We start from the raw sequence: 112,505 nt of genomic DNA on the forward strand, positions 1-112,505 counted from the left end.
ATCATCATCATCGCCTTCATCATTACCTGACTACTAGCCACAAACCCATACCAAGGAAAATAAAATATCAATTTTGCTGCAAGCCCTCAGAGAAAATTAATATACAAATATTTAAAATCATGTTTATTACAACGTATCTAATAGTAATAGTAATTTACACACAACCATGACAACTGCTAAATTAAGCTGAAATGAAAAAATATAGACTATAAAAAGTCTATAATGAAAATAAATGTTGTTATTTACAGTTTGCATATCTGAAGTCAGATGATTGCACATACTAAGCTAGCTTAATATTAAGTATGGTTTCATATTTATCACCATGCCCGAGTAAGTATAAGTTCATACTTATAGCAGAAGACATCATTGACTAAACACATTAATATTGCTATCTTCAGTAGACGAAAGTTCATACTAATTACTGGTTTGAAAAAAAAAATGAAAAACTTGCTGTAATTTTTTACTTTTGCCTGGAAAAAATTGTTCAGGGGTAAGAAACCAGGAAACCCACACACAAAAAAAATGCACAAAACCCTCTTCGAGATTCGAACTACGGCCCTACCGATATAAAGACCTGTTCTAAACCACAAGACCACAACACACGTTACGAAAACGATTACAAAATACGTATACATACGTATGAATCTCGGGCTTCTATCATAATAAGAAATTAAAACAAAGATTTGAGATAGCCCTTATGATAAATACTGTAATTTACCACGGTCTCCTATTATTATATTGAGCTAAATGTATATATTGAACCATTTGAAGCGGTCTTCCACGGTCATCCACGGGGTATGAATAAAGAGTATACCAATCAAGACTTTATACAGTTTTCATGGCAGATCGTCACACTCAATAGGGGCTGTGGTGAATCGTGGAAGATCGATAAACAATAACTGTTATCGTGTGTATTGTTTCAATTGAATTACATGTCTTCCTCGGTAGCTTAGTGGTTAGCATCAGACGCTGTCAATACGAGATCGCGGGTTCAATTCCTGATAGCAGCATTTATTTATTTTTATTTTTTTCTTCGATAGGTCTAGGGTAAGATTTTTTTATAATGAAAATAAACTTTTATTATTATTTCAGATGAGCAAAAAGGATAATTTATTTTATTGTTTTATGTTATTAATTATATAGTTTTAAAATGTTTTTGTAGGTGATCTGACCTTATATAAAAGGCTAATGGTATACGCGAGTTATAAATATGTTTAATAAGGAAATAAATATAATTATTAGGTCTTGATGATGCTGAAGCTGATGATGATGATGATGATGATCATCATCATCATCATCATCATCATCATCATCATCATACTAAGCAGGGAGGGATTCGTTCAGCGCGCATATATCTGTAGGGGATGTACGCGTATGTGAGCTTTCATATAGAGTTAAGTGCCCTAACCTGCCCCAAGCACTAAGTATGATATCATACTTATCGAAAGGACGATACACACACCATTTCCCTAACAAGTATGTTTTCATATTTATAGCAGAAAACCTACTTGGCGCATGCCTATATTAAATCATACTTTTGCATATCTGAAGTCAGATGATTGCACATACTAAGCTAGCTTAATATTAAGTATGGTTTCATATTTATCACCATGCCCGAGTAAGTATAAGTTCATACTTATAGCAGAAGACATCATTGACTAAACACATTAATATTGCTATCTTCAGTAGACGAAAGTTCATACTAATTACTGGTTTGAAAAAAAAATGAAAAACTTGCTGTAATTTTTTACTTTTGCCTGGAAAAAATTGTTCAGGGGTAAGAAACCAGGAAACCCACACACAAAAAAAAATGCACAAAACTCTCTTCGAGATTCGAACTACGGCCCTACCGATATAAAGACCTGTTCTAAACCACAAGACCACAACACACGTTACGAAAACGATTACAAAATACGTATACATACGTATGAATCTCGGGCTTCTATCATAATAAGAAATTAAAACAAAGATTTGAGATAGCCCTTATGATAAATACTGTAATTTACCACGGTCTCCTATTATTATATTGAGCTAAATGTATATATTGAACCATTTGAAGCGGTCTTCCACGGTCATCCACGGGGTATGAATAAAGAGTATACCAATCAAGACTTTATACAGTTTTCATGGCAGATCGTCACACTCAATAGGGGCTGTGGTGAATCGTGGAAGATCGATAAACAATAACTGTTATCGTGTGTATTGTTTCAATTGAATTACATGTCTTCCTCGGTAGCTTAGTGGTTAGCATCAGACGCTGTCAATACGAGATCGCGGGTTCAATTCCTGATAGCAGCATTTATTTATTTTTTATTTTTTTCTTCGATAGGTCTAGGGTAAGATTTTTTTATAATGAAAATAAACTTTTATTATTATTTCAGATGAGCAAAAAGGATAATTTATTTTATTGTTTTATGTTATTAATTATATAGTTTTAAAATGTTTTTGTAGGTGATCTGACCTTATATAAAAGGCTAATGGTATACGCGAGTTATAAATATGTTTAATAAGGAAATAAATATAATTATTAGGTCTTGATGATGCTGAAGCTGATGATGATGATGATGATGATCATCATCATCATCATCATCATCATCATCATCATACTAAGCAGGGAGGGATTCGTTCAGTGTGCATATATCTGTAGGGGATGTACGCGTATGTGAGCTTTCATATAGAGTTAAGTGCCCTAACCTGCCCCAAGCACTAAGTATGATATCATACTTATCGAAAGGACGACACACACACCATTTCCCTAACAAGTATGTTTTCATATTTATAGCAGAAAACCTACTTGGCGCATGCCTATATTAAATCATACTTATTTTAAAACAAAATTTTTTTTCATATTAGACTTTAAAAAATCTATTTTTTTTCAATTGAGCACAATCTGGCAGTTGATGTTGTTGTTGCAAACTGTGCGCGCAGTAATAAAACAATAATTTGTTTTAAATATTTGGTTTTTCTGATGACTTGCAGTTAATGTAAGATTTCTATTTGTGTGGCTATAGTGTAAATGATGATGATGACGACGACGATGATGATGATGATGATGATGATGATGGTGATGATGATGATGGTGTAGATGATGATGATGATTATGATGATGGTGTTGTTGTTGTTGTTGTTGATGATGATGATGATGGTGGTGATGTTGTTGTTGTTGTTGATGTTGATGATGATGATGATGATGATGATGATTATGATGATGATGATGGTGATGGTGATGTTGTTGTTGTTGTTGTTGTTGTTGTTGTTGTTGTTGTTGTTGATGATGATGATGATGATGATGATGATGATGATGATGATGAGTCGTGATGGTGACGATGATGGCAGTGATGAAGGATTTAATTTAGTAATAAATTTTCAACCCCCTCCGCACCCACCCAGTCAATGTTGTTTTGATACTGAGACAGGAACGGACAATTGGTCTAGTATTGGCTCCAACATTGCTTTGGGGAGGGGGGATTGCAAGCAATATGAAACATTAATGTTTGCCACTCATGTTACTTGTAATGTTTAAACAAAGAGAACGTTTCTATGGTATCACTCACAGTAACCTGCTTACTTCTCATGTATGTTTTTGCTTAACACGTGTGCTATGAGCCATCATCTCCAAATACACAGTTCAGTGACCTCGAGGCCTCCATTCAACAAGAAATTAAACCTGCTGTTATAGAGGATGAGGCCCACGTGCCAAGGCCAAATCGACTTTTACAATGTTTATTGAAGAGATAAAATATGCATAATCTTAGTTTGCGAGAAGATAAGAGGTCAAATTTTTCCATGTTAAAATAGAATTACATGCTAGGCATGTTTGTTCCTCTTTGTCGTTTGTGTATTAATTAACATCATCATCATCATCATCATCATCATCATCATCATCATCATCATCATCATCATCATCATCGTCATCATTATCATCATCATCATCGTCGTCGTCGTCGTCGTCGTCATCATCATCATATCATCATCATCATCATCGCCTTCATCATACCTGACTACTAGCCACAAACCCATACCAAGGAAAATAAAATATCAATTTTGCTGCAAGCCCTCAGAGAAAATTAATATACAAATATTTAAAATCATGTTTATTACAACGTATCTAATAGTAATAGTAATTTACACACAACCATGACAACTGCTAAATTAAGCTGAAATGAAAAAATATAGACTATAAAAAAGTCTATAATGAAAATAAATGTTGTTATTTACAGTTTGCATATCTGAAGTCAGATGATTGCACATACTAAGCTAGCTTAATATTAAGTATGGTTTCATATTTATCACCATGCCCGAGTAAGTATAAGTTCATACTTATAGCAGAAGACATCATTGACTAAACACATTAATATTGCTATCTTCAGTAGACGAAAGTTCATACTAATTACTGGTTTGAAAAAAATGAAAAACTTGCTGTAATTTTTTACTTTTGCCTGGAAAAAATTGTTCAGGGGAAAGAAACCAAGAAACCCAAACACAAAAAAAATGCACAAAACTCTCTTCGAGATTCGAACTACGGCCCTACCGATATAAAGACCTGTTCTAAACCACAAGACCACAACACACGTTACGAAAACGATTACAAAATACGTATACATACGTATGAATCTCGGCTTCTATCATAATAAGAAATTAAAACAAAGATTTGAGATAGCCCTTATGATAAATACTGTAATTTACCACGGTCTCCTATTATTATATTGAGCTAAATGTATATATTGAACCATTTGAAGCGGTCTTCCACGGTCATCCACGGGGTATGAATAAAGAGTATACCAATCAAGACTTTATACAGTTTTCATGGCAGATCGTCACACTCAATAGGGGCTGTGGTGAATCGTGGAAGATCGATAAACAATAACTGTTATCGTGTGTATTGTTTCAATTGAATTACATGTCTTCCTCGGTAGCTTAGTGGTTAGCATCAGACGCTGTCAATACGAGATCGCGGGTTCAATTCCTGATAGCAGCATTTATTTATTTTTTTTTTTTTCTTCGATAGGTCTAGGGTAAGATTTTTTTATAATGAAAATAAACTTTTATTATTATTTCAGATGAGCAAAAAGGATAATTTATTTTATTGTTTTATGTTATTAATTATATAGTTTTAAAATGTTTTTGTAGGTGATCTGACCTTATATAAAAGGCTAATGGTATACGCGAGTTATAAATATGTTTAATAAGGAAATAAATATAATTATTAGGTCTTGATGATGCTGAAGCTGATGATGATGATGATGATGATCATCATCATCATCATTTTCATCATCATCATCATCATCATCCTACTAAGCAGGGAGGGATTCGTTCAGTGTGCATATATCTGTAGGGGATGTACGCGTATGTGAGCTTTCATATAGAGTTAAGTGCCCTAACCTGCCCCAAGCACTAAGTATGATATCATACTTATCGAAAGGACGATACACACACCATTTCCCTAACAAGTATGTTTTCATATTTATAGCAGAAAACCTACTTGGCGCATGCCTATATTAAATCATACTTATTTTAAAACAAAATTTTTTTCATATTAGACTTTAAAAAATCTATTTTTTTTTCAATTGAGCACAATCTGGCAGTTGATGTTGTTGTTGCAAACTGTGCGCGCAGTAATAAAACAATAATTTGTTTTAAATATTTGGTTTTTCTGATGACTTGCAGTTAATGTAAGATTTCTATTTGTGTGGCTATAGTGTAAATGATGATGATGACGACGACGATGATGATGATGATGATGATGATGATGGTGATGATGATGATGGTGTAGATGATGATGATGATTATGATGATGGTGTTGTTGTTGTTGTTGTTGATGATGATGATGATGGTGGTGATGTTGTTGTTGTTGTTGATGTTGATGATGATGATGATGATGATGATGATTATGATGATGATGATGGTGATGGTGATGTTGTTGTTGTTGTTGTTGTTGTTGATGATGATGATGATGATGATGATGATGATGATGATGATGATGATGATGATGATGATGAGTCGTGATGGTGACGATGATGGCAGTGATGAAGGATTTAATTTAGTAATAATTTTCAACCCCTCCTGCACCCACCCAGTCAATGTTGTTTTGATACTGAGACAGGAACGGACAATTGGTCTAGTATTGGCTCCAACATTGCTTTGGGGAGGGGGGGATTGCAAGCAATATGAAACATTAATGTTTGCCACTCATGTTACTTGTAATGTTTAAACAAAGAGAACGTTTCTATGGTATCACTCACAGTAACCTGCTTACTTCTCATGTATGTTTTTGCTTAACACGTGTGCTATGAGCCATCATCTCCAAATACACAGTTCAGTGACCTCGAGGCCTCCATTCAACAAGAAATTAAACCTGCTGTTATAGAGGATGAGGCCCACGTGCCAAGGCCAAATCGACTTTTACAATGTTTATTGAAGAGATAAAATATGCATAATCTTAGTTTGCGAGAAGATAAGAGGTCAAATTTTTCCATGTTAAAATAGAATTACATGCTAGGCATGTTTGTTCCTCTTGTCGTTTGTGTATTAATTAACATCATCATCATCATCATCATCATCATCATCATCATCATCATCATCATCATCATCATCATCATCATCATCGTCATCATTATCATCATCATCATCGTCGTCGTCGTCGTCGTCATCATCATCATCATATCATCATCATCATCATCGCCTTCATCATTACCTGACTACTAGCCACAAACCCATACCAAGGAAAATAAAATATCAATTTTGCTGCAAGCCCTCAGAGAAAATTAATATACAAATATTTAAAATCATGTTTATTACAACGTATCTAATAGTAATAGTAATTTACACACAACCATGACAACTGCTAAATTAAGCTGAAATGAAAAAAATATAGACTATAAAAAGTCTATAATGAAAATAAATGTTGTTATTTACAGTTTGCATATCTGAAGTCAGATGATTGCACATACTAAGCTAGCTTAATATTAAGTATGGTTTCATATTTATCACCATGCCCGAGTAAGTATAAGTTCATACTTATAGCAGAAGACATCATTGACTAAACACATTAATATTGCTATCTTCAGTAGACGAAAGTTCATACTAATTACTGGTTTGAAAAAAAAATGAAAAACTTGCTGTAATTTTTTACTTTTGCCTGGAAAAAATTGTTCAGGGGTAAGAAACCAGGAAACCCACAAACAAAAAAAAAAAATGCACAAAACTCTCTTCGAGATTCGAACTACGGCCCTACCGATATAAAGACCTGTTCTAAACCACAAGACCACAACACACGTTACGAAAACGATTACAAAATACGTATACATACGTATGAATCTCGGGCTTCTATCATAATAAGAAATTAAAACAAAGATTTGAGATAGCCCTTATGATAAATACTGTAATTTACCACGGTCTCCTATTATTATATTGAGCTAAATGTATATATTGAACCATTTGAAGCGGTCTTCCACGGTCATCCACGGGGTATGAATAAAGAGTATACCAATCAAGACTTTATACAGTTTTCATGGCAGATCGTCACACTCAATAGGGGCTGTGGTGAATCGTGGAAGATCGATAAACAATAACTGTTATCGTGTGTATTGTTTCAATTGAATTACATGTCTTCCTCGGTAGCTTAGTGGTTAGCATCAGACGCTGTCAATACGAGATCGCGGGTTCAATTCCTGATAGCAGCATTTATTTATTTTTATTTTTTCTTCGATAGGTCTAGGGTAAGATTTTTTATAATGAAAATAAACTTTTATTATTATTTCAGATGAGCAAAAGGATAATTTATTTTATTGTTTTATGTTATTAATTATATAGTTTTAAAATGTTTTTGTAGGTGATCTGACCTTATATAAAAGGCTAATGGTATACGCGAGTTATAAATATGTTTAATAAGGAAATAAATATAATTATTAGGTCTTGATGATGCTGAAGCTGATGATGATGATGATGATGATCATCATCATCATCATCATCATCATCATCATCATACTAAGCAGGGAGGGATTCGTTCAGTGTGCATATATCTGTAGGGGATGTACGCGTATGTGAGCTTTCATATAGAGTTAAGTGCCCTAACCTGCCCCAAGCACTAAGTATGATATCATACTTATCGAAAGGACGACACACACACCATTTCCCTAACAAGTATGTTTTCATATTTATAGCAGAAAACCTACTTGGCGCATGCCTATATTAAATCATACTTATTTTAAAACAAAATTTTTTTCATATTAGACTTTAAAAATCTATTTTTTTCAATTGAGCACAATCTGGCAGTTGATGTTGTTGTTGCAAACTGTGCGCGCAGTAATAAAACAATAATTTGTTTTAAATATTTGGTTTTTCTGATGACTTGCAGTTAATGTAAGATTTCTATTTGTGTGGCTATAGTGTAAATGATGATGATGACGACGACGATGATGATGATGATGATGATGATGATGGTGATGATGATGATGGTGTAGATGATGATGATGATTATGATGATGGTGTTGTTGTTGTTGTTGTTGATGATGATGATGATGGTGGTGATGTTGTTGTTGTTGTTGATGTTGATGATGATGATGATGATGATGATGATTATGATGATGATGATGGTGATGGTGATGTTGTTGTTGTTGTTGTTGTTGTTGATGATGATGTTGATGATGATGATGATGATGATGATGATGATGATGATGATGATGATGAGTCGTGATGGTGACGATGATGGCAGTGATGAAGGATTTAATTTAGTAATAAATTTTCAACCCCCTCCTGCACCCACCCAGTCAATGTTGTTTTGATACTGAGACAGGAACGGACAATTGGTCTAGTATTGGCTCCAACATTGCTTTGGGGAGGGGGGGATTGTGCAATATGAAACATTAATGTTTGCCACTCATGTTACTTGTAATGTTTAAACAAAGAGAACGTTTCTATGGTATCACTCACAGTAACCTGCTTACTTCTCATGTATGTTTTTGCTTAACACGTGTGCTATGAGCCATCATCTCCAAATACACAGTTCAGTGACCTCGAGGCCTCCATTCAACAAGAAATTAAACCTGCTGTTATAGAGGATGAGGCCCACGTGCCAAGGCCAAATCGACTTTTACAATGTTTATTGAAGAGATAAAATATGCATAATCTTAGTTTGCGAGAAGATAAGAGGTCAAATTTTTCCATGTTAAAAATAGAATTACATGCTAGGCATGTTTGTTCCTCTTTGTCGTTTGTGTATTAATTAACATCATCATCATCATCATCATCATCATCATCATCATCATCATCATCATCATCATCATCATCATCATCATCGTCATCATTATCATCATCATCATCGTCGTCGTCGTCGTCGTCATCATCATCATCATATCATCATCATCATCATCGCCTTCATCATTACCTGACTACTAGCCACAAACCCATACCAAGGAAAATAAAATATCAATTTTGCTGCAAGCCCTCAGAGAAAATTAATATACAAATATTTAAAATCATGTTTATTACAACGTATCTAATAGTAATAGTAATTTACACACAACCATGACAACTGCTAAATTAAGCTGAAATGAAAAAAATATAGACTATAAAAAAGTCTATAATGAAAATAAATGTTGTTATTTACAGTTTGCATATCTGAAGTCAGATGATTGCACATACTAAGCTAGCTTAATATTAAGTATGGTTTCATATTTATCACCATGCCCGAGTAAGTATAAGTTCATACTTATAGCAGAAGACATCATTGACTAAACACATTAATATTGCTATCTTCAGTAGACGAAAGTTCATACTAATTACTGGTTTGAAAAAAAAAATGAAAAACTTGCTGTAATTTTTTACTTTTGCCTGGAAAAAATTGTTCAGGGGTAAGAAACCAGGAAACCCACACACAAAAAAAATGCACAAAACTCTCTTCGAGATTCGAACTACGGCCCTACCGATATAAAGACCTGTTCTAAACCACAAGACCACAACACACGTTACGAAAACGATTACAAAATACGTATACATACGTATGAATCTCGGCTTCTATCATAATAAGAAATTAAAACAAAGATTTGAGATAGCCCTTATGATAAATACTGTAATTTACCACGGTCTCCTATTATTATATTGAGCTAAATGTATATATTGAACCATTTGAAGCGGTCTTCCACGGTCATCCACGGGGTATGAATAAAGAGTATACCAATCAAGACTTTATACAGTTTTCATGGCAGATCGTCACACTCAATAGGGGCTGTGGTGAATCGTGGAAGATCGATAAACAATAACTGTTATCGTGTGTATTGTTTCAATTGAATTACATGTCTTCCTCGGTAGCTTAGTGGTTAGCATCAGACGCTGTCAATACGAGATCGCGGGTTCAATTCCTGATAGCAGCATTTATTTATTTTTATTTTTTTCTTCGATAGGTCTAGGGTAAGATTTTTTATAATGAAAATAAACTTTTATTATTATTTCAGATGAGCAAAAAGGATAATTTATTTTATTGTTTTATGTTATTAATTATATAGTTTTAAAATGTTTTTGTAGGTGATCTGACCTTATATAAAAGGCTAATGGTATACGCGAGTTATAAATATGTTTAATAAGGAAATAAATATAATTATTAGGTCTTGATGATGCTGAAGCTGATGATGATGATGATGATGATCATCATCATCATCATCATCATCATCATCATATACTAAGCAGGGAGGATTCGTTCAGTGTGCATATATCTGTAGGGGATGTACGCGTATGTGAGCTTTCATATAGAGTTAAGTGCCCTAACCTGCCCCAAGCACTAAGTATGATATCATACTTATCGAAAGGACGACACACACACCATTTCCCTAACAAGTATGTTTTCATATTTATAGCAGAAAACCTACTTGGCGCATGCCTATATTAAATCATACTTATTTTAAAACAAAATTTTTTTCATATTAGACTTTAAAAATCTATTTTTTTTCAATTGAGCACAATCTGGCAGTTGATGTTGTTGTTGCAAACTGTGCGCGCAGTAATAAAACAATAATTTGTTTTAAATATTTGGTTTTTCTGATGACTTGCAGTTAATGTAAGATTTCTATTTGTGTGGCTATAGTGTAAATGATGATGATGACGACGACGATGATGATGATGATGATGATGATGATGGTGATGATGATGATGGTGTAGATGATGATGATGATTATGATGATGGTGTTGTTGTTGTTGTTGTTGATGATGATGATGATGGTGGTGATGTTGTTGTTGTTGTTGATGTTGATGATGATGATGATGATGATGATGATTATGATGATGATGATGGTGATGGTGATGTTGTTGTTGTTGTTGTTGTTGTTGATGATGATGATGATGATGATGATGATGATGATGATGATGATGATGATGATGATGATGATGAGTCGTGATGGTGACGATGATGGCAGTGATGAAGGATTTAATTTAGTAATAAATTTTCAACCCCCTCCTGCACCCACCCAGTCAATGTTGTTTTGATACTGAGACAGGAACGGACAATTGGTCTAGTATTGGCTCCAACATTGCTTTGGGGAGGGGGGGATTGCAAGCAATATGAAACATTAATGTTTGCCACTCATGTTACTTGTAATGTTTAAACAAAGAGAACGTTTCTATGGTATCACTCACAGTAACCTGCTTACTTCTCATGTATGTTTTTGCTTAACACGTGTGCTATGAGCCATCATCTCCAAATACACAGTTCAGTGACCTCGAGGCCTCCATTCAACAAGAAATTAAACCTGCTGTTATAGAGGATGAGGCCCACGTGCCAAGGCCAAATCGACTTTTACAATGTTTATTGAAGAGATAAAATATGCATAATCTTAGTTTGCGAGAAGATAAGAGGTCAAATTTTTCCATGTTAAAATAGAATTACATGCTAGGCATGTTTGTTCCTCTTGTCGTTTGTGTATTAATTAACATCATCATCATCATCATCATCATCATCATCATCATCATCATCATCATCATCATCATCATCATCATCATCATCATTATCATCATCATCATCGTCGTCGTCGTCGTCGTCATCATCATCATCATATCATCATCATCATCATCGCCTTCATCATTACCTGACTACTAGCCACAAACCCATACCAAGGAAAATAAAATATCAATTTTGCTGCAAGCCCTCAGAGAAAATTAATATACAAATATTTAAAATCATGTTTATTACAACGTATCTAATAGTAATAGTAATTTACACACAACCATGACAACTGCTAAATTAAGCTGAAATGAAAAAAATATAGACTATAAAAAAGTCTATAATGAAAATAAATGTTGTTTTACATAGTTTTTGGTCCAGGAAGGTCATTTATGCACTTTGTGTCAAATGAAACTTCAGTGTTTAAAATTAACGGTTTTGGGTAAATTAGGCCGTGAGGGCGCTTTACCTTTTAGCTTCCCCTTTCGCAACCAATTTTGATTTTTAAGTTAATCATACTTGATTAAGCTAACAAAATCTAAGCCTTTAATTGAAAACAAAGTATGATTGGTACATATAACAATTGCATATAATAAAATCACACAATCACAGTTGTATTCTATCAGTACTTAACCAGCGGTTTTCTTGTTGGTGATCCTAGAGTTCTTGCAATGTTCTGGACGACTGAACCGACTGATGTAATATATCCTTATTCACTTGTCCTGCGAAAATCAGCGAAGTCCAGTGTACACTTGTGTTTATAAATATCCTTGCGTATGAAATCCTCACACGAAAATGATGCTGCTTTCTCCAATCACTTATCTCTTGCGCTGCTTTCTCCAAAATATATCTCCTTGCGCTGCTTTCTCCAAATATTCATCTCCTTGCGCTGCTTTCTCCAAAAATGGTGTTTCTTTCACCAACTTCACTCTTTCTCCAGGGAACAGGCTTCTTTAGCACAACTCGGCTGTATTTGACAGATGTGTGGTTATCATAAACCCAGCAAACTCCAGCAATTCGACAGAAGAACTTTAATCCTTTGATGAGGAAGAGCACATTCACGTACTTATAAATCTCCTTCGTTGCTGTATTAAAAATTAAAAAATGTAAATAGTTAAAATGTACTTTTGTTTTGAAGCACGAAGACCATCACACCATGAGGAGTTTCACAATCTCCCATGACATTCTGTCATAATAAAGGCTACTGCAGCCTGTCAGATCCGTATCCAGATGATAATAATTGTAACATTTTCCATAAAGTCCTTCACAATCCGCAGTAGACCCTATGTCTTACTTTGGTCCATTTTCGTAGCTTCGAAATAACCATACTTTCAGCTTGTCGGTGAAAACATCCATCCATCTCCATCGCTCAGAGGCTGTTTTAATTAAATAGCACTGTAGGAAACTCATGATCTCCATGGCCACACTCAGTAATACTCTTTGAGTATCCTGATTTTAACTGGTTAACATTGTTTACTCTCTTTTTGAGAGCTATAGCTACATCCATTCACATTACAATCATATCGATACAGGTCTGCCTAGAATTATTACCAGCATTGTGTTTTATAGCAAATCTGGGATTTTCCCCAATGTTCTAATAATAGACATTACCAATAGTTTTCATTATTACAACATACTGATCTCAGGGGATTTTCCCTTGACATAAATAGTCTTGATTAATGATGTTGTTATTGCCATCATAGGGGTTTTCCAGAAAAGTCATAATAAACAAACTATTGCATGATTATAAAGGTAACTTCCCCTATTTCATGATACACAATTATACAGGGTACATCACAATACTGTTGGTCACAACATCCCCGGGCAATATCCTTTACTCAGGCTGAAGAATAAAAAATATCGGGATATTGGGTGCCGCACTAAGATGGTGTTAATCTAACCTAACAGATCACACTGACGGTTGATAACCTATCTTCTGAAGATTTGGCACTTAACTATTCTGTGCCACATGGGTCTGTACTTGGACCAACATGTCATCTGCACTTCACTAGTTCGGTACAATATCGCTTTACAGAAAGCGCCCAATGATTTCATTCTTCTTCATTAGGCATCCAATACTAGGCTTGTTTGTACTTATTTTAATGCATTTTTCATGCTGATTCCAAATATGGTCGTGAAAATTTACATTTCTGAAAAAAAGATTTTGAAACTTGTCGTTTGCAGTCGACACCCGCGTGAAGAGAGTTAAGAAGATTCGGCCAATGAATGTTAATTACCCAAGCTTCTTTACAATATTGGTGATTGCTATAGTTTCAGTGAAACAAGTTCCCATGATCTGGGGGTTATTATGGACGTTCAAATGACTTTTACTGCACACATATCTTCCGTTATGAAATCTGATTCTTATCAAATCTGAACCTGGGTAAAATTTAACATTTAATAGTCCATATTTATTTATTACTTCTTGTTTAGACACCGGTAATTCGCTTCTTTTTAGACTTTCGAAAGAACATATTCGTCGTTTGTAGATGATTCAAAACACAGCCGCTTGTTTTGTCAGAGTCACATGCACCATTACAGTAATATAACTTATATCTTATCCGATTTGCATATTGGCTGCTGGTTCACTTCTTGGCTGCCGGCTGCTTATCCTCACATTTCGCGCTGGATATGGTATTACACCAACTCCTTTATCCATTAGGGGCTGACAGGGCTGTGTAATAATCCGCCTATTGTCTAGACCTAGGCTACATCTTCCGGTTTGGTTATGTAACCTAGGATGCTTATCCCTTTGTATCCCTGTGTTCGGTTACTTTTCATCAAATTGTATTACAAATAATTATAATATTTTACAGATATTATATTGATAATTGTATTATTTGTCCATTCCCAATACTAGTCGTGCTCTAGCGGATGAATCAGAATATCGTGCACCTGTAAGAAAACAAGACAAAAATAATATTTTTTTTAAATTTTTATATTAATTTACATGTGAATTATTGATTTACTTAAAATACTTAAGGGTACTTGCCCATCAATTTCATTCAGGGGCGTGTTTGAAAAACGGCACAGCGCATTAGTAAAAAGAATAAAAAATACTAAAGTTTTCACCAGGGTTTGAACCACTGCCAAGGCACTATAATGCTAAAGATGCCTATTGTGCCACGGTGACTGTGCTTAACATTCGGCGATTTACAAAGATATACATATAAACACATTTCAAGTGTATTGAAAATAAGATTTTGGTAGGTATACAGTCATAGAAAGACATATGACTTTACTTGTCTGTTTGTTTTTCATTTAATACAAATTAATTTTGATGAATTGAACTGGTACGACTCTTAGAACTCGTGATAAACGACGATTAATTTTGTAATAATAAAATGAAAACGCTGGGTCATTCACGACGTCATTTGTAATTCATGTCAAAACCTGGGGAGGACCACACACATCCGTGTATACGTGCGCTATCGATACTCAATGATCCAGACAATACCGTTTGAATATACCGCCCTTGTGTATGCACCTGCTTGACACATCTTGTCACTTGCGGGAAGATATACTATAGGCCTATACCCTAATAGCTTACAATATATACCCTCTCTTCATTATACCTCGCTGTGCTAGTACACGCGTAGTGTCACGTACTTTTGAACCATATTTTGTTCAAAAATGATAGGAAGGGACTGTTTTCAGCTAAAATGTTGGCTATCAGCTGATGTTCAATGATACCGTGAAGTGTTGCAGAAAGGTAAGCGTACTCTTTATTTATTCAAAATATCACATATCAATGAATTTAAATTGGAAATCCAAAATGAAATGTCAGGTCAAAATTCTCACCTTAGAATTATTGTGAAATAAAATCAACCAAATTTAGGCTCCGCAAACAACGTCCAATTATTCCCATTGGTGTTTGCTACACGTGCATATAATAAATTACGATTTGGGGCCAATTTGAGAAGAGTTAATGCCTCGAGTTTCAAAATACACCGAGTGATATTTTTTGATCAAAAACATCGACAATTCAAGACTCCTTAAGGCTATGTATTCTATTCATGTACTCTACTTGAACATGTTGAATAGAATAAATTATGGTTTGTTATGAAACACACATCTGAGTTACTAGGATACTGTAAACAAAAAAATATATAGGGCTAAAATGATTTACTAAAATGGTTTAAAAGCACTTTGTAGGCCTATGTAGAGATATGTTAGAAGTTCAGGACATGAGGTGATGAACATGTTTATGTACTTCATAAATTTGCAACAAAAAAAAAGAAGAGGGGTACTGACGAAAATCAGGGTATTATACCCCCTTAAGGGTAGACGAGGTATTGATCTTCATTTTCTAAATCAATATATTATTGAAAAATAAGCCTTTCATGTTTCGCAAAAGTTCATTCTACAAATCATATACTTTGAAAACTTGCTTAAAATAAACGAACAAGTAAACCTGCAAATGTGTGTCTCAACCCGAAAGTATGTGAGTCCAAGGACTTCCCTCGCAGGGTCCTGGAAGCAATCCATATCAGAACTAAAAGACCCAGACTGAACCGTGACAAAGGGTTTGACATCGACCACGTCTGGGACAACCTCCTGACCCCCCGGAACCAAGGGGCGGCACAACATCTTCAAGTTTGACGTCATCAACATCTGTGACGTCATCGGAGGTGTCCTAGTACTACATCACTAGCAACAACAATCTTCAGAGCAATAACATCCGCTGAAGACGCCGGTTGACCCGGTGAAAGCGCTCCGGTGAGTGTACCAAATTTGAGTAGCGTAGAAGTATAAATTTGCTTTCTAGTTGCTTAAAATTGTTGTGAATGAGTTATGTACGTTTTACAAAAATGTTGTCAAAAAGCACAAGTATATCTGTGATATTTGAATTCTTCTACACACTCGCTATGAATGATCAATGCAATTTTTGCCAGTTTTTTTTATTCGGTTTATTGATATAACCGTGGTTTGGAAAGACTGTCATTATTGTCATACCGTAAAAAACTCGATAGTTAGCATATGTGCTTACTATCGAGCGCTTTTGAAAACATGAAATTGTACCAAAGTCCGGCGCTTTACCAACTAAGCTATATGGGTTGAGACACACATTTGCAGGTTTACTTGTTCGTGTATAACTATGTGTGTCGATGATTTGCTCAAAACCCTTTACACTTTAGTGGATTGGGCACTTAATTTTTGCATGTTTTAACAGCGCTCGATAGTAAGCACATATGCTGACTATCGAGTTTTTACGGTATTGCGCTGAATGTATATAGGCCTGTTTACAAGATAAAAAAAGAGCACCCAAAATAGGCTAATGCAGATAATTATTTAACCAAAACAACATTGATTGTTTATAAGTAATAAAATTAAAAACAATTGATTTAAATCACACAGCGCTGGTCCAAATACACAAAATCATACCTGCACATGAGGTGGTGCTTGTAGGGTATAGACCACTGCGTTGACAATATCATCGACTTTAAGACTCTGTAAACAGATAACATGGGGCCTATTATGATGTATATAATAAAGTACAATGGAGTATGAAATCGCACCTATCAAAATTTGACCAGCTTTGCTGCTGTTTCACTCGAACCCATGTCTCATAATGCAGAGTTTATCCCTTCAGATCTCACACCACCAAATCAGAGTCCCATAGAGATATGTGCTAAATTTGCCTCAAGAAAACGTCATTTTTTCTTCACAGGAGCGACTCAGTTTTAAGCGACAGCTATGATGGTTGAAATCAGCCCTTGCCTGATCCCTCTGGCTGGGAAAAAATATAGGTTGACCGTCATTATTTTTTACGACTGGCCCTCAAAGTCTACGATGTCTGGGAATTTCCTATTTTTCAGGCAAAACCATGCCGGTGTTTCTGTAAAGAAAAGGCTGCTTAAAATCATTAAAAGTTATTCGATCTCTCCCATCTGTGGTACACTTGCAGGAATTAATATTACTAATCATGACCAATCCAAATTTGGCTAAAATTATGCAAATTTCTGCTCATTTTAATACTTAAATTCAGAATCAATGGGTTTTTCTGAGACGTGAAATTCAAGGGCGCACAACCATATATACTATTTAGTGGTGTGAAATCTTATATACTGTGTGTCTTGATTAGCTATTGCAGCCCACCAACCCATATCTCATATTAATCCATGTATCTTGAATAGCTAGCTATTGCAGCCCACAAACTCATTGGTTATGGAATGTCCTTCTGCTGATGATATCAAATAATTTTTTGAAAATTCGCGATATAATACAAATTTTATGACAAATTATCAACATTTTATATTTTATGATATGTACTTAAAGTGTATGTAGCTGGGATGAAAAGCCGACGATCAATTGAAAATTTTGACCTTTCATATTGAAGATATATACTTTTTCCCCAAAAGACCTAATTGTTTTGTGCTTTGGGACAACAAATCCATATCTTCAATACGAACAACGAAAGGTCAAAATTTCAATTGATCGTCGGTTTTTCATTCCAGCTACATACACTTTAAGTACGGTACATATCGTTAGATTTATAAAGTTTACTTCGAGGACTGTTAGATATTAAAAAAATCAATTTTTAATCATTTGCCATAAAATGTGAATCGCTAATTAATTATGCAAATATGTAAATTAGAGGGCACCTTCACTATATAATGCATTAGAACATATTAGAAACACTTTGACCAAGTTTCAAGGCAAAAGTATGCAAAATAAAAGTACGCTGAACATTTATGCATGGATTTTTAGCAAAATATTGGCAAAAATGACATATTAATGAGCTTCTCTAGTCATTTTAGCTCATTAACTTTATTGATTATTGATAAAAAAAAACCAATAAGATACAAAGAAAATATAAATTGATATATTTTGAAAACTGTATGTGCGATTTGCTTCAAACAAAAGACATAAGTGAGCTTTGCTCTGCTCAATTAATCTGTTTAAAACATGCATAGAGCACTTCCATAATGCCTCAAATACCACCTTAATTATAAACTCACAGGCACGCTGGTGTAAAGGGCCTGAGCTGCTTCCTGGCCAAAAGCTCTTAGTGGAAGTTCAGTTTTGACCCATCCCGGAGAAATGGCCTGCAAGAATAATAATTCAATAAAAGAATAACAAAAATAACGTAAATTAATAATGATGAATAAAAATGATAAATAAAAAGTTAAGAAATTAGTAAATAAAATGCAAATAAATAAATAATTAAATGAAAATAATAAATCGAATCGAATGCAAGTATATATGTGACGTGTCATGTCAAAAGGAGACACTTTTGGGCAGGCTATCAATTTTGAGGTTTTTACATATCTTAAATATAGAGATATTTTGCCAGACAACGCCGTTTTCTCCAATGAAATCGGACATTCCTAAGCGAAGATATTGAGTTCGTAAGTTATATTATTATAAAATTGGAAATTGAGATAACGGCCGTTAAAAATATTATTGACAATGTTGAGAGTAGGAATTACCTTGAAAAATGTCTCAAAAAAATGCAAGATGCCAGTTATATTCCAGTCTGAAACTATCAGACAATATTTTTAACACTAATAACATCACAAATTCGCAACAAACCCAAATTGTGAAAAAATCACCTCTGGGTAGATTTTTGGCTATTTTCTCCATTTAGGATCCTGCCCAAAAGTGTCTCCTTATGACATGACACGTCACATATTAGTAAATCCTTAAAATGAGTTTTTATTACGTTATTGGCTGTAGTAATGCTGCAACATTGCGCCCCAGCTGTAGACCCAGTTGTCGTAGTAGGCCTACTTTTTTAGATTCTTGGGCGCACTGGGCGCAAAACATTGGGGTCAACAATTGACAACTTCCGTCGGCAAAAAGTATTTTCGTCGGTATATTAAAGTGTGCCCCACCCTGGTAAAAAAAACTTGGCTACGCCAATGCTTCCTTCTCCAAATTTATTTACCTTTTATGGAGTTATTGTCTGAAACTGTAGGCTCCTCTAAGTTGTATCAGTAGTTGTTGTTAGTAGGCCCTTAAATACTAAACTAAAATACGATATAAGCAAAAATTATAGACTTAGGCCTACCGTGACTCTTGTTTTACTGGCAGTGTAAACATGACTTACAGTAACATGATATGATTTTATAACCTGCACAACATCCGAATATTGCATTATACATGACACACAACAAATATTATGAAAGAAACAAAGTACACGTTTGTTACGGCTGCCTTCGCAAACAGCACGAACTCCAGTTTGCGAGTTCGGTCTTTGACGACGGAAACGCAAACTTTATCGAGTAAGGAGAATATAAGATGCAATAATTATTGTCATGATTTTTGGACATGATGGATATTATTCAAGGTCGTATTAAGGGCGCCGTACACCAAATCACTATGTATTATTGCAATACGAGTTCCGGGTTAATATAATTAAGCAGTGGAGTGGGGAAATTGGTGGGTGTGTATGGGGGGTATTATTTCTTAGGGCAAAATCGGAATCTTATCTTAAACTTCGGCGAATTTTAGGTCAAAATAGTGTGTTTTCTGTGTTTCTTGTCGGGAGGGGGGCAAACTGACGACAAAGAACACATGGTGAAATTTTCCCCTTCCCCTTGGCGCCGTCACTGGGTATATGAGCCACACTGGGGACAATTTGCGAGACTTCCATATTTTCATAATATCTGTGCTGAATACGACACCTGAAAGTCTTGATGCAACACAATTTCCGGGCACACAATATCACAAGATGGTGTATTGCCCTGCTGATGAGGCAGTGAATTCTCCTAACAATGCCTTTTATTAAAACGAGCTGCCTAAGAATGAGGGCAGTATACTATTTGGAGTGGGAATTTTGTATAGAGTTTGCGTTCCCGTCCAGTTTGCGTTCACGTTAAGGCAAAAATATGAAAAATTCTTAAATATTTTAATAGTCAATATACTTAGGGACCGTTCACAAACACTTGTAAGGGGGGCCTGATGCAAAATAATTTTATCGCGAAAATTGTTCGTCCCCCCCTTTACAGACCTCGAAAATTTCAGGGCCCCCTTTTTAACATGAAAATTATCGGTTAACCCCATAGAAAAGCATATAAACTTTTTTTCAGGGCCCCTTAGGAGGGTCAAAATTTTTCAGGCCCCCTTTGCATCAGGCCCCCTAACAAGTGTTTGTGAACGGTCCCTCACCGCGACTCAAACGTGAGTTTTAATTTTTCGTAATTCATGGCGTAGACCTTCCGTTCAGGGCAGTCACTGGCACTGCATATTTTACTGGCGCAGTAAGGGGCTGTGCAATAATTATAAGCCCCCCCGGGCCGGGGGGGTAAAATTTTCAAACGGCTCGCCAAAAATCGTTTGCCCCCCCTCTCGGCCCGCCAAAAATACTTGCCCCCCCCCTTGAACATGCCAAATTTTTGGGATCCCAAATTGCAAACCTTAAACGGTCTAGATGTATGTTGCGAGCGCAGCGAGCAGGACAATTTGCATATTTAAGCGTTTCCGTACTGTTTTCCTAAGTCTTTTTAGAGCATTTTATTAAAAAGGCACCCCATGAATGCGTGCCAAAAATCGCTTGCCCACCCTCTCGGCTTGCCAAAAATTGCTTGCCCCCCTTTCGGCTCGCCAAAAATTTCTTGCCCCCCAATTTTACCCTCCCCCAGGGCTCATAATTATTGCACAGCCCCATAACACGACTAATTGTAATAGACTTACCGTGACTCTAATGTGAGATTTAATTTCCCGTAATTCTTGGCGCAGACCTTCTGTCAGGGCAGTCACTGCAAATTTACTGGCGCAGTAAACGTGTAACGGACCAGAGCCAATCATATGACCTCCAAGACTGATAAAATCATAACCAACCATATAGGCCTATTTAGTATGGTACGAAGAAAGCCCGGGGGGGGGGGTCACTCCCATTGTGGCCTGTACACCATCCACTATTATTGCATGTTGGCAATATCTTAAATTTGTTGAATATCATTTTCTATCCAGATGCAAGATGCCTTATCATTAAAGTAAACAAATTACACAGCCATTATGGTTTTGCTAGCTTTTGTCAGGGATATTTGTCTCATAGCCCTGCTTTTATGAACACCAATTATTATTTTGTAATAGAAAATATATTATGCAGGTTTATACACACATTGCTGGGTTATTACAAGAGTCAATAAACATTCAATTAACTAAAGATAATGGACTTAGTTTTGAAATTTTTCTAAAGTAAATCGCCCATTGTAACTTGCTGCATAGTTTTCTATACAGATGGCATAATCACAAAGTAAACATTCAGTACACTGACCGTGACCTGCCTACCTAGCTTTGATTAACCAATCAGTTATGTGTATTGTCAGCATGTGATGGCTATATTTATTAAGCCAATTGCAAACATGTTTATAAAAAAAGGCCAAAAATTTCCTACACTGAAGCGACTCACTGCCAGATTTAAGGGCTAAATAGTGCTTGTCATGTGGGACAGGATTAGATAAATGCATACAAACTAGGGTATGAGATATTAGGATTATTTCCCAGCCTCTTAACCACAGGGTTGGTGGGCTACATACAATAGCTATTCAATTAAGCCACAGGATATGTAAGGGATAAACTGTGCATATGAGATGTGGGGGAAAGTGGCATTATTTCACTGCCGTGAAAAAATCACAGAACAATCCAAACAGACAAACAACTACGACACACGTGGAAGTAAACCAACTTTAAACCAGGCTTTATAAAAGACACGGATCAGATGTAGTATTAATTTGTTCTAATTTTCAATTTTCATCTAACCTACTCCATTGAGGGCATCTTATATCCACACACACGTCTGTAAGAGCCCAATACGTAACAAAATCCCAGTACGTATCAATTTGATACGTATTGGGCTCAACCTCTTCTACCTAGAACAAAAAGTGGAAAAAAATAATTCATCCCGCCCAATACGTAACAAAACTAAAATTTGATTAAAATTACTTTATTCATACTCCCTCCCTCTGTAGTGGTTTTTGTTACGTATTGGGCTCTATACATTTTTTGTTACGTATTGGGCTCCGGTTGTTTTTCAAGCAAATTATGGATAGTATGTGCATGTGTTTTTATAGAAGTACTTTATATTGACCCAGTAACTCATTTTGATTCTTTCTAGAACAAAATATTTGACAGTGTTTTATCTCTAGACTTGAAATTTATTTGTTACGTATTGGCCTCTGGTTATTTTGAAAGGACATTATCATGATTAAATGCATGTTTTTGTTATAGAATTACTTTATATTGACTCAGTAAATCCTTTTGAGTCATTTTGAGTCTTTCTAGAAAAAAAAATTTGACAGTGTTTTTTCTCTAGACTTAGAATTTTTTTTGTTACGTATTGGGCTTTGGTTATTTTTAAGCAAATTATGGGTTTTAGGTGCATGTTTTTGTTATAGAATTACTTTATATTGACTCAGTAAATCCTTTTGAGTCATTTTGATTCTTTCTAGAAAAAAATTTTTGACAGTGTTTTTCTCTAGACTTAGAATTTTTTGTTACGTATTGGGCTCTGGTTATTTTTAAAGCAAATTATGGGTTTTAGGTGCATGTTTTTGTTATAGAATTACTTTATATTGACTCAGTAAATCCTTTTGAGTCATTTTGAGTCTTTCTAGAAAAAAATTTTGACAGTGTTTTTTCTCTAGACTTAGAATTTTTTTTGTTACGTATTGGGCTCTGGTTATTTTTAAAGCAAATTATGGGTTTTAGGTGCATGTTTTTGTTATAGAATACTTTATATTGACTCAGTAAATCCTTTTGAGTCATTTTGAGTCTTTCTAGAAAATTATTTTTTACAGTGTTTTTTCTCTAGACTTAGAATTTTTTTGTTACGTATTGGTCTCTGGTTATTGTGGTGATTAGTTGCATTTTTTGTTTGCTATAAACTTACTTTATATTGACCCAGTAACTCATTTTGAGTCATTTTGAATAATTCTAGAACAAAGCTGATTATGGTTATTAGGTGCAAGTTTTTGTTATAGAATTACTTTATATTGACTCAGTAACTCATTTTGAGTCATTTTGAGTCTTCTAGAAAAAAAAAATTGACAGTGTTTTTTCTTTAGACATAGAATTTTTCTTGTTACGTATTGGGCTCTGGTTATTTTTAAAGCAAATTATGGTTATTAGTGCGTGTTTTTGTTATAGAATTACTTTATATTGACCCAGTAACTCATTTTGAGTCATGTGTGACTCTTTCTAGAGTCATTTTGAGTATTTTAGAACAAAATATTTGTCAGTGTTTTTCGGCTGGATTTTTTGTTACGTATTGGGCTCTATACATTTTTTATGCGTTTTGGAGGTTACACTGTCGGAAAAGCTCTTTTATCCGGATTTTTTCGCATATATGGAAATGACTTACCTCCGGTTAATATTTATCGAAGAAAGAAAACAATTCGAGTGGGTCTAATTTTTTGTTACGTATTGGGCTCTTTACATTTTTTATGCGTTTTGGAGGTTACACTGTCGGAAAAGCTCTTTTATCCGGATTTTTTCGCATATATGGACATGACCTGACCTCCATTTAATATTTATCGAAGAAAGAAAAAAATTCGAGTGGGTCTAATTTTTTGTTATGTATTGGGCTCTATACATTCTTCATGCGTTACACGGTCGGTAAAGCTCTTTTATCCGGATTTTTCGCATATATGGACATGACCTGACCTCCAGTTAATATTTATCGAACAAAGAAAAAAAATCGAGTGGGTCTAATTTTTTGTTACGTATTGGGCTCTATACATTCTTTATGCGTTACACGGTCGGTAAAGCTCTTTTATTAGGATTTTTCGCATATATGGACATGACCTGACCTCCAGTTAATATTTATCGAACAAAGAAAAAAAAATTCGAGTGGGTCTAATTTTTTGTTACGTATTGGGCTCTTTGCATTTTTTATGCGTTTTGGAGGTTACACTGTCGGAAAACCTCTTTTATCCGGATTTTTTCGCATATATGGACATGAGCTGACCTCCAGTTAATATTTATCGAAGAAAGAAAAAAAATTCGAGTGGGTCTAATATTTTGTTACATATTGGGCTCTATACATTTTTTATGTGTTTTGGAGGTTACACTGTCGGTAAAGCTCTTTTATCCGGATTTTTTCGCATATATGGACATGACCTGACCTCCATTTAATATTTATCGAAGAAAGAACAAAATTCGAGTGGGTCTAATTTTTTGTTACGTATTGGGCTGTATACATTCTTTATGCGTTACACGGTCGGTAAAGCTCTTTTATCCGGATTTTTCGCATATATGGACATGACCTGACCTCCAGTTAATATTTATCGAACAAAGAAAAAAAATCGAGTGGGTCTAATTTTTTGTTACGTATTGGGCTCTTTATATTTTTTTATGCGTTTTGGAGGTTACACTGTCGGAAGAGCTCTTTTATCCGGATCTTTCGCATATATGGACATGACCTGACCTCCAGTTAATATTTATCGAACAAAGAAAAAAATTCGAGTGGTCTAATTTTTTGGTACGTATTGGGCTCTTTACATTTTTATGTGTTTTGGAGGTTACACTGTCGGTAAAGCTCTTTTATCCGGATTTTTTCGCATATATGGACATGAGCTGACCTCCAGTTAATATTTATCGAAGAAAGTAAAAAAATTCGAGTGGGTCTAATTTTTTGTTACGTATTGGGCTCTTTACATTTTTTATGCGTTTTGGAGGTTACATTGTCGGAAAAGCTCTTTTATCCGGATTTTTTCGCATATATGGACATGACCTGACCTCCATTTAATATTTATCGAAGAAAGAACAAAATTCGAGTGGGTCTAATTTTTTGTTACGTATTGGGCTCTATACATTTTTTATGTGTTTTGGAGGTTACACTGTCGGTAAAGCTCTTTTATCCGGATTTTTTCGCATATATGGACATGAGCTGACCTCCAGTTAATATTTATCGAAGAAAGAAAAAAACATCGGGTGGGGCTAATTTTTTGTTATGTATTGGGCTCTATACATTCTTCATGCGTTACACGGTCGGTAAAGCTCTTTTATCCGGATTTTTCGCATATATGGACATGACCTGACCTCCAGTTAATATTTATCGAACAAAGAAAAAAAAATCGAGTGGGTCTAATTTTTTGTTACGTATTGGGCTCTATACATTCTTTATGCGTTACACGGTCGGTAAAGCTCTTTTATTAGGATTTTTCGCATATATGGACATGACCTGACCTCCAGTTAATATTTATCGAACAAAGAAAAAAATTCGAGTGGGTCTAATTTTTTGTTACGTATTGGGCTCTTTGCATTTTTTTGCGTTTTGGAGGTTACACTGTCGGAAAACCTCTTTTATCCGGATTTTTTCGCATATATGGACATGAGCTGACCTCCAGTTAATATTTATCGAAGAAAGAAAAAAAAAAATTCGAGTGGGTCTAATATTTTGTTACATATTGGGCTCTATACATTTTTATGTGTTTTGGAGGTTACACTGTCGGTAAAGCTCTTTTATCCGGATTTTTCGCATATATGGACATGAACTGACCTCCAGTTAATATTTATCGAAGAAAGAAAAAAAATTCGAGTGGGTCTAATTTTTTGTTACGTATTGGGCTCTATACATTTTTTATGTGTTTTGGAGGTTACACTGTCGGTAAAGCTCTTTTATCCGGATTTTTTCGCATATATGGACATGAGCTGACCTCCAGTTAATATTTATCGAAGAAAGAAAAAATTCGAGTGGGTCTAATTTTTTTGTTACGTATTGGGCGCTTTACATTTTTTATGCGTTTTGGAGGTTACACTGTCGGAAAAGCTCTTTTATCAGGATTTTTCGCATATATGGACATGACCTGACCTCCATTTAATATTTATCGAAGAAAGAACAAAATTCGAGTGGGTCTAATTTTTTGTTACGTATTGGGCTGTATACATTCTTTATGCGTTACACGGTCGGTAAAGCTCTTTTATCCGGATTTTTCGCATATATGGACATGACCTGACCTCCAGTTAATATTTATCGAACAAAGAAAAAAAAAAAAAATCGAGTGGGTCTAATTTTTTGTTACGTATTGGGCTCTTTATATTTTTTATGCGTTTTGGAGGTTACACTGTCGGAAGAGCTCTTTTGTCCGGATTTTTCGCATATATGGACATGACCTGACCTCCAGTTAATATTTATCGAACAAAGAAAAAAATTCGAGTGGGTCTAATTTTTTGGTACGTATTGGGCTCTTTACATTTTTATGTGTTTTGGAGGTTACACTGTCGGTAAAGCTCTTTTATCCGGATTTTTTCGCATATATGGACATGAGCTGACCTCCAGTTAATATTTATCGAAGAAAGAAAAAAAAAATTCGAGTGGGTCTAATTTTTTGTTACGTATTGGGCTCTTTACATTTTTATGCGTTTTGGAGGTTGCATTGTCGGAAAAGCTCTTTTATCCGGATTTTTCGCATATATGGACATGACCTGACCTCCATTTAATATTTATCGAAGAAAGAACAAAATTCGAGTGGGTCTAATTTTTTGTTACGTTTTGGGCTCTATACATTCTTTATGCGTTACACGGTCGGTAAAGCTCTTTTATCCGGATTTTTTCGCATATATGGACATGACTTGACCTCCAGTTAATATTTATCGAACAAGGAAAAAAATTCGAGTGGGTCTATTTTTTTGTTACGTATTGGGCTCTTTACATTTTTTATGTGTTTTGGAGGTTACACTGTCGGTAAAGCTCTTTTATCAGGATTTTTTCGCATATATGGAAATGACTTGACCTCCGGTTAATATTTATCGAGGAAAAAAACAATTCGAGTGGGTCTAATTTTTTGTTACGTATTGGGCTCTATACATTTTTTATGTGTTTTGGAGGTTACACTGTCGGTAAAGCTCTTTTATCCGGATTTTTTCGCATATATGGACATGAGCTGACCTCCAGTTAATATTTATCGAAGAAAGAAAAAAAAAATTCGAGTGGGTCTAATTTTTTGTTACGTATTGGGCGCTTTACATTTTTATGCGTTTTGGAGGTTACACTGTCGGAAAAGCTCTTTTATCAGGATTTTTCGCATATATGGACATGACCTGACCTCCATTTAATATTTATCGAAGAAAGAACAAAATTCGAGTGGGTCTAATTTTTTGTTACGTATTGGGCTGTATACATTCTTTATGCGTTACACGGTCGGTAAAGCTCTTTTATCCGGATTTTTCGCATATATGGACATGACCTGACCTCCAGTTAATATTTATCGAACAAAGAAAAAAAAATCGAGTGGGTCTAATTTTTTGTTACGTATTGGGCTCTTTATATTTTTTTTATGCGTTTTGGAGGTTACACTGTCGGAAGAGCTCTTTTATCCGGATTTTTCGCATATATGGACATGACCTGACCTCCATTTAATATTTATCGAACAAAGAAAAAAATTCGAGTGGGTCTAATTTTTTGGTACGTATTGGGCTCTTTACATTTGTATGTGTTTTGGAGGTTACACTGTCGGTAAAGCTCTTTTATCCGGATTTTTTCGCATATATGGACATGAGCTGACCTCCAGTTAATATTTATCGAAGAAAGAAAAAAATTCGAGTGGGTCTAATTTTTTGTTACGTATTGGGCTCTTTACATTTTTTTATGCGTTTTGGAGGTTACATTGTCGGAAAAGCTCTTTTATCCGGATTTTTTCGCATATATGGACATGACCTGACCTCCATTTAATATTTATCGAAGAAAGAACAAAATTCGAGTGGGTCTAATTTTTTGTTACGTTTTGGGCTCTATACATTCTTTATGCGTTACACGGTCGGTAAAGCTCTTTTATCTGGATTTTTTCGCATATATGGACATGACTGACCTCCAGTTAATATTTATCGAACAAGGAAAAAAAAATTCGAGTGGGTCTATTTTTTTGTTACGTATTGGGCTCTTTACATTTGTTATGTGTTTTGGAGGTTACACTGTCGGTAACGCTCTTTTATCCGGATTTTTTCGCATATATGGAAATGACTTGACCTCCGGTTAATATTTATCGAGGAAAGAAAACAATTCGAGTGGGTCTAATTTTTTGTTACGTATTGGGCTCTATACATTTTTTATGTGTTTTGGAGGTTACACTGTCGGTAAAGCTCTTTTATCCGGATTTTTTCGCATATATGGACATGAGCTGACCTCCAGTTAATATTTATCGAAGAAAGAAAAAATTCGAGTGGGTCTAATTTTTTGTTACGTATTGGGCGCTTTACATTTTTTATGCGTTTTGGAGGTTACACTGTCGGAAAAGCTCTTTTATTAGGATTTTTCGCATATATGGACATGACCTGACCTCCATTTAATATTTATCGAAGAAAGAACAAAATTCGAGTGGGTCTAATTTTTTGTTACGTATTGGGCTGTATACATTCTTTATGCGTTACACGGTCGGTAAAGCTCTTTTATCCGGATTTTTCGCATATATGGACATGACCTGACCTCCAGTTAATATTTATCGAACAAAGAAAAAAAATCGAGTGGGTCTAATTTTTTGTTACGTATTGGGCTCTTTATATTTTTTATGCGTTTTGGAGGTTACACTGTCGGAAGAGCTCTTTTAGCCGGATTTTTTCGCATATATGGACATGACCTGACCTCCATTTAATATTTATCGAAGAAAGAAAAAAATTCGAGTGGGTCTAATTTTTTGGTACGTATTGGGCTCTTTACATTTTTATGTGTTTCGGAGGTTACACTGTCGGTAAAGCTCTTTTATCCGGATTTTTTCGCATATATGGACATGAGCTGACCTCCAGTTAATATTTATCGAAGAAAGAAAAAAAATTCGAGTGGGTCTAATTTTTTGTTACGTATTGGGCTCTTTACATTTTTATGCGTTTTGGAGGTTACATTGTCGGAAAAGCTCTTTTATCCGGATTTTTTCGCATATATGGACATGACCTGACCTCCATTTAATATTTATCGAAGAAAGAACAAAATTCGAGTGGGTCTAATTTTTTTGTTACGTTTTGGGCTCTATACATTCTTTATGCGTTACACGGTCGGTAAAGCTCTTTTATCCGGATTTTTTCGCATATATGGACATGACCTGACCTCCAGTTAATATTTATCGAACAAGGAAAAAAATTCGAGTGGGTCTATTTTTTTGTTACGTATTGGGCTCTTTACATTTTTTTATGTGTTTTGGAGGTTACACTGTCGGAAAAGCTCTTTTATCCGGATTTTTTCGCATATATGGAAATGACTTGACCTCCGGTTAATATTTATCGAGGAAAGAAAACAATTCGAGTGGGTCTAATTTTTTGTTACGTATTGGGCTCTATACATTTTTATGTGTTTTGGAGGTTACACTGTCGGTAAAGCTCTTTTATCCGGATTTTTTCGCATATATGGACATGACCTGACCTCCATTTAATATTTATCGAAGAAAGAACAAAATTCGAGTGGGTCTAATTTTTTGTTACGTATTGGGCTGTATACATTCTTTATGCGTTACACGGTCGGTAAAGCTCTTATATCCGGATTTTTCGCATATATGGATATGAGTTGTTTTCCAGTTAATATTTATAAAAGAAAGAAAAAAATTCGAGTGGGTCTAATTTTTTGTTACGTATTGGGCTCTTTACATTTTTATGTGTTTTGGAGGTTACACTGTCGGTAAAGCTCTTTTATCCGGATGTTTTCGCATATATGGACATGAGCTGACCTCCAGTTAATATTTATCGAAGAAAGAAAAAAATTCGAGTGGGTCTAATTTTTTGTTACGTATTGGGCTCTTTACATTTTTTATGCGTGTTTTGGAGGTTACATTGTCGGAAAAGCTCTTTTATCCGGATTTTTTCGCATATATGGACATGACATGACCTCCATTTAATATTTATCGAAGAAAGAACAAAATTCGAGTGGGTCTAATTTTTTGTTACGTTTTGGGCTCTATACATTCTTTATGCGTTACACGGTCGGTAAAGCTCTTTTATCCGGATTTTTTCGCATATATGGACATGACCTGACCTCCAGTTAATATTTATCGAACAAAGAAAAAAATTCGAGTGGGTCTATTTTTTTGTTACGTATTGGGCTCTTTACATTTTTTATGTGTTTTGGAGGTTACACTGTCGGAAAAGCTCTTTTATCCGGATTTTTGCGCATAAATGGAAATGACTTGACTTCCGGCTAATATTTATCGAAGAAAGAAAACAATTCGAGTGGATCTAATTTTTTTTGTTACGTATTGGGCTCTATACATTTTTTATGTGTTTTGGAGGTTACACTGTCGGAAAAGCTCTTTTATCCGGATTTTTCGCATATATGGAAATGACTTGACCTCCGGTTAATATTTATCGAGGAAAGAAAACAATTCGAGTGGGTCCAATTTTTTGTTACGTATTGGGCTCTATACATTTTTATGTGTTTTGGAGGTTACACTGTCGGTAAAGCTCTTTTATCCGGATTTTTTCGCATATATGGACATGACCTGACCTCCATTTAATATTTATCGAAGAAAGAACAAAATTCGAGTGGGTCTAATTTTTTTTGTTACGTATTGGGCTGTATACATTCTTTATGCGTTACACGGTCGGTAAAGCTCTTTTATCCGGATTTTTCGCATATATGGACATGACCTGACCTCCAGTTAATATTTATAGAACAAAGAAAAAAAATCGAGTGGGTCTAATTTTTTGTTACGTATTGGGCTCTTTACATTTTTTATTTGTTTTGGAGGTTACACTGTCGGAAAAGCTCTTTTATCCGGATTTTTTCGCATATATGGAAATGACTTGACCTCCGGTTAATACTTATCGAGGAAAGAAAACAATTCGAGTGGGTCTAATTTTTTGTTACGTATTGGGCTCTATACATTTTTTATGTGTTTTGGAGGTTACACTGTCGGTAAAGCTCTTTTATCCGGATGTTTTCGCATATATGGAAATGACTTGACCTCCGGCTAATATTTATCGAAGAAAGAAAACAATTCGAGTGGGTCTAATTTTTGTTACGTATTGGGCTCTATACATTTTTATGTGTTTTGGAGGTTACACTGTCGGAAAAGCTCTTTTATCCGGATTTTTTCGCATATATGGAAATGACTTGACCTCCGGTTAATATTTATCGAAGAAAGAAAACAATTCGAGTGGGTCTAATTTTTTGTTACGTATTGGGCTCTATACATTTTTATGTGTTTTGGAGGTTACACTGTCGGTAAAAGCTCTTTTATCCGGATTTTTTCGCATATATGGAAATGACTTGACCTCCGGTTAATATTTATCGAAGAAAGAAAACAATTCGAGTGGGTCTAATTTTTGTTACATATTGGGCTCTTCAAGTTTTTATGCGTTTTGGAGGTTACACTGTCGGAAAAGCTCTTTTATCCCGATTTTTTCGCATATATGGACATGACCTGACCTCCATTTAATATTTATCGAAGAAAGAACATAATTCGAGTGGGTCTAATTTTTTGTTACGTATTGGGCTGTATACATTCTTTATGCGTTACACGGTCGGTAAAGCTCTTTTATCCGGATTTTTCGCATATATGGACATGACCTGACCTCCAGTTAATATTTATCGAACAAAGAAAAAAATTCGAGTGGGTCTAATTTTTTTGTTACGTATTGGGCTCTTTACATTTTTTATGCGTTTTGGAGGTTACACTGTCGGAAAAGCTCTTTTATCCGGATTTTTCGCATATATGGACATGACCTGACCTCCATTTAATATTTATCGAAGAAAGAAAAAAATTCGAGTGGGTCTAATTTTTTGTTACGTATTGGGCTCTATACATTCTTTATGCGTTACACGGTCGGTAAAGCTCTTTTATCCGGACTTTTTCGCATATATGGACATGACCTGACCTCCAGTTAATATTTATCGAACAAAGAAAAAAATTCGAGTGGGTCTAATTTTTTGTTACGTATTGGGCTCTTTACATTTTTTATGTGTTTTGGAGGTTACGCTGTCGGAAAAGCTCTTTTATCCGGATTTTTTCGCATATATGGAAATGACTTGACCTGCGGTTAATATTTATCGAAGAAAGAAAACAATTCGAGTGGGTCTAATTTTTTGTTACGTTTTGGGCTCTATACATTCTTTATGCGTTACACGGTCGGTAAAGCTCTTTTATCCGGATTTTTTCGCATATATGGACATGAATTGACCTCCGGTTAATATTTATCGAAGAAAGAAAACAATTCGAGTGGGTCTAATTTTTTGTTACGTATTGGGCTCTATACATTTTGTATGTGCTTTGGAGGTTACACTGTCGGAAAAGCTCTTTTATCCGGATTTGTTCGCATATATGGAAATGACTTGACCTCCGGTTAATATTTATCGAAGAAAGAAAACAATTCGAGTGGGTCTAATTTTTTGTTACGTATTGGGCTCTATACATTTTTTATGTGTTTTGGAGGTTACACTGTCGGTAAAGCTCTTTTATCCGGATTTTTTCGCATATATGGACATGAGCTGACCTCCAGTTAATATTTATCGAAGAAAGAAAAAAAAATTCGAGTGGGTCTAATTTTTTGTTACGTATTGGGCTCTATACATTTTTTTTATGTGTATTGGAGGTTACACTGTCGGTAAAGCTCTTTTATCCGGATTTTTTCGCATATATGGAAATTACTTGACCTCCAGTTAATATTCATCGAAGAAAGAAAACAATTCGAGTGGGTCTAATTTTTTTGTTACGTATTGGGCTCTATACATTTTTTATGTGTTTTGGAGGTTACACTGTCGGAAAAGCTCTTTTATCCGGATTTTTTCGCATATATGGACATGACCTGACCTTCAGTTAATATTTATCGAAGAAAGAAAAAAATTCGAGTGGGTCTAATTTTTTGTTACATTTTTACATTTTTATGCGTTTTGGAGGTTACACTGTCGGAAAAGCTCTTTTATCCGGATTTTTTCGCATATATGGACATGACCTGACCTCCAGTTAATATTTATCGAAGAAAGAAAACAATTCGAGTGGGTCTAATTTTTTGTTACGTATTGGGCTCTTTACATTTTTTATTCGTTTTGGAGGTTACACTGTTGGAAAAGCTCTTTTATCCGGATTTTTTCGCATATATGGACATGACTTGACCTCCAGTTAATATTCATCGAAGAAAGAAAGCAATTCGAGTGGGTCTAATTTTTTGTTACGTATTGGGCTCTATACATTTTTTATGTGTTTTGGAGGTTACACTGTCGGAAAAGCTCTTTTATCCGGATTTTTTCGCATATATGGACATGACCTGACCTTCAGTTAATATTTATCGAAGAAAGAAAAAAAAATTCGAGTGGTTCTAATTTTTTGTTACATTTTTACATTTTTATGCGTTTTGGAGGTTACACTGTCGGAAAAGCTCTTTTATCGGATTTTTTCGCATATATGGACATGACCTGACCTCCAGTTAATATTTATCGAAGAAAGAAAACAATTCGAGTGGGTCTAATTTTTTGTTACGTATTGGGCTCTTTACATTTTTATTCGTTTTGGAGGTTACACTGTTGGAAAAGCTCTTTTATCGGGATTTTTTCGCATATATGGACATGACCTGACCTCCATTTAATATTTATCGAAGAAAGAAAAAAATTCGAGTGGGTCTAATTTTTGTTTACGTATTGGGCGCTATACATTCTTTATGCGTTACACGGTCGGTAAAGCTCTTTCATCCGGATTTTTCGCATATATGGACATGACCTGACCTCCAGTTAATATTTATCGAACAAAGAAAAAAAATTCGAGTGGGTCTAATTTTTTGTTACGTATTGGGCTCTTTACATTGATTATGTATTTTGGAGGTTACACTGTCGGAAAAGCTCTTTTATCCGGATTTTTTCGCATGTATGGAAATGACTTGACCTCCGGTTAATATTTATCGAAGAAAGAAAAAAAATTCGAATGGGTCTAATTTTTTGTTACGTATTGGGCTCTATACATTCTTTATGGGTTACACTGTCGGTAAAGCTCCTTTATCCGGATTTTTTCGCATATATGGACATGACCTGACCTCCAGTTAATATTTATCGAAGAAAGAAAAAATTCGAGTGGGTCTAATTTTTTGTTACGTATTGGGCTCTTTACATTTTTTATGCGTTTTGGAGGCTACACTGTTGGAAAAGCTCTTTTATCCGGATTTTTCGCATATATGGACATGACCTGACCTCCATTTAATATTTATCGAAGAAAGAAAGAAATTCGAGTATGTCTAATTTTTTGTTACGTATTGGGCTCTATACATTCTTTATGCGTTACACGGTCGGTAAAGCTCTTTTATGCGGATTTTTCGCAGATATGGACATGACCTGACCTCCAGTTAATATTTATCGAACAAAGAAAAAAATTCGAGTGGGTCTAATTTTTTGTTACGTGTTGGGCTCTTTACATTGTTTATGTGTTTTGGAGGTTACACTGTCGGAAAAGCTCTTTCATCCGGATTTTTTCGCATGTATGGAAATGACTTGACCCCCGGTTAATATTTATCGAAGAAAGAAAAAAATTCGAATGGGTCTAATTTTTTTGTTACGTATTGGGCTCTATACATTCTTTATGGGTTACACTGTCGGTAAAGCTCCTTTATCCGGATTTTTTCGCATATATGGACATGACCTGACCTCCAGTTAATATTTATCGAAGAAAGAAAAAAATTCGAGTGGGTCTAATTTTTTGTTACGTATTGGGCTCTTTACATTTTTTATGCGTTTTGGAGGTTACACTGTCGGAAAAGCTCTTTTATCCGGATTTTTTCGCATATATGGACATGACCTGACCTCCATTTAATATTTATCGAAGAAAGAAAAAAAAATTCGAGTGGGTCTAATTTTTTGTTACGTATTGGGCTCTATACATTCTTTATGCGTTACACGGTCGGTAAAGCTCTTTTATCCGGATTTTTCGCATATATGGACATGACCTGACCTCCATTCGTTTTGGAGGTTACACTGTTGGAAAAGCTCTTTTATCGGGATTTTTTCTCATATATGGACATGACATGTCCTCCAGTTAATATTTATCGAAGAAAGAAAAAAATGTGAGTGGGTCTAATTTTTTGTAACGTATTAGGCTCTATACATTTTTTATGCGTTTTGGAGGTTACACTGTCGGAAAAGCTCTTTTATCCGGATTTGTTCGCATATATGGACATGACTTGACCTCCAGTTAATATTTATCGAAGAAAGAAAAAATTCGAATGGTTCTAATGTTTTGTTACGTATTGGGCTCTTTACATTTTTGTGCGTTTTGGAGGTTACATTGTCGGAAAAGCTCTTTTATCCGGATTCGCATATATGGACATGACTTGACCTCCGGTTAATATTTATCGAAGAAAGAACAAAAAATCGAGTGGATCTTATTTTTTGTTACGTAATGCGTTTTGGAAGTTACACTGTCGGAAAAGTTCTTTTATCCGGAATTTTTCGCATGTATGAACTTGACCTCACCTCCGGTTAATATTTATAAAAGAAAAAAAAAAATTCAAGGGGGTCTAATTGTTTTGTTACGTTATACGTTTTGACTCCGACACTCTCAGAAAAGTTCTTCAATCCGGATTTTTTGCATAAATGGAGTTGACCTGACTTACGGTTAATACCTATCGAAGAAAGAAAAAAAGTGGAGAGGGTCTAATTGTTACGTTATGCGTTTTGGCTCCGACACTGTCGAAAAAGTTCTTTTTTCCGGATTTTTTCGCATTTTGTCTTGACCTCCAACATTTATAGAAGAAAGAAAAAAATCGAGTTAGGATTTATTTTAAAATTTGTACAGATATAGAAACTAATTTTTTTTTTAATTTAAATTTTTTTGAAAGACTAGTCTTAGTTGATTATCTAACAAATATCCAGTAGTAAAAATTGACAATGTCCCTAATGGATGAACCAGTATTTAATACTTGTTAGGATTTTTAAAATCTGAAGTTTAAAAAAAAATCGACTGGACCGACCGGCCCATTCTTCCCATTTTGAACATAGAATAGCTTGTTATTTAGAGGGCGAATGCGTACGGGATGAGAGTGTGCTGGGATGAAAGTGTGCTGGCCGCGTGGAAATATACGTGGTGAAAGTGTGCGGGTGAAGTGTCCAGTATTATCCCATACTTACAATTTATTATGAATCGGATATTCATATTGGTATCGGTACCTTGCGAAAAAGTTATATTCGATCATCGATTTTTATTACACAAGATAATAATTATCTAGCGCTGTTCAGTAAGCCAATGGGCGAATATCGTAATTATACGAAAAATATGTCCAATATACGATATTTGTTAATGTCACTGATATAATTTGATATCAAGCTATTTAAACGTGTGTGCAAATCCTATTGGGAAATTATGAAAAATTATAAATTATCCCTGGTGGGCCAGATAAGGTGTTATGTTAATGCTTACATTCTTAAGAGGGTTGACCGTGTGTTGTATTCTTTCTTTTTAATTTTTTAAAATTGTTTTATTACTATTATTTTCCTCTCAAACTTGCCCTTCTCTAGATCGTGGCCCCATTTACTCCCATTTTTATTTTACTGAGAAATTTGCTCAATTTTACTGGGAGAATTTGCTTTAAAATGAGTATATATGGCCGTTGCCATGGAAACTGCTTTCACTTTGAATGCTCCTAATAGCTTAAACTTAAAGCTTGTATATCAATAATATAAAGTTTAATACAAACTTTTGTAATGCAAGAAACTGCTCAAGATTATAAAAGAGGCTCCATCACTAAAACACGCATTATATAGTGCCTACTTTTAATTTCAAGAGTTCATAGGTCAAAAACCAGAGGTCTCAGAAAAATGTTTGTATTGACTTTTGATCCAAATATCCATCGCAACTTGATATACTTTCCATTTTGCAAACATTTACCATGTATAAATTACATTTTTACAAAAAATTTGAAGTTACTACCCCCATGCATATCCGATGACCCCTTTTATTGCTTTAACCTAAAATTTCAAAAATAATTAGTCAATTTTTTTCAAGTTGCTAATATCGCCAAAAATGACTAAATTGGTCTATATTTTTGTTAGCTCATTCCAAAAAAGACAATACTTTGGTGAAACCGACACCAAATGATAAACATTTTCACTCCCCACAAACACTTTTGTGGGTCAACCCAGGTGGTGGCCGCATTGCATTCTCTAAATTCAGTAAATTTTCATCGTCAACCGTGTAATTGAATGGGATTGTTTTGAAATTTTAAAACGCTTGAAATATCACAAACAAATAGGCCTATGTTGATAAATAATATAAATACAAGCTAAAACCGTTGGGGTTCGATAATGAACCCCACAAAACTAACCAGTATATTGGAAAATGCCATACGGCCGGGCGGTTTCACAAGTTGCCGGCTCGATCATGTCATCGGCCGCCTGGGTCAACCAGGAATCAAATTTAGAAGAAGAGAATCCATTTTACTCACCCCCCCCCCCCTATAGCCTCCTGTTATGCACCTGGTGCGCCTAACTTTATAGGCCATATGCCTTTAACCATTATTAGTTTTCTAAACCACACCAGAATGCATCAAATTAGTTCAAAATAATCGAATGTCAATTTTCCGGGGGAGGGGCTTTCCCACTGAGGCTCTGAACCCCGACAGAGGCCTAGCATTGAGTCCCCTGGACCCCCTGTCGATGTGTTTGGGCACGCCCATGATATTCTTGCAGCAATTTCATGTTCAAAGGGAAGCAAGAAACGTCGTTCCCCTCCATAATAATTTCCAACTTGTTTTTATACTTTTGTAGGTCTACATCGCGGCATCACATGATCAGGTGTACATGTAAAGTGACTTGTTAACTCTAAAAAGTAAATCTATGATTTTAGTGCTGTAACATTCTGACTGTGTCAACCGAAAGCATTCGATAAAAACAAATCAAAAACAAAAAAGACCAAGGACTTGTTTTTAGTTAGGAGAGGAGAACATCCATTTTTTTTTTTTGTTTGGTGGGGGAACCTGAAAGGGGGAACGTAACAAATCGAGAAAAAATATGGAAATCCTCCATCCCCCCTTGCTGGCGTAGATATTAAATTATTTCTTCCTAAATACTGCAAAAATCTGAAATGTGTGAAAATCATAGATTTTCTATTATGTTTTCCTGCAATCACACCAAATTTGTCTGAAAGTTTCGCACATGTGTAAACATACAACAAATTTGCAAAAAAAGGTTTTAAAAAAATCTGTAAAATAATCGTGCATTAATTGTGCCTTTAAGGGGGTACTACACCCATTGCATTTTTTTGCATTTTGTGAAGAAATGAGAAAAACAATTGGACAAAGTGGTATGCAAAATGAAGGGGCAAATCTTCTCGTTCTATTGGTGGCATCGGTATCAATGTAACTTACATGCTTTTAAAGGTAGAAGCCAAAAGGTGGTACATCACTGGTGTTTTTAATTCACTTCATTTTGGAAAGCTTACTATCAACGAATTTCGTTAAAATTTTGGATATGTGTTGCTAACACATTAGGGAAATAATGTTGATATGTAAAATGGGAATAAGCGGTTCCTGATTTTTTTATGACTTCATGAACTTGGTGCTCCACACCTATCAAAAAACAAACTGGTTAAAATGCTTCTATTTTCAATTTTGAGCTATATTTTTTAACTTGCGACATTATTTCACTGAAACTTAATTAAGCCATAGGTAACAGGTTACCACAACCACACTACAGCAATGTTGAAAAAAAAAATTGTATTTCTTGTCACCTATACCACCATATTAGGTAGTTTTTCGTAAGCTTCACTTTTGTGATTTTGGTAACTATTTTATATTTATGTGTCCAATCCATCTCAACTAGGCAATCTAAATTGTACTCACCATTTACATCCCAAGGTATTTTAGTATATCCACCTCACACCTTTTCAATATTATATCCAGTAAAAGACAAAATATCAAAATTGATCCCTCATTATGATATCACAGACTATCACAAGTTTTCAAAATGGATGCCTAAATTTGACCTGAACCAAGTGACCTATAACCTGACCTATGATGACATATAGCCTTTTTAAATCTCTTTTCCTAACAACACATTATAGAAGGTACATAGTATTAAATTGACTATGCATCCATTGTGGAAAAGTTTATTTAATTTATTCAGTGTTATTTAGCATGCATTGCTGAATAAGTTTTCTATAGATAGTATAACAAAGAATTTAATGTATTCTATTCATGTACTCTACTTAAAGAGAATAAATTATGTACTTCATAAATTTGCAACAAAAAAAGAAGAGGGATACTGATCAAAATCATGGTATTACACCCCCTTAAGCAGAATCCATATTACCTTCCCTGAGTCCTCGACCATACCCGTCCTGAGGGCCAGGTAGATTCGCACCCAAAACAATTCGGTCCCACGCCAATTCGGCCTCAAACCATTTTGAGCACATGCGATTTCTGTTCCAAACAAAATCAGTCATTTACCAATAAACTGTATATGGTTTTTAATATAAACGTTACGTTCATCATTAAACAGAGAAAATTAAAAGATATATCATGAAAGAGGACGCCCCAAAAGGACAAAAACATGCCGGAAACTATAGGAAGGAAGGAATGTATGCTAGTATGGTGCCCAGTCATTCCTTTTTGATTGCGGTGACGTAATTTTGCGGGCTGCCGCTAGAAGGGGGTGGGTGGTATGGGGTGAGACACCCTCCTCCAATTCTTAATGTTGTCGGTAAAAGTGACGGTTGTCGGCAAAACATATAGGATTGTCGGCAGATTACAAAAGCCAATGTGCGGAAGTTGTTGTTGTACAATATTGTTATTGTAAAAGTAGTTAATAATGAAAAAAAAATATTGAGGAAAAATTTTGATTATCACCCCCCCCCCCCCACACACACACCCACACTTTTTAGATTCTTGAGCGCCCTGGCGAAAAAATAAATTTGGGATCTACAATTCACAATTGTATTAGACAGACCAAAATATTTCCGTCGGCAAAATATGCCGTATACCCCCCCTCAATGCGATTGGTCTAACGACGCCCCTGCTTACTTTGGGGCAGGGTGCCTGGGGCGAAAGTAGATCAGGTGCACTGACCAAGGGTGTACAATGTTACTAAAGGTTCGCTATTCCGAAAAACACGGTTCTCTATTCCGAAGGTTATCTATTCCGAAAATTCTCAAGACACAAACAGGCTCTCTATTCCGAAAACAAAAAGGTTCTCTATTCCGAATATGAAAAAAGTTCTCTATTCCGAATATGAAAAAATGGGTTCTCTATTCCGAAATCGAATAAAGGTTCTTTATTTCGAAGTCACCGTGTTCTCTACTCCGAATATGAAAAAAGTTCTCTATTCGGAATATGAAAAAAAAAAATCTTCATTCCGAAATCTAAATAGGGTTCTTTATTCCGAAATGAGTCACTGTGATCGCTATTCCGAATTATAAAAAGGGTTCATTTTTACGAATCTGTCGATGTTGAATCATGTTTGCGCCCTCTAGAAAGGTCCTTTGAAGTTGACCAAAGCACCTTTAAACTAATGTGTCATGTGTGGAAGAACCGTAATAAATGTCTGGGTATTTTTATAATTCGATAGAGGTATCTGGAGTTCCTCTGATTTCTTGTGAAGGTAGAGAAGTTTGTAACTGTGGAGTCTGCAATGTTTTGCACGTGAAGAACAATTATAGAAAATTAGCTAATTTGCATACAATTTGCATGGTCACCTCACCGTCACCATGCATGGTCATCAAGTATATTGCTAATCAGACAATCTGAAAATTCAACAAACTTTAACCATTATGTAGGCCTACATCACATAATAACTTGGAATGAAGCAAATTTTAAACATTGCTGTTCCTTATCTAAATAAATTTGCATACATTTTAACAAATTTGGGCAATTTTACAATCTTGTCAATTTGCGTTGTTAGGTAAAATATAATTAATATTTCTTTAATTGAGAAAAAATTCTTCAGAAGAAGGTTGGGGTCCGGGTGTGAGCGTATTCGTGGGGAATCTACTGAAAATAGCTGATGGCCATGTGATGTCCTTGCTAGATGGCTATGTGAAGTTATTGCTATCTATTCACGATAGCTGCTGGCTCTATGAAGTCATTGTTATCTACTGAAGTTATGTATATGTGATGTCATTATTATCCACTGAAGATAGCTGATGGCTATGATAAGTCATTAATATCTACTGAGTGTAGCTGATGACTATTAAAGTCATTGCTATCTACTGAAGATAGCTGATGACTATGTGAAGTCATTGCTATCTACTGATGTTAGCTGATGGCTCTCTGAAATCATTGCTATCTACTGAATATAGCTGATGACTAAGTTAAGTCTTTGATATCTACTGATGCTAGCTGATGGCTCTGTGGAGTCATTGCTATCTACTTAAGACACTGATGGCTATGGGAAGTCAGTGCTATTAAATGAAGATAGTTGACTGCTCTGTGAAGTCATTACTATCTACCATGTCTACTGAAGACAACCGATATGGCAATGTGAAGTCAGTGCTATCAAATAAATATCTGCGAAATCATTACTATCTAACTAGTGATGATAGCTGTTGGCTATATAAAGTCAGTGCTATCTGCTGAAGATAGCCAGTGCTATCTACTGAAGATAGCCGATTGCCCTGAAGTCATTTCAAACTACTAAAAATAGCTGCTTGTTCTGCGAAGTCTTTGCTATCTACAGAGGTTACCTGATGGCTGTGTCAATTCATTTCATTACCGAAGATAGCTGATAGCTCTGTGAAGTCATTGCTATATCTGGTGAAGATAGCTGATTACTGTGTGAAGCTATCTACTAAAGATAGCTGATGGCTATGTGATGTCATTGCTATCTACTGAGGTTAGCTGATGGCTATGTGAAGTTATTGCTAATTATTCAAGATATGGCTCTATGAAGTCATTGTTATTTGAAGTTATCTACTGAAAATAGCTGATGTCTAATATGGAGTAAAGAAAGACGATGGCTATTATGAAGTCATTGCTATCTACTAAAGATAGCTGGTTGCTCTGTGAGGTCATTGTTATCTACTGAGGTTAGCTGATGGCTATGTGAAGTCATTAATATCTACTAAAGATAGCTGATGACTATGTGAAGTCATTTCAATCTACTGAAGATAGCTAATGGATATATGTGATGTCAGTGCTACCTACTGATATTAGCGGATGGCTATGTGAAGTCTTTGCTATCTGCTGAAGATAGCTAATGGCTATGTAAAGTTGATGCTATATACCGGGGTTAGCTGATGGCTCTGTGAAGTTATTCTCACATACTAAAGGGAAACAGGACATTTCGCATCCCTACCATTTCACCCCCTACATGCTGAACTGCTGAATATAGTGCTCACACACCACGTATCTACTAAAGGAAAACAGGACACTTCGCCTACCTGACATTTCGCACCCTATATGCTGAACTGCTAAATACAATCCCAACCCACCGAATTAGTTATGGTTAGGGTTTAGGGTTTGGACTTAGGGTAATGGTTTAGGGTTTAGGATATTCGGGTTTTCAGAGCGTAAGGGTAAGGGCGCTGCTTGTGGTTAGGGTTTTGGTTTGGGACTTGGGTTAAGATTTATAGTTATAGGGCTTAGGGTTAGGGTTAAAGGTTAGGGTGAGGGTTATGGCCCTATATCAATTGTCAACTTGATACAGTATTTGCCAATTTAGAAATGGTCATATAAAGTCATTGTTATCTATTGATATATAAGCTGATGGCTATGTAAAGTCATATTTATTTACTGAGGTTGCTGATGGCTATGTGAAGTAATTGCTATCTACTGAAGATAGCTGATGGTTATGTAAAGACAGTGCTATCAAATGATAGCAGATTGTTATGTGAAGTCATTGCTATCTACTGAAGATTATATTTCATATTTTATTTCGTTGCGGCATTTTCCCAGGGGGCGTTGAACCTCCTTGATATACGAGGGCCATTCAAAAGGTCTACCTCCACTCTTATAACTTCTGTCCTGTATAAAATGATAGCTTCTTCAAGCTTAACATAATTGTACATTTAAATGTTACCTGCACTGTTTTTATACATTTTCCATATTTTTGTAGGTGAACTCATAACGAAAGTAAGATTTCATTTGCCGGAAACGATAAAAAGTCGTAAACATTTAAATGAAAATAATGTGTGTATTCCTCTTAGGAGATTAGATCGATATACAAGTGTTATGATTAGGTTAAAAAAAAGTTGTTGTGTTGCTCTCCGCGGCCGGGTCAAAATCGCGAAAATAATTATGGGCCCGGTTTTTTTGGGTTTAAAAAAAATTAAATTAAAAAAAAATTAAATAAGTAAACTAAGAGTTAATTGTGAAGGGCCTTGATATTATTTACTTCAATAAAATATTCAACATCGGGTAGAAAATACAGCCGATATTATGCATTTGCCTCTCTTCACTCATGTTACTGTGAAATAGTAGGTATCAAATGGTTGAGTTGGTAAAAAAATCCGGCCGGCTGTACCACCAGATTTTAGGCTGGGGAGGCAAGACAACAATTTAGTTTTTTTTTTTTTTTATTCTAGCATATTATAACTGAAACAACATCAAATGTGTAACCAAACATCAACAATACCAGTTATAAAAATGTATTTTATGTTTAAAAACATATCCCAGCATCAATTCTTTTCGGTAAATCCCATAAGCCTTTGCGAGTGCACCTGAGATGTCGTTACTTGACGTCACGTCGACTTATATGCAATATCGCAGTAACGATGTTTGCTAAACGATGTCCGGATCGGCCTGACGCGTACTAAAGTCAAATGACGACATATCAGGTGTAATCGCAAAGGCTTATGGGTTCACCGAAAAGATCAATTACACGAAATAGACACTGAAGTAATAATTTAGCAAGATTGAAAAAATACGTGCGTGTCCGATTACCCTCCGCACCACACCCTAAATCAGCACAATGGAGTATCGCCCTGGGGCAGAGTGGCAAGTCCCCTCTCCTGCTCAGTCGACAGAAATGTGAAAAAAATACAGTTTGCAATTTCCTTTTGGTTTATTTTAGACTTAAAATTAACCCCATTTTGGGACATGTCAATGTCCTGTTTTCTAAAAGGACTGTACGCTAAACATTAAATTGGCCTCATGTGCTTTTCATATTTGTCAACAATGTAGGCCTAAATATTATACCCAAATTTTCACAAAATACACCGATAAAAGTGACGGTTGTCGGCAAAACATATGCGCCGATAAAATTTCGGAAGCGGTGGTCTCACGGGGCTGTCATTTTCTTCTAAAGGGGGTGGGGTCATTATGTCCGACCAGAGTCCATTTTGTTTACGGCCGCCCTGTCTCTCTCCGTTTTCTCTTTTCTCCTTCCCCTCTTCTTTATACGTTAACCATCACGTTCTTTCTTTGTTTAGGCCTATATCTCTACGTTTTCTCTCCTTTTATTCGTTCTTCTATGCAATTTATTCCCGCGTTTCATCACAGTCCACCGGCTTTCTTTTAGACCCTTCTACACTCGGATCCGTGGATAATGACTGGTAATGAAGACTATGTAACATTATTAATCAGTTCAATGTTTGGTTACTGGTTACTGGGTTTTCGATTACAATTTGTTTTCATTAAAAGAAATAATAGTGTCTGTCAATCATTACACTACAATTTGTATTTCTAGGGCTGTTTGATTTCTTCAAATAAAGTAAATCCCCTGGCCCTCTGATCCGACAGTGTGTGTAATCATTGACATTGATTTATGGGGAAAGAAGAATGGATTTTTGGCACGGAGTAGGCCTATTTTAGAAGCGGAATTTGAAACTGGGGCGGGTTAATGGGGTTACAGAACTTTTTGTTCATAGGTCGTATGTAATTGTATGGGCGAAGCCATAGGCGGAGAGCCATACTTTAATTTTGTTTTGCAACATTTGTTCGCACGTTTAAGGGGTTATCTAGCCACTGTGTAGATTGAAAGTTGCAGGGTATATAGTATGTAAGCGAATGAAGAAGTAGATAGATTTTCTATAATAATATGTGTTCAGGGGAGGAGATATTTAACAAAAACAAAAACACCCAAGTCCGTCAAATGCACGAATAAGAATACGTGTATAAGATAGGCCTATGCACCATTGTGCATGATTGTGGAATTGCCGCAGCTGATTAGAGTCGTTCATTTCGTGCGGTACCTGATTAGAGTCGTTATTTCGTGCAGTAAATAGCGGGCAATGGGTGTATTTTTGTTTGCTTTTGTGTTGCTTTTGGAAACGCTCATTTGTTTGCACAGACCTAGTCTCCTACACATCCAATTTATGTCGGGCGATCCGAACAAACATCGTGATAGCCACATACAGTCTGGCCCGGGGCACAGACTATCAAGTGTTTGTTTACCAGTGACCTTCAATAAAATCAATACCGTAGTACAAACATGCTATATACAGGGTGTCCCTGAAAGAACTGTATCGTCGGAAACTTAATTGTTTGGGTATTTTAACGACACAACTAAACAAAACTAAATACTTGGTGCGGTTGAGCAATAAATCGGCTATCACATACTTTTGACAATTTGACAAAAAGACGAAATATTAAGATTAGAAATTTAATAAGATGGCATAATCACTGCGCATCATAATTTTTACTTCATTTACTGTATAAAACATACATCTTTTGATTCATTATGACACCATTTTTTTTTTTTTTGAGAAACAAAAATCCTTCCAAACTTTACATAGAGCCAAAAATTTACAAGATAATTTTTTTTATTTTTTCATAACAATTTAGGGAATTTTGTTTTTGTTTCTTAACGTTTGTTTTAATACGCAATCACTCGGGCACACCCTTTCCAACGAAAAATGAAAACTTAAATTTGAACATTTAATTTTGAGCATGGAGAAAGGAAATCATAGCTTCCCTCCCGTTCCTCCCCATTTCCCCCTTCTGTTTTTCTTCTCTTTTTTTCATTTTGCTTTTCACCTTTCCACATTTTTCCTCTCTGACAGCCCTTGTTTACCAAAAGTAATACATTTTATTTAATTTATGACGACACAGCTTTCTGTCATCCCTGTCTAGCCCCGCTCCAAAGGTCTGACCTGGTTGGTTAAACCGGCGCAGGCCAGATGTCAGAACTGAAAAAAATGCAGCAAGGTAGAGGTTGTAATATCGTGCACATAGCTTCCTATACCTTGCTGTGTATCAGGTGGTGGCTGACATGATCGAGCCGGCAACTTGTGAAAGCGCCCGGCCGTATGGCATTTTCAATATACTTGGTTAGTTTTGTGGGGTTCATTATCGAACCCCAACGGTTTTAGCTTGTATTTATATTATTTATTAACATAGGCCTATTTGTTTGTGATATTTCAAGCGTTTTAAAATTTCAAAATAATCCCATTCAATAACACGGTTGACGATGAAAATTTACTGAATTTAGAGAATGCAATGCGGCCACCACCTGCTGTGTATAGTGAACAGAGCACGTGTATTTTGCTCACTGGCAATTGATACAAACCGAAGGTGTCAATAAATGGGACAGTATGAATGGATCATTTTCTAAGTTTATGTTGTGATGAAGTTTGGAAGTCAACATGTGCGATGATGCCATAGGGTCTACAGGGGTTTTAACAATATGGTGTATCGCCTAAACTTGGTCAGTTGTATTTGTAGTTGATGCTCTTACAGAGCTGAAAGAATAGATTTCGGGGTCATCCAAGGTCACACAGAGTTCATCTGAGGTCAAATTACTAAAAACTGTCATATGGGCACGAAACTTGGTGGGTATAGTCAACACTTAGAGTCAAATTTTTGGAAGGTCATTTCGGGGTCATCCGAGGTCACCCAGGGGCATCTGAGTTCAAATTACTAAAACTGTTATATGGGCACGAAACTTGGTGGGTATATTCAACATTTAGAGTCAAGTTATTGGAAGGTCATTTCGGTGTCATCCGAGGTCACCCAGGAGTCATCTGAGGTCAAATTAAAAACTGTCATAACAGCATGAAATTTGATGAGTACAGTCAACATTAAGCGTCACATTTTTGGAAGGTCATTTTGGGGTAATCCAAGGTCACTCATGGGTCATCTGAGGTCAAATTACTAAAATCTGTCGTATGGGCATGAAACTTGGTGGGTACAGTCAACATTGCTAGAAAACTGTCTGAACATACAAAAATTTTCCAACACACGGCTCGGGTTGTTTTGGTAAAGCAATACCAACACCTGTTGTGAACTCGACACCACGAGGGGATTTTCCATATCCCAACCCGTGCTCTGGGCATCTTGTAAAACATAAACATTACACAGCTGTGCGGCCTATTACATTTCCATATTATTTCCTTCTTTAATCACCCCACACTCCCCATCCACCATCCAGGCTTCGCCCATACAGGGTTCTGAAAAGAAACTCACATTTAAACACAACCACTACCATACCATCACCCAACAACCTTACACACCAACCGCGTATGCCGAAAACCGCGCAACCCGAGAACCGCTCTAGTTATGTATCATTCCATTATCCAAAGACGGAACCGAACCAAGATTGTGGGACAGCCCAGGACACTCTGTGTGGGACTGCACACATCTCACACAACACTCATCTCAAAGTTTGTTCGGTGCATCATGCAGTTATTGTTGCCTACATGTATGTACACATCACAGGGGCAATCACAATAGGAAATTGACCCCTACTGGTAGCGCTGTGTTTTAGATATAGGAGATGAACTAGTTAGCGTCATATATCAAAAAGTATAAAAGCTATGATTTAGTACTTGCTCTATGTTTCAATTACTTATTCTTTTCAAAATTTCTGAATTTTCAACCCGGTACATGCTTCAATAACGAGGGACCATACATTTGTATGAGAAAGAAATCCTACCATCTATATCCAAACTCCCGTGTTATTCCAATGCACATTTTGCTTCACCGGACCGCCCTGGCTTGGTCGCATTTGGAAGAGGGGCGTCACGAAACCGTAATAGGTACAAACTTAGTACTTTCTGTCAATCAAGTATGGTTTATTCTCTACATGTCAATCTTTAAATCATTAGCATAGTCCTTATAATAACGGGGACCACCTTGATGAGTAAATGACAGCAAACCATTGCAAAATACCCCAAAACTCGGTCAGTGGAGCTCCGCCCGTACATGTCAATTATAGCGTCATTATCGATTGGATTAGTCGACCGTAGCGGTCTTGGATTTATATTATCACGTGGCTATAATGGTTTAGTACTGCATATCTCGGTTTAATCTTCACTAAGCGGGTTTATGGTTGGAAAGGTCACGGTGAATTTGTCGTGGACATAACTGCACTATGGTTTTAACAAGCGATTTGTTACACGGGTATTGCTTCAGCCGGCTTCGCCTCTAAAAAATATCAGAATAAAACCATTTTTTTACATTAACACCTACAAATGGAATAATTTTTGTCTATGATTAATATTAATGGGATATCAAATGAAGTCGAACCATGAAACCAAAAAATCCTATAAACACCATTTTTGACATGCAAACCTCCAAACGCATAACATAACAAAATCTGTGAACTTGTACTCCTAGGGCCTAGGGGAAAGTTAGCCCATATTTGCAAGACTATCCTTGCCTTCAAGGTAAAACAAACATACTCATGTTACCCTCGGGCCATGGGCTGGCCTGGTGTCAGATCTTACCCAGGGAAAGATGACATTCCAATATGCGCCTTTAAAAGAAATAGTCAGTACTTCATGTTTCTTCAATAAATAAATATTAATTAGAGATCAAATCAAGTAACTCCTTGCGAAAAAATCCGGATAAAAGAACTTTTCCGACAGTGTAACCTCCAAAACGCATAACGTAACAAAAAATTAGACCCCCACTCGATTTTTTTTTTTTTCTTCTATAAATATTAACTGGAGGTCAGCTCATGTCCATATATGCGAAAAAATCCGGATAAAAGAGCTTTTACGACAGTGTAACCTCCAAAACGCATAAAAATGTAAAGAGCCCAATACGTAACAAAAAAATTAGACCCACTCGAATTTTTTTCTTTCTTCGATAAATATTAACTGGAGGTCAGGTCATGTCCATATATGCGAAAAAATCCGGATTAAAGAGCTTTACCGGTAGTGTAACCTCCAAAACACATAAAAAATGTATAGAGCCCAATGCGTAACAAAAAATTAGACCCACTCGAATTGTTTTCTTTCTTCGATAAATATTAACCGGAGGTTCAAGTCATTTCCATATATGCGAAAAAATCCGGATAAAAGAGCTTTACCGACAGTGTAACCTCCAAAACACATAAAAAATGTATAGAGCCCAATACGTAACTCGAATTGTTTTCTTTCTTCGATAAATATTAACCGGAGGTCAAGTCATTTCCATATATGCGAAAAATCCGGATAAAAGAGCTTTTCCGACAGTGTAACCTCCAAAACACATAAAAATGTATAGAGCCCAATACGTAACAAAAAATTAGACCCACTCGAATTGTTTTCTTTCCTCGATAAATATTAACCGGAGGTCAAGTCATTTCCATATATGCGAAAAAATCCGGATAAAAGAGCTTTTCCGACAGGGTAACCTCCAAAACACATAAAAAAATGTATAGAGCCCAATACGTAACAAAAAAAATTAGACCCACTCGAATTGTTTTCTTTGTTCGATAAATATTAACTGGAGGTCACCTCATGTCAATATATGCGAAAAATCCGGATAAAAGAGCTTTACCGACCGTGTAACGCATAAAGAATGTAAAGAGCCCAATACGTAACAAAAAATTAGACCCACTCGAATTTTGTTCTTTCTTCGATAAATATTAAATGGAGGTCAAGTCATTTCCATATATGCGAAAAAATCCGGATAAAAGAGCTTTTCCGGCAGTGTAACCTCCAAAACACATAAAAAATGTAAAGAGCCCAATACGTAACAAAAAATTAGACCCACTCGAATTTTTTTTCTTTCTTCGATAAATATTAACTGGAGGTCAGCTCATGTCCATATATGCGAAAAAATCCGGATAAAAGAGCTTTACCGACAGTGTAACCTCCAAAACACATAAAAAATGTATAGAGCCCAATACGTAACAAAAATTAGACCCACTCGAATTGTTTTCTTTCTTCGATAAATATTAACCGGAGGTCAAGTCATTTCCATATATGCGAAAAAATCCGGATAAAAGAGCTTTTCCGACAGTGTAACCTCCAAAACACATAAAAAATGTATAGAGCCCAATACGTAACAAAAAATTAGACCCACTCGAATTGTTTTCTTTCCTCGATAAATATTAACCGGAGGTCAAGTCATTTCCATATATGCGAAAAAATCCGGATAAAAGAGCTTTTCCGACAGGGTAACCTCCAAAACACATAAAAAATGTATAGAGCCCAATACGTAACAAAAAATTAGACCCACTCGAATTTTTTTCTTTGTTCGATAAATATTAACTGGAGGTCAGCTCATGTCCATATATGCGAACAAATCCGGATAAAAGAGCTTTTCCGACAGTGTAACCTCCAAAACACATAAAAAATGTAAAGAGCCCAATACGTAACAAAAAATTAGACCCACTCGAATTTTTTTCTTTGTTCGATAAATATTAATTGGAGGTCAGGTCATGTCTATATATATGCGAAAAATCCGGATAAAAGAGCTTTACCGACCGTGTAACGCATAAAGAATGTAAAGAGCCCAATACGTAACAAAAAATTAGACCCACTCGAATTTTTTTCTTTCTTCGATAAATATTAAATGGAGGTCAGGTCATGTCCATATATGCAAAAAATCCGGATAAAAGAGCTCTTCCGACAGTGTAACCTCCAAAACGCATAAAAAATGTAAAGAACCCAATACGTAACAAAAAATTAGACCCACTCGAATTTTTTTCTTTGTTCGATAAATATTAACTGGAGGTCAGGTCATGTCCATATATGCGAAAAATCCGGATAAAAGAGCTTTTCCGACCGTGTAACGCATAAAAAATGTATAGAGCCCAATACGTAACAAAAAAAATCCAGCCGAAAAACACTGACAAATATTGTGTTCTAAAAATACTCAAAATGACTCTAGAAAGAGTCACAAATGACTCAAAATGAGTTACTGGGTCAATATAAAGTAATTCTATAACAAAAACACGCACTAATAACCATAATTTGCTTTAAAAATAACCAGAGCCCAATACGTAACAAGAAAAATTCTATGTCTAAAGAAAAAACACTGTCAATTTTTTTTTTTCTAGAAGACTCAAAATGACTCAAAATGAGTTACTGAGTCAATATAAAGTAATTCTATAACAAAAACTTGCACCTAATAACCATAATCAGCTTTGTTCTAGAATTATTCAAAATGACTCAAAATGAGTTACCGGGTCAATATAAAGTAAGTTTATAGCAAACAAAAAATGCAACTAATCACCACAATAACCAGAGACCAATACGTAACAAAAAAAATTCTAAGTCTAGAGAAAAAACACTGTAAAAAATAATTTTCTAGAAAGACTCAAAATGACTCAAAAGGATTTACTGAGTCAATATAAAGTAATTCTATAACAAAAACATGCACCTAAAACCCATAATTTGCTTTAAAAATAACCAGAGCCCAATACATAACAAAAAAATTCTAAGTCTAGAGAAAAAACACTGTCAAAATTTTTTTTCTAGAAAGACTCAAAATGACTCAAAAGGATTTACTGAGTCAATATAAAGTAATTCTATAACAAAACATGCACCTAAAACCCATAATTTGCTTTAAAAATAACCAGAGCCCAATACGTAACAAAAAAATTCTAAGTCTAGAGAAAAAACACTGTCAAAATTTTTCTAGAAAGAATCAAAATGACTCAAAAGGATTTACTGAGTCAATAACAAAAACATGCACCTAAAACCCATAATTTGCTTTAAAAATAACCAGAGCCCAATACGTAACAAAAAATTCTAAGTCTAGAGAAAAACATTGTCAAATTTTTTTTTTCTAGAAAGACTCAAAATGACTCAAAAGGATTTACTGAGTCAATATAAAGTAATTCTATAACAAAAACATGCATTTAATCATGATAATGTCCTTTCAAAATAACCAGAGGCCAATACGTAACAAATAAATTTCAAGTCTAGAGATAAAACACTGTCAAATATTTTGTTCTAGAAAGACCCAAAATGAGTTACTGGGTCAATATAAAGTACTTCTATAAAAACACATGCACATACTATCCATAATTTGCTTGAAAAACAACCGGAGCCCAATACGTAACAAAAAATTGTATAGAGCCCAATACGTAACAAAAACCACTACAGAGGGAGGGAGTATGAATAAAGTAATTTTAATCAAATTTTAGTTTTGTTACGTATTGGGCGGATGAATTATTTTTGCCACTTTTTGTTCTAGGTAGAAGAGGTTGAGCCCAATACGTATCAAATTGATACGTACTGGGATTTTGTTACGTATTGGGCTCTTACAATGTATAGAGCCCAATACGTAACAAAAAATTAGACCCACTCGAATTGTTTTCTTTTTCGATAAATATTAACCGGAAGTCAAGTCATTTCCATATATGCGAACAAATCCGGATAAAAGAGCTTTTCCGACAGTGTAACCTCCAAAACACATAAAAATGTAAAGAGCCCAATAAGTAACAAAAAAAGTAGACCCACTCGATTTTTTTTTTGTTCGATAAATATTAACTGGAGGTCAGGTCATGTCCATATATGCGAAAAATCCGGATAAAAGAGCTTTACCGACCGTGTAACGCATAAAGAATGTATAGAGCCCAATACGTAACAAAAATTAGACCCACTCGAATTGTTTTCTTTTTTCGATAAATATTAACCGGAGGTCAAGTCATTTCCATATATGCGAAAAAATCCGGATAAAAGAGCTTTTCCGACAGTGTAACCTCCAAAACGCATAAAAAATGTATAGAGCCCAATACGTAACAAAAAAATCCAGCCGAAAAACACTGACAAATATTTTGTTCTAAAAATACTCAAAATGACTCTAGAAAGAGTCACAAATGACTCAAAATGAGTTACTGGGTCAATATAAAGTAATTCTATAACATAAACACGCACTAATAACCATAATTTGCTTTAAAAATAACCAGAGCCCAATACGTAACAAGAAAAATTCTATGTCTAAAGAAAAAACACTGTCAATTTTTTTTCTAGAAGACTCAAAATGACTCAAAATGAGTTACTGAGTCAATATAAAGTAATTCTATAACAAAAACATGCACCTAATAACCATAATCAGCTTTGTTCTAGAATTATTCAAAATGACTCAAAATGAGTTACCAGGTCAATATAAGGTAAGTTTATAGCAAACAAAAAATGCAACTAATCACCACAATAACCAGAGACCAATACGTAACAAAAAAATTCTAAGTCTAGAGAAAAAACACTGTCAATTTTTTTTCTAGAAAGACTCAAAATGACTCAAAAGGATTTACTGAGTCAATATAACGTAATTCTATAACAAAAACATGCACCTAAAACCCATAATTTGCTTTAAAAATAACCAGAGCCCAATACGTAACAAAAAATTCTAAGTCTAGAGAAAAACACTGTCAAATTGTTTTTCTAGAAAGACTCAAAATGACTCAAAAGGATTTACTGAGTCAATATAAAGTAATTCTATAACAAAAACATGCATTTAATCATGATAATGTCCTTTTAAAATAACCAGAGGCCAATACGTAACAAATAAATTCCAAGTCTAGAGATAAAACACTGTCAAATATTTTGTTCTAGAAAGACTCAAAATGAGTTACTGGGTCAATATAAAGTACTTCTATAAAAACACATGCACATAATATCCATAATTTGCTTGAAAAACAACCGGAGCCCAATACGTAACAAAAAAATGTATAGAGCCCAATACGTAACAAAAACCACTACAGAGGGAGGGAGTGTGAATAAAGTAATTTTAATCAAATTTTAGTTTTGTTACGTATTGGGCGGGATGAATTATTTTTTGCCACTTTTTGTTCTAGGTAGAAGAGGTTGAGCCCAATACGTATCAAATTGATACGTAGTGGGATTTTGTTACGTATTGGGCTCTTACACACGTCACATACACAAACCCACCCCAATATGTGACTTGACCTTGACCGTGATGACGTTTGAAAAATGGATTCAAAATCGAAATTTTGGCCTTCGTTTTCCTCACGATGTGGGTGATGGCGGATATTTGTAATGAGTGAATTTTGTCTGCAGCTTAGGGAACAAGTGATGTAATGAAAGATCAAGCACAATCTATATAAATAAAAGGAAGTCGCTAAATCTTGTCCAGAAGCGGGCTCCGAGATGCTTTTACTTTCAGCTCTGATTTATTCGTACATTGATCGGGTACATATTGCCATTAAACCATCTAACGTTCATTTTTGCAAAACTATTCAATCACTATGGAAATAACAAAAAAAATGGTCGGTTGCTAGGCCGTTGAGGTCAATAACCTTATGGGTCAGGTCATGACAGCAAACGCGTCAAATGCAAGCGATGTCCAACACGCGCGGTAAGTGGCGAGTCACGCACCTGCGCGTACATGGTTTCACGCGCATTGCGGCGCATGGTATGGACGCACCTAATGTTGGCTTACCGCGCGTAGGCCTACGTATGTGTACGCCCAGACAAACAAGTATGTGTGTACGTGACTGACTGCTTCTCTGAGTCAGTGGCGGATCCAGGAATTTGGGAAGGGGGCACACTCGGAAGTTTTTGCCGCCACCTTTTGAATGGCCACGAAGCACCATTGTGTCGCGCGCCGTGCAGCCGGCCGGCTGTGTCCCCTCAGAATTGGAAACTTGGTCAAAGCAAAAGCGGGGGGATCATTGGGTGTTAAGCTGATGAAATGGGGGTAATTGGGTGACAGATTTGCAAAAAAGTCCACTTTTCAGAGGGAATGTTAAAATGTAGCCAACAGAATCGTGCAACTGTTCAGTAGGCCTATAGCCCGAAAAGGTTAAATGTTAGGGGGTGGATGAGCCCACTTTAGTGGAACTTGAAAGTCCACATTTTGGAAATTCTGCGGCCCCGCAAATAAATCCTGGCTCTAATGTAGGCCTAGCTATTAACGGGCTCGCTTAAAATGTTTTGCTGCAACTTTTAGCAAACATGTTGCTTACATGTTTTATACCATTATAACCCGAAATTGAAACGTTTTTTTCCCTAGCAACCTCTTCTAACATTAATGTTTTATGTTTGTTGGGATAAAGTAAAAATCAACCATTTTGTCACGAGCTGTTTCAAACGAAATCTGAGGGATTGAGTGAGTAACAACATTATCACATGTCTGGATATTCACGTCTGGATATTCAAGTTTAGCTTCTTTAATATGACAGGAGCTAACATATGATTATCAAGCTAACATGATCATTACTATACTGGATGAATAATCTACACCAAGATACCATGATTATCATCACCGTTGACCATGTTTACTAACCACTCCCGTTTACTAACCGCTCCCGTTTACTCAACTAGCGGGTCTCCCGCTAGTTATCAATAATATTATCATTATATCCAATGTTGTCAAAAATGCTGATTATATTCAACTGATCCTTTAATTCTTTTGAGGACTGTACATGCCCTTTAAATCCATTTTCAATGTAAAATGCTGTCTAATTGTTGAATTTATTGGTTATGAATGATTGTAAGTGTTTTAAATTTTTTAAATCCATCATTACCGCAAATTTCTACCGATTTAGTAATACGTACATATACATTACATCTCTTTTGTATTATATTGTTTTTCAAGGGTCGATTTTTAACAAATTAAAAGATAAATTATAATTTGGCATTGATTTGTAATGTAAATGTTGATTTTAATTGTTAAAATTATTATCACAGTTAATAGTATGTTTTTAGTATAGAAAATTTGCATAATTATCAATCGTTTTGCATATTTAGTGTATCTAGACTTAAAAACATGTTTTCTGCCAATTGCGATTTTACGCAGGTTGAGAGGTTGCGCGCAGCTTTTCTCAGTAATGCTAACTCCGATCAATCTACAATTTGGCAGATATGTCATTGGCATTATATATATCTTGAATTACTCAGAGCCAATTTGGAATTAAACTTTCGTAACTATGGAAACGACCTAAATTTCGTATTTTTCCTAAAAATGTGGATTTTACAATATTTAACGCATCGCAGCGCACTGATTTGACATTCTATCAAAAATCCGTTCTGAGTAAGTTTAGATAGACATGTCAGAGACCTACCTACCACATTTTGGTCACTATAGGACTGATAATTACTTTAAAAGACTGCGCGCAGACTCCCCCATTAAAAGACAAACATGGCGTCCGTTACCATAGCAACCGCATATAAAATCTATTTTTTTTTGCATGAAAATTAAAAGATAAAAAAATTAATAGATACACCATTCCACCAAATATGAAGTCTATAGGTTAAGTAATTTGGAAAATCACATTTGAAGACCTGAGCGCAAGAAGACCGTAAGTCCATTTGGCCCCTCCACATGTATACATTAAAGTTGCGTATAGTTTCGTATAGTTTGGTAATGTTCAGGGGCCAAAACAAATCTTTCACAACCTTTCGTGATGTTTTCACCCTAAGAAACTATATAACTTTAGTGTATACATGTTGAGGGGCCAAGTGGACTTACGGTCTTCTTGCGCTCAGGTCTTCATTTACAAGTTCACTCTCCCCTTAAATGAGCTAAATAGTTGTCATGTGGGACAGGATTAGATAAAGGCATACAAACGAGGGTATTTGATGTTTGGAACTATTTCCTAGCCTCTTAACCACAGGATTGTTTGGCTACAATAGCTATCCAAAAACACAGGATATGTAAGGGATAAATTGTGCAGAGATATGGGTTAACATGGTTAAAGTGGATCAGAAGTTCATTTTTTGGATGATATAAGTTTAAAGTGTTAATGTGCTAATGTTTAAAAGAGGAGGGGGAGAGCAGATTGTCATGCATGAATGACATCAGCTATGCAACACTTTGTGGAATCACGAAATAAAAACTTCGGGGATGAAGGTTGAAGATATCTATTTGGTCCATGCATCAGATATGATGAACTATCTTTCATGAAAGTGGTAATTCTTGGCTCACATGTCCCAAAGTTGCCAAAATGCCTAAATCGGTAAAATTAGGCAATTTTCATCTTGAAACACTGGGACAAGAATTATCACTTTCATGAAATATGGTTTATCATATCTGATCCCCGATGGTCATTTGGGTTTTAAAAAAAACACACGCTTAAAATACAAATGATAGCCAGGTGTCTACCTATTTAGATGAATGATATGTCCATCGTCCACATTCCTTTCTCTCATAGACTTAACAGCTTCTCTCGTGCATATTGACAACCCCAGAACGTTGACCTACAGAGGGACACAAGTTGACATTTTAAGATTATTTGAAACGAGATTTGTGAACATTAATCTAACAGATTCGCACTCTGATAACCGACGATGACGACGATGTTGTTGATGATAAATGTTGTTGTTATCATGGTTATTGTTGTTAACTTTCTGCTGTTGATGATAATGACAATATACTTACTACAAACACATTTAGCCCCTTTATAAGCTAATTTAATATAGAATTGACCCCCTAATGAGTTTTTGGCTAGTAAAATGAACAACTATACCCTTTTTGTATTCGAAATTTGAAAAGGTACCTTGAACAAGTTTCAGAAAACTACCCTTATTTTTTGAAAATCAGTGTTTTTTAGACCCTTAACATGCTTAATGCGTCAAGCGCGTAACTTGCCTTGCCTAAACAAAACCACCCCTTTTTACTTTTTTTTTGGTCACGCATGTGTACAGACCATGAACTGGTCTATGGGGGCCAAAGGCGGCAAATTTGAAACTGAGATAAAGGTCAAAATATGCAGCAAAAACAATAAAATACATAAGAAAATAGAAATCACAACACTTCAGAACTTTAGAACCAATTAAGCTAGACCTTTGGTGTTTTCAGTAAATGATAGCCTATTGTATGTATGATGTAATAATTACAGTAATTCAATTTTTGCTAGCCCCCATGGCCCCCATGGATCCGATCACGTCACATATATGTTAGTGGCCCCCGGGCGATGATGGAAGTTGATAATAATGGTAATGAGGATGATGACGACAATGATGATGACGATGATAACGAGGACGACAAATAAAATGAATATACATGAAGTTCAAGCTGTATCAAAATGATTGGTACGCACCAGTTTCTAGTGATTTTGGACATTCAAGACCGCTATATCAAAATATAACCCACCTAGTTTGTGGATAAATAAAACGTAATGGTTATAAAACTATAAATTGTGGTCATTTCAATATGATCCAATGTTACATTCGGAATAAGCAAGCTATTCAATCAATGGATACCAATCATTTAGCTGTGTATATGTGTCATCCAATTTCTCACATCAAACACATTCTTCCAATCCTCTGTCTTCCCATCTATGATGGTACCTGGATGACCTACGCCTGCGTTATTAACACACATCAACTCCGCCATATTTCTCTTTGATTTCTTTGAACATAGACAGGATTTCCTTCTCTTCGGTTACATCACATTTAATGGCATGGACGGAACCAGATGCGTCGGACTTCTGTAATTCTTCTCCAAGTGTCTGTAATAAATATTATACAAGAATAAATGAGCAAATAGATATATCAAATAAAATAACCAGCTAAATAATTACTCCAACAAAGCACCACAGCCGCGCCGCCACGGCCACCACAACTATTAATGCGGCCCATACACGATGAAGATTAGATCTCTTCAATAATATTGAAGAGAAATATTATTTGTTTCCAGTCCTGCATCTAGGGTCCCTAATATTGACCAATCAAATTGATTGTGTATGGGCCGCATTACAACAAAACCAACACCATGCTACAACTACCATCTACGTACAACATCAACAATCTCCATCGTCTATAAAGATGACACTAGAAAAAGTAAGTAAGTAAATAAATAAATAAATAAATAAATAAATAAATAAATAAATAAATAAACACATGAATAAACAAAATAAATAAAGAAAATCGCAACAACGTGAACACCGCCATGCACCACCACCATTTGGCACCACCACTACCACCACCACCACCACCACCACCACCACCACCACCACCACCACCACCACCACCACCACCACCACCACCACCACCCCCACCACCACCACCACCACCACCACCACCACCTCCACCACCACGTTACCGTAACTAAGGGTTATCAGATCAATCATTAGATATGCTGTATAAATACGCGCAGTCTTCTTACAAATTAAACTCGTCGGAAAATTTGAAGGGACAAACACATTAAGCCTAACACCGGACACTGCTTTTTGCCCGGGCCTTTTGCTATCGGAATGTTTTATCTTTAAAAAGATAAAACGAAAAAGGCTGGAATAAGGAGAGAAGATCAGATGAACAATGAAGCCACTTGGTATCCCCGGGATTCGAACTTTAGACTCCTCGCATGCCAAGCACACAATAATCTTTCAACCCACAGATAGCAGGTGCTGCTGAAACAGCACTTGCAAAACATGAGCAGTGCATCGCCGAAATAAAGGAATGGATGAATCAAAACAAACTCAAATTGAATAATGATTAAACGGAACTTTTTATAGCCGGGTCATACCAAAGCCTTCAAAAGCTCCCCAAAGTACAGTTAAAGATTCGCCGGCCGACATCCATATTGAACCATCATGTAACATCCGAAACCTTGGAATAATTTTTGACTCAAATAATGACCATGTGTAAACAAGTTAACAGTCTGGTATCATCTGGCAACTATCAAGTACGCAATATCCGCCACATATGCCGTTATCTTGACCAGCAGGACACACGTCAGCTTGCCGTCCGGACATTGTTTCTCTCCCGTCTTGATTACGGCAATGCCCTCTTGTATGGCGCAAACTCACAAGATCTCGTTCAACTGAGCGAATCGTTTAACTATAGCAGCACCAACACCAGCAGATGCCCCAGACACCAGAGCCACCCTACCAACCAAACGATCTGACATTTCTGACTTGAGTGGGTAAAGCTAAATCGAATAATATGTACACACTCAACTCTAACTATGCTGCTGAAATATGCTGAAGCCGGAAATACGAGTGTGATCATTAACTTGGGTCCTTAATTCCTATACAGAGCACGTAACCACTAAAAGACGATAATGTGACCCCAAGTCTGGTTACCTTTATGAAATACCCGAGAGGGAGGGTTTTCAATGAAATATTTTTTTGTGTCTAAACTGAAGCATCCTATGTATAAAAGACTATAATACCAACTGTACATCATATAATTATAACGATTTGTGATACTCAATCGCGGCACAATTTTTCTGGCAGAGTATTTTTATATGACCATACGGGTATGTTCCGAAAAGAACCCCCTGTTGGATTTTTCTGCTTCGATAGACCCCCGAAATTTCAAGTGACCAAAATAAAGCTCTGAAAGACCCTTGATAATATCAGCTCTAAAAAAACCCCTAAATTGCTCATTCCTCATATTCCAGGTTTATTTCAGGCGATTCTAAACCAGAAAGACCCTTGATTTTTTACTGTTCGCAGCTCCAAAAGACCCCCTTTTACTAATTGTTCGCAGCTCCAAAAGTTCCCCTTTTATCGGCACGCCGTCAGTTCCCAAAGACCCACCATCTCAATTTCGTGGGGCATATCCACTAAAAATGATGTACGATGTGCGCCCGGACCTTAAGATCTTCAGATCTGTTGCTAATTTTCGATTTCTATGAAATATGACAGATGGTGCTGTTTTACTCGTTTAAAGCTGTTTAATGAGCCCACACCACTGCAGTACTGCATTTGATACTGTTGTCATATCCCCGGGCAATATCCTTTACTCAGGCTGAAGAATAAAAAAATATCGGGATATTGGGTGCCGCACTAAGGAAGGAAGGAAGGTTTTATTTCAAACTCTAATGGTGACCCGCAGGTCAAATTGCTAGAATTGTACATTAAACACACACAATGCAATTTGCAGGCAGCAGCTTAATCAGCGCCAATATTGCCACATTGAAACAAAGAACTATACAAACATCCAATCCAACCCAACCCCCAGTAGGCAATGTCTTGCCCAAGGACAGAACACGTTGGCACGAGCGGGTCTCGAACTCACAACCTATGGATTATGAGTCGGGCGCCTTATCCACTCGGCCACACGTGCTCCCAGATGGTGTTAATCTAACCTAACAGATCACAGTGACGGTTGATAACCTATCTTCTGAAGCTTTGGCACTTAACTATTCTGAGCCACAGGGCTCTGTACTACTTGGACCATAATGTCATTTGCACTTCACTAGTTCGGCACAATATCGCTTTACAGTAAGCGCCCAATGATTCCATTCTTATTCAGGAAGCATCCAATACTAGGCTTGTTTGTACTCATTTTAATGCGAATATGGACATGAAAATTTACATTTCTGAAATTTTTAAAAAAGATTTTGAAACTTGTCGTCTGCAGTCGACACCCGCGTGAAGAGAGTTAAGCAGATTCGGCCAATGAATGAAAAGTAATTACCTCAAAGTATGAGAAGATTGAGCTTCTTTACAGTAGTGGTGACTGCCTGCTATAGTTTCAGTGAAACAGTTCCCATGATCTGGGGGTTATTATGGACGTTCAAATTACTTTTACTGCACACATATCTTCCGTTATGCAATCTGATTTTTATCAAATCTGAACCTGGGTAAAATTTCGTACAGTCTTTACTCAACAGACTACATTAGTCTATATTTATTTATTACTTCTTGTTTAGACATCGGTAATTCGCTTCTCTTTGGACTTTCAAAAGAACAAATTCGTCGTTTGCAGTTGATTCAAACACAGCCGCTTGTATCTGTCAGAGTCGCATGCACCATTACAGTAATTTAATTTAAACATATCCGATTTGCATATTAGCTGCCGCTTAACATCTTGGCGAATTCGCCGTAGAAGTGACGTAATTAATTGGAGTAACAACCATAGGAATAGATGAATACAATTTTGAATTATATCGCTCTGCACTACAACATGCACGCGGTACCTATGCATTGAACCATAGATGTCAAAGAAAGGCTGATCACTCGCACCGGTAAGATAAGTATCTGTGAAAAGAGCGGTATTGTATTTAATCTATGTTTGCTAAAATACACAGGTGATTAGTGCAATCTGTTTGTAGTGCAGGGCGATCTATTCAAAAAAAATATTCATTTTTTGCTATGGTAGTTAATCCGATTATTACGTCACTTCTATAACGAATAGTGATATGAAAGTAATAGATACATAATCGTTTCAACTTTTTTTTATTTTGATTTACAAACTCATGAAAGGGATCTGCTTTCTGATATTTCGAAGTATGTCGAAGCTTGCAAAGATATTATAATATTTAATGCGGAATGCGTTTCCCCTATTGTTTTTATACATTTTACCCCCAACTCAAACTCATTCCAAATAAGCCTAAGATGCCCTAACCTGTTAATAAAATACTTTTAAAACAACAAAACATGTTTAAGAAAAATATATGAAAATGGTGGGGGAGGTGGAGCGTTGTGAGACACATATCTATGAGATATAATTTGCTGCGTGACTTCACACGAAATTATACCTATCTTCTAAGGATTATACCTATCTTCTAAGGATATTTAGTACTGCTGTTCGGTTACTTTTCATCAAATTGTATTACAAATAATTATAATATTTTACAGATATTATATTGATAATTGTATTATTTTTCCATTCCCAATACTAGTCGTGCTCTAGCGGATGAATCAGAATATCGTGCACCTGTAAGAAAACAAGACAAAAATAATATTTTTTTAAATTTCTATATTAATTTACATATATTTCGTCAAATAAACGCCCCCGGGGCGTTACATTTTCCCAAGGGGGGGGGGGCGTTTATTCAAGGTCAATTTTAGAACGATAATTCCCGTTAAAATCATTAGGTAAACTTAAAACTCTGGCACGCTAAAATGACGAACTAGAAACACTGACTTCTGGTTCACTTCCGGGTTTCCAATCCAGATTTTCGCCAATTATTGACGCTATTTACGACCATGTGGACAACTTGGTAAGCTTACTACACAAGATAGCATGGAAATATCGGCATTTTTTAAACATCTTGGTTGAAAAAAGTGGTGGGGGCGTTTATTTGAGGGGGGGCGACTATTTGACGAAATACGGTATGTGAATTATTTATTTACTTAAAATACTTAAGTAGGTGTTCAGTTCACCTTTAAGTGTAGACGAGGTATTGTTGGTCGACGCAGCCAAAAAGAAAATCGATTTTCATTTTGTAAATCAATATATTATTAAAAAATAAGACTTTCATGTTTTGCAAAAGTTCATTTTACAAATCATACTTTGAAAACTTGCTTGAAATTGTTGTGAATGAGTTATGTACGTTTTACAAAAATGTCCAAAACCACAGGACCTACAAAAGTATAGGGCCTATCTGTTATATTTGAATTCTTCTACACACTCGCTATGAAATGATCAATGCAATTTTTGCCAAAGCTCACTACCACTCGCAAGATACTGTGAAATCGCAACAGTTTAAAATAGTTGCTAACCTTAAGCAACATGATTACACGTTTTTTATTAGTCGGGTTATTGTTGTAACCGTGGTTTGGAAACACTATCATTATTGTCATACCGTAAAAACTCGATAGTTAGCATATGTGCTTACTATCGAGCGCTTTTGAAAACATGAAATTGTACCAAAGTCCGGCGCTTTACCAACTAAGCTAATGGGGTTGAGACACACATTTGCAGGTTTACTTGTTCGTATATAACTATGTGTATCGATGATTTGATCAAAACCCTTTACACTTTTGCATGTGGATTGGGCTCTTCATTTGTGCATGTTTTAACAGCGCTTGATAGTAAGCACATATGCTGACTATCGAGTTTTTACGGTATTGCGCTGAATGTATATAGGCCTGTTTACAAGATAAAAAAGAGCACCCAAAATAGGCTAATGCAGATAATTATTTAACCAAAACTTATTGTTTATAAGTAATAAAATTAAAAACAATTGATTTAAATCGCGATTTAAATCACACAACCCTGGTCCAAATACACACAATCTTACCTGCACATGAGGTGGTACTTGTAGGGTATAGACCACTGTGTTGACAACATCATCGACTTCAAGACTCTGTAAACAGATAACATGGGGCCTATTATGATGTATATAATAAAGTACAATAGAGTATGAAATCGCACCTATCAAAATTTGACCAGCTTTGCTGCACCCATATCTCATAATTCAGATTTTATCCCATATATACTGTGTGTCTTGAATAGCTATTGCAGCCCACCAACCGATATCTCATATTAATCCATGTATCTTGAATAGCTAGCTATTGCAGCCCACAAACTCATTGGTTATGGAATGTCCTTCTGATATCAAATAATTTTTTGAAAATTCGCGATATAATACAAATTTTATGATAAATTATCAAAATTTTATATTTTTAAAATTTTTGATATTTAGCAGTTCTCGAAGTAAACTTTCTAAATCTTATGATATGTACTTAAAGTGTATGTACTTGTAGCTGGGATGAAAAGCCGACGATCAATTGAAAATTTTGACCTTTCATATTGAAGATATATACTTTTTCCCCAAAAGACCTATTTTTTTTTTTTTGGGACAACAAATCCATATCTTCAATACGAACAACGAAAGGTCAAAATTTCAATTGATCGTCGGTTTTTCATCCCAGCTACATGATACACTTTAAGTACGGTACATATCGTTAGATTTATAAAGTTTACTTCGAGGACTGTTACATATTTAAAAAAAATCAATTTTTAATCATTTGCCATAAAATGTGAATCGCGAATTAAAAAACAATTGATATGGAAAGGACATTCTTCGTTCGATATCTCTGATATGCTCTCATGCGCTAATTTGCATAAATGCTAATTAATTATGCAAATATGTAAATTAGAGGGCACCTTCACTATATAATGCATTAGAACATATTAGGAAAACTTTGACCAAGTTTCAAGGCAAATGTATGCAAAATAAAAGTACGCTGAATATTTATGCATGGATTTTTAGCAAAATATTGGCAAAAATTACATATTAATGAGCTTCTCTAGTCATTTTAGCTCATTAATTTGATTGATTATTGATAAAAAAAACCTAATAAGATACAAAGAAAATATAAATTGATAAGTGAGCTTTGCTCTGCTCAATTAATCTGTTTAAAACATGCATAGAGCACTTCCATAATGCCTCAAATACCACCTTAATTATAAACTCACAGGCACGCTGGTGTAAAGGGCCTGAGCTGCTTCCTGGCCAAAAGCTCGAAGTGGAAGTTCAGTTTTGACCCATCCCGGAGAAATGGCCTGCAAGAATAATAATTCAATAAAAGAATAACAAAAATAACGTAAATTAATAATGATGAATAAAAATGATAAATAAAAAGTTAAGAAATTAGTAAATAAAATGCAAATAAATAAATAATTAAATGAAAATAAATAAATCGAATCGAATGCAAGTATATATTAGTAAATCCTTTATTACGTTATTGGCTGTAGTAATGCTGCAACATTGCGCCCCAGCTGTAGACCCAGTTGTCGTAGTAGGCCTACTTTTTAGATTCTTGGGCGCACTGGGCGCAAAACACTGGGGTCAACAATTGACAACTTCCGTCGGCAAAAAGTATTTTCGTCGGTATATTAAAGTGTGCCCCACCCCGGTTCCAAAAACTTGGCTACGCCAATGCTTCCTTCTCCAAATTTATTTACCTTTTATGGAGTTATTGTCTGAAACTGTAGGCTCCTCTAAGTTGTATCAGTAGTTGTTGTTTGTAGGCCCTTAAATACTAAACTAAAATACGATATAAGCAAAAATTATAGACTTAGGCCTACCGTGACTCTTGTTTTACTGGCAGTGTAAACATGACTTACAGTAACATGATATGATTTTATAACCTGCACAACATCCGAATATTGCATTATACATGACGCACAACAAATATTATGAAAGAAACAAAGTACACGTTTGTTACGGCTGCCTTCGCAAACAGCACGAACTCCAGTTTGCGAGTTCGGTCTTTGACGACGGAAACGCAAACTTTATCGAGTAAGGAGAATATAAGATGCAATAATTATTGTCATGATTTTAGGACATGATGGATATTATTGAAGGTCGTATTAAGGGCGCCGTACACCAAATCACTATGTATTATTGCAATACGAGTTCCGGGTTAATATAATTAAGCAGTGGAGTGGGGAAATTGGTGGGTGTGTATGGGGGGTATTATTTCTTAGGGCAAAATCGGAATCTTATCTTAAACTTCGGCGAATTTTAGGTCAAAATAGTGTGTTTTCTGTGTTTCTTGTCGGGAGGGGGGCAAACTGACGACAAAGAACACATGGTGAAATTTTCCCCTTCCCCTTTGGCGCCGTCACTGGGTATATGAGCCATACTGGGGACAATTTGCGAGACTTCCCTATTTTCAGAATATCTGTGCTGAATACGACACCTGAAAGTCTTGATGCAACACAATTTCCGGGCACACAATATCACAAGATGGTGTATTGCCCTGCTGATGAGGCAGTGAATTCTCCTAACAATGCCTTTTATTGAACTTAAAACGAGCTGCCTAAGAATGAGGGCAGTATACTATTTGGAGTGGGAATTTTGTATAGAGTTTGCGTTCCCGTCCAGTTTGCGTTTACGGCCTTCACACATGTTCACGTTAAGGCAAAAATATGAAAAATTCTTAAATATTTTAATAGTCATTATACTTAGGGACCGTTCACAAACACTTGTAAGGGGGGCCTGATGCAAAATAATTTTATCGCGACAATTGTTCGGCCCCCCTTTACAGACCTCGAAAATTTCAGGGCCCCTTTTATGACCTGAAAATTATCGGTTAACCCCATAGAAAAGCATATAAACTCAATTTTCCCAGAAAAATTTGTAGTCATTTTTTTCAGGGCCCCCTTAGGAGGGTCAAAAATTTTCAGGCCCCCCTTTTTGCATCAGGCCCCCCTAACAAGTGTTTGTGAACGGTCCCTTACGAAAATTACCGCGACTCAAACGTGAGATTTAATTTTTCGTAATTCATGGCGTAGACCTTCCGTTCAGGGCAGTCACTGGCACTGCATATTTTACTGGCGCAGTATTAAAAAAAAAAATTTGCATATTTAAGCCTAAGTCTTTTTAGAGCATTTTATTAAAAAGGCGCCCCATGAATGCGTGCCAAAAATCGCTTGCCCACCCTCTCGGCTTGCCAAAAATTGCTTGCCCACCCTCCCCTTTTGGCTCACCAAAAATTTCTTTCCCCCAATTTTACCCTCCCCAGGGCTCATAATTATTGCACAGCCCCATAACACGACTAATTGTAATAGACTTACCGTGACTCTAATGTGAGATTTAATTTCCCTTAATTCTTGGCGCAGACCTTCTGTCAGGGCAGTCACTGCAAATTTACTGGCGCAGTAAACGTGTAACGGACCAGAGCCAATCATATGACCTCCAAGACTGATAAAATCATAACCAAACATATAGGCCTATTTAGTATGGTTCGAAGAAAGCCCGGGGGTCACTCCTATTGTGGCCTGTACACCATCCACTATTATTGCATGTTGGCAATATCTTAAATTTGTTGAATATCATTTTCTATCCAGATGCAAGATGCCTTATCATTAAAGTAAACAAATTACACAGCCATGATGGTTTTGCTAGCTTTTGTCAGGGATATTTGTCTCATAGCCCTGCTTTTATAAACACCAATTATTATTTTGTAATAGAAAATATATTATGCAGGTTTATACACACATTGCTGGGTTATTACAAGAGTCAATAAACATTCAATTAACTAAAGATAATGGACTTAGTTTTGTGCAATGTAGTTATATTGAACTTTTTCTGAAGTAAATCGCCCATTGTAACTTGCTGCCTACCTAGCTTTGATTAACCAATCAGTTATGTGTATTGTCAGCATGTGATGGCTATATTTATTAAGCCAATTGCAAACATGTTTATAAAAAAAGGCCAAAATTTCCTACACTGAAGCGACTTACTGCCAGATTTAAGGGCTAAATAGTGCTTGTCATGTGGGACAGGATTAGATAAATGCATACAAACTAGGGTATGAGATATTAGGATTATTTCCCAGCCTCTTAACCACAGGGTTGGTGGGCTACAGTAGCTATTCAATTAAGCCACAGGGTATGTAAGGGATAAACTGTGAGTATGAGATGTGGGGGCAAGTGGCATTATTTCACTGCCGTGAAAAAACACAGAACAATCCAAACAGACAAACAACTACGACACACGTGGAAGTAAACCAACTTTAAACCAGGCTTCATAAAAGACACGGATCAGATGTAGTATTGATTTGTTCTAACTTTCAATTTCCATCTAAGCTACTCCGTTGCACTGATTTGACAATAAATAAATGACTTTCCCCACCCCGATGATACATTGAGGGCATCTTATACCCACTAATGTGACGTATAGACCCACACACACGTCACATACACAAACCCACCCCAATATGTGACTTGACCGTGACCGTGATGACGTTTGACTCACGATGTGGGTGATGGCGGATATTTGTAATGAGTGAATTTTGTCTGCAGCTTAGGGAACAAGTGATGTAATGAAAGATCAAGCACAATTATCAATAATATTATCATTATACCCAAAGTTGTCAAAAATGCTGATTATATTCAACTGATCCTTTAATTCTTTTGAGGAGTGTACATGCCCTTTAAATCCATTTTCAATGTAAAATGTTGTCTAATTGTTGAAATTATTGGTTATAACTGATTGAGATGTAAGTGTTTTAAATTTTTTAAATCCATCATTAACGCAAATTTCTTTGATTTGATTTGGCATTGATTTGTAATGTAAATGTTGATTTTAATTGTTAAAATTATTATCACAGTTAATAGTATGTTTTTAGTATAGAAAATTTGCATAATTATCAATCGTTTTGCATATTTAGTGTTTTTAGACTTAAAAACAGGTTTTCTGCCAATTGCGATTTTACGCAGATTGAGAGGTTTACAATATTTAATTCATCGCAACGCACTTAAAATGCAAATGATAGCCAGATGTCTACCTATTTATATGAATGATATGTCCATCGTCAACATTCCTTTCTCTCATAGACTTAACAGCTTCTCTCGTGCATATTGACAACCCCAGAACGTTGACCTACAGAGGGACAAAACTTGACATTTTAGAATTACTTTGAAACGAGATTTGTGAACATTAATCTAACACATTCGCACTCTGATAACCGAAGATGACGACGATGTTGTTGATGATAAATGTTGTTGTTATAAATTTAGACCTTAATTATGTTAATAAGCTAATTTAATATAAAATTTACCCCCTAATGAGTTTTTGGCTAGTAAAATGAACAACTGTACCCTTTTTGGACTCGAAATTTGAAAAGGTACCCTAAACAAGTTTCAGGAAACTACCCTTATTCTTGAAAATCAGTGTTTTTAGACCCTTAATGCGTCACGCGCGTAACTTGCCTTGCCTAAAAAAAACCACCCCTTTTTACTTTTTTTTGGTCACGCATGCGTACAGACCATATATGTTAGTGGCCCCCAGGCGATGATGGAAGATGATAATAATGGTAATGAGGATGATGACGATGATGATGATGATGATGATGATGATGATGATGATGATGATGATGATGATGATGATGATGATGATGATGATGATGAGGATGAGGATGATAACGAGGACGACAAATAAAATGTATATAAATGAAGTTCAAGCTGTATCAAAGTGATTGGTACGCATCAGTTTCTAGTGATTTTGGACATTCAAGACCGCTATATCAAAATATAACCCACCTAGTTTGTGGATAAATAAAACTTAATGGTTATAAAACTATAAATTGTGGTCATTTCAATATGATCCAATGTTACGTTCGGAAGAAGCAAGCTATTCAATCAATGGATACCAATCATTTAGCTGTGTATCTGTATCATCCAATTTCTCACATCAAACACAATCTTCCAATCCTCTGTCTTCCCATCTATGAGGGTACCTGGATGACCTAAGCCTGCGTTATTAACACACACGTCAACTCCGCCATATTTCTCTTTGATTTCTTTGAACATAGACAGGATTTCCTTCTCTTGGGTTACATCACATTTAATGGCATGGACGGAACCAGATGCTTTGGACTTCCGTAATTCATCTCCAAGTGTCTGTAATAAATATCATACAAGAATAAATGAGAAAATTGATATATCAAACAAAATAACCAGCTAAATAATTACTCCAACAAAGCATGTTAATTATTATGAAATCTTCGGCGGCGCGCCGCACGGCCACCACAACTATAAAGCGGCCCATACACGATCTAACTAACTAACTAACTAACTAACTAACTAACTAACTAACTAACTAACTAACTAACTAACTAACTAACTAACTAAATAACTAACTAAATAAATAAATAAAATAAGTACCGAAATAAAGAAAATCACAACAACGTGAACACCACCATGCACCACCACCACTTGGCACCACCACCACTACCTCCTCCATGCACCACCACCACCACCATCTCCACCATGCACCACCACCACTACCACCACCAACCCCACCTCCATCACCAACACCACCTCCACCTCCACCACCACCACTTGGCACCACCACCACCACCACCACCACCACCTCCACCATGCACCGCTACCACCACCACCAAAACCAACACCACTTGGAACCACCACCACCACCACCACCACCACCTCCACCACCACCACCTCTACCACCACCACCACCACCTCCACCATGCACCACTACCATTATCACCAAAACCACCACCACTTGGTACCACCACCACCACCACCACCACCACCACCACCACCACCACCAACACCACCACCACCACCAGGCACCACCACTTAACAAACACCACCAACAAGAACTCTATACCCCCACCAAAACGAACAATAACAATAACACCACCAACACCCCCATCAGCACCGTGTATATATACGATATGACATAATTATGTTTTAATATAGTACATTTACTTATTGATGATTGTACGCGGTTTTGTACCTTGATTTTGTCAATATTTCTGGCACATCCGACGACTTTCAACCCCAACTGAGCGAATCGTTTGGCAATAGCAGCACCAATACCAGCAGATGCACCAGTCACCAGAGCCACTCTACCCATCAAACGATCTTCCATGATAATAACTTCTAACTGTTAATGCTGGAAACACTGAATTTAATTCATAATGAACTTTGAACTCCAGACATTCCGACACTGAATTTGAAAACGTACTTTAAACTCAATAATGACCGTATGAAGTAAAGGTTATCAGAGTAAACATTACACAGATATGCTGTATAAATACACGCAGTCTTCTTACACAACTTGTCTAAAATGTTGAAGGGACAAACACATTAACCCCAACACCCAGCCCCAACACCGGACACTGCTTTTTGCCGGGGCTTTTTGCCAACGGAAGATTAAGATAAAACGAAAAAGGAGAGAAGATCAGATGAACAAAGAAGTCAATTGGTATCCCCGGGATTCGAACCTTTGGTGACTGCTATAGTTTCAGTGAAACAAGTTCCCATGATCTGGGGGTTATTATGTACGTTCATGACTTTTACTGCACACATATCTTCCGTTATGAAATCGGATTCTTATTAAATCTGAACCTGGGTAAAATTTCGTAAATTATTTACTCAACAGACTACATTTAATATAATAGTCTATATTTATTTATTACTTCTTGTTTAGACACCGATAATTCGCTTCTTTTTGGACTTTCGAAAGAACACATTCGTCGTTTGTAAATGATTCAAAACACAGCCGCTTGTTTTGTCAGAGTCACATGCACCATTACAGTAATATAACTTATATCTATATCCGATTTGCATATTGGCTGCTGGTTCACTTCTTGGCCATTGAAACACCTTTTCGATATCCACCGTAAAAGATGTAGAAGAACTGTAGGAAAAAATCCCAGTTTGTGGCAGGATCTCCCAATTTTGCACAGAAACACGCTGGTGGATCGATAATAAAAGAAAAACTGAAGGGAAAACTTATTCAGATACGGTAAAAAGGGGCACAGTTTCCGACTCAGAGGGAGGAAACCCACCCATGTCGGAGTTGACTAGGGATATGAAAGTAATACATTATCGTTTCAACTTCATTTACAAACTCCTGAAAGGAAATTGCTTTCTGGTATTTTGAAGTATCGAAGCTTACAAAGATGTTATAATATTTAATGCGGAATACGACCCCCCTATTGTTTTACACATTTCAAAATGAGCCTGAGATGCCCTAAACTGCCAAAAATGCTTTCAAAACAACCGAACATGTTTCAGAAAAACATATGAAAATGGTGTGTGTGTGGGGGTGTGTGGGGGTGTGTGTGTGTGGGGGGGGGGGGGTTGAGGGACAAATAATTATTAGATAAAATTTCCTGCGTGACTTCACACGAAATTACATATTATATTTTTTCTGCTGTTCTGTTGTTTTCAATCAATTGTTGATACCAATAAATATCATATTTGTTTACAGATACAGGCGGTATCAAAATGTTTGGTACCCATCAGTTTTTGGTGTTTGTTAACCAGCCTGTTCTTCAATATACAATATCGTATACTCTTGAAATACCCATGATTGATAGTTTTATGACTTTTCTTAATATTTATCTATAAATAATAAGGTAGCTCCTATGTTGCATTTTGTTCTGGTGGTCTTGTCCATAATCACTGGAAACTGATGGGTACAAATCATATTAATACATCCTGTATTATATTGATAATTATATTGTTTTTCCATTACTAGTCGTGCTATAGCGGATAAATCAGAATGTCATGCACCTGTAAGAAAACCAAACAAAAATTATATTTTTTTTAATTAAATTAATTTACATTTTTTTATTTACTTGAAATACTTTGAAAAATAGGTGTACAGTTCACCCTTTAAGGGTATACGATGTAATTGTTGGTCGAAGCAGCAAAAAAAAAAGTAGTTCATAGCATCTTGCGAATGGTAGTGAGCTTTAGCAAAAATTGCATTGCTCAATTCATAGCAAGCGTGTAGAAGAATTCAAATATCACAGATATACTTTTGTAGGTCCTGTGGTTCTTGAGTTATGTTGTAAAGAGGACTGAAACAACAACACTTTTGTAAAACGTACATAACTCATTAACAACAATATATTAAGCAAGTTTTCGAAGTATATGATTTGTAGAATGAACTTTTGCAAAACACCAAAGCGTTATTTTTCAATAATATATTGATTCATATATTGAAACTATCAGGTATTGGCAATACCTTGTATAACCTTAAACAAAATAATTTTGAATATTTTGTTTACAGCAGTTTATTGGTGTATCCGTGGTTTGGCAAGACTGGCATTATTGTCATATTGCGCTATATCTATAATTATCTAGAGGCCTATTTACAAGATCAAAAAGAGCATCCAAAATAGGCTATTGCAGATATTTTTTTTAATAACCAAAACAACACTGATTGTTCATAAGTATTATAATTAAAAACAATTGATTTGAATCGCGATTTAAATCACACTCAGGGGCGGATCCAGGAATTTTTGATAGAGGGGGCGCCTTTTGGTCGATGACGAAAAAATGGTGTTAAGGGGGTTACCCCCTCGAAAACTCAACGGTTTTGGCCCATTGTTTGCTGTTCATGGCCGAATTTGTTCATTTTTTTAAATTTCTTTCATTTTTTGTATTTTTAAGTTAGGCCGGCGCCTTTTGCTAGTAAAAAAATAGAGGGGGCGCGCGCCGGCTGCGCCCCCTAAATCCGCCCCTGACACTGGTCCAAATACACACAATCATACCTGTACATGAGGTGGTGCTTGTAGGGTGTAGACCACTGCGTTGACAATATCATCGACTTCAAGACTCTGTAAATTATTATGATATAATATATAATAAAGTACAATGGAGTAAGTTATTAACAATTCGCGCCTATCAAAATTTGACCAGATTTGCCGCTGTGAACTATCAAGAGGATGACACTGCACAAGGATAAATGTCGAAACCCAGGTCACAGTTCAAGAAGAGATGACATACCACCGACGGCCATTTTGTGGAAGCAAAAAGCCAAACCGGAGTGACGTGTACCATTCCAGCAAACACAACAACGTTTTAAAAACGTTTTAAATAAGTTCTATTTTGGCTTTTGGTTCAGGTAAAAACGTTTAAATAACATTAAAATGTCGGGGGTCATGTTATCGTTTTAAAACGTTTTGTATGCAAACACACTACAACAATATTTTTAAATGTTTTCAAAACATGTTATTGTAAACTATTTTTGCAAACATTTTTGCCAAATATTGTGTCAATACTGTTTGTGTTAAAATATTTGAACCCAGCAAACACAGAAATGTTCTTAAAATGTTTTTTTCAAAACCTTTTAATAACATTTAAATGTCGGGTTATATAAATGTCATGAAAACGTTTTTAAAACGTTATTGCAATTATTTTGGGCAAACATTTTTCGCAAAATATTTTTTCAACCCCAAAATAACTTTCTGTTTAGAATGTTTTGTATCAAGTTTTCAAGAATGTTTTTGGAATGTTATTAAAACGTTTTTATACTCTTTATATAACCCGACATTTAAACGTTTTCTGTAAAACATTTTTGTTTGCTGAGCAGTAGATTTTTTGTGCTTTGGGGAAACAAATCCATATCTTCAATACGAAAGGCCAAAATTTTCAATTGATCGTCGGCTTTTCATCCCAGCTACATACACTTTAAGTACATATCATTAGATTTATAAAGTTTACTTCGAGGATTGTTAGACAAAAATATCAATTTTTAATCATTTGCCATAAAATCGCGAATTAAAAAAAAAATCAAAATTATTTGATATCAGAAGGACATTCTTCGTTCGATGTCTGATATGCTCTCATGCGCTAATTTGCATAAATGCTAATTTATTATGCAAATTAGAGGGCGCCTTCACTAATATATTAGAACATATTAAAAACACTTTGGCCAAGTTTCAAGGCAAAAGTATGCAAAATAGAAGTACGCTGAACATTTACGCATGGATGTGGATTTTTAGCAAAATATTGGCAAAAATTACATATTAATGAGCTTCTCCAGTCATTTTAGCTCATTAACTTTATTGATTATTGATAAAAAAAAATAAGATACAAAAAATATATAAATTGATATATTTTGAAAACCGTATGTCCGATTGGCTTCAAACAAAAGGCATATTGATAAGTGAGCTTTGCTCTGCTCAGTTAATCTGTTTTAAACATGCTTAGAGCACTTCCATAATATCTCAAATACCACCTTAATTATAAACTCACAGGCCTCTTGGTGTAAAGGGCCTGAGCTCCTTCCTGGCCTAAAGCTCGAAGTGGAAATTCAGTTTTGATAAGTCCCGGAGAAATGCCCTGCAATAAAAATAAAGCTGAATTTATACTCGATCGCCGAGCGATTGCGATTAAACGCTTTTGAAAAGCGATGGGCAATCGCCGAATTTTGCGATGCGTCGCCCGTCGCTTTTGCATTTATACTTATCACGGCGATAGCATCAAAATACATTTTTAAAACATCAGTTGCTGTCAATAATTATTGCTTTGAATTAATTCATCACCAAAAATTAATAATCGAGAAAGGTAAATTAATTAGCAAAATAATAGATCCAGTTGGTTGCAATTAATTGGTTGATGCATTCAGGTGTCAAGCGATATCGCTGGGAAGTTGTGATTTCTTCAACTTGCAAAAGCGACGTCGTTTTTGCCTCCGTGATTTGAATCGATTGATCGGCTTGACGCTCTGGGAAATGTAAGTAAACAGAGAGCATGCGTGAGAATCGCTTTTCTGCAAAAGCGATTGAGTATAAATTCAGCTTAATTGAATAAAAGAATAACAAAAATAACGTAAATCAATAATGACGAATAATAAAAATGATAAAAAAAAAAAAAATCAAATGCAAGTATTAGTAAATAATTAAAATAAGTTTTAATTAAAAGTTATTGGCTGTAGTCATTGCTGCAACATTGTAGCCCTACTACAGGGCCTTTTTTTACACACTGTATACTCCGAGACGTCCATGCTATAAACTGAGAATTGCTAAAAACCCAGTGATAGCTCACAACCCACTAACCGCTGTCCCCGAGAAATCTCGGGGACAGCGGTTAGTGGGTTAAGCTAAAGCCAAGAATTTTCCGCGTTGCGGAAATTCCGCGAAAATCGCGGAATTCGGAGGTAAAGCGGAAAACCCATTTCTGAGAAAAAAATAAAAAAAATAAGCAAAAATGACCTAGAAAAAGGAAAAAAATACAATTGAAAAGAAATAAACAAAATACTAAATGAAATGGGTCTTCAAAATTCATCAAAATAAAGTAAAATCCGTCATAGATTTACCGTACAACGCCTGTCCTACCTCCCATTGCAGCCATGATACCCAATCACCCATCCCAACTTTGCAAATCGCAATGATCGTCACAAGATTCTTGTGAAATTTTATTATGTCAGAAATGTGCTAAAATTACAAAGCGGAGAAAAGCGGAATTTAGCATTTGTAAAGCAGAAAATTCTTGGCTTTAGGTTAAGCAGTTCTCGGGGTATAGCGTGTCTCTGAGTATAGCATGTAAAAAAAAGAAAGAAAAAAAAGGCTACAGCGGTTAGTGGGTTAAGCAGTTCTCGGGGTATAGCGTGTCTCTGAGTATAGCATGTAAAAAAAAGAAAGAAAAAAGGCCCTGTAGTAGGGCTACAACATTGCGCCCCAGCTGTAAAGTTTGTTCGGCTTATATAAGGCAGAATAAATGGCATGCGCGCAGTTAGGCGCAATGCTTACGCTAGTTGTGCGTTACGTAATGTGTGACTGGCGCACGCTTATGTGAATTTACGCGAGCGTGAGTTCGGACTTTATTGACTCGCGCAGTAACAAAAGCCGAATAAATTATCCTTATAGGCAAAACAAACTTTAGACCCAGTTGTCGTATAATTGAAGACCGAATTAAAAAGACTAGTTTGCGTATGACGTCCTGTCAATCAGACCAAAATGCCATACTGCGCAGGTCAGCAAACCAATCACGGCGCGCCTTTGTCATGACGTCAGACGCAAACTAGTCTTTTTAATTCGGTCTTTAATTATAGTAGACCTACTTTTTAGATTCTTGGGCGTACTGGGCGCAAAACATTGGGTTCAACAATTGACAACTTCCGTCGGCGAAAATATTTTCGTCGGTACATTAAAGTGCGCCCCACCCGGTTCCGAAAACCTGGCTACACCACTGCTTCCTTATCCAGATTTATTTACATTTTTATGTAGTTATTGTCTGAGACTGTAGGCTCCTCTAAGTTGTATCAGTACTTGTTGTTAGTAGGCCCTTAATACTAAAATACGATAAAATTATAGACTTACCGTGACTCTTTTTTTACTGGCAGTGTAAACATGACTTACAGCAATATGATATGATTATATAACCTGCACAACATCGCGGCCAAAAGGCTGAATAATTGCATTATACAGGACACACAACAAATATTATGAAAGAAACAAAATACATGTTGAGGCAAAAATATGAAAAATTGTTACAGATTTTAATAGTCAATAGACTTACCGAGACTCTGATGTGAGATTTAATTTCCCGTAATTCTTGACGCAGACCTTCTGTCAGGGCAGTCACTGCAAATTTACTGGCGCAGTAAACATGACTTACAGTAATAGTCAAGTCACTTACCGCGACTCTAATGTGAGATTCAATTTCCCGTAATTATTGCCGTAGACCTTCTGTTACGGCAGTCACTGCAAATTTACTGGCGCAGTAAACATGACTTACAGTAATAGTCAAGTCACTTTTAATAGTCAATAGACTTACCGAGACTCTAATGTGAGATTTAATTTCCCGTAATTCTTGGCGCATACCTTCTGTCAGGGCAATCACTGCAAATTTACTGGCGCAGTAAACATGACTTACAGTAATAGTCAAGTCACTTTATACCGCGACTCTGATGTGAGATTTAATTTCCCGTAATTCTTGACGCAGACCTTCTGTCAGGGCAGTCACTGCAAATTTACTGGCGCAGTAAACATGACTTACAGTAATAGTCAAGTCACTTACCGCGACTCTAATGTGAGATTCAATTTCCCGTAATTATTGCCGTAGACCTTCTGTTACGGCAGTCACTGCAAATTTACTGGCGCAGTAAAACATGACTTACAGTAATAGTCAAGTCACTTACCGTGACTCTAATGTGAGATTCAATTTCCCGTAATTATTGCCGTAGACCTTCTGTTAGGGCAGTCACTGCAAATATACTGGCGCAGTAAACATGACTTACAGTAATAGTCAAGTCACTTACCGCGACTCTAATGTGAGATTCAATTTCAATTTAGGGCAGTCACTGCAAATTTACTGGCGCAGCAAACATGACTTACAGTAATAGTCAAGTCACTTACCGCGACTCTAATGTGAGATTCAATTTCCCGTAATTCTTGGCGTAGACCTTTTGTTAGGGCAGTCACTGCAAATTTACTGGCGCAGCAAACATGACTTACAGTAATAGTCAAGTCACTTACCGTGACTCTAATGTGATATTCAATTTCCCGTAATTCTTGGCGTAGACCTTTTGTTAGGGCAGTCACTGCAAATTTACTTGCGCAGTTAACATGACTTACAGTAATAGTCAAGTCACTTACCGCGACTCTAATGTGAGATTCAATTTCCCGTAATTCTTGGCGTAGACCTTTTGTTAGGGCAGTCACTGCAAATTTACTTGCGCAGTTAACATGACTTACAGTAATAGTCAAGTCACTTACCGCGACTCTAATGTGAGATTCAATTTCCCGTAATTCTTGGCGTAGACCTTTTGTTAGGGCAGTCACTGCAAATTTACTGGCGCAGCAAACATGACTTACAGTAATAGTCAAGTCACTTACCGCGACTCTAATGTGAGATTCAATTTCCCGTAATTCTTGGCGTAGACCTTTTGTTAGGGCAGTCACTGCAAATTTACTGGCGCAGTAAACACGACTAATAGTAGAGAGATTGCGATTTCCAAACGTACGTATCGAACGTACGTGTAATCTATTCAAAACCACTCTCCTGTGACGGGATTTTGAATAGATTCCACGTACGTTCGATGCTACGTTTGGAAATCGCAATCTCTCTACTAATATAGTCATGGACTTACTGTGACTCTAATGTGAGATTTAATTTCCCATAATTCTTGGCGTAGACCTTCTGTCAGGGCAGTCACTGCATATTTACTGGCGCAGTAAACGTGAAACGGACCAGAGCCAATCATATGACCTCCAATACTGATAAAATCATAATCAAACATATAATTATTTAGTATGGAACGAAGAAAGTCAAACCTATTGCACAGATAAAAATGACAGACAAAAAAATGCAGACTAAAAAACACAGAACAAACCAAACAAACAAACAACTTCGACACACGTGGAAGTAAACCAACTTTAAACCAGGCTTTATAAAAGACAAAGTGCGCGGATCAGGTGTAGTAGTAAGGGGCTTTGCAATAATTATGAGCCCCGAAGCAAAATTTCAAACGGCTCGCCAAAAATCGCTTGCCCCCCCTCTCGGCCCGCCAAAATCGCTTGCCCCCCCCCTCAGCTCGCCAAAAATTCTTTGCCCCCCCCCCTTGTTGCGAGCGCAGCGAGCAGGAAAATTTGCATATTTAAGCGTTTCCGTACTGTTTTCCTAAGCCTTTTTAGAGCGTTTTATTAAAAAGGCGCCCCATGAATTCGTGCCAAAATTGCTTGCCCCCTCTCAGCTTGCCAAAATTGCTTGCCCCCCCTTTCGGCTCGCCAAAATTGCTTGCCCCCCCAATTTTAACCTCCCCCAGGGCTCATAATTATTGCACAGCCCTAATTTGTTCTAACTTTCAATTTTCATCTAACCTACTCCGTTAGCACTGATTTAACAATAAATAAATGCTTGAGGCATAATGATACCTACATCCTGACTATGAAGCATGAAGGTCACTGGTTTTATTTGGCAATAAAACGTGAATATATCCAGTGTATTCTTCCTATGCTCAGCCTTATCACTTTGCAAGCAATTCTACCGACTTTGGACGGTAGAATGGACCTTTTTCCCTCTTTCCCATCATGCACTATTCCAGGGGGGTATGAGTGTCGCAAAATACATCATCTCCCCGGGGGAGTACAGAGTTATGTTCATTACATTCTGGAATACGGTACCTTCATCACAAAAAAGGAATCCCCGATAATCATGCTAATGGCGCCACGATCACTAATACTTTCGCGGGCAAAAAACAACATTTCTATGCCTTAATGACATGGTGTCGTTGCCAAAAAAAGTTTCCTGTTATTGAAACCTAACTTTGTATACATTTTATAGACCTAATGGTGAAAAACTAATGACGGGACACGTAGTGATATTTTGTCGGCGTCCGTTTCATTTTTTTCGGAGATGAAAATAAAAAGGTAAACAAAATCTCTTACACAGATGTTTTGCATCGCTCCGTAACTGCATCACTCGTGTATTCAATAATTGCATAATTAGTAACATCGATGGCCTTTACGATAATCCGCATATATGGAATCAGTATGGGCATATTAAGACAAAATAATTGCAAAGGCCTGGCAAAGACCATCGGATGCACACGATCTATGAGGTTGATGAACTACGTCATGCCCCCTGGAATAGTGCATTGTGGGATAGAGGGAAAAAGGTCTATTGCGCACGCCGCCGGAACACCGTGGATAGGGAGCTGATCCTGGTTGCGATGGTTATTTGTGGAATGTCTAGGGTGTGCGCTCTTGTAGCAGCAAAATCCCTGATTTGTTGTTAAATGGTTTATGGAATGATGTGGGTCAGCGTAGTGGTCAGCGACAACCTGCAAAGTGTGCTGAGGCGTGTGGATTAGGCAGTCAAGTTAGCTCAATCGTTAAGGCGTTCGACTATGGTGCGAGAGGTTGCGGGTTTGAACCCTGGCGGTGCCTAGTATGCTCTCGTGAAAAATTGAGTTAGCTTGAAATTCCCCTGGACAAGGAACTTACTGCTAATTGTCTCGTTTCCGTCGACCAAAACATTCAAAATTTAGTTCTTGAAAACATACTAATAAACAGAATCCCCGTATGTATAATTCAGTTGCCTATTAAATTTTCAGCAATTTTGATGATATTTGTTTGAAATATTCCTATTAGTCGTAGCATTGTAGCACATCTACTGATCACTTGGTGGTCTTGGTATGGCGGCGCCCATGGGTCACGTGGGCATTAAATTTAGTGCCTTTTATTTAATACCCTATGGTAACTGTTTGTGGAATCACGAAATAAAAACTTAGGGGTGTTTGTTTTAAACCCACCTTCGGGGATGAAGGTTGGAGAAATCAATTTGGTCTATGCATCAGATACGATGGACTATCTTTGTTGCCAAAATGCCTAAATCGGTCAGATTAGGCAATTTTCATCTTGAAACACTGGGACAAATGGACCAAATATAGAATAATTTCTCAATCTTACATCCCCGATGATCATTTGGGTTTAAAAAACACGCTTAAATGCAAATGATAACCAGGTGTCTACCTATTTATATGAATGATATGTCCATCGTCAACATTCCTTTCTCTCATAGACTTGACAGCTTCTCTCGTGCATATTGACAACCCCAGAACATTGACCTACAGAGGGACAAAAGTTGACATTTTAAGATTACTTTGAAACGAGATTTGTAAACATTAATCTAACACATTCACACTCTGTAGTGATAACGACGATTTTGTTGATGATAAATATTGTTGTTATTGTTGTTAACTTTCTGCTGTTGGGATGATGACAATGTCAATGATACTTACTAAAATGACGACGCCAACGATGATGATGACGATGATGGTAATGAGGATGAATACGACGATGCTGATGATGACGATGATGATGACGACGATGATGATGATGATGATGACGATGACGATGACGATGTTGATGACGACGACGATGATGATGGCGATGATGGAAGATGATAACAATGATAAAGAGGATGAAGACGACGATGCTGATGATGACGATGATGATGATGACGACGATGATGATGACGATGATGATGATGGCGACGATGATGATGACGATGATGGAAGATGATAACAATGGTAAAGAGGATGAAGACGACGATGCTGATGATGACAATGATGATGGCGACGATGATGATGACTACTACGATGATGATGATGACGAAGATGATGACGACGACGAAGATGATGACGACGACGACGATGATGGTGACGATGATGGAAGATGATAACAATGGTAATCAGGATGAAGACGACGATGCTGATGATGACGATGATGATGACGACGATGATGATAATGATGACGACGATGATGACGACGATGCTGATAACGACGATGATGATGACAACGCCGACGATGATAATGACGATAATAACGAGGACGACAAATAAAATAAATATACATTAAGTTCAGGCTGTATCAGAATGATTGGTACGCATCAGTTTGTGATGTTGGACAAGACCGCTAGCCTATATCAAAATATAATCCACCTAGTTTGTGGATAAATAAAACTTAATGGTTATAAAACTATAAATTGTGGTCATTTCAATATGATCTAATGTTACATTCGGAAGAACAAAGCTAATCAATCAACGTCAATACTGATTGATACCACTCATTTAGCTGTGTATCTGTATCATCCAATTTCTCACATCAAACATATTCTTCCAATCCTCTGTCTTCCCATCTATGATGGTAGCTGGATGACCTAAGCCTGCGTTATTAACACACACATCAACTCCGCCATATTTCTCTTTGATTTCTTTGAACATAGACAGGATTTCCCTCTCTTGTGATACGTCACATTTAATGGCATGGACGGAACCAGATGCATTGGACTTCTGTAATTCATCTCCAATCGACTGTAATGAATATGATACAAGAATAAATGAGTAAGTAGATAAACATCAAACAAAATATAAGCAGCTAAATAATTACTCCAACAAAGCATGTTAATTATGAAATCTACCACCTCCGCTACCGCCACCACAGCCGCGCCGCCACGGCCACCACAACTATTAATGCGGCCCATACACGATGAAGATTAGATCTCTTCAATAATATTGAAGAGAAATATTATTTTGTTTCCAGTCCTGCATCTAGGGTCCCTAATATTGACCAATCAAATTGATTGTGTATGGGCCGCATTACAACAAAACCAACACCATGCTACAACTACCATCTACAACATCAATAATCTCCATCGTCTATAAAGATGATGCTTAAATAAATAAATAAATAAATAAATAAATAAATAAATAAATAAATAAATAAATAAATAAATAAATAAACACATGAATAAACAAAATAAATAAAGAAAATCGCAACAACGTGAATACCGCCATGCACCACCACCATTTGGCACCACCACTACCACCACCACCACCACCACCACCACCACCACCACCACCCACCACCACACCACCACCACCACCACCACCACCACCTCCACCACCACAACCACAATCCCCCACCGCCACCACCACCACCACCACCAGGCACCACCACTTAACAAACACCACCAACAAGAACTCTATACCCCCGCCAAAACGATCAATAACACCACCAACACCCCATACGATGCGATATAATATTTGTTTTAATATAGTAAACTATTGATGTTTGTACGCGGTTTTGTACATGTACCTTGATTTTGTCAATATTTCTAGCACACCCAACGACTTTCAACCCCAACTGAGCGAATCGTTTGGCAATAGCAATACCAATACCAGCAGATGCACCAGTCACCAGAGCCACTCTGCCAACCCAACGATCTGCCATAATGTGAAAACTTGAGCTACACCTACACGCTAAAATGTTAATGATGAAAACACATAAATTGAACTTTATACTCCGTACACAAAGCAAGTTCACTAACACTAAATTTGATAACGTACTTTAAGGGGGTACTACACCCATTGATTTTTTTTTTGCATTTTTTGCATTTTGTGAAGAAATTACAAAAAAAATTGGACAAAGTGGTATGCAAAATGAAGGGGCAAATCTTCTCGTTTTATTGGTGGCATCGGTATCAATGTAGCTTACATGCTTTTGAAGATAGAAGCCAAAAGGAGGTACATCACTGATGATTTAAATTCACTTCATTTTGGAAAGCTTACTATCAACGGATTTCGTTAAAATTTTGGATATGTGTTGCTAACACATTAGGGAAATAATGTTGATATGTAAAATGGAATAAGTGGTCCCTGATTTCTTTTATGACTTCATGAACTTGGTGCTCCACAACTATCAAAAACGAACCGGTTAAAATGCTTCTATTTTCAATGTCGAGCTATATTTTGTATTTTGAACTTGCAACACTATGTCACTGAAACTTAATTAAGCCATAGGTAACAGGTTACCACAACTACACTACAGCAATGTTGAAAAAGATTGTATTTTTGTCACATGTACCACCATATTAGGTAGTTTTCCGTAAGCTTCATTTTTGTGATTTTGGTAACTATTTTATATTTATTTGCCCAATCCAACTCAACTAGGTAATCTAAATTGTACTCACCATTTACATCCCAAGGTATTTTAGTATATCCACCTCACACATTTCCATTATATATCCAGTAACAGACAAAATATCAAAATTGATGCCTCATTATGACATGTATGATATCACAGACTATCACATGTATTAAAAATTGATGCTGAATTTGACCTGAACCAATTGACCTATAACCTGACCTTTGATGACCTTATAGCCTTTTTTAATCTCTTTTCCTAACAACATATTATAGAAGATACATACATCATGTAGTATTAAATTGTCTATGTGGAAGAGATTATTTAGGCCTATTTAATTTATTCAGTGTTATAATCAGTGAGTGTATTTCTATAGATAGTATAACAAAGGATTTAATGTATTCTATTCATGTATTCTACTTGGACATGTTCAATAGAATAAATTATGGTTTGTTATGAAACACACATCTCAGTTTATACCAGGATACAGTAAACAAAAAAATATATAGGGCTAAAATGATTTTCTAAAATGGTTTAAAACCACTTTGTATGTAGAGATATTTTATAAGTTCATACTGCAGTTACTGTCCGTTTTCCTATACACAATACACAGTGCTCTTTCCCATTGACGCGTGACCTCTACAAATAGCCCTACGTTAAAAGTATGGGGATATGACTAGTTAACGTCGCTGTGTGAAAAATAACCGGCCAATATTAAAGTACTCTTCTAAGGTTCTAGAAAATATAGTTTTTAACATGTCCTAAATTTTTAGCTAATTTAGATGTTTGGAAATATTCGTACTTTGGTGTTTTAGTTAATGTTATAGGAAATAGTACATTACCTAATTAACGTAGCTAATTAAAAAAAAACCGGCCAATATTAAAAATACTCTTCTAAAATATAGTTTTGTAACATGTCCTAAATTTTAGCTAATTTAGGTGTTTGGAGAGGGTCGTACTTTTGTGTTTTAGGAAGGATATGTAAACGACAGATAACACCAAAAATATGAAGAAATTATTTCCAAACCGTGTTAAGTCAACAATCATTATGTTGCTCATTTTCAAGAATGCTGGTTTACAAAAAGCACGCCATTGTCTCATTTCGTGAACAAAAGTACACATACCATTGTTTCCTTTCGTTTCCTTTATAATCGGTTACCCAACTGAAGCTATAATACAAACTTTATCGCGATATCGCACATGAAAACAGTCACATGTGCACAGCCAGAGAAGATCCGATTTAATCAGTTGAGCTGTTTCAATGAGTGTTATCTTGGTTTAATAGCTTTTAATGGGGTTAAGTCCTGCAAAGGTCGAGATGAATTCTACTGTAGACATGACTGCATCATGTCAGGACATGAGATGATGAACATATTTATATACTTTATAAATTTGCAACAAAAAAAAGAAGATGGGTACTGATGAAAATCAGGGTATTAAATCGCCTTAAACTCCATATACAATGTATGCAAGTTACCGTAACTAAGGGTTATCAGATCAATCATTAGATATGCTGTATAAATACGCGCAGTCTTCTTACAAATTAAACTCGTCGGAAAATTTGAAGGGACAAACACATTAAGCCTAACACCGGACACTGCTTTTTGCCCGGGCCTTTTGCTATCGGAATGTTTTATCTTTAAAAAGATAAAACGAAAAAGGCTGGAATAAGGAGAGAAGATCAGATGAACAATGAAGCCACTTGGTATCCCCGGGATTCGAACTCCTCGCATGCCAAGCACACAATAGTCTTTCAACCCAAAGATAGCAGGTGCTGCTGAAACAGCACTTGCAAAACTTGAGCAGTGCATCGTCGAAATAAAGGAATGGATGAATCAAAACAAACTCAAATTGAACAATGATTAAACGGAACTTTTTATAGCCGGGTCATACCAAAGCCTTCAAAAGCTCCCCAAAGTACAGTTAAAGATTCGCCGACATCCATATTGAACCATCATGTAACATCCGAAACCTTGGAATAATTTTTGACTCAAATAATGACCATGTGTAAACAAGTTAACAGTCTGGTATCATCTGGCAACTATCAATTACGCAATATCCGCCACATATGCCGTTATCTTGACCAGCAGGACACACGTCAGCTTGCCGTCCGGACATTGTTTCTCCCCCGTCTTGATTACGGCAATGCCCTCTTGTATGGCGCAAACTCACAAGATCTCGTTCAACTGAGCGAATCGTTTAACTATAGCAGCACCAACACCAGCAGATGCCCCAGACACCAGAGCCACCCTACCAACCAAACGATCTGACATTTCTGACTTGAGTGGGTAAAGCTAAATCGAATAATATGTACACACTCAACTCTAACTATGCTGCTGAAATATGCTGAAGCCGGAAATACGAGTGTGATCATTAACTTGGGTCCTTAATTCCTATACAGAGCACGTAACCACTAAAAGACGATAATGTGACCCCAAGTCTGGTTACCTTTTTGAAATAGCCGAGAGGGAGGGTTTTCAATGAAATATTTTTTGTGTCAAAACTGAAGCATCCTATGTATAAAAGACTATAATACCAACTGTACATCATATAATTAAAACGATTTGTGATACTCAATCGCGGCACAATTTTTCTGGCAGAGTATTTTTATATGACCATACGGGTATGTTCCGAAAAGAACCCCCTTTTGGATTTTTCTTCTTCGATAGACCCCCGAAATTTCAAGTGACCAAAATAAAGCTCTGAAAGACCCTTGATAATATCAGCTCTAAAAAAAACCCTAAATTGCTCATTCCTCATATTCCTGGTTTATTTCAGGCGATTCTAAACCAGAAAGACCCTTGATTTTTACTGTTCGCAGCTCCAAAAGACCCCCTTTTACTAATTGTTCGCAGCTCCAAAAGTTCCCCTTTTATCGGCACGCCGTCAGTTCCCAAAGACCCACCACCTCAAAATTTCGTGGGGCATATCCACTAAATATGATGTATACGATGTGCGCCCCCGGACTTGAAAGATCTTAAGGTGGTGGCTAATTTCTATTTCTATGAAATATGACAGAGGGTACTGTTCTTACTCGTTTAGTACTGTTCTTACACCACTGCAATACTGCATTTGATACTGTTGTCATATCCCAGGGCAATATCCTTTACTCAGGCTGAAGAATAAAAAATATCGGGATATTGGGTGCCGCACTAAGATGGTGTTAATCTAACCTAACAGATCACAGTGACGGTTGGTAACTCATACTCTGAAGCTCTGGCACTTAACTATTCTGTGCCACAGGGTTCTCTACAAACATATAATTATCAAAGTGAGTTTAAAGGGAGTAACATTCCAAACCGCACTAGCTTTAAGCCATTGTGTGTGTCCAAGGCCACGCCATTTTTGTATACGCGGTATAGTGGAATGGCGATTCCTTTTACCATTTGTCCTCCCATGTTAATCCAGATAACAAACTGTTAAATTAAAGTCTCAATTGCAAATGGCTTTGAGCAATGGTGACATACCATGCTTACAGGAAAAATGAAAATTCTATTCCAGACACCGTCAAAATATCAAACTTTGTATTTTTGTATTATATTTAAGTAATTAACTGCAGTTTCTTTATTAACATCATAACAGGTTCATTCTTGACAAATTTATGATGAATGAAGACTTTCATTAAATTAAAGAATCACTGGTCGACACGAAGCTATGGAGAAGTGCAGAGAAGATTTAGGAGACAGGTGTTCAGTTCTTTCAAGATAGGGCTTCACCTCACACTGCCAGAGTCGTAAGGCAGGGACTTCAGGAACTATTTCTAAAAGCATGTGTAAAGCAATTTTATGTTATGTACGCTCGTATACTGAGGTGAGCTATTGAAGAGTACGTATGCAATAAATGGTTCAAGCCTATTCATCTTGTGTTGTGTAAGTCAAACCATGATTACGTCGATCTTCGTTTAAATGACAATAGCTCCAGATGCATCAACCTATGAACTTCAGATTATTAGATCAACATGTTACCATATGCCCCTTTCTATTTATAGTACAAAAACTATATTAATTAGCAAGTTTACATTTTTGATATATTTTTGAAAATGTCACATAGCCCGGTACCAATCATTTTGATACACCTTGTAGCAGTAGTAGTAGTAGTAGTAGTAGTATTTGTAGTAGTAGTAGTAGTAGTAGTAGTAGTAGTAGTAGTAGTAGTAGTAGTAGTAGTAGTAGTAGTAGTAGTAGTAGTAGTAGTAGTAGTAGTAGTAGTAGTAGTAGTAGTAGTAGAGCTGTGCTTCATGTTTATATCTCATTACGCAAGTGGTTTAATAATGCACGAATTAGCATAAAATCGATAAGGACAGTGTCCGAAATGCCAAATGATAACAAGTTTTGTCAAGCAAAGTTCTATTGAATAGTAAATAAGGCAGATTTGGAAATCAAGGTGTTGTGACACAAATATGCGTGGCTTATAAACTTTAACAAATCTTTTATTTACAAACAAAATGACAAATATTACCTTGGATTAATCTACTCAGTTGACGATAATTCCCGCTGTAAGGTTTTGGTAGTAGATCCCTCTTTCATCAAGGTAATGGCGTCACGATTTTGGCAATCGTTAAAGTGCAAATTCATTCAATTATCAGGATCATTTTTACATTACGTTTTGTTCTTCAAGCACAAACGCTCAGACACAACTTAACCTCTAACCTCTTGGACCAATATGTCATCTGCACTTCACTAGTTCGGCACATCATTAACAATATCGCTTTACAGAAAGCGCCCAATGATTTCATTCTTCTTCATCAGGAAGCAACCAATACTAGGCATGTTTGTACTCATTTTAATGCATTTTTCATACTGATTCCGAATATAGTCATGAAAATTTACATTTCTGAAATTTTTGAATTTTTAAAAAAGATTTTGAAACTTGTCGTATGCAGTCGACACCGGCGTGAGGAGGTCGAGTTAAGCAGATTCGGCCAATGAATGAAAAGTAACTACCTCAAACTATGAGAAGATTGAGCTTCTTTACAGTATTGGTGACTGCTATAGTTTCAGTGAAACAAATTCGCATGATCTGAGTATTATCATGGATGTTCAGATGACTCTTACGTACTGCACACATATCTTCCGTTATGAAATTTGCACTTAGCTCCTATTCAAGCCAAATGCGTTCGTCGTGTACACCCCCCCCCACACACACACACACAAAATCAAGACAAAGGACACCGATGTGCTCTGTTTAATTAACCATGAACTTTACTTTATTTTACTCCTTCGACTTCCAACTTCAATACTTAGACAATAATAACTGCGTGCTATCTGTTTATAGGTTATTGTGTGAAATCGGAGGGGTTTGTTTTGGGCCGAGATATTTTTCCGAGGGGGCGTCACGATTTCACACAATAACCTATAAACAGATAGCACAAAGTTATTATTGTCATTCATTACCGTATTTGTAAGAAAAAAAGTCAAATATTACGATTTATGCGATATAAAATAAATAAAAAAGTTAAACATCACTCCTTTGTATTTAAATCACACTCTTACAAAATGGATCAGCCTTTGGGAATTTCCCTTGAATTGTACGTCATCAGCTCAACAACAACCTTTGACCAATTAGAACACGGGATTTGACGATGTGTTGCAAGAGCTGGTTAAAATTTGCATAATTATTCATGATTTGAAATTCATGTTCAGGGGCCAATTTAACTGGTTGGAGGGGATCAGTGGATCGCATGTCGTTGACAGAAGTTTGTGCTGGGGTTTGTGTAAAAATTGAGCTGATGTAACCATTTTTTCACTCTTCTTTGTAATCATGCTAATGGAATATCAATGGAATATCATTATAAGAATTACTGACCATGCTGAGAGACTCTGGGATGGATATATACAAGTGTCTGATCACTATTTTGTGGAGAAAAATACGAAGTTTTAATCATGCACACGTGCATGGAATACAGTATTTACATGCTAAGGTCAACACACAGGAAATTATGATTTATACTTGGAATGTAAACATACTTTGCAATGTTGATGTTTGAGTTCGAATGTTTCTAACCTCGGATTATTACTGCAAGTAAACATGTGCACATAACTTGAGATGGCCAGTGGAATATTCAATTAATTGATATCTTCACGGTAAGTACATGTATATCACCAATGCGAAGTTTCTATATGTATTTTCATCATTCACATCATCATGATCATGCATCATGAAGCTGCAAAAGGTAAGTCATGTAAAGTTCAAGCTTCAAGTTCAAGTCATGTCGAAAACATGACTGTATGAGTGTATGTCACTGCCACTGACTGACCATGACAAAAGATCTCGATGATATCTCCAATCAATCACGAGCTATCATGCTCCTCAAATATTCCATGTAACATTTTCAAATAAATAACTTCAAATTTAACCAGGCATGTAGGCTAGGACTAAAACAAAGTCATTGTGGAAAATATAAAGGTAACCAAGCAAATTACTTTTAAAATTAACTCAGTCATGCTAAATTGTTCAGGCTTATTTCTGCCCGGGATTTCTGCCAATACAAAATTGATATTTGACTGACGTTTTAACTATACATGCACTGCAGAGTATCTACTATCTACCATCATGACAATATTAAACCATGTTTCATTAAAAATGCAAATTACAATTTAAATTGTAGAGAGGGCCTATTGACAGGCACATACCGTCACTGCCCACCCCCCCGGGCCCAAAACAAACCCCTCCGATTTCACACAATAACCTCTATAAAACAGATAGCACGCAGCTATTATTGTCTTTAGAAATCATCATTGATACCAGTACCGTATATGACAAATTAATTGTAATTTTATTGATTGTTGTTGTTGTTGTTGTTGTTGTTGTTGTTGTTGTTGTTGTTGTTGTTGTTGTTGTTGTTGTAAGGTTGTTTTGTTATTCAGTTGTTAAATTGTTATTCAGTAATTTTATAATGTTGTTGTTGTTGTTGTTGTTGTTGTTGTTGTTGTTGTTGTTGTTGTTGTTGTTGTTGTTGTTGTTGTTGTTGCTCGCATTTTCTTTGGATGGTCGTGAATATCGATGTCAATTATTTTGAACCCCCTATTGTGGACTGAAATTATTGTACCCTCTCACTCTGTTGTGTGGAAAATGTGTACGACCCCCCTTTCTGTATCAATTACAAAAATACGATCCCATATTTTGGTGTAAAAATTCTATGACCCCTTTATATTAAATCATGACCATCTTCTGAAGATAATAATTAATTTACAGCGTCCTATTTTTTTTTATGTTTCTGTGTTTTTTATTCCTATTTTTTATGATGGTTGCTGGTATTATTTTTTATAAATGCACGAACATGCAATAATGTGTTCTGGTGTTTTTACCACAATATCAGTAAAAAAAAAAAAAGATCAGCGTGATTACTGATAGCATTTTAGATGATCTATGCTGATACTGATTGAGGAAATTCCTTTGAAAGTGAACCCCTGCCCGAAGTATGATTGAAAGATACATTTGTACAATAACAAATGGTTGTGTACAATAACAAATGGTTGTGTATCAGGTGTGAGATATTGTACCAGGTACGTGTATATGCGCGAATATCGCGTACGTGCTGCTCAGCGCAGACTACATGTAAACAAAATACTGACTACATGTATGACTCGATCATTCAAAGAATATCTGTTTCAAATTGGAGACATGGCTAATGTTGTTTTTGTGAAAGGACCCTTTATATTTGAGTACATTTTGTGTGTATTTGGGTTTCGCTATCGTTTGTTTTTTGTTTTCTGAAGGCGATCGCCATTTTGTATTTACCGCTGTCAAGATTCGCCAAATATTATCCATGTTCGGGGCCCCAATTAACTGAGCAAATGCATGTAGCAATGTGCTGTCAACAAATACGTCACACGCGGAGGTCTTTTATAAGCGTGTGATACGCACTTTGAGGTCAATTGTGAGATATTAATGACTCCAAACTGCGTTCGCGTTTTCACAAATAATAAAATATGATTGGATCACACGCATCATGCATATTCATGAGGTTATGAATTGCTACCCTTTACTTATCTCTGACTTATCTCATGAACCCTTTCTGCTGACATCTCAATACTTTGTGTGCCCACCATCACTCTCTATCACTGCCTGGATTTGAATTTGGCGGACAAAAGCAATGGTCATTTATTGGTCACAATACAACGCATTTGGCTTGAATAGGAGCTAAGTGCAACTTTCAAAATCCGACTTGAAGCCACTCATTAAGCGCCCATAACTCGACCAAATGATATTGTAGAGCAACAAAAAAGGTATCAAAATGCGCAGGAGAAATCTGCGCTTTATACACATTAAATAGGTTTTTGCTATATATTTTAGTTCCCGATATATCTGACCATCTATAATCGTTTCGATACTTTCTTGGTTGAGTTTATATCTTCAAAACATCTTTTAGCATTGCTGTTCTGTTAATTTTTATCAAATTGTATTACAAATAATTATAATATTTTACAGATATTATATTGATAATTGTATTATTTTTCCATTCCCAATACTAGTCGTGCTCTAGCGGATGAATCAGAATATCGTGCACCTGTAAGAAAACAAGACAATAATAATATTTTTTTGAATTTCTATATTAATTTACATATTGAGTAGGTGTTCAGTTCACCTTTAAGGGTAGACGAGGTATTGTTGGTCGAAGCAGCCAAAAAGAAAAATCGATTTTCATTTTCTAAATCAATATATTATTAAAAAATAAGATTTTCATGTTTTGCAAAAGTTTATTTTACAAATCATATACTTTGAAAACTTGCTTGAAATTGTTGTGAATGAGTTATGTACGTTTTACAAAAATGTTGTCCAAAACCACAGGACCTACAAAAGTATATCTGTGATATTTGAATTCTTCTACACACTCGCTATGAAATGATCAATGCAATTTTTGCCAAAAAGCTCACTACCAATCACAAGATGCTGTGAAATCGCAACAGTTTAAAATATTTGCTAACCTTAAGCAACATGATTACATGTTTTTTTTATTCGGTTTATTGATGTAACCATGGTTTGGAAACACTGTCATTATTGTCATACCGTAAAAACCCGATAGTTAGCATATGTGCTTACTATCGAGCGCTTTTGAAAACATGAAATTGTACCAAAGTCCAGCGCTTTACTAACTGAGCTAATGGGTTGAGACACACATTTGCAGGTTTACTTGTTCGTATATAACTATATGTGTATCGATGATTTGCTCAAAACCCTTTACACTTTTGTGGATTGGGCTCTTCATTTTTGCATGTTTTAAAGGTTAATAAACGGATATCACTTGTTGGGAGTGAAATTGCATAAAATAATGCACGCGTGCTGAAATGTTGATGCGTCTAATGCACGAGCCCCGAAGGGGGGAGTGCATTAGACGCATCAACATCTAAGTACAAGTGCATTATTTTGTACAATTTCTCGAGCAACAAGTGATACGCATTTATTAACCTATTTCATACACGACTTTTGCAATTTTTATAACAAAAATGTCACTAAAAATGTTGGAAAATGCAAACAAATATAAACGCATCCACCCGCAAGAAAAATGAACGCGTCCGAAAGCACTGCACGTACTACGTGGAGTTCGCGCCCGTGCAATTATACAATATTTATGCACGGCTAGTAATTTACTAACGCTTGCTCTGATTGGTTCTCACTATCTAGGAGTGTATGAACAGCGCTTGATAGTAATCACATTATGTTAACTATCGAGTTTTTACGGTATTGCGCTAAATGTATATAGGCTTATTTACAAGTAAAACCAGAGCACCTAAAATAGGCTAATGCAGATAATTATTTAACCCAAACAACATTGATTGTTTATAAGTAATAAAATTAAAACAATTGATTTAAATCGCGATTTAAATCACACAACCCTGGTCCAAATACACACAATCATACCTGTACATGAGGTGGTGCTTGTATGGTGTAGATCACTGCGTTGACAACATCGTCGACTTCCAGACTCTGTAAAAAGATAACATGGGGCATATTATGATGTATACGGTGTAGGTCTGTCGTAAGTCCGTTCCGCCTATATTCCGACTTCCCCTGGAGCGTAGCATCAATATGGAAGGGTACTCTGTTTATTTGCCTTTGGGCTACTAGCTGCAATGATACCTAAGGCTCATTGCAGCGACAAAAAATATGTCGGCCGTTGTTCTAGATTTTTAGATGTATGTTTTGGGATTTAAAGGTCTGCAGATGAAAAAACAACAATAACCGAGGTTTGCATACCATAAAGAGACAACAACTTCAAATAAATTGCTAAGTGACATTTATATTAATCTAAAACAATAACCAGTAACAAATTAATATCAAATTAAATTGTGTTAAAAGTTTAAAGCATGTTAAAGTGGTTTTCTTATGGGGGAGGAGGAACAGACTTATGACACACGGTATATATAATAAAGTACAATGGAATATCATAGTGATTAAGAAATCGCACCTATCAAAATTTGACCAGCTTTGCCGCTGTTTCACTTGAACCCATATCTCATAATGCAGAGTTTATCCCTTATATACTGTGTGTCTTGAATAGCTATTGCGGGAGCTATTGCAGCCAATCCATATCTCATATACAGAGTTAATCCATGTATCTTGAATAGCCAGCTATTGCAGCCCACCAACTCAGTGATTAAGGAGTATCCTTCTGATATCAAATAATTTTGACTCTTTTGAAAATTCTCGATATAATTCAAATTTTATGACAAATTATTACAATTTGATATTTTTTGATATAACTGTCCTCGAAGTACACTTTCTAAATCTAATGATATGTACTAAAAGTGTATGTAGCTGGGATGAAAAGCCGACGATCAATTGAAAAGTTTGACCTCTCATATTGACCAAAAGGACCTAATTTTTTTGTGCTTTGGGGAAACAAATCCATATCTTCAATACGAAAGGCCAAACTTTTCAATTGATCGTCGGCTTTTCCTCCCAGTTACATACACTTTAAGTACATATCATTAGGTTTATAAAGTTTACTTCGAGGACTGTTAGATATCAAAAATATCAATTTTTAATCATTTGCCATAACATGTGAATCGCGAATTAAAAAAAAAATCTAAATTATTTGATATCAGAAGGACATTCTTCGTTCGATATGTCTGATATGCTCTCATGCGCTAATTTGCATAAATGCTAATTAATTATGCAAATATGCAAATTAGAGGCGCCTTCACTATATAATATATTAGAACATACGGTATTAGACACACTTTGGCCAAGTTTCAAGGCAAAAGTATGCAAAATAAAAGTACGCTGAACATTTATCATGGATTTTTAGCAAAATATTGCCAACAATTACATATCAATGAGCATCCCCAGTCATTTTAGCTCATTAGCTTTATTGATTATTGATAAAAAAAAACCCAATAAGATACAAAAAATATATATATATTGATTTTGAAAACCGTATGTCCGATTTGCTAAGTGAGCTTTGCTCTGCTCAATTAATCTGTTTAAAACATGCTTAGAGCACTTCCATAATGTCTCAACTACCACCTTAATTATAAACTCACAGGCCTCTTGGTGTAAAGGGCCTGAGCTGCTTCCTGGCCTAAAGCTCGAAGTGGAAATTCAGTTTTGATAAGTCCCGGAGAAATGCCCTGCAATAATAATTGAATAAAAGAATAATAAAAATAAAGTAAATTAATAATGACGACTAATAAAAATGCGCCAGTAATAGTCAAGTCACTTACCCTTATATAAGGCAGAAAAAATGGCATGCACGCAGTTAGGCGCAATGCTTACGCTTGTTGTGCGTTACGTAATGTGTGACTGGCGCATGCTTATGTGAATTTACGCGAGCGTGAGTTCGGACTTTATTGACTCGCGCAGTAACAAAAGCCGAATGTGAGATTCAATGTCCCGTAATTCTTGGCGTAGACCTTTTGTTAGGGCAGTCACTGCAAATTTACTGGCGCAGTAAACACGACTTACAGTAATAGTCAAGTCACTTACTGTGACTCTAATGTGAGATTTAATTTCCCGTAATTATTGCCGTAGACCTTCTGTTAGGGTAGTCACTGCAACTTTACTGGCGCAGTAAACATGACCTACAGTAATAGTCAAGTCACTTACCGCGACTCTAATGTGAACTTCAATGTCCCTTGATTCTTGGCGTAGACCTTCTGTTAGGGCAGTCACTGCATATTTACTGGCGCAGTAAACACGACTAATAGTAGAGAGATTGCGATTTCCAAACGTACGTATCGAACGTACGTGGAATCTATTCAAAACCACTCTCCTGTGACGGGATTTTGAATAGATTCCACGTACGTTCGATGCTACGTTTGGAAATCGCAATCTCTCTAATAGTCTAGTCAATAAGACTTACTGTGACTCTAATGTGAGATTTAGTTTCCCGTAATTCTTGGCGTAGACCTTCTGTTAGGGCAGTCACTGCATATTTACTGGCGCAGTAAACGTGAAACGGACCAGAGCCAATCATATGACCTCCAATACTGATGAAATCATAATCAAACATATAATTATTTAGTATGGAACGAAGAAAGTCAAACATATTGCACAGGTAAAAATGACAGACAAAAAAATGCAGACTAAAAAACACAGAACAAACCAAACAAACAAACAACTTCGACACACGTGGAAGTAAACCAACTTTAAACCAGGCTTTATAAAAGACAAAGTGCACGGATCAGGTGTATAGTAGTAATTTGTTCTAGCTTTCAATTTTCATCTAACCTACTCCGTTGGCACTGATTTGACAATAAATAAATACTTTAGGCATAATGATACCTACATCCTGACTGGTTACTGATTTCTTAATACTACTAGTATGTTCAAGAATAGGGACTAAATTCATTTGGCAATAAATCGTAAAAATATCCAGTGTATTCTTCCTATGCTCAGCCTTATCACTTTGCAAGCAATTCTACCGACTTTGGTCTGCAGAATTGCGCACGCCGGAACACCGTGGATAGGGGAGCTGATCCTGGTTGCGATGGTTATTTGTGGAATGTCTAGGGTGTGCGCTCTTGTAGCAGCAAAATCCCTGATTTGTTGTTGGAATGATGTGAGTCAGCGTAGTGGTCAGCGACAACCTGTAAAGTGTGCTGAGGCTTGTGGATTAGGTAGTCAAGTTAGCTCAATCGTTAAGGCGTTCGACTATGGTGCGAGAGGTTGCGGGTTCGAACCCTGGCGGTGCCTAGTATGCTCTCGTGAAAAATTGAATTAGCTTGAAATTCCCCTGGACAAGGAACTTACTGCTAATTGTCTCGTTTCCGTCGATAACCTTTTTTTATCCGTCGACCAAAACTTTCAAAATTTAGTTCTTGAAAACATACTAAAAAACAGAATCCCCGTATGTATAATTAAGTTGCCTATTAAATTTTCAGCAATTTTGATGTTATTTGTTTGAAATATTCCTATTAGTCTTAGCATTGTAGCACATCTACTGATCACTTGGTGGTCTTGGTATGGCGGCGCCCATGGGTCACGTGGGCATTAAATTTAGTGCCTTTTATTTAATACCCTATGGTAACTGTTTGTGGAATCACGAAATAAAAACTTAGGGGTGTTTTTTTTAAACCCACCTTCGGGGATGAAGGTTGGAGAAATTTGGTCCATGCATCAGATACGATGGAACAAAATGCCTAAATCGGTCAAATTAGGCCATTTTCATCTTGAAACACTGGGACAAGAATTATCACTTTCATGAAAGATGGTTTATCATATCTGATCCATGGACCAAATTTAGAATAATTTCTCCAACCTTCATCCCGATGGTCATTTGGATTTTAAAAAACACGCTTAAATGCAAATGATAACCAGGTGTCTACCTATTTATATGAATGATATGTCCGTCGTCAACATTCCTTTCTCTCATAGACTTGACAGCTTCTCTTGTGCATATTGACAACCCCAGAACGTTGACCTACAGAGGGACAAAAGTTGACATTTTAAGATTACTTTGAAACGAGATTTGTAAACATTAATCTAACACATTCACACTCTGTAATGATAACCGAATATGACGACGATTTTGTTGATGATAAATGTTGTTGTTATTGATAAAGAGGATGAAGACGACGATGATGATGACGACGATGATGATGACGGCGACGACGACGATGATGATGATGACGATGCTGATGATGACGATGATGATGACGACGATGATGATGATGATGATGATGGAATATGATAACAATGGTAAAGAGTATGAAGACGACGATGATGATGATGCCGATGATGATGACGATGATGATGACGATGATGATAACGATGATGATGATGGCGATGATGGAAGATGATGGAAGATGATAACAATGGTAAAGAGTATGAAGACGACGATGATGATGACGATGATGATGACGTTATGATGACGATGACGATGATGGATTATGATAACAATGGTAAAGAGGATGAAGACGACGATTATGATGACGACGATGATGATAATAAAATAAATATACATTAAGTTCAGGCTGTATCAGAAAGATTGGTACGCATCAGTTTGTGATTTTGGACAAGACCGCTAGCCTATATCAAAATATAATCCACCTATTTTGTGGATAAATAAAACTTAATGGTTATAAAACTATAATTTTTGGTCATTTCAATATGATCCAATGTTACATTCGGAAGAAGCAAGCTATTCAATCAACATCAGTACTGATGGATACCAATCATTTAGCTGTGTATCGGTATCATCCAATTTCTCACATCAAACATATTCTTCCAATCCTCTGTCTTCCCATCTATGATGGTAGCTGGATGACCTAAGCCTGCGTTATTTACACACACATCCACTCCGCCATATTTCTCTTTGATTTCTTTGAACATAGACAGGATTTCCTTCTCTTGGGTTACATCACATTTAATGGCATGGACAGAACCAGATGCGTTGGACTTCTGTAATTCATCTCCAAGCGTCTGTAATAAATATGATACAAGAATAAATGAGCAAATAGATCAAACAAAAAGGAAAAGGAAGAAAGAAAGAAAGAAAGAAACATATAAATAAACAAAAATAAGTACCGAAATAAAGAAAATCGCAACAACGTGAACACCACCATGCACTACCACCACAACTGGGCACCACCACTATTACCACCACCACCACCACCACCACCACCACCACCACCACCACTTAGAAAACACCACCAACAAGAACTCTACCCACCAAAATGAACAATAACACCCGAACACGAACACCCCTAGCAGCACCGTGTACGCGATACGACATAATATTATAATACAATATACAGGGTGATTTAAAATGAACTGTACCCAAATTCAAAAATTAAAATAAAATACTTACCGACATTTAAATAATTTGTGTTTGTAGGCTTTAACAGGATAGTATGTTTCCTATTATTGGTGAAAAAAAATCATGTCTTTACCTCAAATGGTTTTGAAGAAAAATACATTTTTATAAAACACACCGATTTTGTTACTGCGGTAGAGAACACGGATAAACTTAGTTCCATGTGTTGGTCTAAAAATGGAATGATAAATTGAAAATGCGATATCTTCTGACTAAAACAACTTATTATCAAAATTCTAAATTTCTACTACAGAACACTTATCACTGCTTTCTATGATAGTTTTTTGATATGTACAATCTCCGCGAATATATATATATATAAAATGGGTAAAGTTGGGTACAGTTCATTTTAAATCACCCTGTAGTGCATTAGTTGATGTTTGTATGCAGTTTTTTACCTTGATTTTGTCAATATTTCTGGCACATCCAACTACTTTCAACCCTAACTGAGCGAATCGCTTAACAATAGCAGCACCAACACCAGCAGATGCCCCAGTGACCAAAGCCACTCTACCAACCCAACGATCTGCCATAATGTGACAAATAACTTGAGCTACACCTACACGCTAAAATGTTAACACTGAATTTGATAACGAACTTTAAACTCCATACACCGTACACACACAACAAGTGACCAATAATACTGAATTTGATAACGTACTAGTACTTTAAACTCAATACAGGGTGTCCCAGAAAAAATTACCGAGTGAATAAAATTGGACGTAAGTCGAGAACTAGACATCAGAATCAAAAAATTTAAAATGTAGCGCATAGCCTATTGTACTGTGCATCACATACGAAAATTTTATTTGATTCGCTTGAGTGGTTGCGAAGAAATTAACGATTACATAATGTGCGCATGAATGCAGTTCATTCCAAGTTTGATCAAAAGGCGTTTTTCACATACTCGCTCACCACATCCTAAAGTTTGTGTATCTCATTAAGTTTAGTCCACATAATCTATTTTATAATCCGACGGTGTTATGTTATTCATGCTTTCACTGAAGATAACATTTTGTCCGAGATAATTTTTTTCTGCAATTGGAAGCTTTCCAACTTTAATTCTTTAGGTTGTGGAAATATGTTATATTTTAACTTTCCAAAGAACATTTGAGCCAAGAATGGCAGTGAACAAGTACTTACAGCTTTACGTGTGATTTTTGATACCATGCAACATTAATGTTGAAGTTTTAAAGATTTAAACTTTGCATTACAAGTTCTTGGAAATATTCCAAAAATATTAATGTGTGTGTGGATTTTTTTTAAGCCAGAAGGAATTCTTTATGCAATAATTCTTTATGCAACATTTATATCAACATTAACGAATAAAATGCCGACCATCATCTTACATGCAAGCTTTCATTTTCAATACCGTGCAAGTTTTCAAATTTGAACAAACCCTTATTAAATGTTTTGCAAGAAACAGATTATTTAAAAAGAACAAAAAGGATTTCACTTTACAAAATATGAAGCCCATTGACAGTTAACCACTAGTGCGCATTGTGTTGAATGATCTTTCTTTCAAACTTGGAATGAAGTGAATTGACACATGCGTTATGTAATCGCTCATTTCTTCGGAATCAGTCAATCGATTCCAGTAAAATTAGCGTATAAGATGCGGAATAAAACGGGCTACACACTGATTTTTAAATTTTTGGATTCTGATGTCTATTTCTCGACTTACGTCCAAATTCATTTGCCCGGTAATTTTTTCTGGGACACCCTGTATACCAGCAAGTGACCGTATAAACTGAAGGTTATCAGATTAATCATTATATAGATATGCTGTATAAATACACGCAGTCTTCTTTACCAAACTCGTCGAAAAAAAAGCCCCAACACCGGACACTGCTTTTTGCCCGGGTTTTTTGCTATCGGAAGTTAAAGATAAAACGAAAAAGCAGAGAAGATCAGATGAACAAAGAAGTCACTTGGTATCCCCGGGATTCGAACCTTAGACCCCTCGCATGCCAAGCACACAATAAACGACCGGTAGCCACACGGGTTACGCTGGCCCGGCCAGCGATTCTCTCCACATATAGCACTTAGGGTGATTGCTCATCGCTTTAAGGTTAGCAACTATTTTACACTGTTGCGATTTGGTAGTTCACAGCATTTTGTGAATGGTAGTGAGCTTTGGTAAATTGGATTGAACATTTCATAGCAAGTGTGTAGAAGAATTCAAATATTACAGATATACTTTTGTAGGAGTTTTGTTGTTAATAAATTTCGGATTTATATAGCGCCTTTTTCCAGATCTTGGAGGATTCAAAGCGCTGTAATTTCGCTGCCATGGTAAATCCTCACAATCAGATCGCATCAACTAGGCCAGTTGCTGCCGAACCTGATGCAAACCTATTCGCACTTGGATTGTAACATTCACCAATTATCTGTGTAGTTCCCCAAATTCCATTGGGTGAAAGAAGTTTTTTGAGCCAAACAACTAACCACCGATTTTTGAAAGCAGGAGGAAATCGGAGATTCCGGAGAAAACCTGCGAGAGCGAGCATGGAACCGGGATAAACCTAGTGCATATACAGTCCATGGGCACGGCCGGGGCTTGAACCGGGTACCTCAATGGTGCAAGTCGAGGGAACAACCGCTGAGCCAACTCGCTCTCCCTAGGGAGGAGTGAAACAACAACCCGTTTGTAAAACGTACATAACTCTTTCACAACAATAAATCAAGCAAGTTTTTAAAGTATATGATTTGTAGAATGAACTTTTACAAAATATTAAAGTGTTATTTTTCAATAATATATTGATTTACAGAATGAAAATCATTTTTGGCTGCTTCGACCAACAATATCTAGTCTAATCTTTATAACACCCGACCCGAAATAAAAAAAAAATAACAAGAAAGACTTTTTTGTGTATATTCTCAGTTATCCAGGTATATTAATATCAAGTTGATAATTAAAATCTAGTCAACTGGACTTACTATTTTTGCCTGGCGACGTTTCACATCATATCCTTGATGCTTCCTCAAGCCGTCTGATTCTTCGGCGGCGATTGGTCTGTGACCCGTAACGGGGTCACAGAACTGAGACGTCGAGGGATCCTTTGGATAGCAGAACTGTATGGCGCAGACCTCTAGGGCGAATTTCTCGATAGGAGTCTTCGTAAGCCTTAGGCTTAAGGTGGCCTTGAGGCTACTAAGCCTAGCCCGCTCTCGAAGCCCGAGTCTTAACTCTAGCCGGATTTCTTCAACGCAAATTCAACCTAGTCTTAGTGGCCTTGCAGGCTTAACGCTTGACAACCTCGTCCCTTTCAGCCAGCGACGTAATTGTATAGGCTGTTGGAGGTAGATGTACATAAGCTGTGGTCCTCACGGTTTACCGTACTAACAAGGTTGCCGTCTCATTATCGCAATGTTCCCGGCACAAAGACTAGCCTAGACCCGCGGTCTTGTGCTTGGGCTTATACCGTAGGCCTATATACACAACTTGATGCAAGAATATTGTGTCTGTTTTTGTGTCTTTTATGTATTATTTTATTTCCACTTGACTTTTTATGAGTCCAACGTGTATGAATGATACGTCTATGCTTTTTACTCGTGATTTTTTCTTTGCATCCCAAAAAGGGTAAAACTGTAAGCCTAATGGAAAGGAATCTGTGATTTCCCTAAAAAGTAATGCAAAAATTGTTTCACACTTCAAACAAGTCATTCGAATGTTTGTCAAAAGTAAAACATTATTTAAGGATATTTTTGGTGCAAAAACATAACCAAACATTATTTGACAACCAACGTGCTATACGCTATCTACTGCTGATATCAGTAGTCTTCTCAGATCTCACATGAAGTTATCTGTTGGTACAATATTTATAATTATTGAAGTAGAAGATATAGCAATATTATATGCATCTTATCCGTAAATTCAGTTTTAATACTGCATGCATTATTGTTTCGTGTCAAATATTTACTACATCTTTACCAATTTTGTCCTTCTTCTATTGTATTAAATTGATGTCCAACCTGGTACAATATATGAAGAGCTTTGTTGCAAAACCCCTTACATCCACTTTTGACTTTTTGAGAAAAACAGCTTTTTTTAATTGTGCAAGTATTACTTGTTCGATTTGATTCAATTTGGGATTGGATAAAATGTTGATGAATAGAAACTAAAAGAATAGGTTTGGGACAATTTTCAAGGCTTCCTATTTATTTTATTATTTCTTTTATATCGCACCTTTTGTGGATGTAAGGGGTTTTGCAACAAAATAAATTTACCCCTTTCTAGAAACCACCTTTGCAATCAAATTTGAGCCCATTTGTTTGCACTACATTATGTAACTTGACTAATGCTTTGAAAATCAAAAGAAAAATTGAAATATCTCATTTACTTTTTTAATTATGAATTTTAATTAAATTCGGAAAATGGCATTTTTGGGTATTTCCGAAGCTACACCTTTTGTTAATTAAAATGATTTTTTCAAACATAGTGACCCAAAAACAGTTCCTTTTGGTTTTAATAGGTAAAGAACATTCCAGGCTACCATTATACATCAACAAAAATTAAAACAAAACAATTCTATATTCATTTTAAGTTCAGATTTCCGGAAATTCCTAAGATTTCCCAAACGGGAAATATGCGATAACTCCGGAAGGAAGGTAGTATGAAGGTCAAACAACCACCAAAATGTGTATTTTTACCCACACTATAATATTATGCCAATAACTCAATTTGGCCAAAAGTGGATGTAAGGGGTTTTGAAACAAAGCTCTTCATATATAGGCACTCCAAAATAATATTGTAATAGGCCTACTTATGAAAAGTACGAGTATCAAACTATTAAGGCTTGGATAGGGACAGGTGGTATCATATAGGTCTTAATGATGATGATGATGATGATGATGATGATGATGATGATGATGATGATGATGATGATGATGATTATGATGATGCTGATGATGCTGATGATGATGATGATGATGATGATGATGATGAAAGAATTTTTTAAATTATATTCGTTGCTAAAAAAATCATCATTCAAAATGAGTAGGCCTTATATATAAAAGCAACAGCTACTTAAAAAAATTCAACTAACTCAAATGAACACTAAAATAAAATGCTGAAATGTTCAACTAAATCGAACAATAATTTTACTTACTCACAGTGGCGTAACTAGACATTTTCATTGGGGGTGGGGGCAAGCGGGGGCAAACATAATAAATGAGGGGCAGGCATCGTTCATGCTGTTTGGGTTTGTAAGCGCGTCAACACCCTCGTCGCACTGGGCGACACGGGTGGGGTGTGTGGGTAGAGTGGGTTTGAGGAGTTATGGGATCTGCTTGGAATGTGTCCCGGGAACATTGGCGTAGATTGCTTTTTGACATGGGGGTGGGGGGGAGATTAGAAAAAATATGGTACAAATGCCATATTTAAGCTATTAAAGCTGGTGACATATAGGCCAATGGTACAAAAATGGGATTTTAACCTTAAAAATAAATGCAATTTATTTAACCTTAAAAATTGAGTTTTTAAGGTTAAAATGACCAAATATGAGGTTAATTAATAACTCTCAGAAGTAGGCCTAATTTACCTTTATCATTGGGGGGCAAGAGCTCCCCCGCACCCCCTAGTTACGCGGCTGCTTACCCATGTTAATTGAAAGACCGTCAAAATATGAAAGAAAAACTTTGCGTTACAATTTAAATAATTTGTAAATTGAAATAGACCAAGGCTTACGACCTAAGACCTGCTCTGAGGCAGGGCCAAGAAAAGCCGCTGTAAGCCTGGTCTAACAGGCTTGCGTAGACGACGGCTACAGAAGACTGATTTCGAGAAATGCAAATTTTACTGAAGCCTGGGGCTAATCCTACAAGCCTGGCCCACGGGCTAACGAAGCCTCGAGATTATGGTAGCCATGCTTCGGGAAATACGTTTTCAGTTAAGCCTGGTCTTACGACCTCTTAAGCCTTGAGGCTAGACAAGCCAACTGCTAAGCCACTCGTCGAGAAATTCGCCCCTAGTGATTTAAAAGATAGGTGGGTGAAGAACCTATCAAGTAGACCGCTCAGTGTTGTGGAGCGAGATGTACTCGCGAAGGGTTTGAATTACTAGTATTCGGTAGCGCCGGATCGCAACATTTTGGATACATCGACAGCGGATGAGTTGAGAACAAAACTAACATCGTGTTTAGTTAACGCTAAGGTTCCGAACTCTAACCTGAATAAAGTGTAACAGGAGGCTGTTAAATCGCTTGGAAAGGATAAGGAAGTTTATCTTACCAGCTGACAAAGGCAGGTGTGCCGTTGTGTTGGACAAGGTTGATTATGACAAGAAAGTGAGTGAATTATTTAGTGATTCTAAGACCTACGAACTCCTCAAGAGAGATCCCACCAGTGGATATAAAAAGAAAGTGATCGATTGTCTACAGCAGCTTGAGAAATCGGAGGTTATTGACAGACCCTTGTATTATAAATTATACCCGGAAAATAGTACGTCCAGTTGACTAGATTTTAATTATTAACTTGATAAGAAAGATATTCGATCCCTGTTAATGATATCGACGCTCAAGTCATGGGGATTGAATAAATCCGCACCAAAACCGATCAAATTATGCATATCAATTTGTAAGCGCTCTTTAGCAAAGTCATAGTTCATTGAATTTACAACCGTATGACAAAACAGGCGAAAATAGTAACGTTTTGCACAAGATTTGCAATTTAAAGAGAATTGGTCATTGCTCATTCTAGTGACGCTAGTGTATGGACAATATAAGTGTGCTTTTTCATTTAATGACATAAAACTGGACAAATATTGTAAGGAAAACTTGTGGTTTTGACTTTTAAAACCTACATTTCAAAAAAATGTGCTTGGATAGGTAGTTTTCAACAGATTTACCACATTCGCCTTGCTATAAAATTGAATTACGTTAACTGTTGACCTAATGACGAAAAGTGTTTTTAGGGGGAAGTGTTAGCTTTCGTTTGATATAGAAAGAAATCTGATTGGATGAAGGGAACACTTGAGGATTCGACAAAAAACAATTACAGAGGCCCATTTTCCTGCTAGAAGCCTCGGTCCACGGAATCCTCATAATTCGTCGATAGCACCACAGCTCAAAAGAATCCAGTCTTTTCCGATCAGATAATTTCATCGTCCAGGATTCTGATCCGTATGATGCCACAGCAAATGCTGTTGATTTTAGCAAACGCTAGAGGGATGGAGGAAGTTTACTTTTCCACAATTTGGTCAGGTTTGAAACTACATTCCGAGCTATTGCCAATCTTCGCTTTATCTTCTAGGTACAATCACGTTTGGTGTTAATGATGGAGCCCAGAAATTTAAAGCTTTCTACCTCTTGAATAAGATCACCCTCTAAGGAAAAGTTTGCATCTACATCATTTCGACCTGCATCTACAACCATGACTTTGGTCTTCTTTGTGTTCAAGATCAGTCCCCTCTGCTCACTTGCCGATTTTATTGCTTCCAATAAAACGTTTTTAAAACATTTTAAGCGGGTTATATTTTGGATTTTGGTTTTGGTGAAAACGTTTTAATAACATCAAATGTCATGAATGTCGGTCACAAACGTTTTTAAAACGTTTTGTATGAAAACACACTATAATACCATTTATCAAACGTTGTCAAAATGTTATTATAAAACATTTTTTGGCAAACATTTTTTGCCAAATATTTTGCCAACACTTTAATAACATTATGTTAGAATATTTTTGCAGTAAGTTTTCAAAAAATGTTTTTGAATGTTACGGAAAGTTATGAAAACGTTTTATAACCTTTATAAACCCTTTATATAACACGACATTTAAGCGTTTCCTGGCAACCTTTTGCGAATAATGTCGAAAACGTCGTGTGTTTGCTGGGTTAATATTCAGCATGGTCATTTTCTACAAAGTCTGATTTTACTATTTGTAGTCATTCTCTATGTTAATGTCTATTTTGCACATTGCGCTCTTTTATAATTTACTATTAGGCCGTATAAAATTAATGTTTTGGTTCTCGTCCAGAGGATTTTCATGAATTGATGAGGGAGAGAGGTTTTTTTTTTTTTTTCAATGTAAAATTAGCATTGTCAGTAGTTTTCGGTCTTCTCCAACAGTGCTCGAGGAAACGATGAGGCCCTTTTTTTTTCTTCAAATGTGAGATTCTGAGGGATAAACCCCTAGAGTACCACAAAAAGACTTGGAAGTGATGCTTGTTCTCTAATAAACTTATTTATATGTATGAACATTTCATAAATCATTCCAAAGTAAAATTGAAAAATCTAAAAAAAAAAAAATCTGAAAAATCCCAGAAATTGAGGAGGGAGGGGACGAGAACCAAAATATTAATTTTACACGGCCTTATTTAGAAGAAACAATAGCACCCTTTGCTCTGATGAACAAAATTTCCTGTGGAGGTTTATATCTATGGTACGACTTCTTGAACAGGTTCCTAAACCCGCACCCGGGAACCCGCACCTCACTTTGTTTATTTGTTAGTGTGTCCTAAAATCCAAAATCAGTAGTATTCCCCGGGTATTCAATCATAGATAGTGAAGCATTTTCCCCCGGGCATTTTCCCCAGATTTCCACACAGCAAAGCTGTCTTCGACGATCTACTACTGTTGTTGACTGGTTTGTTTACATCATAAAATCCCCGCGCTGATGCTGAACCTGTCAATCAACTGCAATTTGCATATGCACGCGCGCGACTTGTGACGTGGGGCGCGTCTAATGTCAGTTTTAGGCAGATGTAGGGAAAAGTCGTCTTTTTGTTCGCTAGTGGTGTGCATCGACAGCGGATGAGTTGAGAACAAAACTAACATCGTGTTTAGTTAACGCTAAGGTTCCGAACTCTAACCTGAATAAAGAGTAACAGGAGGCTGTTAAATCGCTTGGAAAGGATAAGGAAGTTTATCTTACCAGCTGACAAAGGCAGGTGTGCCGTTGTGTTGGACAAGGTTGATTATGACAAGAAAGTGAGTGAATTATTTAGTGATTCTAAGACCTACGAACTCCTCAAAAGAGATCCCACCAGTGGATATAAAAATAAAGTGATCGATTGTCTACAGCAGCTTGAGAAATTGGAGGTTATTGACAGACCCTTGTATTATAAATTATACCCGGAAAATAGTAAGTCCAGTTGACTAGATTTTAATTATCAACTTGATAAGAAAGATATTCGATCCCTGTTAATGACGCTCAAGTCATGGGGATTGAATAAATCCGCACCAAAACCGATCAAATTATTCATATCAATTTGTAAGCGCTCTTTAGCAAAGTCATAGTACATTGAATTTACAACCGTATGACAAAACAGGCGAAAATAGTAACGTTTTGCACAAGATCTGCAATTTAAAGAGAATTGGTCATTGCTCATTCTAGTGACGCTAGTGTATGGACAATATAAGTGTGCTGTTTCATTTAATGACATAAAACTGGACAAATATTGTAAGGAAAACTTGTGGTTTTGACTTTTAAAACCTACATTTCAAAAAAATGTGCTTGGATAGGTAGTTTTCAACAGATTTACCACATTCGCCTTGCTATAAAATTGAATTACGTTAACTGTTGACCTAATGACGAAAAGTGTTTTTAGGGGGAAGTGTTAGCTTTCGTTTGATATAGAAAGAAATCTGATTGGATGAAGGGAACACTTGAGGATTCGACAAAAAACAATTACAGAGGCCCATTTTCCTGCTAGAAGCCTCAGTCCACGGAATCCTCAGAATTCGTCGATAGCACCACAGCTCAAAAGAATCCAGTCTTTTCCGATCAGATAATTTCATCGTCCAGGATTCTGATCCGTATGATGCCACAGCAAATGCTGTTGATTTTAGCAAACGCTAGAGGGATGGAGGAAGTTTACTTTTCCACAATTTGGTCAGGTTTGAAACTACATTCCGAGCTATTGCCAATCTTCGCTTTATCTTCTAGGTACAATCACGTTTGGTGTTAATGATGGAGCCCAGAAATTTAAAGCTTTCTACCTCTTGAATAAGATCACCCTCTAAGGAAAAGTTTGCATCTACATCATTTCGACCTGCATCTACAACCATGACTTTGGTCTTCTTTGTGTTCAAGATCAGTCCCCTCTGCTCACTTGCCGATTTTATTGCTTCCAATAAAACGTTTTTAAAACATTTTAAGCGGGTTATATTTTGGATTTTGGTTTTGGTGAAAACGTTTTAATAACATCAAATGTCATGAATGTCGGTCATGCAAACGTTTTTAAAACGTTTTGTATGAAAACACACTATAATACCATTTATCAAACGTTGTCAAAATATTATTATGAAACGTTTTTTGGCAAACATTTTTTGCCAAATATTTTGCCAACACTTTAATAACATTATGTTAGAATATTTTTGCAGTAAGTTTTCAAAAAATGTTTTTGAATGTTACGGAAAGTTATGAAAACGTTTTATAACCTTTATAAACCCTTTATATAACACGACATTTAAGCGTGTCCTGGCAACCTTTTGCGAATAATGTCGAAAACGTCGTGTGTTTGCTGGGTTAATATTCAATGTGGAATGCGGTCCCCCTATTGTTTTATACATTTTTTTAAAATTTCCCAACTCAAACTCATTCAATATAAGCCCGAGATGCTCTAAACTGCTTTTTAGTTTTAAAACAACCAAAAATGTTTAAGAAAAATATATATAAAAATAGGGGAAGAGCAGCTTTGAGTGACACACATAATGTGACCTGCTAGCACGAAATGAGCGTAAAGTCGCAAGGTGGTAGTTTCGAGACATCTCGGCCCCGGCTGACTGAATTGATGTTCTTTGTTTGCCGCGCACCTGTACAAGCCAGTAGTATGTCCATCGAGAATGGCCCATTGTGCCCCCATTCACAAAGGACATAATTACAGACATACTACTGGCTTGAACAGGTGCGTAAGAAACAAAGAACACCAACGCAGTAGCCAGGGCGTCTCGAAAGTACCAACTGGAGACTTTATGCTCATTTCGTGGTAGCAGGTCACTGTTTTTGTATAATTTGGTTGCAAAACTTGCGCCGCGCTTTTGAAAGCCATATATATATAATTTGCTGCATGAATAAGCACGAAATCCATACAAATATATAATTTTGCAGATATTATAGATAATTTTATTATTTTCTGTTGGTGCCCATTTAGGCTTTTAGGCATTTGTGTGTGAGGTGCGCCCTTAATTAAGCGATCTAAATTTAGCTCATCGCTGGAGTTGCGCAGAAGTTGTGTAAACAATCAGACAGACAAAATGGTGGATTGTAACCCGTGGTATTTACAATTTGTTCTACCACTGAATACACTGAATACACTAAAATCACTAAAATCAGATTAAATAGCTAATTAACAGTGTTATAAATCATCAACGAGTATTAAAGAATTGAATATATGAATGCAAAAGCCACCTAAGTCCATACTTTGGCCAAATTGAGTTTAGCATGGGAAATTGTTGCTATACATAGGCCTGTCATATGCATGAAAGAACAACTCAAATTCATTCTCTGTGTCTATTGGGCATGTGAAAAATAGCATGTATGAAAGAATCACCCAATTCCATGATTTGAGTCTTGTAACACATTGATTGAAATCCAGTATGTATAAAAGTCCACTTGTAACACTCACATTCATTGCTAGAGAATGACTTTTGAACAAAAAATGGGTTTAATCAAGGAAAGTGTGTGGTTTATATTACATGGCAGAATGCTTATCAACATTATACATACCTGTGTGCTTTATTTTGTATTATCTTACTAGTGGTAATCTCATTCTAACATTGTTGTCTTTGTATATGATTCAAAAACCCAAAAAGTCCAAAATTTAAAATGAACCCCACGAAGTCCCTGAAATGCTCGTCATACCTAATACAGGTTAATCCACTCATTTGCACGTAAAACTTACCATATTGACCAGGTAAATCTAACTGAAGGAATTAAAATGATACACGGGTTTTTCTCTCAAAATAACTTCGCATGGACTAGGTGGCTTTTGTATTCATGTATTCAATTGGTTTGTAAGTGAAAACTGTGTTTGGTGCGTATGTCAATGATCCCAGGTACATTCTGCAAGTAGGGAACGATCTGTCTCAAACAGGCCAAGAATTCACTCGTCAGGGCGAACTTTTGGTAAAAACCCTACATTAAGAATC

At 36.3% G+C, this 112,505-nt stretch overlaps 2 protein-coding genes and 1 pseudogene across 2 annotated transcripts; all 3 read right to left on the minus strand.

Moving 5' to 3' along the window:
- Window positions 1–14,785: 14,785 nt before the first annotated feature.
- Window positions 14,786–59,272, minus strand: LOC140161705 (dehydrogenase/reductase SDR family member 11-like; annotated as a pseudogene).
- Window positions 59,273–63,396: 4,124 nt separating this feature from the next.
- LOC140161706 (uncharacterized) lies at window positions 63,397–84,464 on the minus strand. Its single transcript, XM_072185006.1, has 13 exons — window positions 84,330–84,464; window positions 83,336–83,545; window positions 82,203–82,297; window positions 79,820–79,946; window positions 75,982–76,068; window positions 74,496–74,561; window positions 71,723–71,872; window positions 70,651–70,860; window positions 69,747–69,841; window positions 68,032–68,158; window positions 65,926–66,012; window positions 64,745–64,810; window positions 63,397–63,435 (listed from the first exon to the last, which is right to left on the minus strand). Exons 1-13 carry the CDS (start codon window positions 84,462–84,464, stop codon window positions 63,397–63,399), a joined length of 1,494 nt encoding a protein of 497 aa, XP_072041107.1.
- A 9,163-nt stretch (window positions 84,465–93,627) lies between these two features.
- On the minus strand, window positions 93,628–100,949 carry LOC140161707 (dehydrogenase/reductase SDR family member 11-like). Its single transcript, XM_072185007.1, has 7 exons — window positions 100,815–100,949; window positions 99,813–100,022; window positions 98,927–99,021; window positions 97,462–97,588; window positions 96,644–96,730; window positions 95,019–95,084; window positions 93,628–93,666 (listed from the first exon to the last, which is right to left on the minus strand). Exons 1-7 carry the CDS (start codon window positions 100,947–100,949, stop codon window positions 93,628–93,630), a joined length of 759 nt encoding a protein of 252 aa, XP_072041108.1.
- Between the last annotated feature and the right edge of the window lie 11,556 nt (window positions 100,950–112,505).

This window comes from Amphiura filiformis, chromosome 10, assembly GCF_039555335.1.
Source record: "Amphiura filiformis chromosome 10, Afil_fr2py, whole genome shotgun sequence".
Taxonomy (NCBI): domain Eukaryota; kingdom Metazoa; phylum Echinodermata; class Ophiuroidea; order Amphilepidida; family Amphiuridae; genus Amphiura; species Amphiura filiformis.

Excerpts from the sequence above, each read along its gene's own strand:
- LOC140161707 (XM_072185007.1), bottom strand. The coding sequence starts at position 100,949 with ATGGCAGATCGTTGGGTTGGTAGAGTGGCTTTGGTCACTGGGGCATCT. Across the intron at positions 99,022-99,812 it reads ATTGGAAGAATATGTTTGAT|GTCAACGTTCTGGGGTTGTC; the intron begins GTGAGAAATTGG and ends GTCCCTCTGTAG. Across the intron at positions 96,731-97,461 it reads AATCTCACATTAGAGTCACA|GGCATTTCTCCGGGACTTAT; the intron begins GTAAGTCTTATT and ends TTATTATTGCAG.
- LOC140161706 (XM_072185006.1), bottom strand. The coding sequence starts at position 84,464 with ATGGCAGATCGTTGGGTTGGCAGAGTGGCTCTGGTGACTGGTGCATCT. Across the intron at positions 83,546-84,329 it reads GAAATATTGACAAAATCAAG|TCGATTGGAGATGAATTACA; the intron begins GTACATGTACAA and ends TATTCATTACAG. Across the intron at positions 66,013-68,031 it reads AATCTCACATTAGAGTCACG|GCCATTTCTCCGGGATGGGT; the intron begins GTAAGTCTATTA and ends TTATTCTTGCAG.